The 119,527-nt window shown below is 68.9% G+C and overlaps 6 protein-coding genes and 1 long non-coding RNA gene across 10 annotated transcripts; 3 read left to right on the top strand and 4 right to left on the bottom strand.

The window, feature by feature from the left end:
• The first annotated feature begins 9,697 nt into the window (after positions 1–9,697).
• On the top strand, positions 9,698–45,153 carry CRTAC1 (cartilage acidic protein 1). Of its 3 annotated transcripts, none has more exons than XM_075916357.1 (15): positions 9,698–9,836; positions 22,690–22,886; positions 24,557–24,753; positions 27,375–27,505; positions 28,812–28,968; positions 34,583–34,717; positions 34,952–35,097; positions 35,603–35,739; positions 38,941–39,023; positions 39,336–39,436; positions 41,005–41,173; positions 42,887–43,032; positions 43,238–43,280; positions 43,378–43,521; positions 43,614–45,153. In XM_075916357.1, exons 2-15 carry the CDS (start codon positions 22,699–22,701, stop codon positions 43,727–43,729), a joined length of 1,893 nt encoding a protein of 630 aa, XP_075772472.1. In that variant the 5' UTR covers positions 9,698–9,836; positions 22,690–22,698; the 3' UTR covers positions 43,730–45,153. The 3 variants fall into 3 exon arrangements, with proteins under 3 accessions (XP_075772472.1, XP_075772471.1, XP_075772470.1); XM_075916356.1 differs by lacking the exon at positions 9,698–9,836 and adding an exon at positions 17,397–17,512; XM_075916355.1 differs by lacking the exon at positions 9,698–9,836 and adding an exon at positions 18,511–18,661.
• Positions 45,154–50,602: 5,449 nt separating this feature from the next.
• GOLGA7B (golgin A7 family member B) lies at positions 50,603–63,582 on the bottom strand. Its single transcript, XM_075916359.1, has 5 exons — positions 63,465–63,582; positions 59,721–59,846; positions 55,471–55,623; positions 52,178–52,279; positions 50,603–51,796 (listed from the first exon to the last, which is right to left on the bottom strand). Exons 1-5 carry the CDS (start codon positions 63,474–63,476, stop codon positions 51,710–51,712), a joined length of 480 nt encoding a protein of 159 aa, XP_075772474.1. The 5' UTR covers positions 63,477–63,582; the 3' UTR covers positions 50,603–51,709.
• A 17,084-nt stretch (positions 63,583–80,666) lies between these two features.
• Positions 80,667–87,440, top strand: SFRP5 (secreted frizzled related protein 5). Its single transcript, XM_075916358.1, has 3 exons — positions 80,667–81,358; positions 85,577–85,654; positions 87,036–87,440. Exons 1-3 carry the CDS (start codon positions 80,860–80,862, stop codon positions 87,374–87,376), a joined length of 918 nt encoding a protein of 305 aa, XP_075772473.1. The 5' UTR covers positions 80,667–80,859; the 3' UTR covers positions 87,377–87,440.
• A 3,642-nt stretch (positions 87,441–91,082) lies between these two features.
• On the bottom strand, positions 91,083–98,011 carry ZFYVE27 (zinc finger FYVE-type containing 27). Of its 2 annotated transcripts, none has more exons than XM_075916360.1 (12): positions 97,869–98,011; positions 96,955–97,227; positions 96,813–96,883; positions 95,689–95,875; positions 95,162–95,257; positions 94,766–94,878; positions 94,429–94,565; positions 94,110–94,181; positions 93,579–93,717; positions 93,173–93,219; positions 92,327–92,408; positions 91,083–91,433 (listed from the first exon to the last, which is right to left on the bottom strand). In XM_075916360.1, exons 2-12 carry the CDS (start codon positions 97,149–97,151, stop codon positions 91,369–91,371), a joined length of 1,206 nt encoding a protein of 401 aa, XP_075772475.1. In that variant the 5' UTR covers positions 97,152–97,227; positions 97,869–98,011; the 3' UTR covers positions 91,083–91,368. The 2 variants fall into 2 exon arrangements, with proteins under 2 accessions (XP_075772475.1, XP_075772476.1); XM_075916361.1 differs by lacking the exon at positions 97,869–98,011 and adding an exon at positions 97,503–97,652.
• Positions 98,012–101,810: 3,799 nt separating this feature from the next.
• Positions 101,811–107,055, bottom strand: LOC142824420 (uncharacterized). The gene is made up of 3 exons (XR_012899300.1): positions 106,730–107,055; positions 105,334–106,236; positions 101,811–102,315 (listed from the first exon to the last, which is right to left on the bottom strand). It is a non-coding gene; the product is annotated as an uncharacterized LOC142824420 (long non-coding RNA).
• A 365-nt stretch (positions 107,056–107,420) lies between these two features.
• Positions 107,421–108,273, bottom strand: MARVELD1 (MARVEL domain containing 1). Its single transcript, XM_075916364.1, has one exon. It carries the CDS (start codon positions 108,093–108,095, stop codon positions 107,574–107,576), a length of 522 nt encoding a protein of 173 aa, XP_075772479.1. The 5' UTR covers positions 108,096–108,273; the 3' UTR covers positions 107,421–107,573.
• Positions 108,274–117,123: 8,850 nt separating this feature from the next.
• On the top strand, positions 117,124–119,295 carry LOC102448807 (arginine vasopressin-induced protein 1). The gene is made up of 3 exons (XM_075916362.1): positions 117,124–117,283; positions 118,081–118,390; positions 118,828–119,295. The coding sequence occupies exons 2-3, from the start codon at positions 118,089–118,091 to the stop codon at positions 118,991–118,993; spliced, it is 468 nt and encodes a 155-aa protein (XP_075772477.1). The 5' UTR covers positions 117,124–117,283; positions 118,081–118,088; the 3' UTR covers positions 118,994–119,295.
• Positions 119,296–119,527: the final 232 nt, after the last annotated feature.

Below are 119,527 nucleotides of genomic sequence, written 5' to 3'. Positions count from 1 at the left end.
ACTGCATCCCGGCCCCTGCCTGCCACCCCCGCAGGGCTTCCCAGAGCCCCAGGGCCAGAGGGAAAGGGCGCTGGGGGTCCTGCTGCAGGCACTTCCTCTCCGGGGCACGGTGGCTCGGGCTGGGTGCAAGGCGCATGGTGCAGGGGCCCCCCATTCTCCCCAGAGAAGGTGTGTGCACTGAGGTCTGGGCGTGGGGCTCTGTCCGAGCGCTCTCCAGCTCAGCCCAGCTAGTGGGGGCCCAGCACTGGCTGAGAGCAAACACCTAGGAGCAGCCCAGAAAGCTTCCCCCTGAACAGCCTACGGAGCTGCCAGTGCCCGAGCAGCTACGCGCTCTCAGCCCACAGGCCTGGCTGCACGGCAGCCCCTGCCCATCCCTCTGTCCCCCAAGCGCCTTCCCTTCCTGGGGTGCTGCTGCAAACTCCCCTCTTCCACAGCTGGGGCAGTGAGCTCCCGTCCTTCCCGCCAGCCCTGGCCAGGCACTGGAGGGCTGAGCTGCACGGTGCCAGGTCAGGCTAAGTGTCTGCTCTCTGGGGAAGGGGAAATTCATTTGCTCCAATTGATTAGGCTTGGGGTCAAGGAAAGAACTGATTGGTGCCTCCCAGCGCACAGGGCCCTGCCCCGCTGTCCTCCAGCAGCCTGGCTTGTGTAGACACGCCCACCCTGCCTCAGTGCGCAGCATTGTCCAGTGGTTAGAGCCAAGTCGCTGTGTTACTGGGCACAGGGCTAGCAAAGGGAGCTTTCCTGGTGGCGTGGCATGCCTGGGTTGAGGGTTCAGCCGAATGGGACAGCACGCACTCGCCACCATGCAGCGTCCCGGAGCTTGTGTTTGGGGCTGTGGGCCTGTGTAAGGGCCCTCGATGCCACTGACCCTCTCTGCACGGTGCACTGATGGAGCTGATCACAGAGAGCCTCTGGTTGTGTCACTAGAGCTGAAATCGCTGGTAGCAGTGGATGATGGGCCAGCTGGCTGTGGAGTGAACTGTGGAGCCACAGATGATGGAGCGCTGGCAGTGGAGTGAATGGTGTGGAGCCGTGGATGATGGAGCCGCAGATGATGGAGCCACTGGCAGTGAACAGTGGTGGAGCCATGGATGATTGAGCATCTGGCAGTGGAGTGAATGGTGTGGAGCTGTGGATGATGGAGCTGCTGGCAGTGACAGTGGAGCCGCAGATGATGGAGCCGCTGGCAAGGAACAGCAGTGGAGCCACGGATGATGGAGTCACTGGCAGTGAACAGCAGCAGAGCCGTGGATGATGGAGCCGCTGGCAGTGAACAGCAGCGGAGCCGTGGATGATGGAGCCGCTGGCAGTGAGCAGCAGCAGAGCCGTGGATGATGGAGCCGCTGGCAGCGAGGTGAGTGATGGCAGAGTGGCCAAGCGGGCAGCGATGCAGAGCGAACAGTGTGGCAGCTGCAGCTGAGAAGGTGCTCAGGGCCCCAGCCTGAGGTGGGGGAGAATTCCCGTGATCACACCTTGACCAAAGACAAGGACTGTGCGTGGCGTGGGTGTCTGTCCGACTTTCACACACCAGGGGAGCGACTGAGGCAAAGGACCCGGCCCGGAGCTCTGTGGGGCGAGTGCCCCCTTCGCGGTCAGATGGTCGGACCCATGCTTGTGGGCTTGGCCCTGTCTGAGGTGGGGTCCTGACCCATCACACAGACCCCATGCTTGCCAGAGGCGCCCGGGCTGCTGTGTAATTTCCTGATTTCTGGGCCGGCGCTTGAGCTGGTTCCTTTCTGTACTGTCACGGGAATCCCTAGAGCAGGGCTGGGGAGCCTTGTGTGGGTCGGGGGCCGCAGACAAGTGAGATGCAAAACGCACCACGACCCCTCACTGCCCCAGGCCCCGGCTGAGAAGCAGAGAGACCCTCCCCGGAGCCGGGGTGGGGCAGGCTAGTAGACTTTGTGTGCTCCAGGGCTAGCGGGGGGCTGGCGCTTCTAATGTGGCATCCTGCTATTTTCTGTCCTCTTATCTAACCCTTCCCTAATGGCTCCTCCATCCTGTCGGCTCTGCTGAGGGCCGCTGCACATGGAGCAGATGTTTCCGAGCGCTCTCCCCAGCCACGCCAAGGGCTCTTGCTTGAGTGGTAACGGCTCATTTAGAGCCAGCGCTTTGTACGTGTAATTGGGATGCTGTTTTCCACGGGGCATCACTTTGCATTTGTCAACACTGACGTTCACCTGCCCTTGCGCTGCCCCGTCGCCCGGTGATGGGAGATCCCTCTGTAGCTCCTCGCAGTCAGCTGTGGACTGACTGATCCGGGGGCTTTACTATCGCGAGCACGTCGATGTCTCACTAGCAGCCTCTTTTCCCAGATCACGTGTGAATATGTTGACCAGGGCCAGGGCAGCGCGGCCCTTGGAGGACCTTCCTCGCTCCGAAAACCGAGCATTTATTCCAGGCCTTTGTTTCCTCTCTTTAACCGGTCACTGGTGCGTGCGAGACCTCCCCTCTCCCAGGACGGCTTCTGTTGCTTGCGAGCCCTACAAAACCCACGGAGGCTCTTCCCACAGACTGCGTGTCTGTGCAGAATGGAGCTGCCCCAAAGAATCCCGAGAGCAGCGCTTAGAAAAACGTCCCGTCTCGATTTTCAAATTGCACATGATGGAGAATCCCCCGTTGGTCACTGTTCCCATGCTCGATTCGAGTCCAGTCTGAGCACGGCCCCTCGCGCCCGGCCAGAGGCTCGGGTCAGACTCGTCTCTGCTGCACTGAAGAGCCTGTTGTCAAGTGTCCGTTCCCCGTGTCGAGACAGACAGAATCACCAGGCAGGTGAAAGGGGCTGGCTGGGGGTGCCCCCGCCCGGAGCCTCCCACCCCGTGGTGCCCTTTGCGGGCGGGAGCTGATTCATAGGGGCGTTGCTGGCCATTCCCCTTTGCCAGGGAGAGTGGCCAGTTTGCTGCATTCCTCACTCTGGCCGGGGAGCACCTGGACCTGCCCTAGCCAGGGCACATGCCCCTCTCCCAGCTGTGACGCTGGAGCTGCTGCAGCCACGGAGAGCCTCACCTGGCCCCCAGGGGCTGTGATGAGAGAGGGCTGGGCTGGGCCTCCCTCCCGGGGCAGCCAGGCAGCCTTTCCCAGGCAAATTCCATGGTGTCCTGCAGGGGCTGACGAGAAACATTAGCCCAGAGCAGCCAGAACTTCACCGACCTAGCACAGGCCCAGGCCACACGTGGCACACACACAGGCCACACGTAGCACGACACAGGCCACACGTGGCACAAACACAGGCCACACGTAGCACGACACAGGCCACACGTGGCACAAACACAGGCCACACGTGGCACAAACACAGGCCACACGTAGCACGACACAGGCCACACGTGGCACAAACACAGGCCACACGTGGCACAAACACAGGCCACACGTAGCACGACACAGGCCACACGTGGCACAAACACAGGCCACACGTAGCACGACACAGGCCACACGTAGCACGACACAGGCCACACGTGGCACACACACAGGCCACGCGTAGCACGACACAGGCCACACGTAGCACGACACAGGCCACGCATAGCACAGCACAGGCCACGGCTCACAAGTGCTTTGCAGACCCCTCCCTGGCCCTTCGTACAGCACCATGGTCCTGTGTCTTCCCATCCCAGTCCCATCACGGCTGGGAGGGCTTCCCCTGACACCCTGCCTCTTGCCACCCCCCCACACATGGCATCGCCCCCCCCCACGGAGCTCCCAGCCCCGCTGGCATCACACCACCCGCCCCCAGCTCCCAGCCCCTCACACCTGACTCCCCCACCTGTGCATTGGCCCAGACCCCTGGCCCAGCCGGAGCAGATGACGAGGCTCTTCCCCGGGGGAGACAAGAGAAGGGAGGCGGGGACTGGCCCCAGGCGGGGGTAGAACCGGGGAGTGGAGTCAGTCCCTGGGCTAGGGGAGGGAGGGGGTTTTTAGACCAAGGAAGGGGGTGAAGGGAGGACTAAGGCTCTGCCCTGGCTCCTGTGGCAGCATCGCCCCTAAGCCAGGCCGGGTCTCTGCGAACCAATAACCCTTCTGCTCCACTGGCGGCCGAGGGTCACGTCTGGCTGGGGGTGGGGGCGCAGGGGCGGGGGCTCCCCGAAGCGCCATCACAGCCCCTACACCGGCTCCCCCGTCCCGCTATCCTCCACGCCGGCTTTCCCGTCTCCCCATCCCCCACGCTGGTTCCCCATCTCCCCATCCCCCACGCCGGCTTTCCCGTCTCCCCATCCCCCACGCCGGCTCCCCGGCTCCCCATCCCCCACACTGGCTCCCCGTCTCCCCGTCCCCCCATCCCCCATGCTGGCTGCCCCTGTCCACCCTGGCCCCTGCTCTAGCTCCTACTGCACCAGCTCCCTCCTTCATCCCAGCCCCCACCTTGGCTTCCCCATCCATCCTCAGCTCTCCTGCCACCTTCCCCCCACCTCCTCAACGTTTCCTCAGTTTCCCCCCCTTCTTTGGCCGTTTCCATCTAGTCCATGTTGGCTCTGTGACAAAGTGGGATTTCTGTGTGATATATTTATTACACCAAAGCGTGCCTCAGTTTCCCTCTGCCCTGCAGACTGCTCCTCAGTGGGGCTAAAGGGTTACATCTGCTCCCCAGGCCATTCCGGAGACATGGGCAGGTGTCTGAGTGGGCTGGAGACCTGACTGAAGATGGCCCAGGCCTGTGGAAGGAGCCGCCCACAGCGCCAGTCAGAGCGTCCACGGGGGCAGTTGGTGACCGAGCGGAAGGGGGTTGCCCCCACCCCAGAGCCATGGCCCCAGCTAAGCACATGGGGCCAGGGGTCAGGCAGCGGGTCCAGGCTGCTGCTAGACAGAGGCAGGGTGGAGCCTGGAACGCGTCCCCAGCAGCTGGCCAGCTGGCTTCTCCCTTCGCCGCTCCTCTCCGGGTGCCCTTGGAAGGGCTGCTGGGCCCAGAGCAGGACACCCCTCCCGCCAGGGCTGCCAGGGCCCTCCCCTGCCCCACACCAGCTGGCCTTCCCCCGCCCCGCCCTCCCCTGCCCCGCCCCACACCAGCCGGCCTGCCCCCGCCCTCCCCTGCTCCACCCCACCCAGCCTTCCCCTGCCCCATCCCCTCTGCCCTGCCCTGCCCCACACCAGCCGGCCTGCCCCCGCCCCGCCCTCCCCTGCCCCACCCCACCCAGCCTTCCCATGCCCCGGCCTTCCCCTGCCCCATCCCCTTTGCCCTGCCCCACCCCACCCGGCCTTCCCCCGCCCCCCTCCACCTGGTCTTCCCCTGCCCTGCCCCACCTGCCCTTGCACCGCCCCACCCCCGTGCCCTTCTCCACCCCCCTGCCCCTCCCGACCTTCCCCCGTCCCACTCCCGCCCCCTCTTCCCTACCCCACCCCACCCAGCCTTCCCCTGCCCCACCCTCCCCTGCCCCGCCCTGCCCTCCTCTGCCCTCCCCTGCCCCGCCTGGCCCTGCCCTGCATTCTCTGGCATCCCTGAGCTGCCAGGCCAAGCCACCCAGCTGGTTCTTACGCTTCTGCCCACAGCGAGAGGTGCCGGCGCGGGCCCAGCAGACGGGGTTGGTTCCATTCTCCGCAGAAAGGCCTCTCTTGGCCAGCGCCCGCTGCCCGGCCCACGGCATGTCCCACGGCTCCCTCCGGCTGCAGACGGAGCCAACAGGAGCCGCGGCTCCCTGGCCGTGGCGCTGGCAGGAGACCACGCGGAGCGGCCCCCAGCAGCGCTCTCGGGGCGGTTCCACGGAGCACGCTGACACACCGGACGGGAGGGTCCCTGCCTGCCCCTCCGCAAACAGGCCACAGCAGCAGGGCCCACGCCTGAGCCCCAGCCGGCCCCCAACTCCAGCCTGGCTGGGCACGGGGCAGCCCCGGGCCTGAGACTCCAGCCCCTCCGCCCGCCGCGTGCCCAGCGGGAGCCCTGCCCGGGAAGCGAGCCGGCCGGATTGCAGGGAAAGGGCCGTTCACACGGCGAATCGATAGCGACAGATCCTGATCCCCTTCATTACCAGGGGTTTCTGTGCATGTGCACGCAGCAGATTGATCGCCGGCCGCGAGGCACAATCAATTATTCATGGGAGAAATTAGAGAGTGATTTATGTCTGCGGGAGGCCGAGCGGCTCGGAGCCCCTGGCAGCGCGGGGCTGGAATTGGCTGGTACGTCACAGCCACCGCGCCCACCCGGCCCAGCCCCGGGGCCCTGGGCCGGCCTATCCGGGGCCCTGCAACCCTGCTCCCCCGGGGCCCCGGGCCGGCCTATCCGGGGCCCTGCAACCCTGCCCCCCCGGGGTCCCGGGCCGGCCTATCCGGGGCCCTGCAACCCTGCTCCCCCGGGGCCCCGGGCCGGCCTATCCGGGGCCCTGCAACCCTGCTCCCCCGGGGCCCCGGGCCGGCCTATCCGGGGCCCTGCAACCCTGCCCCCCCAGGGCCCCAGGCCGGCCTATCTGGGGCCCTGCAACCCTGCTCCCCTGGGGCCCCGGGCCGGCCTATCTGGGGCCCTGCAACCCTGCTCCCCCGGGGCCCCGGGCCGGCCTATCCGGGGCCCTGCAACCCTGCTCCCCCGGGGCCCCAGGCCGGCCTATCCGGGGCCCTGCAACCCTGCCCCCCCGGGGCCCCGGGCCGGCCTATCCGGGGCCCTGCAACCCTGCCCCCCCAGGGCCCCAGGCCGGCCTATCTGGGGCCCTGCAAACCCTGCTCCCCTGGGGCCCCGGGCCGGCCTATCTGGGGCCCTGCAACCCTGCTCCCCCGGGGCCCCGGGCCGGCCTATCCGGGGCCCTGCAACCCTGCTCCCCCGGGGCCCCGGGCCGGCCTATCCGGGGCCCTGCAACCCTGCTCCCCCGGGGCCCCGGGCCGGCCTATCCGGGGCCCTGCAACCCTGCTCCCCCGGCGCCCCGGGCCGGCCTATCCAGGGCCCTGCAACCCTGCTCCCCTGGGGCCCCGGGCCGGCCTATCCGGGGCCCTGCAACCCTGCCCCCCCGGGGCCCCGGGCCGGCCTATCCGGGGCCCTGCAACCCTGCTCCCCTGGGGCCCCGGGCCGGCCTATCCGGGGCCCTGCAACCCTGCCCCCCCGGGGCCCCGGGCCGGCCTATCTGGGGCCCTGCAACCCTGCTCCCCTGGGACCCCAGGCCAGCCTATCCGGGGCCCTGCAACCCTGCTCCCCCGGGGCCCCGGGCCGGCCTATCCGGGGCCCTGCAACCCTGCCCCCCCGGGGCCCCGGGCCGGCCTATCCGGGGCCCTGCAACCCTGCTCCCCCGGGGCCCCGGGCCGGCCTATCCAGGGCCCTGCAACCCTGCCCCCCCGGGGCCCCGGGCCGGCCTATCTGGGGCCCTGCAACCCTGCTCCCCTGGGACCCCAGGCCAGCCTATCCGGGGCCCTGCAACCCTGCTCCCCCGGGACACCGGGCCGGCCTATCTGGGGCCCTGCAACCCTGCTCCCCCGGGACACCGGGCCGGCCTATCCGGGGCCCTGCAACCCTGCTCCCCTGGGGCCCCAGGCCGGCCTATCCGGGGCCCTGCAACCCTGCTCCCCTGGGGCCCCAGGCCGGCCTATCTGGGGCCCTGCAACCCTGCCCCCCCGGGGCCCCGGGCCGGCCTATCCGGGGCCCTGCAACCCTGCTCCCCTGGGGCCCCGGGCCGGCCTATCCGGGGCCCTGCAACCCTGCTCCCCTGGGGCCCCAGGCCGGCCTATCCGGGGCCCTGCAACCCTGCTCCCCTGGGGCCCCAGGCCGGCCTATCCGGGGCCCTGCAACCCTGCCCCCCCGGGGCCCCGGGCCGGCCTATCCAGGGCCCTGCAACCCTGCTCCCCCGGGGCCCCGGGCCGGCCTATCCAGGGCCCTGCAACCCTGCCCCCCCAGGGCCCCAGGCCGCCCTGGTCCAGCTCCCACCCCTGCCTGGGGTCTCTGTCACTGCCCCGCCTCCCCCTGCTCCCTGCCCCACATCCCGTTCTCTTTATCTGCCTGGGTGTTCCCTCTACCCCCCCAAGCCCTCCCTCTGGTGCCCCGGTTGTACCCCAGGCGGCCGCTCAGAGGGGTCTCCCCTCCCCCAATGGGCCGTGCTGTGGGGGGGCAGGCCCGGCAGCCACACACCCCAACCAGGAGCAGCAGAAGCTCCCTAAAAGCCAGAGGGCCACTGGTGCCCAACCTGTGCCCCCCCCCACAGGCCACTCCTTCCCCCGACCCCCCCCACTGCTCGCCCTGCCCACAGAGCCCCCCCTCCCCGGCCTCTCTGGGCGATTTCCTTGTGCGCTGGGCTGGCGCCAGAGCTCAGCACCCCGAGGGGGAGGGATCAGCCCTGTGCCCCCTGCCTGGCTGCCCGGCCCGTTCGCTCTGCCCCCTCAGCCGGACCGGTCCTGAGGGCGCCCAGCGCCAGCCGGCAACAGAGGGCCAGGGCCTGGCTCTCCATGGCCCAGGCACCCGCGCGCGGCGGAGGGAGGAGGGGGGCCTGGCAGGCCAGGAGTGCGACAGCACCCAGGCTCCGTGCCTCACTGCTCCTGCGCCAGCCCCGCCCGTCCCGCAGCCGCTGGCAGCCTGAGCTTGTGTGCACGGCCCATGTCTCCTCGCCCTGCGCTCCCAGCTGGGATCCCGCCCGGCACCCACGGCCTGCTCCGGGGGGTAGCTCGTCACTAGGGCTGCGCCCAGCTGGGATCCCGCCCGGCACCCACGGCCTGCTCCGGGGGTAACCCGGTCGCCAGGGCTGCGCCCAGCTGGGATCCCGCCCGGCACCCACGGCCTGCTCCGGGGGGTAGCTCGTCACTAGGGCTGCACCCAGCTGGGATCCCGCCCGGCACCCACGGCCTGCTCCGGGGGGTAGCTCGTCACTAGGGCTGCGCCCAGCTGGGATCCCGCCCGGCACCCACGGCCTGCTCCGGGGGTAACCCGGTCGCCAGGGCTGCGCCCAGCTGGGATCCCGCCCGGCACCCACGGCCTGCTCCGGGGGTAACCCGGTCGCCAGGGCTGCGCCCAGCTGGGATCCCGCCCGGCACCCACGGCCTGCTCCGGGGGTAACCCGGTCGCCAGGGCTGCGCCCAGCTGGGATCCCGCCCGGCACCCACGGCCTGCTCCGGGGGTAACCCGGTCGCCAGGGCTGCGCCCAGCTGGGATCCCGCCCGGCACCCACGGCCTGCTCCGGGGGTAACCTGGTCGCCAGGGCTGCGCCCAGCTGGGATCCCGCCCGGCACCCACGGCCTGCTCCGGGGGTAACCCGGTCGCCAGGGCTGCGCCCAGCTGGGATCCCGCCCGGCACCCACGGCCTGCTCCGCATACGGCTCTTCATGGGCTTCCTGGGGCATCCCCTGGGAATTCCCTTGCACCGCCCTGGGGCCCTGGCTCACCACACAGCTTCCCGCCAAGCCCCACCTCCTTGGGGCTGCCCCACCTGGCCAGGCCCCTGCTTAGTGGCTCCACGGCGGCCGGGCGCAGGGCTCATCCAGAGCACTGCCCCCGGGCTGTGGAAGAGACAGGTGGGAGGCTCCCGCTGCGCAGCCCCCCCGGGGGAGGCCTGAGGCTGGAGCAGGAATGAGGTGGGATGGCGGAGCCCCTGGGGCCTTTCCTGCCTTCACCCACGTGGCTGGACCCCTGGGTCTTGCTATGGGTCAGCGCCAAGAGTCTGTCCCATGGGCCTTGAACCGCCCCCGCGTGCCCATCGCGCTGCCAGAGCAGCAAGTGCTGAAATCGGAGACGCCGACGCCCAGCGCTGCACAGCACCAGGGTGCGCGGGCCGGGGCGTGTTCCCAGCCCGTAAGCTCCTCCCTGGGGGCAGGGACAAGCTCCGGTGCAAGCAGACCAGGGCTCTGTGGAGATGCCAGCTGCTTTCCCCTAAAATCCCAACCACGGCAGGAGGAGAACGGTTGAGCAGCGCAGGAAAGCCGGGGAGCAGCCCAAGGCGGTCGCTGCGCCGGTAGGAATCCCCGCGCCCCTCGCCGGCCGGCCCAGAGCACAAAGTACCCGGCGTCTGGCACGCCCGGTGTTCCCAGGGCTTCTTTCCCGGACCCCTGGCACCCGCGCTCTGGGCCAGGGAGAGCAGCCCCCTCTGGCAGGGCCCAGCAGGCAGGCCAGGGGGGCTCTGTCAGAATGGCCCCTCCTCACCGGCTTGCTCTCGGCGGGGCCCTGGGGCTGGCAGGCTGGAGGCTCGGCCTGCCTAGGGGAGCAGAGAACGTGGCCTCCAGGCACCCGGCGGGGAGGGGGCCAGGATGGGGTGGCCACGTTCCTGATCCCCGGCGCTGGGCCCCGCAGGGAGCGGCCCGGGTATACGGGGCCAGGGACGTCCTGGGCCGGGCGCCTGGTGGGGAGCTGGTCCCGCTGCTTCTCCCTCGTGAGGCCGGGCTCCTTCAGCTCCCTACAGCCCTGTGCACTGCCCCAGACCGGCCCTGGATGCTCCTGAGCTGGCTCCCCCCCGGGAGGGCAGCCTGGGGAGCCCCGGGGGAGGTACCAGCCCATGGGGGGCCCAGATGGGAGCCCCTCGGCAAGAGCCAGCCAGTGCCAAGGGCCGGGGCTCTTTTCTGCCCCAAGCAGCAGCAGCCACGGGAGGCCAGCCACGGCCACAAGCCACGGCCACGAGCCACGGCCACGGGCCACGAGCCATGCAGTGGCAAGTCCTGGCCTCATGCTGCACGGCAGCTCCACGGAGCTCAGGTCCCCAGGGCTGTCAAAAGTCCCTCCGTGCGGCAGGGCTCAGGGACAGCCCAGCAGCGGGGTGACCTCCCGGGCTAGGGCCGAGCGACGGGCGAGGGAACCGGTGGGGAGAGGGCTGGAGAAGGGCCTTGGGGGGGGGTGTGGGTGTCTGGTGCAGTGTCAGTCCCTTGCTGGTTGCTCTGCTGGGACTGTGGGGGACCCCAGTGGCGGCTGCGTGTCGCACGGCCCAGCAGGGGCCTCACCCCAGGGCAGTGGCTAAGACCAGATCCCGTCTGTGCTGGGCTGTAGAGAAGCAATAAACCCCCCTTCTCCCGGCTGCTGGAGTCTGAGCCAGCGGCGACGGGGGCACATGTGGGGCGGAACCCGACGCGTCGTCCCGGCGTCCAAGGCTGCGCCTAGCTCGGCCGCACTCGGGTGTCTCTGTAAAGAGCTTTGAGCCCGCCCAAGGCCAGAACTGCCTGGCCCCAGCGCCCCGCCCCCGCCCAAGGCCAGAGCTGCCGGACCCCGGCGCCCCGCCCGCGCCCAAGGCCAGAGCTGCCGGGCCCCGGCGCCCCGCCCGCGCCCAAGGCCAGAGCTGCCGGGCCCCGGCGCCCCGCCCGCGCCCAAGGCCAGAACTGCCTGGCCCCAGCGCCCCGCCCCCGCCCAAGGCCAGAGCTGCCGGACCCCGGCGCCCCGCCCGCGCCCAAGGCCAGAGCTGCCAGGCCCCGGCGCCCCGCCCGCGCCCAAGGCCAGAGCTGCCGGGCCCCGGCGCCCCGCCCGCGCCCAAGGCCAGAGCTGCCGGGCCCCGGCGCCCCGCCCGCGCCCAAGGCCAGAGCTGCCGGACCCCGGCGCCCCGCCCGCGCCCAAGGCCAGAGCTGCCGGTCCCCGGCGCCCCGCCCACGCCCAAGGCCAGAGCTGCCGGGCCCCGGCGCCCCGCCCGCGCCCAAGGCCAGAGCTGCCGGGCCCCGGTGCCCCGCCCGCGCCCAAGGCCAGAGCTGCCGGACCCCGGCGCCCCGCCCGCGCCCAAGGCCAGAGCTGCCGGGCCCCGGCGCCCCGCCCGCGCCCAAGGCCAGAGCTGCCGGGCCCCGGCGCCCCGCCCGCGCCCAAGGCCAGAGCTGCCGGGCCCCGGCGCCCCGCCCGCGCCCAAGGCCAGAGCTGCCGGGCCCCGGCGCCCCGCCCGCGCCAGTTCCTGGATGGCCAGAGCCTGCCGGTGAAGTTCGGGCAGCACCGGGCTGTGACGGGCCACGGGGAGGCTGTGGGTGGGGGCTGCTCACGGCCGCAAACCCGCCCAAGGGAGCTGGGCTGACGCTGTCCCGGGAGACGCTCTCCAGCACGCCGTGTGCTCCGTGCCCAGCCGGGGCTGCCTTGCCCGGGGCCGGCGCGGGGATCTGGTTTCAGGCCGTGGGGGCAGACCCTCCACGCTGCACAAGGGCTTTTAGTGCTCATGAATAATTAACAGCGCCATGGCGTCCTGGCGACAGGAAGCATTGGAGCGGGGACAAGGGGGACGGGCAGGACACAGCCTGAGTGGGGGGAACCTGGGGGGAGGGCGGCTGGCAGAGGGAGCCTGGGACGGCTGGCTGGGCTCACGTGTTGTGTGCAGGCCCCGCTGGGGGCATCATGGCTGGAGCACCAGGGGCCAGTGCAGGGAGGCCGCCCAGGTGCTGGGTACCAGGAGTGCAGGGGTGATGCTGCCTGGTGGGTGCTGGAGGCAGGCGGCCGGGCAGGGCTGGGGAGCAGGGGCCATCATGCCAGGCTCTCCTCGTGCTGTGCCAGGTTCCTGTGGCTCTGGGTGGGGGGAGCTGCCAGCTCCCCTGAAGGTCCCGGCAGCGTCCAGTGGGGGCTTGTGGCGTTGTCAGCGAAGGAGCAAAGAACCGAACGTTCCCTTGCTCCATGCGCCCACCCCCGGCAGGAGTTGCTAGACCCCGCCTGCCCCGGCCTCTGGTCCTTTATTTTCCACAGTCCCCGTCTTGTTAACCTCTTCGCTCCCGTTGCCGCCCTGTGCCGCCCCAAATCCAGCAGAGCTTGTTAGCCAGGGGCCAGAGCCGCAGGCGGTGTCCGAGCTGGCCAGGACTGTAAGGAGCGGCCACGTCCCCTCTCGTCCTGTCCTCGGGATTCCCAACGGATTCCGGTTCTGCGCGATCCCTTGTAGCTCTGCAGTCAGCTCGGGCGTGTCCCTGCTCGCTCCTTCTCCCAGAACACCTACGAGAGGTTTCACGAGCAGCCCGAGTGCGGATCCCTGCGGCACAACGCTCGTTCCTGCTTCCCCCTAGTCCTCAGGTGGAGGGCCCAGCCACGTTTTCGTGGCCGAATGACCCTGCAATGGCTGAAGTGCCTGGTCTTTTGTTGTTCTTAATCCCCCGCCTCCCTGCGTGTAGCAGACTCCCCGCCCCAGGGCAAAGCTGGGAGCAGCTCAAACTCTGTTGCAGGGCATGCAGCTTTAAGCAGACCTGCATAAAGCCCAGGGCTTCCAATTTCCAAGGGGTACTGCCCCCCCAGCCCATAAACGGCACCCTTGCTTTGAACTACGTGGAGACACTGCGAGGCCCTGGGTGGACACAGGCCAGTCCACACCCGTGCAGTGTGGTTAAGTGGGCACAGCCTAGCTGGTTCTCCAGCGGGGTGGGACAGGCCCTGCACCCCCGCGCCGTGACTGTGCCACTGTGGCCAGCGTGGTGCAGCCAGCCATAGCTCCTGCCACTCGGCAGCCCCTGGCGTATCGTCTGGCCCAGGCAGCACAGGGGCGTAGCTGGGGGTAGAACAGGCTCATAGGGCGTCTCCTCTGCAAATTCAGGAGCTAAACGACACTGCCCAATGCAGCTTACAGCCCAGTCCCCATCCACACGGCGGGCCAGGGCACCGCGCAGGGCTCCTGTGGGCGCCCGGAGGCATTGAAACGCCACGCCCTGCTGCCCTGTGCCTGCTGCCACGGCCATCTTCAGGGGTGTCTCCTGTGCGGCCGGCTGCAGAGGCAGCAGGGACTGGGGGGCCAGGGCTGTGGCCTGCCTGGGGGGCTCAGCGCATTCCAGCACCCAGTGACAGGTAGGGGCTGGCTCCATGGGGATGTGGGGGGCTACGGGAGGCTGGCCCCACAGCTGAGTCCCAGAAGGGGGTTACAGCAACGTTGTGGGGTCCCATGTGGGACGTGTGGCGGGGAGGGGACGGGCCCTCGCAGAGCCCCGGCCATGGGTGCAGGGGAACCCTGGGGGCGGGGCAGACCCACTGGTGGAGCCTTGGGCTGGGTGCCGGGAGCTGGCTGCTGTGTGTGGCACTCACATGCCAGCTCCAGCAGCTGTACAGCCCCTCCCCCCTGGCGCTGCCTTTCTCTGTGCCCCCCCCCCCCCCCGCGCTCGCCCTATCTCGCTGCCAGCCCGGGGCTCATTTCCTGTCCATTGTCCCTGCGCCCGGCCCGCGCGGCTCCCTGCTCCTGTCATTAGCCAAGGTGCCCCTTGCCACGGCTCAAAGAGCCCCGAGCCAGCCCCCCCAGGCCCTGCAGCTCCCCCCCGGCCAGCCCCCGGTGCCCCCCAGGCCCTGCAGCTCCCCCCCGGCCAGCCCCCGGTGCCCCCCCAGGCCCTGCAGCTACCCCCCCGGCCAGCCCCCGGTGCCCCCCCAGGCCCTGCAGCTACCCCCCTGGCCAGCCCCCGGTGCCCTCCCAGGCCCTGCAGCTACCCCCCTGGCCAGCCCCCGGTGCCCTCCCAGGCCCTGCAGCTACCCCCCGGCCAGCCCCCGGTGCCCCCCCAGGCCCTGCAGCTACCCCCCCGGCCAGCCCCTGGTGCCCCCCCAGGCCCTGCAGCTGTTCCCCCCGGCCAGCCCCCGGTGCCCCCCCAGGCCCTGCAGCTACCCCCGCGGCCAGCCCCTGGTGAACCCCAGGCCCTGCAGCTACCCCCCCGGCCAGCCCCCGGTGCTCCCCCAGGCCCTGCAGTTACCCGCAGCTAGTTCAACTCCAACCCCCCCCCCCCCCCCCGCCCCGGGCAGCTCTTTCCCACACAGCCAGGACTGTTAAAGGCCTGGTCTGTTACAGCAGCCAGAGTACAAGGGCAGGGTTCAGGCCCCTTGGGGCTGGGTGGGTGAGATGAGTGTGAGGGTGGAGTATGCAGGGTGGGGGAAGGGATGGGTGCTGGGGTAGTAGGATAGGTCACCTGGGGGGAGAGAATCCGCCCCTCCTACCCCATCAAATATGCAGAAATGCCCCACCGTGCTGGGGTCATGCTCAGCTCATGCCCCTATGGCGTCCTGTGGCTGTGAGTTCCCCAGGTTAACTGTAGCTTCAGTTGAGAGACCTGCTCTGATCAGCCAGAATGGGCCTCTCTCACCTGCCCCTGGGTCCCTTATTCCTGGGAGTGGGGCAGGGTGGGGGAGAAGCTCTTGGCCCTGCTGTCCTGTGTGCGTATCCATCCCCTTCGCCCACCCGCTGCTCCCATTGCCCCCATGACATGTCTGAGCCCCCTTTCGTAAGGGAAGGGCAGTGGAAGGGCTGCCCTGTGCGTGGGGGGCTGGCCTGAGGCCCTGCCTGCCCCCTTAGCCCCAGACTTCCTGGGCAGCCCTGGGTGAGTCCCTCGCTCTGGGGCTGGGGATGCAGGGTTGCGGGCGCACGGAGGGCTGTGAGGACAGGGTCCGGGGAGCACACAGACCAGCGCCTCCGACGGGTAAAAGCAAGCCCAGCATGTGGGGCAGGGGCAGGGGGACGGCACGTGAGCAGCGGGGGCGCCAGGCGCTGGGCGGGAGGGGCAGTGTGCAGGCGTGAGCCAGTGATGGACAGCAGTGCGGGCGGGGGAGGGGATGTGCTCGGATGCTCCCGTGGGAGGATGGGCCACGTTGCATCCCCAGTGGCATAATGAGCCAGGTTGGAGGCCTGGGAGCCGCCAGGGCCTGCCCCATTGGCAGTCTCAGCATGCTCGGCCTGGCTTCCTGCCGGCCTGTTTCCTACCTGCTTGTGGTAGAGGCTGTGCTGGTAACAGCAGGCCGGGCTGAGACATCCAGCCGTGCGCAGTGGGGACTGGGGAGCTAAGTTCAGTGCAAGGCGGGCAACAGCTGGGTGGGCGCCTGGGCCCCAGCACCCCTGTGGGCACAGAGCACAGGCTGGGGGTACGCTGCTGGCACAGCCCCTCTCCTGGCCTCAGCAGCAGGTGGCACAGGCACCCACGGGTGCTCCCAGTCCCACAGCACCGTGGAGGGGGTGGTGCGGTGGGAGCCAGGTGGCTGCAGGTGCCGGGGGCGGGCGCGACTGGCTGCGGACTGGGACATAGGAGAGCCGCATTCTGTTCCCGGCCCTGCCACTGCCTCGCCGTGGTTCTGGGCGTGGTCTGGCTCTCCGTGAGTCAGCCACATGGAGCGGGGGGGCAGCCCCGGGGCACTGGGCACGGGGGGGGGGGGTGCTCCGGGCAGGGCGGCTCGTGGCTGGTCACACTCTGCAGCCAGCGGGGTGGCCCCGGGGCACTGGGCATGGGGGGGGTGGCCCCGGGGCACTGGGCATGGGGGGGGTGGCCCCGGGGCACTGGGCATGGGGGGGGTGGCCCCGGGGCACTGGGGGGGGCCCTCCGGGCAGTGCGGCTAGTGGCTGGTCACACTCTGCAGCCAGCGGGGTGGCCCCGGGGCACTGGGCATGGGGGGGTGGCCCCGGGGCACTGGGCATGGGGGGGGGTGGCCCCGGGGCACTGAGCATGGGGGGGGTGGCCCCGGGGCACTGAGCATGGGGGGGGTGGCCCCGGGGCACTGGGCATGGGGGGGGTGGCCCCGGGGCACTGAGCATGGGGGGGGTGGCCCCGGGGCACTGGGCATGGGGGGGGTGGCCCCGGGGCACTGGGGGGGGCCCTCCGGGCAGGGCGGCTCGTGGCTGGTCACACTCTGCAGCCAGCGGGGTGGCCCCGGGGCACTGGGCATGGGGGGGGTGGCCCCGGGGCACTGGGGGGGGCGCTCCGGGCAGGGCGGCTCGTGGCTGGTCACACTCTGCAGCCAGCGGGGTGGCCCCGGGGCACTGGGCATGGGGGGGGTGGCCCCGGGGCACTGAGCATGGGGGGGGTGGCCCCGGGGCACTGGGCATGGGGGGGTGGCCCCGGGGCACTGGGCATGGGGGGGGTGGCCCCGGGGCACTGGGCATGAGGGGGTGGCCCCGGGGCACTGGGGGGGGGCGCTCCGGGCAGGGCGGCTCGTGGCTGGTCACACTGCAGCCAGCGGGGTGGCCCCGGGGCACTGGGCATGGGGGGGGTGGCCCCGGGGCACTGGGGGGGGCCCTCCGGGCAGGGCGGCTCGTGGCTGGTCACACTCTGCAGCCAGCGGGGTGGCCCCGGGGCACTGAGCATGGGGGGGGTGGCCCCGGGGCACTGGGGGGGGCCCTCCGGGCAGGGCGGCTCGTGGCTGGTCACACTCTGCAGCCAGCGGGGTGGCCCCGGGGCACTGGGCATGGGGGGGGTGGCCCGGGGCACTGGGGGGGGCCCTCCGGGCAGGGCGGCTCGTGGCTGGTCACACTACAGCCAGCGGGGTGGCCCCGGGGCACTGGGCATGGGGGGGGTGGCCCCGGGGCACTGGGGGGGGCCCTCCGGGCAGGGCGGCTCGTGGCTGGTCACACTGCAGCCAGCGGGGTGGCCCCGGGGCACGTGGCCTTGTCCTGTGGGCTGGGGGGGGCCGGCTCCGACGTGGGGCAGGCCGGTCCAGGGCAGCCCCGCAGGGGAACCCCCCTCGCCTAGGCCAGGAGCCCGCCGGGCCACGGGCCACGGGCCGCCCGCAGCCACCAGTCCCGGGACCCCAGCCCTGCCACGCCGGGTAGTAAATCAGCCCCGACGGCCCCGCCTCCCCGCTCCCCATTGGCCGCCGGCCCCGCCTCCCCGCTCCCCATTGGCCGGCGCGGCCCCGGCCCCGAGCCCATTGGCCGCCTGCCCGTGGCTGGCTCCCCATAAGGGGCGCGCGGGCCGGCTGGGCTGCAGCTGGGGGACCGCGAGCGGGGTTGGGACGCCGGCCACGGGGCCCGTGAGTAGCTGCGGGCGGGGCGGGAGCTCGGGCAGGAGGCGACGGGGATGGGCTTGGGCAGCACGTGGGTGCCGGGGCGGGACAGGTAGTGGGGCACGGAGAGCGGGGCAAGGGCTGGCTCTGGGGGTGGGTGATGAGGTGCCAGGCAGGGGGCAAGGGCTGGGGGTGCCAGGCAGGGGGCATGGAGAACAGGGCAGGGCAGGGGGGGTGATGGGTGTGCCAGGCAGGGAGCAAGGGCTGGCTGTGGGGGTGGGAGGGGACAGGGCTGGGTGTTGGGGGGCTGGGCAGGGGCTGGCTGTAGGGCTGGGCCCCAGGGATGGGGGGTGCCAGGCAGGGGGCACGGAGGACGGGGCTGGGTATGTGCTTGCAGCGTTCCTGCGGTACAGGGGCTGGCTGTAGGGGCTGGGCCCCAGGGATGGGGGTGCCAGGCAGGGGGCACGGAGGACAGGGCTGGGTATGTGCTTGCAGCGTTCCTGCGGTACAGGGGCTGGCTGTAGGGGCTGGGCCCCAGGGATGGGGGTGCCAGGCAGGGGGCACGGAGGACGGGGCTGGGTATGTGCTTGCAGCGTTCCTGCGGTACAGGGGCTGGCTGTAGGGCTGGGCCCCAGGGATGGGGGGTGCCAGGCAGGGGGCACGGAGGACAGGGCTGGGTATGTGCTTGCAGCGTTCCTGTGGTACAGGGGCTGGCTGTAGGGCTGGGCCCCAGGGATGGGGGTGCCAGGCAGGGGGCACGGAGGACGGGGCTGGGTATGTGCTTGCAGCGTTCCTGCGGTACAGGGGCTGGCTGTAGGGCTGGGCCCCAGGGATGGGGGTGCCAGGCAGGGGGCACGGAGGACGGGGCTGGGTATGTGCTTGCAGCGTTCCTGCGGTACAGGGGCTGGCTGTAGGGGCTGGGCCCCAGGGATGGGGGTGCCAGGCAGGGGGCACGGAGGACAGGGCTGGGTATGTGCTTGCAGCGTTCCTGCGGTACAGGGGCTGGCTGTAGGGCTGGGCCCCAGGGATGGGGGTGCCAGGCAGGGGGCATGGAGGACAGGGCTGGGTATGTGCTTGCAGCGTTCCTGCGGTACAGGGGCTGGCTGGCAGCCTGCAGGGGAAGTGGCAGCACCTGGCAGAGCCAAGGTCCCGTCCGGCTGGCGCGCGGATGCTAAGGTGACTGCTCAGTGCCACACTGCATTAGCAGCTGGCTGCGCCCCAGAGCCGGGCGCTCTGGCCCTGGGGAGGCTGAGGGTAGCAGACTGGCCGCTGGGGGGTGAGGCTGGGGAGCTGGCAATCCAGGCTCTGCCCGTACGGCCCATCAGCCACCCTGAGCAGCGCTGGGCCCGTCCGGGGAGAGGGGCCTGGAGCCATTGACCCAGACTGTGATCCTGGGTGTGATGGAAACTCCTGCAGGCCAGGGGCTGGGGCCTCCCTGGACCCTAGATCCCGCCCAGCTGAGGGCCAGTGCCCGGGACAGGAGGGCTGGAGCGGCGCCGGAGCGACCTGCCGCCCTTGGCTAGAGCGGGGCCCGCACGGGTGGGCTCACTGGGGAGAGCAGCTCTGCCCGGCGGGTCCCTGGGCTCTGGTGCCAGGCGGGGAGACGAGCCTGCTGGGCAGGATGAGCCTGGTGCCTGGGCGCTGTAGCAGCAGTGGGTATTGCAGGGCTGGAAGGTGGCCATGGGGCGGCCCCCTGTCGCTCTCGGGGCCAGGGTGTGGCCTGCAGAGACTGGCCTGTGGGCACAGGTGCTGGAGAGGCTGGGGGCTCTGGGGGCAGCCATGGGTTTGGGGGCTGCTACGACGACTGCGCCCGGCTCTGCTGCCTGCGCTGGCCCCTCTGCCCGCGGGCCAGCTGTCCTGCCTGGGGGGGGGCGGGGCTGCCCTGCATGGAGAGAGGAGGCTGCCCAGTGTGAGGAGAGGAGACTTGGGGGGGGGGGGGGAGGCAGCCCTGTGTGGGGAGAGGGAGGTGGGGGGGGGGGCTGGCTCTGCCTGCACTGGAGGGTGTGCCGGGAACAGGGTGCTGCGGCATCATCCAACACCAGGCCGGGGGGGGGGGGGGGGTAAACCCCTGGTTCAGTGCCAGGTGCCCTCTGCTCTGAGCCCCGGGGCCTGGGCTGTCCCCGGTGTGCCCCCCGGAGCAGTCTCTGCAGCAGGGACACTCCACCCTGGGCCAGGCCCGCACCCTTCACTCCCCAGCTCCAGGTTCCTGAGCCCTGCTGCTCCGGCCTGGCCCGGGCTCTGCAGCCCCTCCCGTTACCTCCCCCCAGCACCCACACGGCTGCCCCAGGGTGGGGGCTCCCCTGGTGCTTTGTCCCTGGCCCGAGTGGGCTGGGAACGGAGGGGGACTGGGCAGGCTTGGGAGCCCAGGAGCTTGTGCAGCTGCGGGTGCTGCTCCCAGGGACTGGTGGGGGCAGGGGCAGGGGCGGGGCAGCCCCAGGCATGGGCCGGCAGTCCCCTAGCCCAGCCCCCACGCAGGGCTGGGGTGGACACGGCCAATGGCCAAGCCCGGGGTGGCTGGGGGCTGTACCAGCTGCAGGGTGGCCATGCCCCGGGTGCACACCGTCCCCAGCCCCAGCTGCGTGATGTCCCCGGTGCCCTGGCAGGGCCTGGGGGGGAGCCGAGGGCGTCCAGGTGTCGCAGGCCTGTGTGCACAAGGCCAGTGGCTGGGTCTGTGCGGCGAGGGGCATGGGCAGAGCCAGGCAGAGCCACCCAGCAGGCCTGGCAGCCTGTAGCTGTGGCCACATGCCTGGCATCTCCTGGCTGGCAGCACCCAGCGGGGAGCTGGCTCCAGGCCGCGCTGCCACCCCCGCCCAGTCGCAAGGCCTGGATCCCTGGAGCGGCCTTTTGTCTCCAATCAGGGACATTGTTCCTCCTGGAAAGGCTCCATCCGGCCCTGGAGGGTTCTCCTGCAGCTGGCTGGGGAGCAGGCTGGGCCAAGCGGGAGAGCACTGGGGGGTGGCCCAGCCCGTGGGCACGGCCTGCTGCCGGGGCAGGGCTGGGGCGTGAGGGGGTCTGCGAGGCAGGCCTGGCTAATTCATGGCCTTTCCCTCCCAATCCCGCCGAGGGGCCCGCTGATGTATTAGCTTAATTAGCCAAATCCAGGCGCTGCGAGTGCCGGGCGCGATGAGCCGGCCGGGTCGGGGCCTGTCGCAGCCTCCTGCCGTGTCCCGGGCCCGCCCGCGGCTGGACACGTCGCCCCAGGAGCCGGCCGCCCGGCTGGGACACAGACTGGGCAGGGTGCCGGGCAGAGCCTCCCTCCTCGGTGCCCAGGGCGGGGCTGGTGGTGGCGGGGGCAGGGTGGAAGGGCTGGTGCGGAGGGGAAGGGGAGTTGAGCCCCGTCTGGCAGGGCGGCTCGAGAGGGGGCTGCATCTTGGCAAGGCAGAGCCCATCCAGGGATGCAAAGAGGGGCTGGCTCTGGGCAGGGTGGGGCCCTGGCGGGAGGGGGCTGGCTCTGGGCAAGGTGGGGCCCTGGCAGGAGGGGGGGGGCTGGCTCTGGGCAGGGTGGGGCCCTGGCAGGAGGGGGGGGCTGGCTCTGGGCAGGGTGGGGCCCTGGCAGGAGGGGGGGGCTGGCTCTGGGCAGGGTGGGGCCCTGGCAGGAGGGGGGGGCTGGCTCTGGGCAGGGTGGGGCCCTGGCAGGAGGGGGGGGCTGGCCCTGGGCAGGGGGGGGCTGGCTCTGGGCAGGGTGGGGCCCTGGCAGGAGGGGGGGGGCTGGCTCTGGGCAGGGTGGGGCCCTGGCGGGAGGGGGGGGCTGGCTCTGGGCAGGGTGGGGAATTTGCTGCTCTGTGAGTCGGGGGTGATGCCGCCCCGTCGTGGGCGCTCCAGAGCCAGGGTGGCCTGCCTGGTGTCGGGAAGCCCTGAGCCTCCCTCAGTGGCCCTAGTGCCCCAGGGTGCCTGGCTGCTCCCACCCCCCAGCCCGGAGGGCAGCCCTGGGGCCTGGAGCACCAGCAGCGGGAAGGCCAGCCCTGCTGTCTCTGCCGGGGTGCAGAGCTGGGTCTGGGGCAGCAGCCGGGGTGCTCGGACACAGCGAGGAGGGGGGAGGGGAGGGCTCCTCTCCAGCGAGGCCTTGGGCCCCAGTGGGAGAGGCTGGGTGGCTGACGTGAGCTGTCTTGAATGATTTCATTGGAATAAACCCAGCCCAGGAAGGGCTGCTTCTGAGAGCACTTGAACCATGGGGAAACTGAGGCAGGGCTCTGCAGCAGCAGCCTAGGCCACAAGGGGGTGCTCGGGAAGAAGCTATCCCTGCCACAGGCCCTCAGCCTGGGGGCTTGAATCTGGGGTGCACCCCCCTTGTCTTCCAGCCAAGCAGCTCCCATGGCTGGGGGTGCCTGGAACCAAACCCGTGTGCACTCAGCTCTGACCCGCCCCAGTGCTGTCCCTGGGGTGCTCCCTGGGAGTCCCCTGCTGCTGCCGGAGGCTGGGCTGGGTGGGGTGAATGTGCCTGGCTCGGCCTCCGTGCTCGGTGACCCTCCTGCCGAGGCAGGGCTCCTCCCTAGCACAGGCACCAGCGTGGGGGGCTCATGCCGTGGGGAAGGGGGAGCTGCAGGAGCAGCCCCCCGCCCTGTCATCGTGTCTGCCTCAGGGCTCACTGCCTTCAGTGTCCCCTGCCGGGTGGCACGAGCCATGGCAATGGCATGTTGCTTTGGCGCCGGCTCCGGGCTCCGGGCGCCTCTGGCACAGCCCCGGCTTCACTTGCTGCTCTTCCCCGGGAGGGGGGGTCGGGCGTGTGGCTGCCTCCCTTTGGCCGAGCTCTGCAGGCTCCGGAGCTCCGTGGCCGGTGGCCGTGGAATTCCATTACCCTCGTGTGGCCTGCGGTCGGGTGCCCGCGTCTCGTTAGCTGGGCGGTGACAGCCGGGCACCTCACCAGTCTGGCGCTGAGCTGCACCTGTGGGGCTCGCCCAGACCTTGCAGTCCGGGTCCCCCGTCCCCGACCTCCTCTGCACTGGGACGCTGGTGGCCACGGTGCAGCAGCTCTGGTGCCACGCAGGGTGGGCCCCCTTCCGTGGCTGCCACATGCGATTCCCGTGTCCAGGGCAGGGACTGTCCCAGGGCGAGTGTGGGCAGGCAGCCAGACCGTGGCCCAGCTGTGGAGCCACCTGTGGCAGTGACCTGGCCTCGCCGTGGCAGCAGGGCAGGCTGGGAGGGACGGGGCAGGGGATGGCTGCTCAGGTGTGTCCCGGGCTGAGTGCCCGTGGGTTTGGCTCCAGGTGCCGAGGATGCTCCTGCTGTGGCTGCTGGCGCTGTGGCGGCCTGGCCAGGGTTCCCAGCGCAGCGAGCCCATGTTCACAGCCGTCACCGGCCGCGTCCTCCCGCCCGACTACGACAGCAACCCCACGCAGCTCAACTACGGCGTGGCCGTGACCGACGTGGACGCCGACGGCGCCTTGGACATCGTGGTGGCAGGGTGGGTAGTGGGGGCGGGGCGGGGTCCCACTGTCCCTCCGCCCGGTGGGTGCCTGGGCCCGGGGGCCGGGCTGAGCTGGGGGGCTTGAACAGCCCTTTGCTGGGCTCCCCATGCACCCCGCGCTCTGCAGCACCCGCTGGGCTCCTGGCTGTGGAGGGGCCCGGCCAGCGGCACAGCGAGGGAGGTACGGCAGCCCAGACTCATGGCCCTGGTCCCTGCCCCATAGTTCCCAGTGCGGAGGGCTGGGCCCCACCCCTGCCCAGTTAGATCCTCCAGCTCCGGGTGCCCCAGGCCCCTGGGACCCAGCAGGGCGGGCAGCCAGCAAAGCGCACTGGGCGGCGCAGGCCCCTAGGGGTGCCCCGGGGGCAGGGCTGGGGCTGGCTTGCAAGCGGTCAGTGCCCGGGGGCACCTGGAGGCTGGGGTGGGCAGGGGAGCCAGGCCTGCCTGTGGGGGGCAGGGCCGGTCCCGCTGTGGCAGGAACGAGCAGCCTGGCCCAGGGATGGAGCCCCACGGATGGGGGGCGGCCGGCCTGAGCAGGGCGCGTGTGGCGCTGGCAAGCCCTGAGGGTCAAGCCCTGCCCGGGGATCCCGCTGGGGGGCAGGTGCCTCCCAGCCACTGGGGCCCGGCTGGGCACACGCTGGCCCAGGAGAGGCCCCGCCCCGCTGTGCCAGTCAGATGGTCCCGCGGGGATGGCCGCCCACCGGCAGCACCCCTGGGTGGGGCAGCGCGGGGCTATGCCCCCTCGGCACAGCAGTGGCTCAGGGAGGCTAGTGAGCTGCCAGCAGGAGGAGAGGGGCAGCATGGGGGTCTGGCTGGGGGGCTCGACCGCTCCCAGGGCGTGGGGGGCAGCTGTGAGCCAGCCCCCCCTGCCACGTGGCGCTGCCGGGAGGAGGTTGTGTAACCAGCCCTGGCCGTTGTGTAACGTGTTTACTGGGCGGGGCGGGGCCCAGTGGGCGTCTGATCTGTCCTGGGCCAGCCCAGGCTCTGCCGCTGCCCGGCCTGTCCCGGGGCCTTGCTGTGCCGGCTGCTGGCTCCCAGCCCCGCTCTGGGGCCGCCCCACAGCTGGAGGGGGCAGGGCAGGGATCCTGCAGCTGCTGGGCCCCTGGCACGGGGCTGTGCCCTGCCCCCAGACTGTGCTTGGGGGCCCAGCGTGGCAGAGGTGCCCCCGGCTGGCAGGTGCAGCCTCTGGAGGGAGCGGCTGGGTCCAGGGCCCAGCCCACCCCCCAAGTGCCAAGCTGGCTGCGGGCAGCAGGGCCCAGCCCCTCCCCTGGCTGCGTGGCCCGGCTCAGCATGGCACCAAGCAGGCAGCTGTGCCAGTCCCAGGCCATACGGGCCCTGCCCCCCAGCAGCCCTGCTCGGTCCTTCCTGCCCCCCGGCTCGGGCGCGCTGCTGCCGTGGGTTGGGCACAGCCCAGGCCTGCCCAGCTCTCTGGCTCCATGGCCGGGTGCCAGACCCGAGAGCGCCCCAAGCCATCCGGCTAGGAGAGCCTCCCCCGGTGCTGCTGTGCCAGGCCCACCCGGGCCCAGAGCAGCGCCCCCCATGTCCCTGCAGCCTCTGGCTCCTGGCCTGGGAGCGGCAGTGCCCAGCGGGCAGTACGGCCCCTTCCCGAGGCTCCCCAGGCCCTTGGGGGGCCCGGTGCAGCCTCGCCAGCCCACCTCCCGCCTGCCCAGGTACAACGGGCCCAACCTGGTGCTGAAGTACGACCGGGCGCGCCAGCGGCTGGTGAACCTGGCGCGGGACGAGCGCAGCTCCCCCTACTACGCGCTGCGGGACCGGCAGGGCAACGCCATCGGGGTGGCGGCCTGCGACGTCGACGGGGACGGGCGCGAGGAGATCTACTTCCTCAACACCAACAACGCCTTCTCGGGTGAGCCCCCCCCGCCAGGCAGCCCGGGGCTCGTCCCCTGACCCCTGCTCCCCCCCCACCAGCCAGGCAGCCCAGGGCTCGTCCTCCGACCCCTGCTCCCCCCCCCCCACCAGCCAGGCAGCCCGGGGCTCGTCCTCTGACCCCTGCTCCCCCCCCCCCACCAGCCAGGCAGCCCGTGGGTCGTCCTCCGACCCCTGCTCCCCCCCCACCAGCCAGGCAGCCCGGGGCTCGTCCTCTGACCCCTGCTCCCCCCCCCCCCACCAGCCAGGCAGCCCGTGGGTCGTCCTCCGACCCCTGCTCCCCCCCCACCAGCCAGGCAGCCCGGGGCTCGTCCTCCGACCCCTGCTCCCCCCCCACCAGCCAGGCAGCCCGTGGCTTGTCCTCCGACCCCTGCTCCCCCCCCACCAGCCAGGCAGCCCGTGGCTCGTCCCCCGCCCTCCTCCCCCCCCGCCAGGCAGCCCGTGGCTCATCCCCCGACCCCCGCCCTCCTCCCCCCCGCCAGGCAGCCCGTGGCTCGTTCTCTGACCCCTGCTGCCCCCCCACCCCAGCCCAGCCAGGCAGCCCACGACCCATCCTCTGCCCTCCCCCACCATGTGGCCTGCAGCCCAGTCTCCAGAGAGCCCGCTTCCCCCACCCAGCCCATGGCAGGGCCTGGCTCCGGAGGGGCACGCCACCGTTCACCTGGGGACTGGCGGCAGCCTGCTGTGAGCGAGTCCCCGGCAGAGGGAGCAGGGGTGGGTGCAGGCTGGGGGGGGCCTGTTTGGGGGGAGGGCTGGGGGCATGGGAGCAGAGCTGGGTGTGGGCTGGGGAGTTTGCGGGGAGGTGGAAGCAGGGGCGCTCTGGGGGTCCTGCTGGTTGGGGAGGGTTGGAGGGGTTGCAGGGGGCATGGGAGCAGGGATAGGTGTGGGCTGGGGGCCTTGTGGCGGGCAGCTGGGGAGGCCTGTGAGTGGGGGCATGGGAGCAGGGCTGGGGGGGATGCAGGCTGGGAGCCCTGGGGGGGGTGGGTTGGGGAGATCTGTAGCAGGGTGGGCTGGAGCCCTGCAGAGGGAGCAGGCTGGGAGATCTGCGTGGGCGTGGGAGCGGGGGCAGGTGCAGGCTGGGGACCTGCAGGGGGTGCATGGGAGCAGGGCTGGGTGCAGGTTGGGGGGCCTGTGGGGGGCGGGGGGCGCAGGGGAGCAGGGCTGGGTGCAGGTTGGGGGGCCGTGGGGGGCGCAGGGGAGCAGGGCTGGGTGCAGGTTGGGGGACCGTGGGGGGCAAGGGGCGCAGTGCCCCGCTGTGTGACCTTCGGCGCATGAGGGATCTGTGCAGCCTGGAGTTAATTTCTCACTCGAGTGACTCATTGATTCATGGCCGGGCGGTGGAGCCGGTGCAGCCGCTGAGTCAGCGGTTCCTGCAGCCCCCAGCCCTCCCTGCCGTGCCGTGGGCCCGGGCCAGGCAGCCCCTGGGGCTCTGCTGGGGGGTCCCCTAGCCCCGGGGGGCTGTGGGCAGGACCCCAGGGAGGGGCCTTCTCCCTAAAGCCGTAGGTCAAGCTGGGCCCCAAGGCAGAGGAGGGCGAGGGGGGAGCTGGCACTCCAGGCAGAGGCTGCCCCACACCCAGCTGGGTGCCCCAAGCGTGGCACAGCCTGGCCCACCCTGGCAGGTCCCTGCTGTCCCTGGGGGTAGGCTGGCCGCCGTCCGTCGCCCCATCCCCAGGGTAGTGATGGGGTCTCCTGGAGCCCCTCCTGTGCCCCCGCTGCCGGAGTCTGCTCCATGTGGCCTGGCTGCAGCCTGCCCCGCGGTGCCCACTGCCCTCGGCCGCGCTGCCATGGGAGACGGGCAGGGCCGGGGGCTCCGCCAGCCTCCCTCCGCCACGGGCCCTGGTGCCCGGAGTCGCCTCTGAGCCCCAGGCCCCGAGCAGGGCCAGCCTGTGCAGTCGGAGCGCTCCCCCCTCCTGGGCATCGGCCCCCGGCTCGCCCGCGGCTCCTTGGGCAGGGCTGGGCGGTCGCGTGCTCAGCTTAGCCGAGTGGGGGAGGGGGCACGTGGCCCTCAGCCGGGATCCGTCTTCCTGACACTCCTAATTACCCGGCTGCAGCTGCCAGGGCTGCTGTCCCTAAATCAAGTGCTCCCATTACTCCTGTCGCTGCCGCGCGGCTCCCCCCCCCCCCCCGCCGCGGCTCCCCCCCCCCCGCGGCTCCTCGCGCCTCTGCCCAGCCAGTCCCCCGGGGGGCCGGCCCGGCGCTGCCCTGGAGCACAGAGCGCGGGGGCAGGGCGGGCCCCGGGCCTGCGGGGCGCCATTGAGGGCCAAGATGAAGAGGCACCAGCAGAGTGGGGGGCTCGCGAGGGCTGGCCTGCTCCCTGCCCCAGGCAGTGCATGTGGCCTTGTGCTGCCCCCCAGTTGCCCCCTGCCTGGGCAGATTCTCACTCCCTGCGTGCGTCTTACGGGCAAGGAAGGAACGAGCCTCTGCAGCCCCTTGATGATCCCTGTGTGCCGGGGCCCGTCCCTGGGCCTCTAGAGCACCTCCAGGGCCCAGCCGCCGCCCCACGGGCCCTCTGATCAGTGCACCCCAGCCTAGCCGTGGGCACTGCTAATCCGCCCGGGCACAGGGCTTACAGGGAACTCTGCTCCTGCCGCTCTCCCCCAGGCCTGGCCACCTACCCAGACAAGCTCTTCAAGTGGCGGGCCGGGCGCTGGGAGGACCTGCTGAGCGACGAGGCGAACCGGGCCGTGGCCAGCCGCTTCGCCGGGCGCTCGGTGGCCTGCGTGGACCGGACGGTGAGTGCCCGGGAGCGTGGCGGGGAGTCATGGGTGGCACTTCTAACTGCCCAGCGTGGGCTCTGTCCTCCAGACTCCTCCAGGCCATCTCGGGGGGGGGGGGGGGGGGGGCCGCAGAGTCGGTACTTCCTGGCCTGAGCTCTGTCCCCAACATGCCCCGGGCCAAGGGTCCCTCCGCTTGTGCAGAATAAACAGTGTTCTGTGCACCCAGGCTGGTGTGAATGGGCACCACCCACAGAACCAACCTGAGGTGGGTGCTCTGCTGACTGGCTGGGTGGCATGAGACTCGCTCCGGAGCGGCTGCCCCAGCACAGGGCTTACAGGGAGTGTGGGTCAGGGTCCCCCCCCAGCTGCCCAGTGTCTGGGTACCCCAGGCTTGCACCCCCTCCCCAGTCGCCTCTGCTGGGGAAAAGCCTGTCGGGTGGCTTATGGGCCTATCGCCTGCCTCGAAGGGTTCTCGGGGCCCAGCTGTGCGCAGGAGCAGGGGGGAGCCAGGGGAGGGGGTTGGAGGGCAGCAGAGCAGGGGCAAGCTGTGACGTGGGGGGCAGTGGGTGGGAGGGGAATAGCTGAGTGGGAGGCTCAGGGTTCAGCAAGGGAGTGTGGCTGCACCATGGGGGGAGATGGGGCGGGGGGAGGGGAGCAGGCCTGAGCAGTGAGGTAAGTGGGGGTTGGTGAAGTAAAGTGGGGGGGGAGAGGGGGGCTCAGCATGAACATTCCCAGCATGCAGAGGGGCAGCTGCATGGACAGAGTCTGGCAGGTGGGGGCCTGGAGAGGCTCTTGGGCCCCAGGCTCAGCCCGAGTGTGGCCCCCCAGCTCGGCTGGGGCAGCCGGCGGCGCGGGGGGGCCCGGCTCGGCGTGGGGCCCCAGGGGGGGCAGCCGGCGGCGAGGGGGGGCCCGGCTCGGCGTGGGGCCCCAGGGGGGGCAGCCGGCGGCGAGGGGGGGCCCGGCTCGGCGTGGGGCCCCGGGGGGGCAGCCGGCGGCGAGGGGGGGCCCGGCTCGGCGTGGGGCCCCGGGGGGGCAGGCGGCGGCACGGGGGGGCCTGGCTCGGCGCGGAGGGGCCCGGGGGGGGGCAGCCGGCGGCGAGGGGGGGCCCGGCTCGGCGTGGGGACCCGGGGGGGGGGGCAGCCGGCGGTGCGGGGGGGCCCGGCTCGGCGTGGGGCCCCGGGGGGGGGGGGAGCAGCCGGCAGCCTGTGCTGCGGGGCTGGAATCTGCTCCGAGGGGGGGGCTGGCCGGGCCCATGACTGCAGTGCCACCCTGGGGTGCCCCAGGACCCTGCCCAGCCCTGCTGCTGCCCCCTCCCCCGCAGGGCTCTGGCCGCTACGCCATCTACATCGCCAACTACGCCCACGGCAAGCTGGGCCCGCACGCGCTGCTGGAGATGGACGTGGCTGCCAGCGACCCCGCCCGTGGCATCGTGGTGCTGGCCGACGTCGCCGCCCAGGCAGGGGTCAACAAGTACACAGGTGGGGGGCCGGGCGCCCTTGGCCTTTCCTGTACGTCTGAGCCAGGCTGGGGGGCCGGGCTCCCTTGGCCTTTCCTGGACGACTGAGCCAGGCTGGGGGGCCGGGCTCCCTTGGCCTTTCCTGGACGACTGAGCCAGGCTGGGGGGCCGGGCTCCCTTGGCCTTTCCTGGACGACTGAGCCAGGCTGGGGGGCCGGGCTCCCTTGGCCTTTCCTGTACGTCTGAGCCAGGCTGGGGGGCCGGGCTCCCTTGGCCTTTCCTGGACGACTGAGCCAGGCTGGGGGGCCGGGCTCCCTTGGCCTTTCCTGGACGACTGAGCCAGGCTGGGGGGCCGGGCTCCCCTGGCCTTTCCTGGACGACTGAGCCAGGCTGGGGGGCCGGGCTCCCTTGGCCTTTCCTGGACGACTGAGCCAGGCTGGGGGGCTGGGCTCCCTTGGCCTTTCCTGTATGTCTGAGCCAGGCTGGGGGCCGGGCTCCCTTGGCCTTTCCTGGACGACTGAGCCAGGCTGGGGGGCCGGGCTCCCTTGGCCTTTCCTGGACGACTGAGCCAGGCTGGGGGGCTGGGCTCCCTTGGCCTTTCCTGTATGTCTGAGCCAGGCTGGGGGCCGGGCTCCCTTGGCCTTTCCTGGACGACTGAGCCAGGCTGGGGGGCTGGGCTCCCTTGGCCTTTCCTGGACGACTGAGCCAGGCTGGGGGGCCGGGCTCCCTTGGCCTTTCCTGGACGACTGAGCCAGGCTGGGGGGCTGGGCTCCCTTGGCCTTTCCTGTATGTCTGAGCCAGGCTGGGGGCCGGGCTCCCTTGGCCTTTCCTGGACGACTGAGCCAGGCTGGGGGGCTGGGCTCCCTTGGCCTTTCCTGGACGACTGAGCCAGGCTGGGGGCCGGGCTCCCTTGGCCTTTCCTGGACGACTGAGCCAGGCTGGGGGGCCGGGCTCCCTTGGCCTTTCCTGGACGACTGAGCCAGGCTGGGGGGCTGGGCTCCCTTGGCCTTTCCTGTATGTCTGAGCCAGGCTGGGGGCCGGGCTCCCTTGGCCTTTCCTGGACGACTGAGCCAGGCTGGGGGGCCGGGCTCCCTTGGCCTTTCCTGGACGACTGAGCCAGGCTGGGGGGCCGGGCTCCCTTGGCCTTTCCTGGACGACTGAGCCAGGCTGGGGGGCCGGGCTCCCTTGGCCTTTCCTGGACGACTGAGCCAGGCTGGGGGGCCGGGCTCCCTTGGCCTTTCCTGGACGACTGAGCCAGGCTGGGGGGCCGGGCTCCCTTGGCCTTTCCTGGACGACTGAGCCAGGCTGGGGGGCCGGGCTCCCTTGGCCTTTCCTGGACGTCTGAGCCAGGCTGGGGGGGCCGGGCTCCCTTGGCCTTTCCTGGACGACTGAGCCAGGCTGGGGGGCCGGGCTCCCTTGGCCTTTCCTGGACGACTGAGCCAGGCTGGGGGGCCGGGCTCCCTTGGCCTTTCCTGTATGACTGAGCCAGGCTGGGGGGCCGGGCTCCCTTGGCCTTTCCTGGACGTCTGAGCCAGGCTGGGGGGGCCGGGCTCCCTTGGCCTTTCCTGTATGACTGAGCCAGGCTGGGGGGGCCGGGCTCCCTTGGCCTTTCCTGTACGTCTGAGCCAGGCTGGGGGGCCGGGCTCCCTGCCCCAGACCCACCAGTGCCTGGTTTCGCGGTTCCGACCCTGTGCACCTGCCCTGGGGAGCCCGTGGGGGGGGGGCGGTGAGTGCAGGGCCCTGGGGGGTTGGATGGGGTGGCCTGTCCCGGCTCTCAGGGGGTGCCCATGCTCAGCCTGTCTGTCCCCAGGCAGCACCCCCCTCTCCAGTGCGGCAGCCCCTTCCCGGGGAGCCCTCCCCCCCAGCAGTGAGACAGCCCCTTCTCGGGGTCCACTCCAGTGCAGCGACCCTCTCGGGGGGGCCCCTCTCCCCTGGGGAGTCCACCCCCCCACCTCTGGGATGGTGCCTCCAGCTGCCTGCCTCCGCCATGATTCCCTTTGGAGGGTCCCCTCCCTCTGGCCCCCTGGACCCCCCCAGAGGGACAGCGCCCCGTTCTCCAGCCCCCAGTGACCAGCAGGGGGGTCTATGGAGCTTTGAACAGCGACGATCCCTCAGCCCATCCCCTCAGACTCCCCCGCAGCCGGCTGGGCCCTGCCTGCTCCCCGGTGTCCCCAGAGCCAGCCCCCCTCTCCCAGCAACAGCCCCTCCCCCCAGTGTCTCCCCAGGTAAGGGGGTCGCCTGGGCCCCCCTGTGTCCCTAGCAGGATCCCTCTCAGCCTGTTGTCTGGTGGGAAGCGGCCGTGCCCCCTGAGCGGGGCTAGGGTCACCAGCCCCACAGCTCCAGTTCTGGGCTGTTTTCTGCAAACCCCCCCCCATCACACTGAGCCAGTAATGGCCGGGCACTGAGCACCCCTGTATGCACCCCCTGTGAGCCCCCGATGCCCCAGTTCCTCAGCCGGCCCGGAGGGCTCACGCCCAGGTGGCTACATGCCCCAGGCTGGCGGTGGGGACTGGAGTGAGCTTTCAACGTGCGCTCCCCAAGTCCGGCCGGTCCCTGGGCTCTCCAGGCTATGCCCTCCCCCGCCGGCCCATGGCCACCAAGGGCCTTCCCCCGCTCCCAAAGGCCAGTTGCTCCCAGTGCCCAGGGCGGGTGCTGCCCTGCTGGGCTGGAGCAGAGAGGGAGCGAGGAGCCAGGCAAAGCGCCATGCCCAGGAGGCTGTGGCTGCGGTGATCTGTGCTGAGTGGCGGCCGGGCCCACCCACACCCAGCAGCGCTGGGATCCATGCCCCCAGGCCAAGCAGGGAAGGAGCCTCAGTTTCCCCTTGTCGGGTCGTTAGTCCCGGCCCAGAGGCCATGCAAGGGTGAGCTTGCCCAGGCTCTCGGTGCCCTGCAGTGCACGGCAGGCATGGAGCAGGGTCCCCAGCCAGCTGGGGAGGGGCCGAGCTTCGTGGGGGGGGGCTGTGCAGCCCTAGAGGGCTGCTGGAGCCTAGGGCGCCATTGCAGTGGGGGGGCTGCATGTGCCCTGTGGGGGGGGGGAGTGGGAGCAGGGGGAGGCTGGCTGAGGACAGAGGGTTCCGCAGTGTTACTGAGCATGCTCAGTACAAGCCAAACACCAAATGGGGGGGCAAACCCCCTGCCCCCCAGTGCTGGGCGGGGGCTCCCACCTTGTGCGCACTCGGCTCTTTGGGCAGCTGGTGCAGCCGCGGCTGGCAAGGGGCTCCGGGTCCCGTTCCTACAGTGCCAACGTGAAGGGGCTCTGCCCTCTCCTGGCTGCCACGGAACGGCCGTGTCTTACCGTGCTCCTGCCTGGAGGGGGGGGGAGGGGAGCGGGGTCTAGTGGTTACAGCAGGGGGCCGCTACCTTTGGGCTCTGAAGAAGGACATCAGAATGGTCATGCTGGGTCAGACCAAAGCTCCTTCTCGCCCAGGGGCCAGGCTGCCCACAGTGGCCAATGCCAGCTGCTTCAGGAGGCATGAACAGACAAGGCATCCTCATGAGCGGGCTTCGGGCCCGCGGAGGCGAGACGCACCCTCCCTGCCATTCTGGCTAATTGCCAGTGATGGACCCACCCTCCTGGGACTTTTTGTTCTTATTGGACCCGGGGAGAGTTTGGGCCTTTCCACTGTCTCCAGGCAGAGAGTTCCACAGGTCGACGGCGTTGGCTTTACACCAGCTGCCTGGAACCGTCACTGGTGAGCTTGTGGTGTCAGCGAAGGAGTAAAGAGCGCTTCCTTGTGCCGTGTGCCCGCCCCCACAGGGGTTGCTAGACCCCCGCCTGCCCCCTCACCCTTTAGTCTCTTTTCCAAGCTGAAAAGTCCTGGTCTTGTTAATCTCGCCTCACGGGGAGGCTGTTCCTGCCCCACAGCATTTCTGTGCCCCTCTCTGTGCCGGTTCCAGCTTCCACAGAGCTTTGTTTGGGGGAGGGGGGACCAGAGCCGCAGGCACTGTCCGAGCTGGGGGGCCACGGCTGGATAGAGCAGCCAAGTCGTCTCGTCCTTTCCTCGGGATTCCCGGGTTGGGTTGGTTTGTGGTTCTGAGGCGGGTGGTGCACAGGGAGCAGCGGTGTCCAGGGCGCTATCCACAGCGCTTCCACGATCTGGCTGGAATGGGAACGGCTATTTTGTCCGCACAGTGGGGATGCTCCACGTGCATCACGTTGCCCTCGCCAGTACTGAGTTCCACTCGCCCAGTTCTGCGCGATCCCTTGTAGCTCTGCAGTCAGCTGGGGCGCGTCCCTGCTCGCTCCTTCTCCCAGAACACCTACGAGAGGTTTCACGAGCGGCCCGAGTGCGGATCCCTGCGGCACAACGCTCGTTCCTGCTTCCCCCTAGTCCTCAGGTGGAGGGCCCAGCCACGTTTTCGTGGCCGAATGACCCTGCAATGGCTGAAGTGCCTGGTCTTTTGTTGTTCTTAATCCCCCGCCTCCCTGCGTGTAGCAGACTCCCCGCCCCAGGGCCAAGCTGGGAGCAGCTTGGGGCAACATGTTGGGTCCCCGTGATCCTGCACCCCTGTCCTCAGCAAGCTGAGACTCCCCCAGCCAGTAGAACAGGGGGGAGGGGGGCTATTGCTTCTCCAGGATACAGCACAGATCTGATGTGATGTGGCTACAGGAATCGGTGCCAGGCAGCCTCAGCCCTCTTGGGGTGGGGTCCTCAGGCCCCTGGCCCCTCAGGACTCAGCTTAATCTCCTCTCTTCACGTCATCCCAGCCAGAAACTGCCCCGCTCCCCAGCCCTGCCCCCCAGCCAGGTGTCCGGCTCCCCCTCCCCCGGGAACAGCCTTGTTACCTGCTCAGGCGGGGCCTAGGTGTCTGGGTGTGGGGGAGTCTGTGGGAATCACACAGCCCAGCGCAGGGGACCCCGGGTTACAGAGCGGACAGCCCCCCCCATGTGTCACAGCTCAAACTCCTTTGCTGGGCATGCAGCTTTAAGCAGACCTTCCGCATGAAATCCAGGGGGTCCAATTTTAGGGGGTACTGCCTCTAGCCCCCCCATAAATGGGGCCCTTGAGCCCACAGCACCCCCCAGTGTTCCCCTCCTGGTAGGGCTGAGCCCGCCCGTCGCTTGCCAGGGTCCAGTGCTGCCTGAGGTCTTGGGAACGGTGCCTGGCCCAGGTGGGGCTCCCCGTGGCAGATGCCAGGGCTGCTGGGGAGGGCAGCGCATGAGCTGAGAACCAGGGGGCTGGGGGCCAAGAGGTGCAGTCGGGGTGGGCTGGGCTCTGCCCGGGGGGGAATTCAGTGGTGGGGAGGGGTGTTACCATGGCGACTGCCTTGCTTAGGGTTAGGGTGACCCAGCAGCCCCTGACCCATTCGCCAGATGAAGGGCCGGGCCTGCCCGTTCCGGGCGTGCCGAGAGGAGGGTGCCCCGCCCAGGCCTGGCACAGCCAGACGACGCCTCCGGGCTCTGCAAGGAGCGTCCCTGCTGTGGGGTCACTGCGCTGGGGCCTGGCAACTCTGGCGGGTGAGGTGTGTGCAGGGACCTGCTGGGGGGCAGGTGCCGGAGGGGCTGCACGTCGGCCCTGTGGTGGGGCTACAGGAGAGAGGATGCTGGAGAAGGTGGGGGGCTGCCAGGGGAGTTGGGGGACAGGGCGGCCCCGCGTTGCTCCGTGTGACTCCTGACCCGCGCCCTGCTGTGCCCAGGCGGCCGTGGGGTGGCCGTGGGCCCCATCCTGAGCGCCAGCGCCTCAGACATATTCTGCGATAACGAGAACGGGCCCAACTTCCTCTTCCACAACCAGGGGGACGGCCGCTTCGTGGACGTGGCCGCCAGCGCTGGTGAGTGCGGGGGCGGGGCCTGTGGCCGGCGGGAGGGGTGGCTGCGTGGCCCGGGCTGGTGGGGGACCCTTCTGGGCACAGCAGGGGGTAAGGAGGAGCACTAGGGGCTCTGATGGAGCAGGTCGGCCACTGTGGCCCCTCCAACCTGGGCAGCTCCCCGCTCCTCCCTGCATGCCCCCCAGCCCTGGGGGATGGGGCTCCCGGTGCTGTGGCCACAGCCTCTGCCCCCTGCAGGCCTGGATGACCCCTACCAGCACGGCCGCGGCGTGGCCCTGGCCGACTTCAACCGCGACGGCAAAGTGGACGTCGTCTACGGCAACTGGAACGGGCCCCACCGCCTCTACCTGCAGATGAGCACCGGCGGGCGGGCCCGCTTCCGGGTGAGGGGCCCCCCATCCCGTCATTGATCCATAGGGCTGATGCTGGGAGGCCCCTTCCCTGGGGAACCCCAGGGTCCCCTCTTCCCCCGGGCCTGCCACGGCAGCCAGTCTGGCTGGGTCAGGCCCCGGGCGGCCCCTCGCCCAGCGTGGGCAGCGACTCCCCCAGCGCCCTCACGGCCCGGCCCAGGCTGGCTGGCGGCCTGGGGAGATGGTCCGACTCCCAGCGAGAGCCCCAACTTGCAGCCCCCCCCCCCGGGTCCCCTCCAGCCCTTCGCTCGCCAGCTGCTCAGCCTCCCTGCGGGGAGAGCCTGGGCCCTGGGCGCCGTGTGCTGGAGACCAGGGAAACTGAGGCACATGGGACTCATGCACGTTATATTCTCCATTCGTAACACACCCTGCCCCCAAACTGCCCCGCAGGGGTCATGCCGCCCTGTCCCCCCGGCAGCTTCTGCCCCCCCAGCTCAGCCCTGCCGCTCCCCTCTGGCCCTGCCCATCTCTCCCGCAGGACATCGCCACGCCCAAGTTCTCCATGCCCTCCCCTGTCCGCACCGTCCTGGCGGCCGACTTCGACAACGACCAGGAGCTGGAGGTGTTCTTCAACAACATCGCCTACCGGGGCTCTTCTGCCAACCGCCTCTTCCGGTAGGGCCCCCCGGGGCCGGGGCCAGGCTGCTCTGCTCCGCCCAGCCTGCACTCCGGAGCCTGTGGCGTGGCACCGTGCTTGGGTCCCGCTTTGCAATGGCATGAATACCCCGCGCTGCACTGGTGCCCTGGGCTGTGCCCGCAGCCTCCCCTCGGTGGGGGGAGTAGCAGAGCACTGGCGTGACAGAGCATTGGGGATCCCCCGTCCGCAGCCCAACGGGACTCCACCAGCCGGTAGAATAGGGGGGTATTGCTGCTCTGAGATACAGCCTGGGCTCCATGTGAACATGTCAGGACAGGCAGCCCCAGACCCCTTGGGGCAGGGCACACAGGCCCCTGAACCCGGCTCCGTCTCCTTCCTCCATGCTTCCCCCCACCCCGCCTGCCCCCTCCCCAAGCCCCGCCCTCCCTTTGTCCAGACCCTTCCCTGCTCAGCTGAGAACCGGTCGGGCCATGGTCTGCAGGGCCCTGGGGCGCCTCCCGCTGGGCAGTGCTCACGCAGGCCAGTAGGGGTCACCCACAGCCCAAGCCTAGCCCCAGTGACTGCCCCACAGAGTGGACAGCCCCCCCCCACTACATCACATTTCCCCCCCCCCCGAGAGTGGACTGAGCGGGGCCGCGCTGCCAGTGGCCTGGGGAGGTTCGGGCCCCCCCACGGGCGATGACGTTGGCGCTCCCCTTGCCGTGGGTCACTTCCATGTCCTGGTCCTGCAGGAGCAGGCTCCACCGCAGCAGCTTGGCCTTGGTCCCTTCGTCTGGTGCAGCCAGGTCGGGGGCGGGGTCAGTCACACCGTGAAACGCCGGCCAGATGGGTCGGGCTGCAGCTTTGCAGGGCCCACCCCATCGCCAGGCGTCCTTCTCTGTGGCCGCGTAGCGTCGCTCCCCCTTCTCGCCCACCTGCATCAGCACCGCCCCAGCCCGGTGTCCGAGGCGTCAGTAAACACCATAAAGGGCTTGTCAGTCTGGGTTTACCAGCACTGGGGCCTTGGCCAGGGCTCCCTTCAGTGCACAGAGAGCCCCTGGCACTGCTCCGCCCAGACCACCCTGTCGGGCCTCCCCTTCCTGCACAGCTCTGTGATCGGGGCAGCGATGGAGCTGAAGTTGGGCACAAAGCTCCGGTAGTACCCCGCCATCCCAATGAAAGCCTGGACCTGCTTCTTGGGCTGGGGCACAGGCCAGTCCCGGATGGCCTCCACCTTGGCCGGCTCTGGCTTCAAGCAGCCGCTCCCCACCTTATGGCCCAGGTAGGACACCTCGGCCATCCCGACTTTGCACTTCCCAGCCTTTACGGTCAGCCCAGCCCCCCACAGCCGATCCAGTACCTGGGCCACGTGGTCCTCCCAGGACTGGCTGAAGATGCAGATGTCATCGATGTACGCTAGGGCACAGCTCTCCATTCCCCGCAGCAGCTGGTCCACCGGTGGCCGGTGCCCCCTTGAGGCCAAAGGGCAGAACCAGGAACTCGCAGACCCCCAGCAGGGTGATGAAAGCTGATTTCAGCCTGGCCTCCGGGTCTAGCGGCACCTGCCAGCAGCCCTTGGTGAGGTAGCGAGCTCCCCCCAGCCTGTCCAGGAGCTCGTCGGGCCTAGGCACGGGGAAGGCGTCGGACACCGTGACGGCGCTGAGTTTCCGATAGTCCACACAGAACCGGATTGACCCGTCCTTCTTGGGGACCAGCTCCACGGGCGAGGCCCAGGGGCTGGCCGACGGCTGGATCACCCCTAGCGCCAGCATGTCCCGGACCTCTGAGTGGGGGGAAGCAGGGAGGAAGGAGACTGAGCCGAGTGCTGGGGTTCAGTGGCCTGTGCACCCTACCCCAAGGGGTATAAGGCTGCCTGCCCTGACTCCTATGTCCGCACCCTTCCTTTGTCCAAACCCCTCCCCTGGTCAGCTGAGAACCGGTTGGGCCATGGTGCGAGGGGCCGGGGCGCCCCCCCACTGGGCAGTGCTCACAGAGGCCAGTAGGGGTCACCCACAGCCCAAGCCTAGCGCCCAGTGACTGCCCCACAGAGCAGGCAGCCCCCCCAGCCGGGGCTCAGCTCTGTGCACCGTGCCCTGGCCTCCCCACAGGGCTCGTGTGCAGCCCCCGATCTCCCCCGGCCTGTCACTGCTGGTAGGGTGCTCATGTGCACGGTGTCACGGGGGGGCACCACTAGGCCCCCCCCCCCACGGCCAGGGGACTCCCAGCGGACAGGACACACAGGGGGTCACTGGCTCCCAGGGACCCAGCACAGCCTGGGGGGAAGGGCTCAGTCACCTCCCTGCCCCCCGCGCCAGCCAGACTCACACCCCCAGCAGCCCATGTGTGGTGGCACAGCGGGGAGCCCCCGGCCCTGCACCCCGTCCGCAGCCAGAGGGGATTCTCCGCCGGCCGGGAGAGGAGAAGGTTTTATTGCGTCTCAGAGACATGGTGCACCGTAGGATCCAAGCTAACACAGGAGCCAGGGCAGAGCCTTAGTCCTCCTGGGGGGAGGGGCGTCACCCCCTTCCTTGGTCCAGAGCATCCTCACTGCCCTAGCCCCGAGACTGACCCAGCTCCCCGGCCCTGCCCCCAGCCTGGGGCCAGTCCCTGCCTCCCTCCCTGTGTCTCTCTCTGCCGCCTTATCTGCTCAGGCTGGGCCGAGGTGTCTGGGCCAAGACCCTGCAGGGAATCGCCCAGCACAGCCCGGCGAGAGCGCTGGGGTACAAGACAGACAGCCCCCAGGACGTCGCACCATCCCCCCCGAGCTTCCCGGGCAAAAGGGTCCCCTGGTCCCACCCTGGGACGGCGCGTCGGGGACCCCCCGATCCTGCACCCCCGGGGCAGCCAGAACAGACTCCGCCAGCCAGTAGAATGGGGGAGGGGGCTTGTTGCACCTCCAGGATACAGGAGTCAGGGCCGGGATGCCTCAGACCCTGGGGTTAGGGGGCCCATCGCCCCCTCAGCTTAGTCTGTTCCCTTCAAGTTTCCCAGCCAAAAACTGCCCCTCCCATCCCTGCCCCAGCCCCACTCACCGCAGTGCCTGGCCTCTCCCTGCCGAGCGGCTGATGGCCGGAGGCCAGGCCTCTGCAGACCCCGTTGCTGGACTGTGGCCTGTGCTGTGGGGCAGCCCCCCGGCCCTGGCTGCGCCCCCGAGGGGTAGGGCTGCTGTGTCCCCGCACTGCTGGCCTCTGGCCGGTGGGGTGGCCTGGCTCACCCCTGTGCCCTGCCTGGCCCTGCAGGGTCGTCCGCAGGGAGCACTCGGACCCCGTCATCGAGGAGCTGAACCCAGGAGACGCCGTGGAGCCCGAGGGCCGGGGCACGGGTGAGTCTCCCCACCCGCACCCTCCTGCTGGGCTCCCCGACCCTGAACGGGCCACCCCCAGGGACCCCAGCCGCGGGTTGGCTCGCAGCTGCTGCAGGGCCATGGTCAGGGAAGCCGAAGAGCCTGCAGTCAGGCAGCATGGTCTAGCGGTCAGAGCAGGGCCTGAGCCTGAGCAGGGGAGAGCCGCAGCCAGAGCCAGGCTACAGAGCGTGGGCTGGCTCCTGCCTGCCAGGCCCCTGGGGGCTGGGCTCTGCTGCGGCGGGGGGGCTGCGATGGCAGCTGGCCCCCCAGCCCTGGCTGCTGTCATTGCAGGGGGCGCGGTGACTGACTTTGATGGCGACGGGCTGCTGGACCTGATCCTGTCGCACGGCGAGTCCATGGCGCAGCCGCTGTCTGTCTTCAGGGGCACCCAGGTGTGTCGGGGCCCCCTGCCCGCGGCTTGGCTGCAAGGACTGTCTCAATACTGGGTGCCTCAGTTTCCCCCGGCACCAGGCTGGGGGCTGGGCACTGCCCTGCGTGGATCCAGGCAGGACTCTTGGGCCCTGCAGCTCCCCTGGCCTCCCGGGCACCAGGGCTCCCCAGCTCTGATCTTGGCGAGTTCTGCCCCGTCCCCGGGGAGCTCCCTGCAGCACGGCCCCCGGAACGGACCCTGGGGAAACCTCCACGCCCCCCAGGGCCCTGCCCCCAGCTTCCCGCTCAGCAGCGGCTCCGCTCCCGGGCCAGGAGACAAAGGGCCCTTTGTTCTCCCCCACCTGCGGCTGGCTCCTGGGGGGGCCTGGCCATCTGTTGCCAGGACGCAGGCAGCCAATCAGCCGCCACACCTGCGCCCTGGGGGTCTCTGCAAGGCCGCCCCCCCTCACTGGCAGGGCAGGGACCAAGCCTCCACCTTCCAGTGCTTAGCCCCCAGCCCCAGGACAGAAGTGCTCCCAGGCACTGGCTGATCCACTCCGGGCTGCGCCCGCGTCCCCTCCCCTGCCCTCCACCAGCAGGCGGGCCCTCCCGCCCCTCGCCCCCCCCCCCCCCCCCGATGGCTGCAGCGCCCCAGCCAGCTCCTGCCGGCCCTGGGGCTCTGCCCACAGCAAGGACCTGGTCCTGCCACGCCCCAGGCGCCTCCCGGGCAGCTGCTGGGCCAGTCGGGCCCCAGGCTACGCCTCCCCCGGCCCCTGTGGCAGGGCAAGAGGCCTATGGCACTTCTGCCTCCCTGCCCCATGTGCTGCCCGCAGGCCGGCCTGGGGGCAGCCAGAGGGCTGTCATGGCTCACAGCTTGTGCCCACACGTGGGGGGTCCCCTCAGGGACCAAGGGGCCCACTCCAGTGAAGTGACCCTATCTCGGGGGGCCCCTCTCACCTGGGGGGCTGCCCTTCCGCTTCCGGGGCGGCGCCTCTCAGGGCCCCCAGCCGCCTCCTCCACCGTGAGCCCTCCCGAGGGGACAGCGCGGCCCTGCTCCCCAGCCCAGAGCGACCCCCGGCCAGCCCCAGTCAGGAGGGGCTATGGAGCTTCGAACCCAGCAACGGATCCCTCAGGCCAGTCGGCTTGGGCCCCCCACCCCCCACGTCTGAGTCTGCCCTGCAGCCGGCTGAGTCCTGCCTGCCCTGCTCTGCCCCCCTCTCCCAGCAGAGCCTCCAATGCCCCCAGCAACAGCCCCTCCCCCCAGTGTCTTCTCCCCAGGTAAGGGGGTTGCCTGGGCCCCTCTTCTCCGCCCCTCCCCGTCCAGTGTTCTCCCCTCGCTGGGGGCCCTCTGGGCCGGTCGCCGGGGTCCCCTCTGAGCCCCTTGTATGGTGGGAACCGGCCGTGTGCTCTGAGCAGGGCCGGGGGCACCAGGGTCCCAGACCCCCCGGCTCCAGTTCTGGGCTGTTCCCTGCAACAACAAACTCCTGCCCTTCAGGTGAGAAAGCAGCATGAGGGGAAACTGAGTCATGTGCCTGCTTCACACTAGTCCCGGAACCCCTGCCTGCCTGTCTCACCCGTCTGTCCCCGGCAGGGCTCCGGCAACAACTGGCTCCGCGTCATCCCGCGCACCCGCTTCGGGGCCTTCGCGCGGGGGGCCCGGGTGGTGCTGTTCACCCGGCGCAGTGGGGCCCATCTGCGCATCATTGACGGCGGCTCAGGCTACCTGTGCGAGATGGAGCCGGTGGCGCACTTCGGCCTGGGTGAGTCGCCGCGGCCTGGGGCAGCCGGGACGTGGGCTCAGGGCAGCCTTCGACGCCCCCTTGGTTCCCCCGCTGTGCCTTTCCCCCAGAGCCCCCCCAGCCTCTGTCTGCCCCGGAGCCCCGCCCCCAGCCCCTGCCAGCTCCCCCTCCCCCCGGCTCTGTCTGCCCCGGAGCCCCGCCCCCAGCCCCTGCCAGCTCCCCCTGGCTCTGTCTGCCCCGGAGCCCTGCCCCCAGCCCCTGCCAGCTCCCCCTCCCCCCGGCTCTGTCTGCCCCGGAGCCCCGCCCCCAGCCCCTGCCAGCTCCCTCTCCCCCCTGCTCTGTCTGCCCCGGAGCCCTGCCCCCAGCCCCTGCCAGCTCCCCCTCCCCCCGGCTCTGTCTGCCCCGGAGCCCTGCCCCCAGCCCCTGCCAGCTCCCTCTCCCCCCTGCTCTGTCTGCCCCGGAGCCCTGCCCCCAGCCCCTGCCAGCTCCCCCTCCCCCCGGCTCTGTCTGCCCCGGAGCCCCGCCCCCAGCCCCTGCCAGCCCCCCAGCCCCCGCTCTGCCTGCCCCGGAGCCCTGCCCCCAGCCCCTGCCAGCTCCCTCTCCCCCCTGCTCTGTCTGCCCCGGAGCCCTGCCCCCAGCCCCTGCCAGCTCCCTCTCCCCCCTGCTCTGTCTGCCCCGGAGCCCCGCCCCCAGCCCCTGCCAGCTCCCTCTCCCCCCTGCTCTGTCTGCCCCGGAGCCCCGCCCCCAGCCCCTGCCAGCTCCCTCTCCCCCCTGCTCTGTCTGCCCCGGAGCCCCGCCCCCAGCCCCTGCCAGCTCCCCCTGGCTCTGTCTGCCCCGGAGCCCCGCCCCCAGCCCCTGCCAGCTCCCCCTGGCTCTGTCTGCCCCGGAGCCCCGCCCCCAGCCCCTGCCAGCTCCCCCTCCCCCCGGCTCTGTCTGCCCCGGAGCCCCGCCCCCAGCCCCTGCCAGCTCCCCCTGGCTCTGTCTGCCCCGGAGCCCTGCCCCCAGCCCCTGCCAGCTCCCCCTCCCCCCGGCTCTGTCTGCCCCGGAGCCCTGCCCCCAGCCCCTGCCAGCTCCCCCTCCCCCCGGCTCTGTCTGCCCCGGAGCCCCGCCCCCAGCCCCTGCCAGCTCCCTCTCCCCCCTGCTCTGTCTGCCCCGGAGCCCCGCCCCCAGCCCCTGCCAGCTCCCTCTCCCCCCTGCTCTGTCTGCCCCGGAGCCCCGCCCCCAGCCCCTGCCAGCTCCCCCTCCCCCCGGCTCTGTCTGCCCCGGAGCCCTGCCCCCAGCCCCTGCCAGCTCCCCCTCCCCCCGGCTCTGTCTGCCCCGGAGCCCCGCCCCCAGCCCCTGCCAGCTCCCCCTGGCTCTGTCTGCCCCGGAGCCCTGCCCCCAGCCCCTGCCAGCTCCCCCTCCCCCCGGCTCTGTCTGCCCCGGAGCCCCGCCCCCAGCCCCTGCCAGCTCCCCCTGGCTCTGTCTGCCCCGGAGCCCCGCCCCCAGCCCCTGCCAGCTCCCCCTCCCCCCGGCTCTGTCTGCCCCGGAGCCCCGCCCCCAGCCCCTGCCAGCCCCCCAGCCCCCGCTCTGCCTGCGCTGAGCAGAGGCCCCAGGAGCCCCCGTGCTGGCCCAGTCAGGCCTGCAGGGAGAGCAGGGCACCGCTGCTGCTCTGCACCCCCTCTGGGGCCCAGCGCTCCACCCTGCTGAGCGCTGCCCCCCCAAGCTGCTTGCCCATGGGCTGCTCCTCCGCAGGCCGGGACGAGGCCAGCAGCCTGGAGGTGACGTGGCCGGATGGCAGGGTCGTGGCCCGGGCTGTGGCCAGCAGCGAGACCAACTCAGTGCTGGAGGTCCCCTACCCCCAGGGTGCCGCGGGGCAGCTCGTGCCCACCTCGCTGGAGGTGAGTGGGCCTGGCTCGCGGGGCTGGGCGGGGCCGTGGGGCCCACAGACGCGCTTGGAGGGACACGGCACCTCTGGCCTCGCCCTGCCCTGCGGGTCCGGAGCGTGGCCCCAGCTTGCACCTCGCCGGGCCTGGGGGAGCTGGGCGGCTGGGGTGTCTCTTCCCGCATTAACCCCCCCCCCCGTCTGTTTCTCCCTCCATGCAGTGCGGCCAGGGCTTCTCCCGGCGCGAGGGCGGCCGCTGCGGGGGTGAGTCGCTGCTGCGCGGGGTCGGGGGGCTGGGCAGGGGCTGTGGGCCGGGGGCCGAGTGGGGGCTTGGCTCATGCCGGGCCCTGTCCCCTTCCAGACACGGACGAGTGCGCCGCGTTCCCCTTCGTGTGCCCCAGGGAGAGGCCCGTCTGCAGCAACACCTACGGCGGGTACCGGTGCCGCAGCAACCGGCGCTGCAGCCGGGGCTTCGAGCCCAGCGAGGACGGCACAGCCTGCGTGGGTGAGTGACGCGCAGGCGCCCGGCCCGCGGGTCTCTGGCCCTGCCCGCGCCTCTGCCACCACTCACCCGCCCTCCTCTGTCTCCTTGTGCAGCGCAAGTGGCCTTTTTCGGCGGATACCCCTCTGCAGGGAGCCAGCTCCGGGCCTGGCGCCCCCCCAGCCCCCTCCTCCCACTGGGCCTCCTCTGCCTTCACTTCTGGGCACTGTAACCCCTGGCAGGGACCAGGCTGTGCCCTCTGTCCGCCCTGCCCCCCATCAGACACCTGCCCCGTGGGGCTGCAGCCTCCTCTGAGAAGGGCATCGGAGCGCCCGGGCAGCGGCTGCATGTGGAGTCCTGTGCCAGGGCCCTGGCGTGTTTTCTGAGGAAACAGACCAGGCGCCCCTGTGCCCGGCCGTGCCCCTCGTGGGCGCTCGCCCTTAGGACCCCAGGCGCCCCTGTGCCCGGCCGTGCCCCTCGTGGGACCTCGCCCTTAGGATCCCAGGCGCCCCTGTGCCCGGCCGTGCCCCTCGTGGGAACTCACCCTTAGGATCCCAGGCGCCCCTGTGCCCGGCCGTGCCCCTCGTGGGAACTCACCCTTAGGATCCCAGGCGCCCCTGTGCCCGGCCGTGCCCCTCGTGGGAACTCGCCCTTAGGATCCCAGGCGCCCCTGTGCCCGGCCGTGCCCCTCATGGGAACTCACCCTTAGGATCCCAGGCGCCCCTATGCCCGGCCGTGCCCCTCGTGGGACCTCGCCCTTAGGATCCCAGGCGCCCCTGTGCCCGGCCGTGCCCCTCGTGGGAACTCGCCCTTAGGATCCCAGGCGCCCCTGTGCCCGGCCGTGCCCCTCGTGGGACCTCGCCCTTAGGATCCCAGGCGCCCCTATGCCCGGCCATGCCCCTCGTGGGACCTCGCCCTTAGGATCCCAGGCGCCCCTGTGCCCGGCCGTGCCCCTCGTGGGAACTCACCCTTAGGATCCCAGGCGCCCCTGTGCCCGGCCGTGTCCCTCGTGGGACCTCGCTCTTAGGATCCCAGGCGCCCCTGTGCCCGGCCGTGCCCCTCGTGGGAACTCACAATTAGGATCCCAGGCGCCCCTGTGCCCGGCCGTGCCCCTCGTGGGACCTCGCCCTTAGGATCCCAGGCGCCCCTGTGCCCGGCCGTGCCCCTCGTGGGACCTCGCCCTTAGGATCCCAGGCGCCCCTGTGCCCGGCCGTGCCCCTCGTGGGAACTCACCCTTAGGATCCCAGGCGCCCCTGTGCCCGGCCGTGTCCCTCGTGGGACCTCGCTCTTAGGATCCCAGGCGCCCCTGTGCCCGGCCGTGCCCCTCGTGGGAACTCACAATTAGGATCCCAGGCGCCCCTGTGCCCGGCCGTGCCCCTCGTGGGAACTCACAATTAGGATCCCAGGCGCCCCTGTGCCCGGCCGTGCCCCTCGTGGGACCTCGCCCTGGTGCCCCATCTTGTGCCTGCTGGTTTGGCCTGCAGGGTTTGCTTTGCCCAACCCCCTCTCAGCAATGGAGGGCACCCCTCCCCCGTCGCTGTGGGGAGGGCGCCCTGGCGTGTTTCTGGCATATGGACCCCCCCTCTGGAGTTGGACCTGGCTCAGTCTTCCAGCCCCTCCCAGAGAAGCAACCCAATAAACTCTCCTGTCAATTCGCATCTGCCTGCTGAGTTCCTTGGCGAGGGGGGGGGCTGTGCCCGGGCGTAAGGCTGAGCTGTGGGGCTGCGGGGGGTGCTGCCTGCCCCGTGGGGTCGCATCTCCCCGCAGGCTGGCGGGAGCCCCCAGTGCTCCGCGAGGGGCTGGCCGCAGGTCCCAGGCCCTGGCGTGTGTAGAGAGGGCGGCTGGGGCCGGGGGCAGGGGGAATGGAGCGGGGTGGGTGTCGCTGGGCAGACGTCACACCCAGCCGCCTAAAGCCAGCCACGGCCACGGCGCACCTCCCCGCAGCCCCCGGGCACCCACAGTGTGTGCGACCCCCAGGCCCTGGCCCAGCCAGCCTGCGAGCTGCCTGCTGCCCCACCGGCTCCCGCTGGGGGCCAGGGGACAAGCGGGGCCCCTCCAGGACACTGTCCTGCAGCACCGGGGGGGCAATAATGGGACCCTGCCCCCGCCAGCAACTGGCGCTGCAGCCAGGCAGCTCCCAAGGGGCATGGGGGGAGGGGGTCACACGCCCACCACTGCCAAGGCTAGTTGGCACCAGTAGGTGCCAAGTGCACGGGGCCCCGCCCAGTGACCCCCTCCTCCCCCCAGACATTGAGTGTGCCCAGGGGCTGCACCAACACCCTGGGCCCCTGCGCCTGCCGCTGCCACGCGGGCTCCAGCCCCACGGCCAGGCCGCCGGCCAGTGCTGGGGCGAGAGCCGGGGCCAGGCCAGGCAGCTGCTGCCTCTGCCCGGCTCCCTCCACTCCCCGCTCTGGAGCACGGAGACCTTGGCACGGCCTCCCTGAGCCAGTGGGGGCTCCCTGAGCCACGGCCCGTGGGGCTGGGCGGGGTGACCCCTCCCCTTCTCCTGCACACCTGGCCGAGTGCCGGGAGCAGCACGGCCTGTGTGAGCACGTCTGGCCTACCCGCCGGGCTCCTCCCTGGCGCCCCCTGCACCCCTAGACCCGCGCGGCCCCCCCGCCCCGCGCAGCTTCCCCGGCCCCGAGCAGCGCCCCCCGGCCCCGCGCAGCCTCCCCGCCCCGCGCAGCGCCCCCCCCCCCGACCGCGCAGCTTCCCCGGCCCCGAGCAGCGCCCCCCCCCCGGCCCGCGCACCCTCCCCAGCCCCGAGCAGCGCCCCCCGGCCCCGAGCAGCCTCCCCAGCCCCGAGCAGCCTCCCCCGCCCCGCGCCCCCCCCCCAGCCCGCGCAGCCTCCCCAGCCCCGAGCAGCACCCCCCCCCCAGCCCGCGCAGCCTCCCCGGCCCCGAGCAGCGCCCCCCCCCAGCCCGCACAGCTTCCCCGGCCCCGCGCAGCCTCCCCGGCCCCGAGCAGCGCCCCCCCCCAGCCCGCACAGCTTCCCCGGCCCCGCGCAGCCTCCCCGGCCCCGAGCAGCGCCCCCCCCCAGCCCGCACAGCTTCCCCGGCCCCGCGCAGCCTCCCCGGCCCTGAGCAGCGTCCCCGGCCCCGAGCAGCGCCCCCCGGCCCGCGCAGCCTCCCCGGCCCCGAGCAGCGCCCCCCCCAGCCCGCGCAGCCTCCCCGGCCCCGAGCAGCGCCCCCCCCCAGCCCGCACAGCTTCCCCGGCCCCGCGCAGCCTCCCCGGCCCCGAGCAGCGCCCCCCCCCAGCCCGCACAGCTTCCCCGGCCCCGCGCAGCCTCCCCGGCCCCGAGCAGCGCCCCCCCCCCCCGCCCTGCGCAGCCTCCCTGGCCCTGAGCAGCGCCCCCCCCGGCCCCAAGCAGCCCCCCCACCCGGCCCCGTGCAACCTCCCCGACCCTGAGCAGCGCCCCCCCCGGCCCCAAGCAGCCCCCCCACCCGGCCCCGTGCAACCTCCCCGACCCTGAGCAGCGCCCCCCCCCAACCTCCCCCACGGTTCTCCCCCTCCTCCCACCGCTCCCTCCCTGCCCCGGGAGTGTGAAGCGCCTGACTCTGCAGGGATTCCCCTCAGGCCCCGTTTCCCCCTGGGATTTCCTGCCCCCTTGTTCTCTGGGGCTCTGGCTGTCGGCCCAGGCTGGGCCTCGTCCCCCGTCTCCTGTGCACCCCCTTCCCGCACCCCTCTGCCCCGTCCACTCCTGTGATGTAGTGGGGGGGAGGCTGCCGCTCTGTGGGGCAGGCCCTGGGGCTAGGCTTGGGTTGTGGGCGACCCCTACTGGCCTGCGTGAGCACTGCCCAGCGGGGGGCGCCCCAGGGCCCTGCAGACCATGGCCCAAGGTTCTCAGCTGCGCAGGGAAGGGTCTGGACAAAGGGGGGGGGCGAGCGTGGAGGGAGCAGACTAAGCAGTGCAGGGGGTTCACGGGCCTGGAACCCCTCCCCCAGGGCTGTCGGCCTGTCCTGCGCTGCCTGCATCCGCCCCAGGCTGGGCTGGATCTGGAGCAGCAATGACCCCTCTGTGCTACGCTGGCGGACAGGGGTGCAGGGTCGGGGGGGCTCCCTGACGCGTCATCACAGCTCCATCATCCCCCGCTGGATGTGTGCGCAGGAACCTCACCCCCTCCAGCTCCCAGGCTGCAGTATGACTGGATCCCACCCCACTGGGCATCCTTGAATCCCCAGGTGAAATCAGGCCCCAGAGCCGGCTCCGGGGAGGCGCAGGATGGCCCGGGCTATGGGACCGGGGGAGCTGGCTCTGGGGAGGCGCAGGATGGCCCGGGCTATGGGAGCTGGAGGAGCTGGCTCTGGGGAGGAGCAGGATGGCGTGGGCTATGGGAGCTGGAGGAGCTGGCTCTGGGGAGGCGCAGGATAGCCCGGGCTATGGGAGCTGGAGGAGCTGGCTCTGGGGAGGAGCAGGATAGCCCGGGCTATGGGAGCTGGAGGAGCTGGCTCTGGGGAGGCGCAGGATGGCGTGGGCTATGGGAGCTGGAGGAGCTGGCTCTGGGGAGGCGCAGGATAGCCCGGGCTATGGGAGCTGGAGGAGCTGACTCTGGGGAGGCGCAGGATGGCCCGGGCTATGGGAGCTGGAGGAGCTGGCTCTGGGGAGGAGCAGGATAGCCCGGGCTATGGGAGCCGGGGGAGCTGGCTCCGGGGAGGCGCAGGATGGCGTGGGCTATGGGAGCTGGAGGAGCTGGCTCTGGGGAGGAGCAGGATAGCCCGGGCTATGGGAGCCGGGGGAGCTGGCTCCGGGGAGGCGCAGGATAGCCCGGGCTATGGGAGCCAGGGGAGCTGGCTCCGGGGAGGCGCAGGATGGCCCGGGCTATGGGAGCTGGAGGAGCTGGCTCTGGGGAGGCGCAGGATGGCCCGGGCTATGAGAGCTGGAGGAGCTGGCTCTGGGAGGCGCAGGATGGCGTGGGCTATGGGAGCTGGAGGAGCTGACTCTGGGGAGGCGCAGGATGGCGTGGGCTATGGGAGCCGGGGGAGCTGGCTCTGGGGAGGAGCAGGATAGCCCGGGCTATGGGAGCCGGGGGAGCTGGCTCCGGGGAGGCGCAGGATAGCCCGGGCTATGGGAGCCGGGGGAGCTGGCTCCGGGGAGGCGCAGGATAGCCCGGGCTATGGGAGCCAGGGGAGCTGGCTCCGGGGAGGCGCAGGATGGCCCGGGCTATGGGAGCCGGGGGAGCTGGCTCCGGGGAGGCGCAGGATGGCCCGGGCTATGGGAGCCGGGGGAGCTGGCTCTGGGGAGGTGCAGGACGGCCCGGGCTATGGGAGCCGGGGGAGCTGGCTCTGGGGAGGCGCAGGATGGCCCGGGCTATGAGAGCCGGAGGAGCTGGCTCTGGGGAGGCGCAGGATGGCCCGGGCTATGGGAGCCGGGGGAGCTGGCTCAGGGGAGGCGCAGGATGGCCCGGGCTATGGGAGCCGGGGGAGCTGGCTCAGGGGAGGCGCAGGATGGCGTGGGCTGTGGGAGCCGGGGGAGCTGGCTCCGGGGAGGCGCAGGATAGCCCGGGCTATGGGAGCCGGGGGAGCTGGCTCAGGGGAGGCGCAGGATGGCCCGGGCTATGGGAGCTGGAGGAGCTGGCTCCGGGGAGGCGCAGGATGGCCCGGGCTATGGGAGCCGGGGGAGCTGGCTCTGGGGAGGCGCAGGATGGCGTGGGCTGTGGGAGCTGGGGGAGCTGGCTCCGTGGAGGCGCAGGATGGCGTGGGCTATGGGAGCTGGAGGAGCTGGCTCTGGGGAGGAGCAGGATGGCCCGGGCTATGGGAGCAAGAGGAGCTGGCTCCGGGGAGGCGCAGGATGGCGTGGGCTATGGGAGCTGGAGGAGCTGGCTCTGGGGAGGAGCAGGATAGCCCGGGCTATGGGAGCCGGGGGAGCTGGCTCCGGGGAGGCGCAGGATGGCCCGGGCTATGAGAGCTGGAGGAGCTGGCTCTGGGGAGGCGCAGGATAGCCCGGGCTATGGGAGCTGGAGGAGCTGACTCTGGGGAGGCGCAGGATGGCGTGGGCTATGGGAGCCGGGGGAGCTGGCTCTGGGGAGGAGCAGGATAGCCCGGGCTATGGGAGCCGGGGGAGCTGGCTCCGGGGAGGCGCAGGATAGCCCGGGCTATGGGAGCCGGGGGAGCTGGCTCCGGGGAGGCGCAGGATAGCCCGGGCTATGGGAGCCGGGGGAGCTGGCTCCGGGGAGGCGCAGGATAGCCCGGGCTATGGGAGCCAGGGGAGCTGGCTCCGGGGAGGCGCAGGATGGCCCGGGCTATGGGAGCCGGGGGAGCTGGCTCCGGGGAGGCGCAGGATGGCCCGGGCTATGGGAGCCGGGGGAGCTGGCTCTGGGGAGGTGCAGGACGGCCCGGGCTATGGGAGCCGGGGGAGCTGGCTCTGGGGAGGCGCAGGATGGCCCGGGCTATGAGAGCCGGAGGAGCTGGCTCTGGGGAGGCGCAGGATGGCCCGGGCTATGGGAGCCGGGGGAGCTGGCTCAGGGGAGGCGCAGGATGGCCCGGGCTATGGGAGCCGGGGGAGCTGGCTCCGGGGAGGCGCAGGATGGCCCAGGCTATGGGAGCCGGGGGAGCTGGCTCCAGGGAGGCGCAGGATGGCCCGGGCTATGGGAGCCGGGGGAGCTGGCTCAGGGGAGGCGCAGGATGGCCCGGGCTATGGGAGCCGGGGGAGCTGGCTCCGGGGAGGCGCAGGATGGCCCAGGCTATGGGAGCCGGGGGAGCTGGCTCCAGGGAGGCGCAGGACGGCCCGGGCTATGGGAGCCGGGGGAGCTGGCTCTGGGGAGGCGCAGGATGGCCCAGGCTATGGGAGCCGGGGGAGCTGGCTCCGGGGAGGCGCAGGATGGCCCAGGCTATGGGAGCCGGGGGAGCTGGCTCCAGGGAGGCGCAGGCTGGCCCGGGGTTTGGGGTACAGGAGCCAGGGGAAGCACAGGGGCAGAACCCCCAGGACCTACCTGCCTCTAGAGTCCCAAGAGCCAGGGCAGCCAGGTACCAACCACGTGGTGCCCCGGGGGCCGGGCCAGGAGAGCAGGGCCCCCAGCCAGTCATCACAGTATCAAGGCCAGACCCAGGCGGGCTCCACCCCAGCCTGCAGCACCCCCGGCTGCCAGTCCCCCCCGACGCAGGACACCGCAGAGCCACCTGGGCGGGCAGCACAAGGTTTATTTGTAAGGTGTGGGCATGCGGGGGGGCCGGGCTTCTCCAGCCTCCTCTGCCCAGCGCCACTCAGCCCCCCTGGGACCCCTGGTAGCACCTGGCCCGGGCCGGGCCTGGCTCGCCTCTTCGCTAGCTGAGCTCGGAGCAGCCCCCCCATTGGCAGAAGCAGCACAGAGCCAGCCCCACAGCGTGCGGTGCCAGGCCATGCGGGGGGGCGACAGGCCATGTGGGGCGGTGCCAGGCCATGCGGGGGGGTGCCAGGCCATGCGGGGGGGCGACAGGCGCATGCAGGGCGGTGACAGGCGCATGCGGGGCGGTGACAGGCCATGCGGGGGGGTGACAGGCCATGCGGGGCGGTGCCAGGCCATGCGGGGTGGTGACAGGCTATGCGGGGCAGTGACAGGCCATGCGGGGTGGTGACAGGCCATGCGGGGGGGTGACAGACGCATGCGGGGGGGTGACAGACGCATGCGGGGGGGTGACAGGCGCATGTGGGGGGGTGACAGGCGCATGTGGGGGGGGCGACAGGCACACGCAGAGCGGGGGGGGGGGGTCCCTGCCGGCCAGGGACAAGTAATTCAGCTGCAGGGGGCAGGCTGGGGTCTGGGGCTGAGTTTGGCAAGGGATGGTAGGCCCCGCCCCTCCTCCACCGCCATGGGTGGGGTCATTGGCGCAGGGCAGTGGTGCCAGGCCCGTGCCCCAGGCAGCCGGGAGCAGGGAGGGGTGCAGAGCATGAGACAGGACTGGAGCCGGCGTGGGGGGGGCCCGGGCAGAACCCGCCGTGCAGAGGGAGCAGATGCCAGGGGCTGTGCCAGCTGCTGCAGGGCAGGGCACATGCCAGGGCCGCGCGCCACATGGCAGGGGTACAGCGGCCATGGGAGGCTGGCGACCCCTCCCCCCGCAGAGCTGCCTGGCCCCTGCAGTCCTTCAGCTCTTGGCTCTCCGTGGTGGGGGGTGCCCCCCGCTAGCCCCGCAGCCCCTCCTCCGGGCGCTCAGAAGCGGGTGCTCTGGTACCGCAGCCTGCGGAGGTCGGCGAGGCCTTCGTCCTGGTGGTACAGGTCCCGGCAGGGGCTCTCGGCCAGTCACCGGCCCCCCGCCCCGCCCCCGCTGCTGCTGCTGGCGCTGCTGGCGCTGCTGCTGCACCTGTCCTCGTAGATGGCGATCTCGATCTGCGGCTGGCTAAGGACACGTGGGCGGGTGCAGCCGGGGCGGGCGGAGCGGCATTGCCGGGGCTTGAGAGCCTCGCGCTGGGCAGGTGCCCGTCCCCCGCCCGTCCCCCGCCCAGCCCCCGCCCAGCCCCGCCCAGCCCCCGCCCGTCCCCGCCCAGCCCCCGCCCGTCCCCCGCCCAGCCCCCGCCCGTCCCCCGCCCAGCCCCCGCCCGTCCCCCGCCCGTCCCCCGCCTGTCCCCTGCCCAGCCCCCTGCCCGTCCCCCACCTGTGCCCCGCCCAGCCCCCGCCCGTCCCCCGCCCGTCCCCCGCCCAGCCCCCGCCCGTCCCCCGCCCAGCCCCGCCCAGCCCCCGCCCGTCCCCCGCCCAGCCCCCGGAGGATACGACCCGCATGCCCCGCTCCACGGGGTCGGTGAGCAGCAGGCCCCGCGGCGCAAACACCTTCTCGTTCTGCTCCTCCACGTACCTGGAGACCTTCTTCAGCACCTGCGGGGCAGGGGGGTCAAGGGGCTGCATGGGGGTGACTAGGGCGGGGGCAGGGGCGACTCAGACGGGCTGGGCTGAGCGGGGCCAGCCCCATAAAGCTTCTGGGAGTCACTCCAGGCTGGAGCCCGGGGCTGCTCTAGGCCCTCGGGGGGTGGAGCCGGGGCCCAGAGTGAGGGGACCCCCGAGGGGCCCATGGCAGAGGCACCGTCCCAGAAGGAGGAGGGGCAGGCCCCGGGAGAGTGGACTCCTGGAGAAGGGGCTGCCACCCAGGGACTGTACAGGCCAAGACCATGGCAAGGGGACAGCCCGTCAGGGCCCCCTCCCTGGGCACCAGCCAGCGCCTGCCTGCCCTGGCATGCCCAGAGACTCCCGGGCCTGGGGCATCAGCCTGCAGCCCTGGCGGGAAGGGCTGCCCTTCCTGAGGCCCGACCCACAGCCCGTGGGGCCTGGCACTGTCCCCTGGGGGGCTGGAGGGCCGCACAGCCCGGGCCCAGCACGCAGGCAGGGTGTGACGGAGCGGTGGGGCGGGCAGGGCCCGCAGCAGCACTAGGAGCTGGCCCAGCAGAGAGATGCTGGAATGAGGAGCAGCCGCTGGGGGTCGAGGCAGCCCCAGAAAGGGCAGGCCAGGCCAGGGGGAGACTCCCAGGGACCTGGCAGCAGCACCCCCAGCAGGGCCTTGTCTTTGCTGGGCTCTTACTCCCTGCGCCTGCCCACACCCGTCACCCCAGCCTGCTGAGCTGGGGCTCGCTGGGGTGCTGCCCAAGGGGCGCGGGCCAAGCGCAATCTCTGTCCCCTGGAGGGAGGCCAGGCCGGGCCCAGCAACAGCCCCCAGCCCATCCCCGAGAGCCCCGTTAACTGCCTGCCCGGGAGCCCAGCCCCCTGCTCTGCACCCTCAGGGTGGTGCAGGGGGTGGTGTCGGCAGCTGCCCCCGGCCACACAGCTCAGCTGCAGCCACCGCCCCAGGACACCTGTCACTGGCACAAGCAGCCCTGCGGGCATTTAACTAGTGACCCTTAAATGGGACCCTGCTGGCGAGGCTGCTCCATCCCGCTGGGCCGCTGGTTAAACAGTAACTAGGATCATCACCTGGTAAGGTAACCTGTTAACCGTTGACATCCCAGCCCCTCACCCGGGGTCCCGGCTCCCAGCCCCTCACCCGGGGTCCCGGCTCCCAGCCCCGCACCCGGGGTCCCGGCTCCCAGCCCTGCACCCGGGGTCCTGGCTCCCAGCCCCTCATCCAGGGTCCTGGCTCCCAGCCCTGCACCCGGGGTCCCGGCTCCCAGCCCCTCACCCGGGGTCCCGGCTCCCAGCCCCTCACCCGGGGTCCTGGCTCCCAGCCCCTCATCCAGGGTCCCGGCTCCCAGCCCCTCATCCAGGGTCCTGGCTCCCAGCCCTGCACCCGGGGTCCTGGCTCCCAGCCCCTCATCCAGGGTCCTGGCTCCCAGCCCTGCACCCGGGGTCCCGGCTCCCAGCCCCGCACCCGGGGTCCCGGCTCCCAGCCCTGCACCCGGGGTCCCGGCTCCCAGCCCTGCACCCGGGGTCCCGGCTCCCAGCCCTGCACCCGGGGTCCCGGCTCCCAGCCCCGCACCCGGGGTCCCGGCTCCCAGCCCCTCATCCAGGGTCCTGGCTCCCAGCCCCGCACCCGGGGTCCCGGCTCCCAGCCCCTCATCCAGGGTCCTGGCTCCCAGCCCCGCACCCGGGGTCCCGGCTCCCAGCCCCTCACCCGGGGTCCCGGCTCCCAGCCCCGCACCCGGGGTCCCGGCTCCCAGCCCCGCACCCGGGGTCCCGGCTCCCAGCCCCGCACCCGGGGTCCCGGCTCCCAGCCCCTCATCCAGGGTCCTGGCTCCCAGCCCCGCACCCGGGGTCCCGGCTCCCAGCCCTGCACCCGGGGTCCCGGCTCCCAGCCCCTCATCCAGGGTCCTGGCTCCCAGCCCCGCACCCGGGGTCCCGGCTCCCAGCCCCTCATCCAGGGTCCTGGCTCCCAGCCCCTCACCCAGGGTCCCGGCTCCCAGCCCCGCACCCGGGGTCCCGGCTCCCAGCCCTGTTGCATAAAAAAGCCTCCGTCTGAGCTTACTTGATTTTACACGTGTATTTTCTGGAAATACACTAAACTGTAAGGTCGACTCTAAGGTTTTAAGCTGCAACTGGCTGTAATCTTTGTCAAACCTCGCAACTTTGTAACTCTCAGCAACTTTGCTTTATAAATTCAGAAACTGGCTGTGAGCTGTAACCTTTGTAACTCTCAGCCACCTGGCTTGCAGCGAGCTCTACACTGTATCTCCCGAGAGCTGGAGGTGTCTGTGTGTGTCTGTGTGTGGTAGGAGTTACAAGGCTGAGGCACATGGAGCACATGGTGATGAGTCATCAGACTGCTGCTTTGCTGGCTAACGCCAGTCTGGGCATGCTCCCTGGTGATGAGGTGCATGAGTCACAGGGGCCGCACAGACACAGACGCTGTCAAAGGAGAGCACCTGGCAGACCCTTTTCCCCTCCTCCTGAGAAACTCCTCTTGCTACAGCCAGTGTCCTTCCTGGCCAGCGTCCCCGCCGGGATGAGCAGACACCCTCCAGGCCCACACGCCTGTGTAAGTGTGTGAGCGAGGGAATGGGGGGTGCTTGTGTGAGAGAGAGACAGAGCTGGTTCCCTTTTAAGCTGAAACCTGTGGTGGCAGCTCTAGCTTCTTTGGTGTAACCGTGGGGCGCATACAGCGGAGTGTTAATTCCTCACAGTTAGCCCCTGCTAGTGTAACCCTGGGTGGTCTCTGGCGGGCATTTTGGGAGTCACAAGCCCCACACCCAGGGTCCCGGCTCCCAGCCTGTGCTCCAGATCCCATGCCTGCTCCCAGCTTTGGCCCCCAACCCCATCTGGGGCCCACCCCATCCTGAAGCCATGGCCCTGCTCACAGCACTAACCGTGGGGGACACGGGTAGGGGCTGGGTCCAGCCCCATTTGTACAAGTGTGTCAGCATCAGGGCTGGAGGCTCCAGCAGGCCGGGTACCTGGGGGGGATTTCGCCCTGGGAACCCTGCCAGGAAAGAGCTGCATGGGGGGCCCTGCAGATCAACAGCTGTGGGCAGAGAAAGAGGCTGCTGCCCCCGAGTGGGAGCCGGGATGGGGGGGTGCCCCAGGCTCCAGGCAGCCTGCTCGTCTCCCTGGCAGAGGCAGAGGGGCCCGGCCCAGCCCGGCCCTACCTTCTCGTAGTGGGTCTCCATGCAGAGGAAGATGAAGTAGGCCGTGGCGCAGGCCAGGCAGCCCTCCAGGTAGGAGCTGCCCCCGATCTTCTCCGCCTCAGCGTAGAACCCATTCAGGGTCTTCACCGTCTCCTCAAAGAGCTGCCGCTCCAGCTGGGCAGAGAACAGGGTGAGGGCGCTGGGGCCACACTGGCCTCCTGGGCCCGTCAGCTGGTACCAGCCCTGCCCACACTCAGCCCAGGCCCAAGTCCCTGGGGGCAGACCCAGAGCCCTGCCTGGCTGCTGGGGACAGACAAGCCAGCCCATCCCGTAGGAAGGGACCAGGAACAGCCCACATAGGGCCACAGGGAGTCCACGAAGGGCAAAGCCCCCTGTACATGCACACAGAACCATGGCCTGTGGGCACGCAGCCCTGTGGGCACCTGTAGGCCCAGGCCCAGTCTGAGTCTGGCCCCCCAAGCCAGGCCCACCTGACCCGGGCCCAGCCTACATGGCTATGGGTACATCTCTGGCAGGGCATGGGCCAAAGCAGGAATTGCTGCACTCTTTAGTCTGAATGCTGTGTGTGCCTCAGTTTCCCTGTGTGCTACAGGGCTTGCTGGGTGGTGGGAAAAGGTGGTTAATCCTCGGGCAGGCCAGGACAAAGGTGGGAATGGCTCTGGGCTGGTTTGGGGCGGGCCTATGAAAACAACAACCAATCCAGTGCTCAGAAAATGTGGTCCCCCCTCCCCTACAGAAACCAGGCCCCCCTTTCCCAGGTGTTAGCCTCTGGAGAACAAAGGGAGAGGGGACACACTGGAGCCGCTGGAGAACAAAGGAGGAGGGGCCAGCTGTGACTAGCAGGGAGTTTGTCGGCTCTTGTCGTCCTGTGTTCACTCTGTTGCTACATTCGCTGGTTGCTTTGTTGTGTGTGTGCAATTCCGACTGTCCTAGGCTGCTCTGCAGTGTGAGTAGGAGTGTGCGTGCCTCAGTTTCCCCGAGCACTGTATGCATGAGGAGGGGGAGGCCGGGCAGGGCTCACTGGGGAAGTACGTTCAGTCTCTCACAGCCTGAGGACCCGGTGACAGCAGGCAGCACCTGGGGCCTGAGAGCAGGACAAAGCAGGAGGCGGGCGGCCGGGGGGCTGTGGGCCGTGGCTGCGAGTGGGAGTTAGTGTTTGGCTGGCTGGGGGAGAAAGGAGCCGAGCTGGCCTGGGAGGGGATGGGTGGGAGGGCAGGGCAGGGACCCAGGGCTGGGGGAGAAGGGAGCCGAGCTGGCCTGGGAGGGGATGGGTGGGAGGGCAGGGCAGGGACCCAGGGCTGGGGGAGAAGGGAGCCGAGCTGGCCTGGGAGGGGATGGGTGGGAGGGCAGGGCAGGGACCCAGGGCTGGGGGAGAAAGGAGCCGAGCTGGCCTGGGAGGGGATGGGTGGGAGGGCAGGGCAGGGCAGGGACCCAGGGCTGGGGGAGAGGGGAGCCGAGCTGACCTGGGAGGGGATGGGTGGGAGGGCAGGGCAGGGAGCCAGGGCTGGGGGAGAAGGGAGCCGAGCTGGCCTGGGAGGGGATGGGTGGGAGGGCAGGGCAGGGACCCAGGGCTGGGGGAGAAGGGAGCCGAGCTGGCCTGGGAGGGGATGGGTGGGAGGGCAGGGCAGGGACCCAGGGCTGGGGGAGAAGGGAGCCGAGCTGGCCTGGAGGGGATGGGTGGGAGGGCAGGGCAGGGACCCAGGGCTGGGGGAGAAGGGAGCCGAGCTGGCCTGGGAGGGGATGGGTGGCAGGGCAGGGCAGGGAGCCAGGGCTGGGGGAGAAGGGAGCCGAGCTGGCCTGGGAGGGGATGGGTGGGAGGGCAGGGCAGGGACCCAGGGCTGGGGGAGAAGGGAGCCGAGCTGGCCTGGGAGGGGATGGGTGGGAGGGCAGGGCAGGGACCCAGGGCTGGGGGAGAAGGGAGCCGAGCTGGCCTGGGAGGGGATGGGTGGGAGGGCAGGGCAGGGCAGGGACCCAGGGCTGGGGGAGAAAGGAGCCGAGCTGGCCTGGGAGGGGATGGGTGGCAGGGCAGGGCAGGGCAGGGACCCAGGGCTGGGGGAGAAGGGAGCCGAGCTGGCCTGGGAGGGGATGGGTGGGAGGGCAGGGCAGGGACCCAGGGCTGGGGGAGAAGGGAGCCGAGCTGGCCTGGGAGGGGATGGGTGGCAGGGCAGGGCAGGGACCCAGGGCTGGGGGAGAAGGGAGCCGAGCTGGCCTGGGAGGGGATGGGTGGGAGGGCAGGGCAGGGACCCAGGGCTGGGGGAGAAGGGAGCCGAGCTGGCCTGGGAGGGGATGGGTGGGAGGGCAGGGCAGGGCAGGGACCCAGGGCTGGGGGAGAAAGGAGCCGAGCTGGCCTGGGAGGGGATGGGTGGGAGGGCAGGGCAGGGACCCAGGGCTGGGGGAGAAGGGAGCCGAGCTGGCCTGGGAGGGGATGGGTGGGAGGGCAGGGCTGGGACCCAGGGCTGGGGGAGAAGGGAGCCGAGCTGGCCTGGGAGGGGATGGGTGGGAGGGCAGGGCAGGGACCCAGGGCTGGGGGAGAAGGGAGCCGAGCTGGCCTGGGAGGGGATGGGTGGGAGGGCAGGGCAGGGACCCAGGGCTGGGGGAGAAGGGAGCCGAGCTGGCCTGGGAGGGGATGGGTGGGAGGGCAGGGCAGGGACCCAGGGTTGGGGGAGAAGGGAGCCGAGCTGGCCTGGGAGGGGATGGGTGGGAGGGCAGGGCAGGGAGCCAGGGTTGGGGAGAAGGGAGCCGAGCTGGCCTGGGAGGGGATGGGTGGGAGGGCAGGGCAGGGACCCAGGGCTGGGGGAGAAGGGAGCAGAGCTGGCCTGGGAGGGGATGGGTGGCAGGGCAGGGCAGGGAGCCAGGGCTGGGGGAGAAGGGAGCCGAGCTGGCCTGGGAGGGGATGGGTGGGAGGGCAGGGCAGGGACCCAGGGCTGGGGGAGAAGGGAGCCGAGCTGGCCTGGAGGGGATGGGTGGGAGGGCAGGGCAGGGACCCAGGGCTGGGGGAGAAGGGAGCCGAGCTGGCCTGGGAGGGGATGGGTGGCAGGGCAGGGCAGGGAGCCAGGGCTGGGGGAGAAGGGAGCCGAGCTGGCCTGGGAGGGGATGGGTGGGAGGGCAGGGCAGGGACCCAGGGCTGGGGGAGAAGGGAGCCGAGCTGGCCTGGGAGGGGATGGGTGGGAGGGCAGGGCTGGGACCCAGGGCTGGGGGAGAAGGGAGCCGAGCTGGCCTGGGAGGGGATGGGTGGGAGGGCAGGGCAGGGACCCAGGGCTGGGGGAGAAGGGAGCCGAGCTGGCCTGGGAGGGGATGGGTGGGAGGGCAGGGCAGGGACCCAGGGCTGGGGGAGAAGGGAGCCGAGCTGGCCTGGGAGGGGATGGGTGGGAGGGCAGGGCAGGGACCCAGGGCTGGGGGAGAAGGGAGCCGAGCTGGCCTGGAGGGGATGGGTGGGAGGGCAGGGCAGGGACCCAGGGCTGGGGGAGAAGGGAGCCGAGCTGGCCTGGAGGGGATGGGTGGGAGGGCAGGGCAGGGAGCCAGGGCTGGGGGAGAAGGGAGCCGAGCTGGCCTGGGAGGGGATGGGTGGGAGGGCAGGGCAGGGAGCCAGGGCTGGGGGAGAAGGGAGCCGAGCTGGCCTGGGAGGGGATGGGTGGGAGGGCAGGGCAGGGACCCAGGGCTGGGGGAGAAGGGAGCCGAGCTGGCCTGGGAGGGGATGGGTGGGAGGGCAGGGCAGGGACCCAGGGCTGGGGGAGAAGGGAGCCGAGCTGGCCTGGGAGGGGATGGGTGGGAGGGCAGGGCAGGGCAGGGACCCAGGGCTGGGGCTCTGGGCCCCCCCTCCCCGAGGTGGATTGTCCTGACGGCTCCCGGTGCCTGTAACAAGTCTGAGCTACACCCTGTCCCTGGGAGCCAATAACCCTTCTCTTCTACCTGCCGCCTGAGAGTCCCCTCTGGCTGTGTGTGGGGTGCAGGGCCTGGAGACTCCCCTGCGCCCTGTGAGCACAGAGGAGCCCAGGGTACTGCCCAGCTCTGCACCAGGCCCCAGTGGCCTCCCGAGGATCCCGCACAGACGAGCACCTGCAGGGGCTGGAGGTGGGGAGCCCTGATCCCTGCGGGCCCAGCTCTCGGTGGGCTCGCTGAGGGACCCCGGCATGATCCAGGGGAGCTGAGGCTGTTACCCCCCCATGCCTGCCCCTCCCCCCTGCCCCACCCCAGGCCCTGCCTCCTCCCCACTCTCCTTCCTCCCCTGCTCCACCCTGACCGGGGCTTACCCGGCTGTCCAGCTCCAGGGGGAACTTGGTCTGGAACTGGCAGAGGGTCCCGTCGCTGTAGTCCCGCTGCACGAAGACCTTGGTGGCCAGTGAGGCGCTTCGCCGCAGCTCCTGCAGGTCATGGGCCTGGGGCACCGGGGGGGCAGGTTACACAGGGTGGACGCGGGGCCAGGGAAGGGAGCGGGGGCCCTGGGCAGAGCTCGGGGCTGGGGTGCAGGGCAGAGTGTCCAGGTCCTTGTGACTCCCAGGGGTGGCAGGGCCCAAAGGAGGGGGGAGGCTGTGTGGCTCACCCTGGGGGGGCAGTGGGATCCCTGGGGCCTGCCCCACTGAAGGGCTCCTCCTAGAGACTGTGACACCAGCGTGAGAAACCCCTTTCAACTCTGCCCCAGCTCTGACCTGGGCCCTTCTTCCCCAGACCACCCCTCTGTCCCCCGGCCCCAGCTGACCCCCCCAGCTCTGACCCAGAGAGGCAGGGGCCCCTGGGACGTGCCTTCTGCTGTGCAGCCCAGGGGGAGGCCAACAGCCAGAAGTGGGGAGGGAAGGGACAGGGGCCAAAGCCAGCAGCCCACCTCGCCCCTGTCGACCCCAGTCCCGCTGGGCCCGTGGGTGGGCGCAGGGTCCCAGGGAGCAGCCTGGTGGGGCCATGAGCTGCAGGCTGCGAGCGGAGCCCAAGGGAATGGAAGCTTTGCAGCAGTGCCAACAAGGGGATGTGCCTGGGACCTCCCCCCCCAGCTCAGCCAGCCCCTGGAACCTCCCCCCCCAGCTCAGCCAGCCCCTGGGACCTCCCCCCCCCCAGCTCAGCCAGCCCCTGGGACCTGCCCCCCCGCACAGCTCAGCCAGCCCCTGGGACCTCCCCCCCCCCAGCTCAGCCAGCCCCTGGGACCTCCCCCCCCCACAGCTCAGCCAGCCCCTGGAACCTCCCCCCCCAGCTCAGCCAGCCCCTGGGACCTCCCCCCCCCCCAGCTCAGCCAGACCCTGGGACCTCCCCCCCCCCAGCTCAGCCAGACCCTGGGACCTCCCCCCACAGCTCAGCCAACCCCTGGGACCTCCCCCCCCAGCTCAGCCAGCCCCTGGGACCTGCCCCCCCGCACAGCTCAGCCAGCCCCTGGGACCTCCCCCCCCCAGCTCAGCCAGCCCCTGGGACCTCCCCCCCCCACAGCTCAGCCAGCCCCTGGGACCTCCCCCCCCCCCCCAGCTCAGCCAGCCCCTGGGACCTCCCCCCACAGCTCAGCCAGCCCCTGGGACCTCCCCCCCCAGCTCAGCCAGCCCCTGGGACCTCCCCCCCCCCAGCTCAGCCAGCCCCTGGGACCTCCCCCCCCCACAGCTCAGCCAGCCCCTGGGACCTCCCCCCCCCCACAGCTCAGCCAGCCCCTGGGACCTCCCCCCCCCCCAGCTCAGCCAGCCCCTGGGACCTCCCCCCCCCAGCTCAGCCAGCCCCTGGGACCTCCCCCCACAGCTCAGCCAGCCCCTGGGACCTCCCCCCCCAGCTCAGCCAGCCCCTGGGACCTCCCCCCCCCCCAGCTCAGCCAGCCCCTGGGACCTCCCCCCCCCACAGCTCAGCCAGCCCCTGGGACCTCCCCCCCCCCCCAGCTCAGCCAGCCCCTGGGACCTCCACCCCCCAGCTCAGCCAGCCCCTGGGACCTCCTCCCCCCAGCTCAGCCAGACCCTGGGACCTCCACCCCCCCCCCCCCCCCCCCGCACAGCTCAGCCAGTCCCTGGGACCTCCTCCCCCACAGCTCAGCCAGACCCTGGGACTTCCCCCCCCCCCCCGCACAGCTCAGCCAGCCCCTGGGACCTGCCCCCCCCGCCAGCTCAGCCAGCCCCTGGGACCTCCCCCCCCCAGCTCAGCCAGCCCCTGGGACCTCCCCGCCAGCTCAGCCAGCCCCTGGGACCTCCCCCCCCCAGCTCAGCCAGACCCTGGGACCTCCTCCCCCCAGCTCAGCCAGACCCTGGGACCTCCCCCCCCCCAGCTCAGCCAGCCCCTGGGACCTCCCCCCCCCAGCTCAGCCAGACCCTGGGACCTCCTCCCCCCAGCTCAGCCAGACCCTGGGACCTCCCCCCCCCGCACAGCTCAGCCAGCCCCTGGGACCTCCCCTCCAGCTCAGCCAGCCCCTGGGACCTCCACCCCCCCCCCCCCCGCACAGCTCAGCCAGACCCTGGGACCTCCCCCCCCACAGCTCAGCCAGACCCTGGGACCTGCCCCCCCGCCAGCTCAGCCAGCCCCTGGGACCTGCCCCCCCCAGCTCAGCCAGCCCCTGGGACCTCCCCGCCAGCTCAGCCAGCCCCTGGGACCTCCCCCCCCCAGCTCAGCCAGACCCTGGGACCTCCTCCCCCCAGCTCAGCCAGACCCTGGGACCTCCCCCCCCAGCTCAGCCAGCCCCTGGGACCTCCCCCCCCCAGCTCAGCCAGACCCTGGGACCTCCTCCCCCCGCTCAGCCAGACCCTGGGACCTCCCCCCACAGCTCAGCCAGACCCTGGGACCTCCCCCCCCAGCTCAGCCAGCCCCTGGGACCTCCCCCCCCCAGCTCAGCCAGCCCCTGGGACCTCCCCCCCCCAGCTCAGCCAGACCCTGGGACCTCCTCCCCCCGCTCAGCCAGACCCTGGGACCTCCCCCCACAGCTCAGCCAGACCCTGGGACCTCCCCCACAGCTCAGCCAGACCCTGGGACCTCCTCCCCCCAGCTCAGCCAGACCCTGGGACCTCCTCCCCCCAGCTCAGCCAGACCCTGGGACCTCCCCCCCCCGCACAGCTCAGCCAGCCCCTGGGACCTCCCCTCCAGCTCAGCCAGCCCCTGGGACCTCCACCCCCCCCCCCCCGCACAGCTCAGCCAGACCCTGGGACCTCCCCCCCCACAGCTCAGCCAGACCCTGGGACCTGCCCCCCCCGCCAGCTCAGCCAGCCCCTGGGACCTGCCCCCCCCAGCTCAGCCAGCCCCTGGGACCTCCCCGCCAGCTCAGCCAGCCCCTGGGACCTCCCCCCCCCAGCTCAGCCAGACCCTGGGACCTCCTCCCCCCAGCTCAGCCAGACCCTGGGACCTCCCCCCCCCAGCTCAGCCAGCCCCTGGGACCTCCCCCCCCCAGCTCAGCCAGACCCTGGGACCTCCCCCCACAGCTCAGCCAGACCCTGGGACCTCCCCCCCCCAGCTCAGCCAGCCCCTGGGACCTCCCCCCCCCAGCTCAGCCAGACCCTGGGACCTCCTCCCCCCGCTCAGCCAGACCCTGGGACCTCCCCCCACAGCTCAGCCAGACCCTGGGACCTCCTCCCCCCAGCTCAGCCAGACCCTGGGACCTCCCCCCCCCAGCTCAGCCAGCCCCTGGGACCTCCCCCCCCCAGCTCAGCCAGACCCTGGGACCTCCTCCCCCCAGCTCAGCCAGACCCTGGGACCTCCCCCCCCCGCACAGCTCAGCCAGCCCCTGGGACCTCCCCTCCAGCTCAGCCAGCCCCTGGGACCTCCACCCCCCCCCCCCCCGCACAGCTCAGCCAGACCCTGGGACCTCCCCCCCCACAGCTCAGCCAGACCCTGGGACCTCCCCCCCCCCACAGCTCAGCCAGACCCTGGGACCTACCCCCCCCCCGCCCAGCTCAGCCAGCCCCTGGGACCCTCCCTCCAGGCACCCCCTGCACCCCACCAGGTCCCTGGGATTCCAGGTCCGGCCTGCCCCAGGGCCCCGCCCTGCCCCGCCTCGGGTTAGCTCCGCGGCCGGAGGCTGCATCCGCCGGGTTGCCCGGAGCCGCCCCGCGCACCTCGCTGGCCATGGCGCGTCCGCCGGGCTCTGTCCCTGGTGCTGAAGCCGCTTCGGGCGCCCGGAGCGAGGCGCAGAACCGGGGCTGAGCCTGCGCCGCGCGCGGCCCCGGATGCAGCGAACAGAGACTGAGGGGTGGGGGAGGGTCCAACCCGGGCTGGGGGGAGCCGGGGAGGGGGGTGGATCCCAGGGCGGGGGAAGCCGGAGGCGGGGGGCGGATCCCGGGCTGAGGGGCGGGGGGCGGATCCCGGGCTGGGGGAGTTGTGGGGAGGGCAGGAGGGAGCCGGAGGTGAGGGGCAGATCCCGTGGCGGGGAGAACCGGGAGCCGGAGCCTGGACTTCCCGGTCCAGAGGCTCGGCCTGGCCGCTCCTGGGCGGGGGCGGCACTGACTGCGGGAGGAGCCACCCCGGAACAGGACCTCGCAGCCTGAGGACACTTACAGGGTCCAGAAGCTGCATACTCCAGGCAGGGAATTGGCTCCCGCACACAGAATCGCCCGCCCAATCCCACCCTACGGGAACTGAATCACCCGCCCAATCCCACCGCACCCACCATACGGGAACCGAATCCCCCACCCAATCCCACCGCACCCACCATACGGGAACCGAATCGCCCGCCCAATCCCACCGCACCCACCATGTGGGAACCGAATCCCCCACCCAATCCCACCGCACCCACCATACGGGAACCGAATCCCCCACCCAATCCCACCGCACCCACCATACGGGAACCGAATCGCCCACCCAATCCCACCGCACCCACCATATGGGAACCGAATCCCCCACCCAATCCCACCGCACCCACCCTATGGGAACCGAATCACCCGCCCAATCCCACCGCACCCACCGTACAGGAACCGAATCGCCCGCCCAATCCCACCGCACCCACCCTACGGGAACCGAATCCCCCACCCAATCCCACTGCACCCACCCTACGGGAACTGAATCACCCACCCAATCCTACCGCGCCCACCATACGGGAACCGAATCGCCCGCCCAATCCCACCGCACCCACCATACGGGAACTGAACCCCCCATCCAATCCCACCATACGGGAACCGAATCCCCCACCCAATCCCACCATATGGGAACCGAATCACCCACCCAATCCCACCGCACCCACCATACAGGAACCAAATCACCCGCCCAATCCCACCGCACCCACCATACGGGAACCGAATCGCCCGTCCAATCCCACCGCACCCACCGTACAGGAACCGAATCGCCCGCCCAATCCCACCGCACCCACCCTACGGGAACCGAATCCCCCACCCAATCCCACCGCACCCACCCTACGGGAACCGAATCACCCACCCAATCCCACCGCGCCCACCATACGGGAACCGAATCGCCCGCCCAATCCCACCGCACCCACCATACGGGAACTGAATCCCCCACCCAATCCCACCATATGGGAACCGAATCACCCACCCAATCCCACCCCACCCACCATACAGGAACCAAATCACCCGCCCAATCCCACCTCACCCACCATACGGGAACTGAATCCCCCACCCAATCCCACCATACGGGAACCGAATCACCCACCCAATCCCACCCCACCCACCATACAGGAACCAAATCACCCGCCCAATCCCACCGCACCCACCATACGGGAACCGAATCGCCCGTCCAATCCCACCGCACCCACCCTACGGGAACTGAATCACCTGCCCAATCTCACCCTATGGGAACCTAATTGCCCCCCCAATCCCACCGCACCCACCATACGGGAACCGAATCCCCCGCCCAATCCCACCGCACCCACCGTACAGGAACCGAATCGCCCACCCAGTCCCACCACACCCACCGTACGGGAACCGAATCGCCCGCCCAGTCCCACCGCACCCACCGTACGGGAACCGAATCGCCCGCCCAGTCCCACTGCACCCACCGTACGGGAACCGAATCGCCCGTCCAATCCCACCGCACCCACCCTACGGGAACTGAATCACCTGCCCAATCTCACCCTATGGGAACCTAATCGCCCCCCCAATCCCACCGCACCCACCATACAGAAACCGAATCCCCCGCCCAATCCCACCGCACCCACCGTACGGGAACCGAGTCGCCCACCCAGTCTCACCACACCCACCGTACGGGAACCGAATTGCCTGCCCAGACCCACCGCACCCACCGTACGGGAACCAAATCGCCCGCCCAGTCCCACCGCACCCACCGTATGGGAACCGAATCGCCCGCCCAATCCCACCGCACCCACCGTACGGGAACCGAATCGCCCGCCCAGTCCCACCGCACCCACCGTACGGGAACCGAATCGCCCATCCAATCCCACCACACCCACCATATGGGAACCGAATCACCGGCCCAATCCCACCATACGGGAACCGAATCGCCCGCCCAATCCCACCGCACCCACCGTACGGGAACCGAATCGCCCGCCCAATCCCACCGCACCCACCGTACGGGAACCGAATCGCCCATCCAATCCCACCACACCCACCATATGGGAACCGAATCACCGGCCCAATCCCACCGCACTCACCATACGGGAACCGAATCGCCCGCCCAATCCCACCGCACCCACCATACGGGAACACGAATCGCCAGCCCAATCCCACCGCACCCACCGTACGGGAACAAAATCACCAGCCCAATCCCACTGCACCCACCGTACGGGAACCGAATCGCCCACCCAATCCCACCGCACGGGAACCGAATCGCCCACCCAATCCCACCGCACCCACCGTACGGGAACCGAATCGCCCACCCAATCCCACCGCACCCACCATACGGGAACCAAATCACCAGCCCAATCCCACCGCACCCACCGTACGGGAACCGAATCGCCCGCCCAATCCCACCGCACCCACCATACGGGAACCAAATCACCAGCCCAATCCCACCGCACCCACCGTACGGGAACCGAATCGCCCACCCAATCCCACCGCACCCACCATACGGGAACCAAATCACCAGCCCAATCCCACCGCACCCACCGTACGGGAACCGAATCGCCCACCCAATCCCACCGCACCCACCATACGGGAACCAAATCACCAGCCCAATCCCACTGCACCCACCGTACGGGAACCAAATCACCGGCCCAATCCCACCGCACCCTCCCTATGGGAACCGAATCACCCAGATCTCTAATTCCAAGTACCGGTACACCTCGTTCTACTCGTGCTGGCTGGGAGTCGCTCCAGGCTGGAGAACGGGGGCGCTGTCCCTCTGGGAGTGGAGGTCTCGGGGGTCCAGAGGGAGGGGACCCCCCAAGGGGGCTCACAGTGGAGGAGGCGGCTGGAGGCCCTGAGAGGTGCTGGTCTGGAGGCAGAGGGGCGGCCCCCCAGGTGAGAGGGGCCCCCCAAGAGAGGGTCAGTGCACTGGAGTGGGCCCCTGAGAAAGGGCTGTCTCATAGGACACTGAAAATTAATACTTAGTCCTGCCATGAGTGTAGGGGACTAAACTAAATGACTCTGATGCTATTTCATGGAATCGCAGGTCTAAAGGGGCCTCAGAGGCCCTGCTTTCCTCCCGCCCGCAGAAAGTATGTTCAGTTAGGTTTTAGGGTTACAAACGAGTCCCCCAGTTGCCATTGTTATAGTTATCTAGATAGTTTCATCATAACTAGCTACAGGCATAAAGGGAAACAAGAAGACCTTTTATAAATACATTAAAAGCAAGAGGAAGACCAAGGACAGGGTAGGCCAACTGCTTAGTGAGGAGGGAGAAGCAGTAACAGGGAACTTGGAAATGGCAGAGATGCTCAATGACTTCTTTGTTTCGGTCTTCACCGAGAAGTCTGGAGGTGTGCCTAACGTAGTGAATACAAGCAGAGAGAGGGTAAGTTTAGAAGATAGGATACACAAAGAACAAGTTAAAAATCACTTAGGAAAGTTAGATGTCAGCAAGTCACCAGGTCCTGATGAAATGCATCCCAGGATACTCAAGGAGCTGATAGAGGAGGTATCTGAGCCTTTAGCTATGATCTTTGAAAAATCATGGCAGACAGGGGAGATTCCAGAAGACTGGAAAAGGGCAAATATTGTGCCCATCTATAAAAAGGGGAATAAGAACAACCCAGGAAACTACAGACCGGTCAGTTTAACGTCTGTCCCAGGGAAGATAATGGAGCAGGTAATTAAGGAAATCATATGCAAACACTTGGAAGGTAATAAAGTGATAGGGAATAGCCAGCATGGGTTTGTGAAGAACAAGTCATGCCAAACTAATCTGATAGCTTTCTTTGATAAGATAACGAGCCTTGTGGATAAGGGAGAAGCGGTGGATGTCATATACCTAGACTTTAGTAAGGCATTTGATACGGTCTCGCATGATATTCTTATGGATAAACTAGGCAAATATAACTTAGATAGGGCCATGATAAGGTGGGCGCATAATTGGCTGGATAACCGTAGTCAGAGGGTTGTTGTTAACGGTTCTAAATCCTGCTGGAAAGGGATAGCAAGTGGAGTTCCTCAAGGGTCTGTTTTGGGACCCGTACTGTTCAATATCTTCATCAATGATGTAGATATTGGGATAGAGAGTACGCTTATTAAGTTTGCAGATGACACCAAACTGGGTGGGGTTGCGACTTCTTTGGAGGATAGGGACATAATTCAAAATGACCTTAGCAAGTTAGAGAAATGGTCAGAGGTAAACAGGATGAGGTTTAATAAAGAGAAATGCAAAGTGCTCCACTTAGGAAGGAACAATCAGTTCCATACATACAAGATGGGAAGCGACTGTCTAGGAAGGAGCATGGCGGAAAGGGATCTAGGGGTCATAGTGGACCACAAGTTGAATATGAGTCAACAGTGTGACGCTATTGCAAAAAAAGCAAATATGATTCTAGGTTGTATCAACAGGTGTGTTGTAAGCAAAACTCGTGAAGTCATTCTGCCATTCTACTCTGCACTAGTTAGGCCTCAGCTGGAGTACTGTGTCCAGTTCTGGGCGCCACATTTCAAGAAAGATGTGGAGAAATTGGAAAGGGTACAGAGAAGAGCGACAAGAATGATTAAAGGTTTAGAGAACATGACCTATGAAGCCAGGCTTCATGACCTGGGCTTGTTTAGTTTGGAAAAAAGAAGATTAAGGGGGGACATGATAGCGGTTTTCAAATATCTAAAAGGGTGTCACAAGGAGGAAGGAGAAAATTTGTTCCTCTTGGTTTCTGAGGACAGGACAAGGAGTAATGGGCTTAAAGTGCAGCAGGGGAGGTTTAGATTGGACATTGGGAAAAAATTCCTAACTGTCAGGGTGGTCAAATATTGGAATAAATTGCCAAGGGAGGTGGTGGAATCTCCCTCTCTGGAGATATTTAAGAACAGGTTAGATAGACATCTGTCAGGGATGGTGTAGATGGAGCTTGGTCCTGCCTTGAGGGCGGGGGGCTGGACTCGATGACCTCTCGAGGTCCCTTCCAGTCCTATTATTCTATGATTCTATGATTCTACTGGGTGGTGGAGTCTGTTTGTGCCATTACGGGGGTGCAGGAGATGGGAAAACCCCAACGCGTCGTCACACTGGTGTCAGAAGTGGAATGCACTGCACCGTGTGGATGGAGCTTCCAACGGCGAGCGACAAGGCGCAGTAGAAGCAAGAGCCCTGGAGCCAGGCGTGCTGGAGACGGAGCGAAGCGGTTCCTGGGAATCGTGGGCGCTGCAGCACTAGACTGGTGAGTCTGCACCGAGGGGCCCAGCGGGCAGATGGCCTACGCCCGACTCTTGAAGGCAGAGCTGGTGGGGCTGTGCAGAGAGAGGGGCTTGCCTGTGCGGAAAGCAGCCAAGGCAAAGCTGATCGCCCAGCTGGAAGAGAACGACCAGCCACAGGGCCAGGATCTTGTCCCCAGGGAGAGCAGCCAGACCCCCCCTGAAAGAGTGTCAGGCTCAGAGAGGGGAGCCCGCTGGAGAGATAGGACAGCTTCCCCAGGAAGCCCTGCAAGCCGTAGCCCATCTAGGGCAGGGGCCAGCCCAGCAGAGCTGCGGCGGCTGGAGATCCAGCTGCGGATAAAGGAATTGGAAGCAGAGGACCGAGAGAGGGACCGCCAGGACCGAGAGGAGTGCCAAGATCCAGAGAGGGACTGCCAGGACTGAGAGAGGCAGCGACAGCATGAGCTGGCCATGGCAGAGCGGAGAACCGGCGGGGCACCGGCTGCGCCAAGAGCAGATGGGCCCCAGGGTCCCAGGACTGCCAGATGCTTGGAGAGGCTCATGGTGGCCCAATTGAAGGACATGGGCGACATAGACGGATTCCTCAGCTCCTTTGAGAGGGCCTGTGGACTGCAACGGGTCCCCCCAGCTGACTGGCTGCAGCTCATCCCCGCACTGAGCCAGGAGGTGGCCGGAGTGCTCAGTCAGCTGGAGGACCTACAGCCAGGGGATTACAACCGAGTCAAGGAGGCCCTGCTGCACAAGTTCGGGCTGACCCCCGAGATGTACAGGAAGAAGTTCCGGGGGGTACAGAAAGGGCCACGGGAGACCTATGTGGACCTGGCCTCCCGCCTGGCGCAATACTGCCGCAAGTGGGTGTCTGGAGTCGGAGCCCAGACCGCAGAGGAGCTGCTCAAGCTGGTCCTGATGGAGCAGTTCTATGAAGCGTGCCCACCCAAACTGAGGCTGTGGCTCAAGGACCGGAGACCAGAGAACCCCCAGGAGGCCGGGAGACTGGCGGATGAGTTCACGGAGAGCCGGTCCGGGTGTGAACGGGAGTCCCGGAGAGAGAGGGAACCGCGCAGAGACCGGATCTCGGCTGAGCGACGGAGGGAGTCAACTACGGGGCGAGCCCAAGGAACAGGTCGTCTGCGCCCCAGAGAACCAGCCAGGGCCTGGACAGAGACAGCCCAAAGCCTAACTTGCCATCGCTGTGGGCAAAAAGGCCACAAGAGGGCTCAGTGCACCAGGTCCCAGGACCGGGGACTTTCCAGGGTTAACTGGCTGGGGCGGGGGGAAGGGCAGGCTGCCCCAGAGGCAGGGGCTGGCAGGCAAACCTCAGCTCAGAGAGAGGGGAAGGATGCTCAGTGCACCTCCCCTGGGAGGTCTGATTCTCAGGAGGCGGATTTCTCCGTGTACCTGGTGGGGGCAGGACAGCCCCTGCGGAGCGAGTGCCTCATACCCCTGGAGGTGGATGGTAGGAAGGTGACGGGCTTCTGGGACACGGGGGCGGAGGTGACTCTGGCCCGATCCAATATAGGGGCCCCAGAGCGGATACTACCCCACACCCAGCTGACCCTGAAGGGCATAGACGGGTCCCCGTTTAAGATGCCTGTAGCCCGGGTGCATCTGAAATGGGGGGCCAAGGAAGGTGTCAAGGAAGTGGGGGTGCACCCGCACTTGTCCACCGAGGTGCTGTTGGGGAATGACCTAGAGGAGTGGCCCCAGGAATCCCAGCGGGCTCTAGTCACCACCCAGAGCCAGAGCCAGCGGGGGGCTGGCAGCCTGGGTCCAGGGAAGGACTCCTGGCAGCGTCCTCAGGGTCCCATCCCAGTGGACACGGGGTCCAGCCAAGCAGGGACTCCGGACCTAGGCAAAGGTGGGGAACAGGCCCCGATCCCTGCCCCAGCGGCTGAATTCCAGGCTGAGGTGCAGGCAGACCCCTCCTTGCAGAGGCTGAGGGACCAGGCTGGCCTCCGTGCAGCTCAGCCCCTGGAGGGAGGTGGCCAGGAGAAATTCCTGTGGGAGTGGGGATTCCTGTTCTGGGAATGGCTTCCCCCCAGGAAGGTGAGGGCTTGGGGGGTCCAGCGGCAGCTGGTGGTCCTCCAAAAGCATCGCCTCAAGCTGCTGTATTTGGCCCACGACATCCCTGTTGGGGGCCACCGGGGGATCCGGAGCACCCGGCTGAGGCTGCTCCAACACTTCTACTGGCCGGGGATATTTGCGACGGTGCAGCGGTACTGCCGGTCCTGCGACTCCTGCCAGAGGGGCGGGAAGGCCCAAGACAGGAGGAAAGCAGCTTGGGGGCCCCTACCCCATATAGAGGACCCCCTGGGCTCGCTGAGAGAGTTATGGAAGGGGAAGACCCCCCTGGATGGAACGTTGGGGGTGGAAGCCGCCCTGGCTGTCCAGAGAAGGCTCACTGGGCTCATGGCCCCGGCCCGAGAGACCCTGGCCAGAGATCAAGGCCAGCGGAAGGGTGGGTGTGACCCCCGAGGACAGGCCTGTGCCAGTCTCCCTGGAGCGGGGCGGCGAGTGGACAGAGGGAAGCCAGCTCATGTGGGGCCTCGCCACGGCCGGCCCGAGTCAAGGGGAGCGCCCATGTCCCCAGGGCGGGTTCCCACGCAGAGGACCCGAACTTCCCTAGGTCACGAGCGGAGTGACCCTGCTCAGTTCGCTCTTGGAGGGGGGAGAACTGTGACGTAGTGGGGGGGGAACTTGCTGGTTGCTATGCTGGGCAGTGGGTTGTGGGTGACCTCCACTGGCTGCAGCACGGCCCAGCAGGGCAGGGGATGAGTCATTATACAAGGGGGCTCCGAACCTGTCTGACCAGTTATCTCCCAGGGAGTGGAACAATGGGAAGAAGGGGAGTGGAGCCCTGGCTGTGGGCAGGGCTGGAAGTGAGTTGGTTAGTTTCTGTCTGGGAGCATGGAGGAGACAGCCTAGGGAAAGGGGCTGGAATTTAGGGGCACAGTCTCCCCCATCTCAAGGGGGGCTGAGGCATCCTAGGCCTGCCCTGGAACCAGATGACATCTGTGCTGTGCTGTACCCTGGAGAAGCAATAAACTCCCTCTATTCCACCGGCTGGGGGAGTCTGTTCGTGCCATTACAGGGGTGCAGGAGGCGGGGGACCCCAACGCGCCGCCACCCCCCCGGCCCAGGCTGCAGGGAGTGAGGGGGCGGTTTCTGAGTGAGTCGTGCCAGTGTCTAGCTGCCTGCGCCGTGCCCTGTGCCCGCGAACAGGCACTGCCCCGCCTCCGAGCCCGGGCTCAGCCCTACCTGCCAGCTCCACCCTCCCTGGCCGGCAGCCCTGGGCCATGGCGGTTAATGCACAAAGACCCCCCTGTCCCTGCAGCTGCTGCCAGGACTCGCTGGCACAGGCGGGGCTGGGCTGGCAGCAGCTCCCCAACGCCAGCCCCCTCCCAAGGCAGCGCTGCGCACGCCTGGCCTGCTCCTGCCAGCGGCTCCAGGTGGCTCTCAGGGCGGGGGGGCAGCCTGGGCCAGGTGAGGCAGTGACATTTGGGGGGGCCAGGCAGTGAAGGCAGACGCAGGAGCCGGGGGGGGGGCTGAGTCTACGCCTGGCTCGTGCCGAGCAGACGCTTGGAAAGCATGGAGAGCTCACGGCAGTCGCCTGCCCCACACCAGCACCGCCCCCCCACGCCCAGAATGGAGCCCAGCGCTCCCCCAGGGAGGCCAGACCAGGCTCCGCCCCCAACCAGGGTGTGGGGCTGCAGGGAAGGGCACAGCACGGGATCTGGGGCTGCCCATGGCGCTGGGTTATTATTGGGCCGGGGGCTTGGGGCACACACCCAGGGCAGCAGGGCCGGGGCCAGAGGGGCAGGTGGAGGGGGCACGGCCCTTCCTGCCCCATGGCAGCACTGTGACGAAGTGGGGACTGTCCTTGTGTGGTGCTGGCTGTGGCCCTACTGGCCTGGCCGGCAGCACTGTCAGGAGGGGTGGATTGGGCCTCTCGCCTGTGGGGCAGGCACGGGAGATCCCAGCCCCAGCCCCAGACGGGGCGCACAGGGCAGGCGGAGCTCACCAGGCTGGGCAGTCGGGCCGGGGGGTCAGTCTCGGCTGGGCTAGGGGCAGTGTAACGGCGCCGGGGACCCCCGACCCTGCACCCCGTCCATAGCCAGGAGTGACGCCGCCGGCCAGTGGAGCAGGACGGGTTTGTTGCTGCAGCCCCAGGCCCCTTGGGGGGGGCCACAGGCCCGGACCCCCCTGGACCCGACGTATGTTTCCCAGCCAAGACTGCCCAGCTCCCAACAACCCTTCTGTGACGGCGCGTTGGGGGTTCCCCGTCTCCTGCACCCCGAAATGGCACAAACAGACTGTACCAGCCAGTGGAATTGAGGGTGGTTTATTGCTCCTCCAGCACAGCGCAGCACAGATGTAATCTGGTCACAGAGCTGGGCTAGGATGCCTCAGGCCCCCTTGAGATGGGGGAGACTGGGCCCCTAAACTCCAGCCCCTTCTCCTAGGCTCTCCTCCATGCTCTCCCACAGTAACTAACTAAAATCCCTTGCAGCCCTGCCCCCGCAGTCAGGGCCGCCTTCCACCTTCCTTTGTTCCTGTCCATGGGGGGTGTCTGGCCACTGGTTCCACAAGTTTGGCCTTATCTCTGCCTAGCCAGGTTTTCCCTGCTGGGTCTTGCTCCAGACAGCAGGGGTCACCACAGCCCAGCAAGTACCCCCACTACGTCACAGTTCTCCCCCCTCCGAGAGCGAACTGAGCAGGGTCACTCCGCTCGTGACCTAGGGAAGTTCGGGTCCTCTGCGTGGGAACCCGCCCTGGGGACATGGGTGCTCCCCTTGACTCAGGCCGGCCGTGGCGAGGCCCCACCTGAGCTGGCTTCCCTCTGTCCACTCGCCACCCCACTCCAGGGCGACTGGCACAGGCCTGTCCTCGGGGGTCACACCCACCCTTCCGCTGGCCTTGATCTCTGGCCAGGGTCTCCCGGGCCGGGGCCATGAGCCCAGTGAGCCTTCTCTGGACAACCAGGGCGGCTTCCACCCCCGAAGCTCCATCCAGGGAGGTCTTCCCCTCCCATAACTCTCTCAGCAAGCCCAGAGGGTCTATCTGGGGTAGAGACCCCCAAGCCGCTTTCCTCCTGTCTTGGGCCTTCCCGCCCCTCTGGCAGGAGTCACAGGACCGGCAGTACCGCTGCACGGCTGTAAAGATCCCCGGCCAGTAGAAGTGCTGGAGCAGCTTCAGCCGGGTGCTCCGGATCCCCCGGTGGCCCCCAACGGGGACATCGTGGGCCAAATACAGCAGCTTGAGGCGATACTTTCGGGGGACGACCAGCTGCCGCTGGACCCCCCATGCCTTCACCTTCCTGGGGGGGAGCCACTCACGGAACAGGAGCCCACGCTCCCGCAGGAATCTCTCCTGGCCACCTCTCCCCCGGGGCTGAGCTGCATGGAGGCCAGCCTGGTCCCTCAGCCTCTGCAAGGAGGGGTCTGCCTGCACCTCAGCCTGGAATTCAGCTGCTGAGGCAGGGATCGGGGCCTGTCCCCCACCTCTGCCTAGGTCCGGAGTCCCAGCCTGGCTGGACCCCGTGTCCACTGGGATGGGACCCTGAGGACGCTGCCAGGAGTCCTTCCCTGGACCCACGTTGTCAGCCCCCCGCTGGCTCTGGCTCCGGGTAGTGACTAGAGCCCGCTGGGATTCATGGGGCCACTCCTCTAGGTCATTCCCCATCAGCACCTCGGTGGGCAAGTGCGGGTGCACCCCCACTTCCTTGAGGCCTTCCTTCGCCCCCCATTTCAGATGCACCCTGGCTACAGGCACCTTAAACGGGGACCCGTCTATGCCCTTCAGGGTCAGCTGCGCGTGGGGTAGTATCCGCTCTGGGGCCACTATGTCGGATCGGGCCAGAGTCACCTCCGCCCCCGTGTCCCAGAAGCCCGTCACCTTCCTACCATCCACCTCCAGGGGTATGAGGCACTCGCTCCGCAGGGGCCGTCCTGCCCCCACCCGGTACACGGAGAAATCCGCCTCCTGAGAATCAGACCTCCCAGGGGAGGTGCACTGAGCATCCTTCCCCTCTCTCTGAGCTGAGGTTTGCCTGCCAGCCCCTTCCTCTGGGGCAGCCTGCCCTTCCTCCCGCCCCAGCCAGTTAACCCTGGAAAGTCCCCGGTCCTGGGACCTGGTGCACTGAGCCCTCTTGTGGCCTTTTTGCCCACAGCGCTGGCAAGTTAGGCTTTGGGCTGTCTCTGTCCAGGCCCTGGCTGGTTCTCTGGGGCGCAGACGACCTGTTCCTTGGTCTCGCCCCGTAGTTGACTCCCTCCGTCGCTCAGCCGAGATCCGGTCTCTGCGCGGTTCCCTTTCTCTCCGGGACTCCCGTTCACACCCGGACCGGCTCTCCGTGAACTCGTCCGCCAGTCTCCCAGCCTCCTGGGGGTTCTCTGGTCTCCGGTCCTTGAGCCACAGCCTCAGTTTGGGTGGGCACACTTCATAGAACTGCTCCATCATGACCAGCTTGAGCAGCTCCTCTGCGGTCTGGGCTCCGACTCCAGACACCCACTTGCGGCAGTATTGCGCCAGGCGGGAGGCCAGGTCCACATAGGTCTCCTGTGGCCCTTTCTGTACCCCCCGGAACTTCTTCCTGTACATCTCGGGGGTCAGCCCGAACTTGTGCAGCAGGGCCTCCTTGACTCGGTTGTAATCCCCTGGCTGTAGGTCCTCCAGCTGACTGAGCACTCCGGCCGCCTCCTGGTTCAGTGCGGGGACGAGCTCCTGCAGCCAGTCAGCTGGGGGAACCCGTTGCAGTCCACAGGCCCTCTCAAAGGAGCTGAGGAACCCGTCTATGTCACCCACGTCCTTCAATTGGGCCACCACGAGCCTCTCCAAGCGCCTGGCATGCCCGGGACTCTGGGGCCCATCCACTCTTGGCGCAGCCGGGGCCCCGCAGGTTCTCCGCTCTGCCATGGCCAGCTCATGCTGTCGCTGCCTCTCTCGATCTTGGCGCTCCCTTTCTCGGTCCTGGCGCTCCTTCTCTCGGTCCTGTACTTCCAATTCCTTCATCCGCAGCTGGATCTCCAGCCGCCGCAGCTCCGCTGGGCTGGCCCCTGCCCTAGAGGGGCTACGGCTTGCAGGCCTCCCGGGAGACGCTGTCTCATCTCTCCGTTGGGTTCCAGCGCTCCTCCCCCTCTCTGAGCCTGACACACTCTCAGGGGGGGTCTGGCGGCTTCCCCTGGGGACAAGATCCTGGCCCTGTGGCTGGTCATTCTCTTCCAGCTGGGTAATCAGCTGGGCCTTGGTTGCTTTCTGCACAGGCAAGCCCCTCTCTCTGCACAGCCCCACCAGCTCTGCCTTCAAGAGTCGGGCGTAGGCCATCTGCCCGCTGGGCCCCTCGGTGCAGACTCACCAGTCTAGTGCTGCAGCGCCCCACGATTCCCAGGAACCGCTTCGCTCTGTCTCCAGCACGCCTGGCTCCAGGGCTCTTGCTTCTACCGCGCCTTGTCGCTTGCCGCTGGAAGCTCCATCCACGGGGTGCAGTGCATCCCACCCCTGACACCAGTGTGACGGCGCGTTGGGGGTTCCCCGTCTCCTGCACCCCGAAATGGCACAAACAGACTGTACCAGCCAGTGGAATTGAGGGTGGTTTATTGCTCCTCCAGCACAGCGCAGCACAGATGTAATCTGGTCCCAGAGCTGGGCTAGGATGCCTCAGGCCCCCTTGAGATGGGGGAGACTGGGCCCCTAAACTCCAGCCCCTTCTCCTAGGCTCTCCTCCATGCTCTCCCACAGTAACTAACTAAATTCCCTTGCAGCCCTGCCCCCCCAGCCAGGGCAGCATTCACCTTCCTTTGTTCCTCTCCATGGGGGGTGTCTGGCCACTGGTTCCACAAGTTTGGCCTTACCTCTGCCTAGCGAGGTTTTCCCTGCTGGGTCTTGCTCCAGACAGCAGGGGTCACCACAGCCCAGCAAGTACCCCCACTACGTCACACCTTCTCTTCTACCTGCCGGCTGAGAGTCCCCTCTGGCTGCGGAGGGGGGTGCAGGGCCCGGGGACCCCCCCCCTTGCACCTCGTGAAGGTGCCAAGAGCAGGGCTGTGTGGGGCCAGCCCTAGTGCTGTGCTGCAGCAGAGGGACCGGAGAGCGCCCTGCCCCAGCCTGGCTGCCAGGCGGCCGGTGACTCAGTGACTCTAATGGGGGCATGGTGACAGATGGGCTGGGGCTGCAGCCAGCTGGCAGGAGCCCTTCGCCCCCCCGGCCTTTCATCTCCCTCCAGGGCACACGGGTTGGAGCATCGGCTGCCCCCGCGCCAGCCCCTGCTGCGTGGGACGGGACCCCTTGGGGCTCTGCACATCACTGCCAGGGCACTGCTAGCCCCCCCAGCCCTCCTCTGCAGCTAATGCCACAGGGGCTCTCGTCCACAGCCTGCGCTGACCCCCACACCCAGGCAGTGCTAGGGGGCACTGGGCTGCAGGGAGCAGGGCGGGGGCAGCAGGGGGTGCGCTCCCTTGCAGGCAGGGCTGGCCCTGGGGCCGGCACTAGGGGGCGTTGGGCTGCAGGGCGGGGGCAGCAGGGGGTGCGCTCCCTTGCAGGCAGGGCTGTCCCCGGGGCTGGCACTAGGGGGCGCTGGGCTGCAGGGCAGGGGCAGCAGGGGGTGCTCTCCCTTGCAGGCAGGGCTGTCCCCGGGGCTGGCACTAGGGGGCGCTGGGCTGCAGGGCGGGGGCAGCAGGGGCTCCCCCCCGTCCTGTGCTGCACCCCACACCCCAGTGTGGTGCTACGGGGGCAGAGCTGCTGCCTTTTGACCAGACTTCAAACAACGTCTTGCCTGGGCCGCTGGGTGCGAGGCAGGGGTGTCGCTGGCAGCTGCCCCATTGCAGCACGGTGGGGACGTCCTTGCCCCCCTGAGGTGCCCAGGCAGCCCGGTGCCAAGGGGCCTTGGAGCCCATGGTGGCGTCATGTGCTGCACCCCAGCTGCCGCGTCCCACCCAGGGTGGCTGCATGTCAGTGGGGGAGGGGCGCTGGCTCCATCGCTTTCCAAGGCTCTCACAGAAGCGTCAAGACACCGGGCCCAGCTCCAGGCGCTGGCCTCCACCGGCCCCGGCCCCGGCCCCGCAGAGAAAGGGCCGCGCTCCCCGCCCGCTCGCCCAGGTGAGCCTGCTCCTGGAGGGACGCCCGCCCATGGCCCGGAGCTCAGCCTGGGAGCATCCCCCGGCCCCGTGCTGAGAGCCTGCCCCAGCCGCGTCCTTCCTGGGGAGGCCCAGAGCCGGGAGCTGGAGCTCCCTTGCCCGGGCGGGCGGGGGCGGAGGCGCAGGTCGCTTGACAGCCCGCAGGCTGCTTGGGGTCTGCCAGGGCAGCAGCGGCGCCGCGCCGAGTGGCTCCGCCAGAGGGCAGTTAGCACGGCTCTGGGGGCAGGCAGGAACCCAGCGGCAAAGGGCAGGAGAACACAGCGCCTCCTAGGGGAGGAGAGAGACACTGCGGGAACACAGCGCCTCCTAGGGGAGCAGAGAGACACTGCGGGAACACAGCGCCTCCTAGGGGAGGAGAGAGACACTGCGGGAACACAGCGCCTCCTAGGGGAGGAGAGAGACACTGGGGGAACACAGCGCCTCCTAGGGGAGGAGAGAGACACTGCGGGACCACAGCGCCTCCTAGGGGAGGAGAGAGACACTGGGGGAACACAGCGCCTCCTAGGGGAGGAGAGAGACACTGCGGGAACACAGCGCCTCCTAGGGGAGCAGAGAGACACTGCGGGAACACAGCGCCTCCTAGGGGAGCAGAGAGACACTGCGGGAACACAGCGCCTCCTAGGGGAGCAGAGAGACACTGCGGGAACACAGCGCCTCCTAGGGGAGCAGAGAGACACTGCTGGAACACAGCGCCTCCTAGGGGAGGAGAGAGACACTGCGGGAACACAGCGCCTCCTAGGGGAGGAGAGAGACACTGGGGGAACACAGCGCCTCCTAGGGGAGGAGAGAGACACTGCGGGAACACAGCGCCTCTTAGGGGAGGAGAGAGACACTGGGGGAACACAGCGCCTCCTAGGGGAGGAGAGAGACACTGCGGGAACACAGCGCCTCCTAGGGGAGGAGAGAGACACTGGGGGAACACAGCGCCTCCTAGGGGAGGAGAGAGACACTGCGGGAACACAGCGCCTCCTAGGGGAGGAGAGAGACACTGCGGGAACACACGCCTCCTAGGGGAGCAGAGAGACACTGCGGGAACACAGCGCCTCCTAGGGGAGGAGAGAGACACTGCGGGAACACAGCGCCTCCTAGGGGAGGAGAGAGACACTGCGGGAGCTCCGCAGAGACCCCTGCACAGGAGCAAACCCTCCCGGCTCCCGCCCGAGGGAACGGAGCGTGAGCAGCCCAGGCAGACCTCGGGGCATGTAGGGACTCAGTAGACCCAACCCACCGATCCCCAGCGGGGGGCTGGCCTGACAACCCCTCCCATTGCACATGAGGGGAGGGGACGGGGACCCCATGCAGCCTTCTCAGCCGCCACGGAGCAGGGCATGGGCTGGCTGCTGCATTTCCTAAGCCAGAACGTGCTGTATCCAACCACCCCAGGACAGCTCTCTGCATTAGCCCCCCCCTCCCCCGACCACCGGAGGGGGCTCACCCCAGGGACTGAAGCCAATGCCAGATGTGATTACCTTTGAGAGGCCTAAATCAGCCGTATAGGGACTTTAAATTCTTTCTCACCAACTGATTTAGTTCAAATAGCGTTCAGTTTCCTTACGCTGACCCTTTAAACAGGAAAATGCAAATGACCATTGGCAATGGTTTAAGACCATTTTGCTAGGGAAAAAAAAGCCCAACTCAGAGAGCCAGTAAAGGCAGCTATTAAACAAAATGGGTGGGGATGTTTACAGTAAGTAATATTGATTAAAAGCTAAGAATGGTAGAAAATTGATAAGGGAAGCCCCTTCCCTTGGGACCCCCTCTGCCCTACACAGCCCCGCCGCTGCCCAAGGGACCCCCCTCTGCCCTACACAGCCCCGCCCCTGACCTAGGGACCCCCCTCTGCCCTACACAGCCCCGCCGCTGCCCGAGGGACCCCCCTCTGCCCTACACAGCCCCGCCCCTGACCTAGGGACCCCCCTCTGCCCTACACAGCCCTACCCCTACCCTAGGGACCCCCCTCTGCCCTACACAGCCCTGCTCAATCCTCACTTTCCTGCTTCCGCCCTCTGGTGCCTCCTCACCAGCCCCTGCCTTGGCCCCTGCAGACCCCCAGGTGCCCGGACGTGCTCCCTGCCACATCGAGGCTGCTGTGCGGACACCTCCCCACAGACTGCCAGCCCTGGCTCATGGCCTTGGGCCCTGCTCCGGGCCGGGCTGGTAGCCTGTGGCCACAGGACATGGCCCCGTTCTGTCCATACAGCGCCTGGCGTGCTGGGCCAGGGCAGGCAGCATGAGGGGTGGGGTGAGCAGTGGGAAGAAGCTGGCTGGGGAGGTAAAGGTGCTTCAGGGGTACCGGGCCCTGCCCGGGGGGCTCCCCCACATCTGGGCCTGCACAGCCTGCAGGCCACGGCTGAGCCCTGCTGCAGGCGCCAGGTGGGGCTGGGCAGGGGGCCAGGAGCAGGCTCCCAGTGCCAAGGCAGAGCTGGCGGCTGGCCCGACTCCCCACCTGTGCAGCCTGTGGCGAGGGCGGTGCCCAGGGCTGCAGCAGGCAGGGCAGGGCACAGGGACCTCCCCTGGCTCCAGGCCCGCTCCCTGCCGGGTGCCGGACAGAGACGTGAGGCTGTGCAGGCTCCAGGCTACTCGGCTCAGCTCCCCCGTGTGCCGTGGGGCAGCCGGCAGCCGTGGGAGAGATGCCGCGCCCGTTGGCCACCGTGCTCCTGGCCCTGGCCCTGGCAGGGCTGCCGGCCGGGGGGCAGGACCACGAGCATGCCAGCTGGCCGGCCCCGAGCGAGCGCGGCTACGCCAGGCCGCCGCAGTGCGTGGACATCCCGGGCGACCTGCCGCTCTGCCAGGGCCTGGCCTACGCCCGCATGCGCCTGCCCAACCTGCTGGGGCACGAGTCCCTGGCCGAGGTGAAGCAGCAGGCCAGCGGCTGGGTGCCCCTGCTCACCAAGCGTTGCCACGGAGACACGCAGCTCTTCCTCTGCTCGCTCTTCGCGCCCGTCTGCCTGGACCAGCCCATCTACCCCTGCCGCTCGCTCTGCCAGGGGGTGCGCGCCGCCTGCGCCCCCCTCATGGAGGCCTTCGGCTTCCCCTGGCCCGACATGCTGCTCTGCGCCCGCTTCCCCCTCGACCAGCGCCTCTGCATCGCCCCGCAGGCCGGGAGCAGCCAGCCCAGCCCGCCGCCAGGTAACGGGGCAGCCCGGGCGCCTGCCGGGCTACGGGGGGCAGGCAGGGCCCCTGCCGGGTAACGGGGGGCAGGCAGGGCCCCTGCCGGGTTACAGGGGGGCAGGCAGGGCCCCTGCCGGGTAACGGGGGGCAGGCAGGGCCCCTGCCGGGTTACAGGGGGGCAGCCAGGGCCCCTGCCGGGTTACAGGGGGGCAGCCAGGGCCCCTGCCGGGTAACGGGGGGCAGGCAGGGCCCCTGCCGGGTTACAGGGGGGCAGGCAGGGCCCCTGCCGGGTTACAGGGGGGCAGGCAGGGCCCCTGCCGGGTAACGGGGGGCAGGCAGGGCCCCTGCCGGGTTACAGGGGGGCAGCCAGGGCCCCTGCCGGGTTACAGGGGGGCAGCCAGGGCCCCTGCCGGGTTACAGGGGGGCAGGCAGGGCCCCTGCCGGGCTACGGGGGCAGCCAGGGCCCCTGCCGGGTTACAGGGGGGCAGGCAGGGCCCCTGCCGGGTTACAGGGGGGCAGCCAGGGCCCCTGCCGGGTTACAGGGGGGCAGGCAGGGCCCCTGCCGGGTTACAGGGGGGCAGCCAGGGCCCCTGCCGGGTTACAGGGGGGCAGCCAGGGCCCCTGCCGGGTTACGGGGGGGCAGCCAGGGCCCCTGCCGGGTTACAGGGGGGCAGCCAGGGCCCCTGCCGGGCTACGGGGGGCAGCCAGGGCCCCTGCCGGGTTACAGGGGGGCAGCCAGGGCCCCTGCTGGGCTACGGGGGGCAGGCAGGGCCCCTGCCGGGTTACAGGGGGGCAGGCAGGGCCCCTGCCGGGTTACAGGGGGGCAGGCAGGGCCCCTGCCGGGTAACGGGGGGCAGGCAGGGCCCCTGCCGGGTTACAGGGGGGCAGCCAGGGCCCCTGCCGGGTTACAGGGGGGCAGCCAGGGCCCCTGCCGGGTTACAGGGGGGCAGGCAGGGCCCCTGCCGGGCTACGGGGGCAGCCAGGGCCCCTGCCGGGTTACAGGGGGGCAGGCAGGGCCCCTGCCGGGTTACAGGGGGGCAGCCAGGGCCCCTGCCGGGTTACAGGGGGGCAGGCAGGGCCCCTGCCGGGTTACAGGGGGGCAGCCAGGGCCCCTGCCGGGTTACAGGGGGGCAGCCAGGGCCCCTGCCGGGTTACGGGGGGGCAGCCAGGGCCCCTGCCGGGTTACAGGGGGGCAGCCAGGGCCCCTGCCGGGCTACGGGGGGCAGCCAGGGCCCCTGCCGGGTTACAGGGGGGCAGCCAGGGCCCCTGCTGGGCTACGGGGGGCAGGCAGGGCCCCTGCCGGGTTACAGGGGGGCAGGCAGGGCCCCTGCCGGGTTACAGGGGGGCAGCCAGGGCCCCTGCTGGGCTACGGGGGGCAGGCAGGGCCCCTGCCGGGTTACAGGGGGGCAGGCAGGGCCCCTGCCGGGTTACAGGGGGCAGGCAGGGCCCCTGCCGGGTTACAGGGGGGCATCCAGGGCCCCTGCCGGGTTACAGGGGGGCAGGCAGGGCCCCTGCCGGGTTACGGGGGGGCAGGCAGGGCCCCTGCCAGGTTACAGGGGGGCAGGCAGGGCCCCTGCCGGGTTACAGGGGGGCAGGCAGGGCCCCTGCCGGGTTACGGGGGGGCAGCCAGGGCCCCTGCCGGGTTACAGGGGGGCAGGCAGGGCCCCTGCCGGGTTACAGGGGGGCAGGCAGGGCCCCTGCTGCTGGGTAGCGGAGGAGGACCAGGGCCACCACCGGCTGACAGGGAGAAGCAGGGCCCCCGATGGGTAATGAGGGGCAGCCAGGGCCCCCAACAGGCAGGCAGGACCCCGACAGGAAACAGGGAGCAGCCAGGCCCCCCCATGACAAGTAGAAGGGGGTTGGCCAAGTCATCCTGTGACAGGCTGGATCACAGCAGACCCCCTGGGGTCATCACTGGGTGTGCTTTCAAGCCACTGAGCCCGCCGTCCTGCCCCTGTGGCTTCCCACCACCCTGCCTTGCTGGGCCAGGACTCTGGTCTCCCCTAGCCAGGGTACAGAGTTGGGGTAACCACCCCCTGGCAGAGCAACACAGACACCGAACCCACTCAGCTCTGGGAGAGCCTGAGGCCCCTGGCAGCACCCAGGAAACCAACCCCCACAAGGGACTAAACCCCCAATAAATCCATCTCACTCTGTGTCACGGGTTGCGGGGGGTCCCCGGGCCCTGCGCCCCCATCCGCAGCCAGAGGGGACTCTCTGGCGGCAGGTAGAAGAGAAGGGTTATTGGCTCCCAGGGACAGGGTGTAGCTCAGACTTCTTGTTACAGGCACCGGGAGCCGTCAGTACAATCTATTCCAGGAAAGGGGGGCCCAGAGCCCCAGCCCTGGGTCCTCGCCCCGGTCCTGCAGGCCACCTAAGCTCCCCTCTCCCCCAGCCAGCCGAAAACTAACTCCCGCTCCCAGCCACTGCCCGCAGCCCCCCGGCCGCCCGCCTCCTGTTTTGTCCTGCTCTCAGGCCCCAGGTGCTGCCTGCTGTCACCGGGTCCTCAGGCTGTGAGAGACTGAACATACTTCCCCAGTGAGTCCTGCCCGGCCTCCCCCTCCTCATGCATACAGTGCTCGGGGAAACTGAGGCACGCACACTCCTACTCACACTGCAGAGCAGCCTAGGACAGTCGGAATTGCACACACAACAAAGCAACCAGCGAATGTAGCAACAGAGTGAACACAGGACGACAAGAGTGTGTCACACCCCGTGTAAAAGTTTTCCACAGAGAAAGCTCGTAAGTTCACCCTCTGGATCAATGAGAGAGGGATGCACAGTTGTGGCTCTCCCCTCCCCCAGGTAACAAAAATTACACTGGGCTTGATAACAACCAAGTGGTGTTGTTAATTTCAGAAAGTAGCATCAGAGTGATTGCAAGAGAAAATCCAAAAAAAAAAAGCCGGGGTCTGTTTTGGGACTGGCTCTGTTCAATATCTTCATCAACAATTTAGATATTGGTATAGAAAGTACGCTTGTTAAGTTTGCAGATGATACCCAGCTGGGAGGGGTTGCGACTGCTCTGGAGGATGGGTCATAACTCAAAACGACCTGGACAAATTGGAGAAATGGTCTGAGATTATTAAACTTCATCCTATTTAAGACAAATGCCAAGTGCTCCACTTAGGAAGGAACAATCAGTTTCACACACACAGAATGGGAAGCGACGGTCTGGGAAGGAGGACGGCAGAAAGGGATCTAGGGGTCATAGTGGACCACAGGCTGAATATGAGTCAGTGTGATGCTGTTGCAAACAAAGCAAACATGATTCTGGGATGCATTAACAGGTGTGTTGTGAGCAAGACACGAGGAGTCATTCTTCCGCTCTGCTCTGCGCTGGTTAGGCCTCAATTGGAGTATTGTGTCCAGTTCTGGGCACCACATTTCAAGAAAGATGTGGAGAAATTGGAGAAGGTCCAGAGAAGAGCAACAAGAATGACTAAAGGTCTAGAGAATATGACCTATGAGGGAAGGCTGAAAGAATTGGGCTTGTTTCGTTTAGAAAAGAGAAGATTGAGGGGGGACGTGATAGCCGTTTTCAGGTATCTAAAAGGGTGTCATAAGGAGGAGGGAGAAAACTTGTTCATCTTGGCCTCTGAGGATAGAACAAGCAAGGGGCTTCAACTGCAGCAAGGGAGGTTTAGGTTGGACATTAGGAAAAAGTTCCTGCCTGTCAGGGTGGTCAGACACTGGGATAAATTGCCCAGGGAGGTTGTGGAATCCCCATCTCTGGGGATATTTCAGAGCAGGTTAGATAAATGTCTGTCAGGGATGGTCTAGACAGTATTTGGTCCTGCTACGGGGGCAGGGGACTGGACTCGATGCCTCTCGAGGTCCCTTCCAGTCCTAGTTCTCTGATTCTAAAACAGCCAAGGAAGTTACTAAGCCAGACTCAAACACGCGCCTAGTTCGAATGCCCCAGGAGAAATGCTGCAGCACAGTCCCCGCCCCTCGCCAGGTAAAATGCCTCCAGGCGAGCGGGTTTTGGCTCTGGCCTGGGTCTCCAGCTCTCTGTGGCTTCAGGGTTTCTTGCTGGGCGGGAGCAATCGCTGTGCATCTCTCCCTTTCTTTGACGAGGGGCGAACCGTCCCCCCGTTGGCAGCATCCTCCTCCTGACTCCCCATGCCCTGCCCAGGGGGGTCACCGGCAGCCGGGCCCAGGGTGGGATGCAGCCAGGCAGGGAAGGGAAGGGGCTGCGCCAGGCAGCTGCTCACCTCCCCCGCATCCCCACAGCGTCCAGGGTCTGCCCGCAGTGCGAGACGGAGCAGAAAGCGGAGGGAATGATGGAGCAGATGTGTGCTAGCGATTTCGGTGAGTGGGAAGGGGGTTCCCCTCCTATGGATTGGCCTGGGGCATGGGGGCCCCTCCCTCTGGCCCAGCTGAGATTGGGGCCATGGCAGGGGCTGTGCACGGTGCTGGGCAGAAGCCTGCTTGCTGAGGGAGCTGCAGGCCCCAGGTCTAGCTCCCAGGGCTGGCCTGGGGGCTGCCTGGTGGCCAGGTCAGGGAGGTTGGGGTGGTCTGGGGTCTGCTGGGGGAGCTGAGCCAGGGGCTGCATGTGGCCAGGCCAGGGGCTGCCCAAGGGCTGGGGTTGACCCGCAGGGGGCTGGGGGAGAGGGGCCAGGGCAAGGGGGCTGCTCAGGGAGCTGGGCTGGGGGGCATTGTGGCTAGGCAGGAGTCCTGGGGGGCCAGGCTGGTCCAGGGGAGCTGGAGCTGGGGCACTGGGCCAGAGGCTGCCTGGGGGGCTGGGTCGGAGGGACTATGTGTCAGGGTGGTGGAGTCTGCTGTGGGGCTGGGCTGAGGATTCCCAGCAGCATGGGGAAGGGTTAGGGCTGGGCCAGGGGGTTGGTTCCAGGCCAGGAAGGTGGAGGGCTGCAGGAGGCGGGGCCGGCCTGCGGGGGAGATCTGTGGGTGCAGGGGGTGGGGCAGGCTCAGGGAAGGGGGGTTTAGGGGTGCAGAGGGCTGGACTCCCGGGGGGGCTCTGGAGGTGCAGGGGGTGGGGCTTCCCAGGGGCTACAGGGGGTGGGGCCTGGGGTGCAGGGCTACCTGGTGACTACAGGGGGCGGGGCTGCCCAGGGGACTGGGGGCTACAGGGGGCAGGGCCTGGGGTTCAGGGGGCAGGGCTGCCCGGGGGCTGCGGGCTACAGGGGGCGGGGCCTGGGGTGCAGGGCTCCCCGGGGAGGTCTGGGGGTGCAGGGAGCAGGGCTGCCCAGGGGGCCTGGGGGCTGCAGGGGGCGGAGCTCCCCGGGGAAGTCTGGAGGTGCAGCGGGTGGGGCAGCGGGCTACAGGGGGCGGGACCTGGGGTGCAGGGCTCCCCGAGGAAGTCTGGAGGTGCAGGGGGCGGGGCTGCCCGGGGGCTACAGGGGGCGGGGCTCGGGTGCAGGGGGCGGGGCTCCCCGGGGAGGTCTGGGGGTGGGGGGGCTGGGGGGCTGCAGGGGGCGGGGCTCCCCGGGGAAGTCTGGAGGTGCAGGGGGCGGGGCTCCCTGGGGAGGTCTGGGGGTGGGGAGCCTGGGGGCTGCAGGGGGCGGGGCTCCCCGGGGAGGTCTGGGGGTGCAGGGGGCGGGGCTCCCCGGGGAGGTCTGGGGGTGCAGGGGGCGGGGCTCCCCGGGGAGGTCTGGGGGTGGGGAGCCTGGGGGCTGCAGGGGGGGGCACTGGCCCGGCCGGACGCAGCTCCCACCGGCCCCGCTCCCCGCAGTGCTGAAGACGCGGCTCCGGGAGCTGCAGGCGGAGGGCGGCGAGCGCCGCCTGGCGGCCGCCCCGAAGAAGAAGCTGCTGAAGCGGGGTCCCCTGCAGCGCCCCGACACCCGCCGCCTGGTGCTGCACATGCGCAACGCGGCCGCCTGCCCCTGCCCGCAGCTCGCCGACCTGCGCCGCCCCTTCCTGGTGCTGGGCCGCAAGGCGGGCGGGCGGCTGCTGCTGGGCGCCCTGTACCGCTGGGAGCGGGGCAACCGCGAGATGCGCTTCGCCCTCAAGTTCATGTTCTCCTACCCCTGCCCCCCGCGCTGGCCCCAGCTCCCCGGGCCCGAGCAGCGCTAGGGGAGACCCGGTCCTCGCTGCCGGCCCGCCCCCAGAGCCCCCCCCCGCCTGCCCGCCCCCCCGGTCCTCGCTGCCGGCCCGCCCCCAGAGCCCCCCCCCGCCTGCCCGCCCCCCCGGTCCTCGCTGCCGGCCCGCCCCCAGAGCTCCCCCCGCCTGCCCGCCCCCCCGGTCCTCGCTGCCGGCCCGCCCCCAGAGCCCCCCCGGTCCTCGCTGCCGGCCCGCCCCCAGAGCCCCCCCGGTCCTCGCTGCCGGCCCGCCCCCAGAGCCCCCCCCGCCTGCCCGCCCCCCCGGTCCTCGCTGCCGGCCCGCCCCCAGAGCCCCCCCCGCCTGCCTGCCCGCCCCCCGGTCCTCGCTGCCGGCCCGCCCCCAGAGCCCCCCCCCGGTCCTCGCTGCCGGCCCGCCCCCAGAGCCCCCCCGGTCCTCGCTGCCGGCCCCCCCCCCGGTCCTCGCTGCCGGCCCGCCCCCAGAGCCCCCCCGGTCCTCGCTGCCGGCCCGCCCCCAGAGCCCCCCCCCGGTCCTCGCTGCCGGCCCGCCCCCAGAGCCCCCCCCGCCTGCCTGCCCGCCCCCCGGTCCTCGCTGCCGGCCCGCCCCCAGAGCCCCCCCCGCCTGCCCGCCCCCCCCCCGGTCCTCGCTGCCTGCCCGCCCCCAGAGCCCGCCCCCCCAGGTCCTCACTGCCTGCCGGCCCCCAGAACCCACCTGCCCGCCCCCCCTCTCCTTGCCGGCGCCCCCCAGAGCCCCCACCTGCCTGCAGGGCCACCAGCCCCCCCCCACACACAGGAGCAGGCGGCATTGAAGGACGCTCCATGTTGCCCCACCCCCGTCTCAGGCCACCTGTTTGCCCAGCGCCGTCCCCAGCCCGCCAGTTACAGCTGGTCGGGCACCGGGTGCCAGTAGCTCCAGGTCCCTGCCCCCCGTCGCGTGGAGCACGTAACCCGGTGCCCGGCGGGGGCAGGCTGCGCCGTGGGGCGGGCCCGGGCAATAGGGAGGAGTGGGGAGCGGTCAACCCCCACTTCCCGTTCCTCGGCCGTCTGGCGAACAGCTCCCCAGGGCTGGCCCGGATCGCCCTGCTTGGGGCTCGGCCCCCGCCCCTCCCCAGCCCCTCCCCATTGCTGCCCAGAGCCCTGGTCCCCTCCCCCATCACCCTGGGCCCGTCGGGCCCCAGCAGGGGGCGCTGCACGCGTTCCCAGGGTCATTGGCGGCACAAGGCCCGGCCAGCCAGAGCTGCAGTGAAATAGGACACCAGGCAGCGAGCGGACCGGCGGGACGCCCTGCCGCAGGACGCTGTGAAGGCCAGACTGGAACAGGACACAGTCCTGGGGGAGGGTCTGTGAATAGTTGTTAGAGGCTAGGGGCAACTGCCCTCCCCAGCCTGGCTGTGTGCCAGGGCTGGGAATGGGTGAAGGGGAGGGATCACCCAATGGCTCCCAGTTCTGGTCACTCCTTCTGGGGCACCTGGCCTTGGCCCCCGTGGGCAGGCAGGGCCCTGGGCTGGATGGACCACGTGGCACAGCACGCAGGAGGGCCTGGCCCGGCAGGGCCTGGGGGAGGATCACTGAGGAGTGTGGGCAGGACCCTTGCCCAGCAGGGCTGCCCCCCCGCTTGGGGTGGGGCTGCCTGCCCCCAGGAGAGCTGAGGCCATGGGCCAAGGCCTGCTCAGGTCCCCGGGCTGCTGCTCCTGCAGCAGGGACCCCTATGCCCCTTTGCTGCACCCAGCAGGTGCCCTGTGGGAGCAGCAGTGCAGCCGGGTGTGGGGCCTACCCCACAGCACCCAGCCCCAGGGGTGAGGATCCATGGGGAGCTGGTGCTCTCTGGGCACATGGGAAAGGCCCAGGGGTAAGGGGAGGGAACACAGCTAAGGCAGGGCCCCGGGCATAAGGGACACAACCCTCCCCCTACTTGCTGAAGCCAGATGCCCTCTCTCCACCCCCACCCATCAGAGGCTTGGTTACCTGGAGACTGGGCTACAGCCCCCCATGTGAGGCTGGGGCCAGTTTGGCTGGGGGCAGCAGGGCACAGAACAAGGTAAATTAATGCACCAGGTTGGGCAGAGGCAACGTGGGAGTTTCCATTTTGTAGGAAGTGTGTGCCTCAGTTTCCCCTCTGTAGGAAGTGTGTGCCTCGGTTTCCCCTCTGTAGTGCCTGGCTAACCAGGTGAGGGCAGGGCTCCCTGGCAGCTGGGGCACCAGGTTATAGAGAGTCCAATAACTAGCAAAGTGTCCAGTGCCCACAGCAGATTAGAGGGGACGTGGCTGGGGGACAGGGCTCTCGCAGTACCCCACCTGTGAGCAGCAGGGAGAGGCCTGGGTCCCTCACTGTGGGCAGTCGGGGAAGACAGCGGCCACTGCAAGTGGGGCAGAGCAGGCACCAGCCACCCTGCATGGCCAGGAGATGAGCCCCAACTGCTGCTGCTCCCAGGCCTGGGCAAGGCACAGGCTAGGGGTTCAAAGGGGCAAGGCTGTCTCCTGTGCCCAAGGAGCTGCGAGAACGTGGGCATGGCTGGGGGTAAACCACAAACCTAGGACCCCTGCCAGTGCAGCCCCAACTCTCAGCTGCACAGCACGCTCAGCCTGTCACTCAGGGCAGCAGCAGCCCAGTGACAGCTGGGGAAACTGAGGCAGGGAGCAGAGGGTTTCCCTGGGTCCTGCTGAGCTATGGAAAGTGGCTCACACTGGATCCAAGCCAGGGCACACTTGGCACAGAGCCTGCTGCTCCCAGCACGGGGCCAACACTTCATACAGCCAAGCAGGAGGGGCAGGGCCTGGGTACTAGTCTCCCTGGAGCAGCCCCACAGCTGTTGGAGCCTGGCTCCCCCAGCCCATCCCTCCACCCCTGCTGTGAAGTAGCAGGAACCCCCTTGCCTGTGGCTGCACGTCATCTGTCATCCTACTGTCCTGTAATAACTGTGCGTATGTGCCTCAGTTTCCCTGGGCACTGCAACACGGTGGGCAAGGAGGGGAAGGATGGGCACGATCATTCCGGGAAGAATGGCAGGCTGAGGGCCAGGCGACAGCAGCAACCCCCAGCCTGGGAAGGGGAACAAAGGAGGAGGTGGGAGTGACTCCAGGCTGCAGCCTAGGGGGCGGGTTAGTCTGTGGGAGGGGGGAGAACAGGGCCCCTTCTCCCCCAGTGGGACGGTGCTGACAGCTCCCGGCTCCCCTGACAACTCTGTGCTACATGGCGTTCTGCTCACCCAATAAACCTGCTCTACTTGCTGGCTGACCACGGATTGGGGGGCAGGGCACCCCCAGAACAGGCACCAGGTGCCCCCGCAGGGCATGGTGCAGCCTGGGGGCCCCTCAGCAATCGCACACAGGGGCACAGGAGCCAGCTGCCAGAGACTTTTATTGGTCCTCTCCAGCAGCGCTACATCTCGGCAGAATTGCCGTGCACGGGGACGGGGACGGGCAGGGCCCTGCTGCCCTAGATACGCTACCAATCCCCACCCCACTCAGCAGCCCCTGCCCCCAGGGAGTCCCCCACGCAGTTGTGGGGGCAGGGGAAGCCAACTGGGAGCCACCCTATGCCAAGCAGGCAGCCCCCAGGAAAGGGGCTACAGTCAAGGGGCCTGTTCCAGCAGCCCCCACACTCCGCCATGCCCAGCCCAGTTCTGTGGCCCCTGCCTATTCCACGCCCGGGGCAGGCGGTGTCAGCTCAGAGCACAGGAGTGAGCCAAGGAGGACACAGCTAGCACAGGCTAATTTCCATATGGTTAACCGTGTGGCTTTGCCAGTCCCTGGCAGTCACCATGAGCTGCCTGGGCTCCTGGGGCACTGCCCTGTCTCCTAGGGGTACCTGGCTTCAGCCCCAGGCAGCAAGGGGTTAACTTCTCCCCCCTCCCCCCAGGCTGGCCAGGACCCTACAGCCACCTCAGCCCAGGGGCTGGGCAGGGAAGGGGGGGTCCCAGCCAGGCAGGACACTGGAGCTCTCCTGCCCTGAGCAGCCAGGCTGGGCAGGCACCAGATACACCCCCAGTGGGGGGGGGTCGCCTCTGCTCACTTGACGAGCGCCTGGTTACACAGCGCACAAACGAACACCATCTCCCTCTGCGCGTCCGGGGCTGCAGAGAAAGGAGCCATCAGAGACCAGCCCCCTCCTCCCCATCACTGCCCCCCAGACCCTGCCATCACCAACAGAGCCCCCCGCGCTACAAAGGGAAGGGAGCCAGCAACAGCCCCAGCACGTTTCCCAGAGCCCTGCTGCTGCCCCACTGTCTGGACAAAGCAGGCTGGAGTAGCCGGGCACCCCCCGCCCCAACCTCCTACCCCTCCCCACAGCACCCCCTGCTGGGCGAGGCTGGAGTAGCCAGGCACCCCCCACAGCCAGGGCTCCTGTCCCTCCCCACAGCACCCCCCGCTGGGCGAGGCTGGGGCTGGAGTAGCCAGGCACCCCCCACAGCCAGGGCTCCTGTCCCTCCCCACAGCACCCCCCGCTGGGCGAGGCTGGGGCTGGAGTAGCCGGGCACTCCCCACAGCACCCCTTGCTGGGCGAGGCTGGGGCTGGAGTAGCCGGGCACTCCCCACAGCACCCCTTGCTGGGCGAGGCTGGGGCTGGAGTAGCCAGGCACCCCCCACAGCACCCCTTGCTGGGCGAGGCTGGGGCTGGAGTAGCCAGGCACCCCCCACAGCCAGGGCTCCTGTCCCTCCCCACAGCACCCCCCGCTGGGCGAGGCTGGGGCTGGAGTAGCCGGGCACCCCCCACCCCAACCTCCTACCCCTCCCCACAGCACCCCCTGCTGGGCGAGGCTGGGGCTGGAGTAGCCAGGCACCCCCCACCCCAACCTCCTACCCCTCCCCATAGCACCCCCTGCTGGGCGAGGCTGGGGCTGGAGTAGCCAGGCACCCCCCACCCCAACCTCCTACCCCTCCCCACAGCACCCCCTGCTGGATAAGGCTGGGGCAAGAATAGCCAGGCACCCCTGCCAGTTCCTGCCTCACCTCCAGCCCCACTCACCTGTGGCTCCCATGAAGGATTTGGGGACCTTGTAGGAGCAGCACCGGGAGCAGAAGCTGTTTCCGCAGTTACTGCAGCTCCGCTGGGGAGAGACGCCAGACATACCATGAGTGTCGCGGCAGCAGGGCCCTGCTCCAGGCAGGGTTGGCTGGAGATCGGCCCCTGGGCAGGGGCTGAGACCCAGGGACCTGACGACAGCAGACAGCGCAAGGATGAGGGAGGTGGGCTGGCCCCAGCCCCACTGGCCAGTCTGCCAACCCAGGTCCCAGGTGGAGCCCTGCCAATCCCTGGATTACCATGGCTCGTTTCCACGGCTGCAGACACACAATTGTGCATCCGCACAGGGCTCTGCCCACGGGCTCTGAGCACCTCAAACGCTGCCATCCCTAGGGCAAGGTGCTCGCGGCCCAGCGGGCACCCGCTCCCAGCCTGGCACAGCACAGGCCAGACCATGGAGGCTGCAGGGCAGCTGAGGAGTCGCAACGAGACCACGTCTGCACTCGAAATAGGGCGGCATCTGACTGGCAGCGCAGACACTCCAGCCAAGGGCAGCCAGCCTGGGTCGGCGGGGGTATGGCTTTGCCCCGCGGAGCTGCCGCACGGCCTGGCATGCAGCTGAACCCAGATCTGAGGGGAGGGGCAGGGCCCTGCAAAGGACGCTGGGGCAGTGCCCAGAGAGCAAGGCCCGTGAGACCCGGGCAGCCTGCTGGCACGTTCCAGGAGTCAACCCATGCGGGCACAGCCCTGGGCGGGACCACTGACTGCGGCACACGACAACGAAGAGGCCGGGGAGGGGGGGTCACACGGCCTGGCCCCCCCGCCCTGAGGACAGCAGGCAGGACTCACCCTCTTCTTGAGCACGGAGAAGGTAGCGGTGCAGCCCGTGCAGCTCCCTAGAGGAGAGGGAGCGCGGAGTCAGGCTGGGCACCGCCTGCGGCAGATCTGCCCCAGACACCTGTCAGGGAGGGGGAGCTCAGCCTGGCTCGTCCCGGCTGTCCAGGGCCATGCCCCTGCCCAAGGCACCCCCGCCTGGCACACAAGGCTAGGCAGCCTCAGCGCAGAGACAGGCTTCCCCACTTCGCCCTCAGCCTGGCCAGGGCTGCCAGCGAGGTGCCCCAGGAAGGCCTGGGCCCTGCGGCTGCCTGGGAGAGCCATAGGATGCCACCCAGCGGGCAGGAGCCCATCCCAGGGGCTGGCAGGGGGGCTGTGGGGGCCCCTCCCTGCTCACAGCTGGTGCCCAGGCCCCGCCTACCGAAGTTGTTGCTGGGGTAGCGCTTGCGCAGCCGCTCGGTCAGCCGGGACACCTTGCTGCGGATCACCTCGTTCTTGCTCATGGCGCCGCCCTCCGGGAGGTCGGAGTCGGCCGAGCACTGGGAGACCTCGTCGTCCTCCTGCCAAGAGCGGGGCTCAGCCAGGGGCTGCGGCTTGGGCCCCGGAGGGCAGAGCAGCCCCCGGCCAAGCCACTTGGAGGCTGCGGGGCAGGAGCTGGCGGGGGCTCTGCTGCCGGCCCACAGGCCGCCCCCCACCCCGGTACTCACCATGGCCAGCTGGGTCTCCTCCCGCCGCGTGGAGAGAAGAGAGGAGAGGCGGTAGCCATGGGACAGAAGCAGCAGGGCCCCTCGCCCAGGCACAGCCCGGACCCCAGCCTCTCCCCAACACGCCAGGGCCTGGGGCAGGACTCCCCGCACGGCCCCTCCCATTCCCCGCCCCGCTCGCACTCCCCAGCGCCCTCCAGTGGTGGCTCAGTTCAGGGGCGGGACCCCCCGCGCCTCTGTGGACGCACCTCGATAGCATCTTTAAACTCCTCGTCCGGCTCCGCCTCCTCCGCCTCCTCCACGCTGCCAGGCGTGAGGTCCTGCGGGGGACACGCCCATGTCACTGCGCCTCCAGAGCCGGGGCGAGACGCCAGCAGCCCCAGGGAGCGGCATGGCCCAGAAGGGAGCCTGCACCAGGGGTGCGCGGGTCAGCGGGGTGCAGCGAGCAGCCCAGAGCCCAGGAGCAGGGTCTGCCCCAGCCCCCCACCCTGAATGGGGCACAGGGAGAGGCGGGTCCCCCAGGGTCCCAGCCCAACCAGCAGATCCCTTCATGCTCCCCCGGCTCACCTCGGTGCTGGTGGGTGTGGGGGTCCAATCCGCCAGGGTGCCCCCCCCTTCTGCCTCGGGCTCCGTCAGCTCTGGGGTGCTGGCCAGGGGCTGCGTGCCTAGGTGCTGCTGCACGGCAGCCTGCATCTCCAGCAGCACTGGGGATAGAGGGTGTCAGGCGGGTCACATTGGGGTGCGGCAGCCCCCAGGCCACCCCAACCCAGGGCCAGAGGGAGAGAAGGGCCCATGGCAGGGGGGCTGCTGGGGGCAGCCATGTATCCGGCACAGGCCAGGGGCATGGCCCCTGGCAACCCCCCCCCCCCCCCCGCTGTGTACGGAGCCCGCGGTGGGGACTCACCACGGCAGAAGTGGGCGTTCCCCAGAAAGAGGGCACTGTTGATCAGGGCCAGCACCCAGCACAGGGGCAGCAGGTACAGGACACAGAGGGAGCCCAGCAGCGCCCCATAGAACCTGGGCAAGGAGGGACCAGAGCTCAGAACAGTGGGAGCAACTTGGATACCCCTCCCCAGTGCACCCCCACTTGTCCCATCCAGGGCAGAGCCCCCCCCCCACTCCCTCCGCCCAGTGCACAGCCCCCCTGCAACCCGACTGGTTTGTGCCCCCGCCGCCCTCCGGGGTCCAGTCCACGGACTTGCACTGCACACTGGCACTCTTCCACAGGCCACACACCCCCAGAGCTGCCTGCCCAGCGCCCAGCCCCTGGGGAGCCCCCCCGGGCCAGGGGCAGACTTACTGGGAGGACAGAGCGGGGTTCTCCCAGTGCAGCACGCGGTACACCCCCTCGCAGGCGCTGCACGCCCGGCCCAGCACGCCCTCCAGCTGCATCAGGCTGGAGAAGGAATAGGAGCATCAGGGGTGCCCACCCTGGGCACAGACCAGCCCCTCAGTTATGGACCCCCCCCCCCCCAAGGGACACATACCACCCGCATCAGCCAGGAACTGAGCCCAGCCCTGCCTCCCCCAGCCACACCAGGGCAACTGGCGGGACATCTGGGGCCAGCTCAGTCAGACACCCAGCCCAGGCCGGGCTCAGCAGATGCTGGGGCAGCAGGGAAGCAGCCAAGGGGCAGGTCATAGCTAGGGATTCAGCCCGAGAACGGAGCCTGCCCCCAGTGCGCAGTTATGGAGCAGTCAGGCCATGCTGCAGTTCCCCACCCCCGCTCCACAGGCCTGGGTCCTGCCCTCCCCCCCCCCCCCGTGAGCCCATCCCACTGGGTCGAGGGGCACCCCTGTGGGGCGCTAGGCAGGTCCAGCACTTACAATCTCTTCACCTCGGCCAGGGCTTCATGGCGCGCCAGCCGCACCTGCCGCAGGTCCTCACGCCGCACGCTGTGGTAGCTCCGGCGCAGCAGCTCCGGCGCCGGCGGGCAGGCCCGGCACGCCTCCCCCAGGTAGCCCAGCAGGGCCGGCACCAGCACCAGCAGGGCACCCAGCACGAACCAGGCAGCTGCAAGAGCCAGGCCGGATCAGGCCCCCTGGCCAGCAGAACCACCATGGGCTAGGCTGGGCTCCAGAACAGGAGAGTTCTAGCCCTGCGCCCATGGCCCCCACCCCAGCTGCCTCCTGCCCAGCAAGTCACCTGCCCTGCCACCCTGCACAAAGGGCCCCGACCCCCACAGTCCCTGCCCCCCTCACCCTGCCCAATGCGCCCCGACCCCCACAGTCCCTGCCCCCCTCACCCTGCCCAATGCGCCCTGACCCCCACAGCCCCTGCCCCCCTCACCCTGCCCAATGCGCCCCGACCCCCACAGCCCCTGCCCCCCTCACCCTGCCCAATGCGCCCTGACCCCCACAGCCCCTGCCCCCCTCACCCTGCCCAATGCGCCCTGACCCCCACAGCCCCTGCCCCCCTCACCCTGCCCAATGCGCCCTGACCCCCACAGTCCCTGCCCCCTCACCCTGCCCAATGCGCCCCGACCCCCACAGCCCCTGCCCCCCTCACCCTGCCCAATGCGCCCTGACCCCCACAGCCCCTGCCCCCCCTCACCCTGCCCAATGCGCCCTGACCCCCACAGCCCCTGCCCCCCCTCACCCTGCCCAATGCTCCCCGACCCCCACAGCCCCTGCCCCCCCTCACCCTGCCCAATGCGCCCTGACCCCCACAGCCCCTGCCCCCCCTCACCCTGCCCAATGCGCCCTGACCCCCACAGCCCCTGCCCCCCCTCACCCTGCCCAATGCGCCCCGACCCCCACAGCCCCTGCCCCCCCTCACCCTGCCCAATGCGCCCCGACCCCCACAGTCCCTGCCCCCCCTCACCCTGCCCAATGCGCCCCGACCCCCACAGCCCCTGCCCCCCCCACACACGGTCACCGTGCCCAATAGGCCTTCCCCCCCACGGTCACCCTGCCCAATGGGCACTGCCCCCCACCCCACAGCCCCTCACCTTCCGTCAGGGTGAGCAGCAGGAAGTTGAGGGCCAGGCAGGTGAGCAGTGAGCACAGAGGCATCTGCCACCTGCAGGGTAGAGCCAGGTTAGGGGCTGCCACTAGGCTGGTGCCTCGCCCCTCCCCCGGAGCAGCACCTACCGCAGCAGGAAGCGGATCCCCTCCCAGGCGTCCTGCAGGGGCTCCAGGTAGATCTCCAGCCGCTTGGAGGACACCACCAGGTTGAAGAGGTCGAAGGCCGGGGACTTGGGGGGAGCTGGCAGCTCCACCTGGGCCTCGGGCGGGGCAGGGCCCCCTTCTGGCCCCTGCCCCCCAGCCTCACGCTCCGGCCCCTGCATGCTGCACACGGGAGTCAGACCCCCTCCCGCAGGCCCCAGGTGAGGGGACGCGCTGCCCTGCGGGGGCCCTCAGGACCTGGGGGAACATGGGAGGCTGTGGGGCAGGTAGGCCGCAGAGCCCGCCAGACCCCCGCTTCTGCCCCACAGAGCCCGTGCAACAGGCTCCTCGCAGCCCCTCCCCGCCGCCAGAGCCCAGGGCCGCCACAAGCCTCCCCCGCCGGCAAACTGCCCCGGTAAAACCAGCTGCCCAAGTCCCGTGGCATCGCGGCTGCGGCCAAGGGCTGGACGGGGAGCTCCGGGGCCAGGTCTGCCCCACGGGCTGCAGACGAGACGAGACCCACATCGGCTCACCTTCCCCACGGGGCTCGGCTCAAGTAACGAACCTGCGGCGCCCAACATGCCAGCCCCGCCCCCCAGGCACCCCGCAGCCCCCGCCAGCCCCGCCCCCCAGGCACCCGCCAGCCCCGCCCCCCAGGCACCCCGCAGCCCCCGCCAGCCCCGCCCCCCAGGCACCCGCCAGCCCCCGCCCCCCAGGCACCCCGCAGCCCCCGCCAGCCCCGCCCCCCAGGCACCCGCCAGCCCCCGCCCCCCAGGCACCCCGCAGCCCCCGCCAGCCCCCGCCCCCCAGGCACCCGCCAGCCCCGCCCGCCAGCCCCCGCCCCCCAGGCACCCGCCAGCCCCCGCCCTGAGGCCCGCGCTCCCGGGGGCGGGGCTCACCTGTCCGGCCCGCACAGTGTCTTCCGGGCAAGGCCGGAGCGAGCACCGCCGCTTCCTCAAACGTCACCCCAGACACGCCCATTGTCCGTGACAGCCAATCGCGTGCGGGGCTTGGCGGGAAGCTCCGCCCTCATCGCCGGCCTTCCCTTAGTCCCCGGCTAGTCTTCGGCGTCCGGCCCCACCCCTAACGCCTAGTCACGCCCCCTCTTTGGTCCGGCCACGCCCCCATGGCCTAGCCACGCCCCGTCCATCCCCAGGGCCACGCCTCCAGAATGCAGCCCACGCCATCCCAGGCTAGCCCCTCCCGGCCCTGCAGCAGAGCCAGCGCCCAGGCCAGGTGACATGGCCCTGCAGGGCTGCCCAGGCTCATCGCTGGCCCCGGAGCCTCCTGTCCGGTTACAAGCTGGACACGGGCACAATGTCAGCCCTGAGTCCAGCACGGGAGCAGGGTCAGGCCTGTGTCCAGCCGTGGTCCCCCCGGGCTCCATGCACTCTGGGGGCCACCTCAGCCTGGGCCAGAGATCCTCTCCCCCCAAGAGCCTCCCCAAAATTCCCTGCACCCCCAGCTCTTCCCACTGCCCCTCCTGAGCACTTCCTGCCTTTCCCCACTTGCCATGTTGCTCCAGTCTCTTTCATTCCAGCCTGCATTGTCCATCCCCGGCCTGCTTCCTCAGCTGGACTCAGGGATCCCAGCTCTGGGCGGGCAGCAGTGTTTAGTGGTTAGAGCAGGGGACTGGGTGCCAGGAGTGCTGGGCTCTATTCTGCAGTCACTGCCTGGCCTGGAGAATAGCCACTCTGGGATGGGGGGGTTACACACAGGGCTGGATTAAGGGGGGGGCTTGCCAGGCAGCTGCCCAGGGTGCCAACCTATGGAGGGCACCTGATGGCAGCTGAAGGGGTGCCGTGTGACTGGCCATGCGACGGCCCCTTAGAGCTGCAATCAGGCGCCACGTGCCCGATTGCAGCTGTAAAGTGCGCAGCACGCCGGGGGGCGGGGCCACGCATGCGCCGTGTGCCCGGGGGCCGAGCCGTGCATGCATCGCGTGCCTGCTGCCCAGGGCGAGGGAATGGCTCGAGCCGGCCCTGGTTACACAGAGCCCCCATCATGGGGAGCCCCTCCTCATGGCCCAGGGTATAAAAGGGCCCTGCAGGTTCCTCCTTTTGTCTTCAATCCGGCTCCCCCTCGGAGGCTCTGTGCTAGGAACCGAAGCTCTGAACGCAGGATCCAGTGACCCTTCCCGGCTGCGGACGCTCCCCAAGACTCGGCCTAACCGAGCAGTTTGTTACCCCCCACCCGTAATTCTTTACTTAGGTCCCCAAGCACAGGGGGCTATAGTGATGCCTGGCGCTACAGGGGGGAGGGGCTGGGCAGGTGACTCATGTTGCTCATGATGGGGGGGGCTGGAGTTTCCCCCGTGACCTAGTGGGGGGCTGTCCACTTCGTAACCCGGCGTTCCCACCCGGCTGCACTGGGATGTGAGACTCCCGCTGACACCCCCTTGTGTGTTGGCCCAGACACCTCCGCCCAGCCTGAGGCCATAACAAGGCTCTTCCCAGAGGGAGAGACAAGAGAAGAGCCAGGGATGGTCCCCAAGCTGGGAGGCAGGTGGGGAGTTGAGTTAGTCTGAGCTGGGCAGAAAGAGGAGGGGAGACTGGGAGCAAGAAAGGGGTTCAGGGCCCATGAGCCCTCCCCCCAGAGGACTAAGGCCCTGCCCTGGCTCCTGTTAACACAGACCCTCCCCTACGCTGTGTCTCTGAGAAGCCATAAAACCTTCTACTCTACCGGCCGGTTGGGAGTCACATCTGTCTGTGGATGGGGGTGCAGGGTCGGGGGCTCCCCAACATGCCGTCACCCCCCCAGGTGTGGCAAATATCGCCCTCCTGGGCCTGCCGTCACCTTGCCCCCAAAACAGAAGTGGGGAACTGGGCAAATCCTTCTCCCTGCAGGAAAGCCCTCCAGGCAGCCCCCATGCGTGTGAATATGAACACACATGCAGGCACGTGGCCCTGCAGGGGAATCGAGCTCATGAAGCACCCTCCCCCCATACTCTCGCAGGGCTCCCCCCCAGAGCACTCGGGCCCCCTCCCCCCGGCACACAGAGAGCCCATTCAGCTGCAGGCAGGGCAGGAAGTGCCGGCTCTGGTACTGGCCCTTTGGCTCCATCCTGCCCAGCTGCTTCATTGCAGCCTTGTTCTCACTGCCTGGCAGCACACACGGCACAGGGGCTGGGCTGGCAGGCCGCGCCATGGGGAAAGCCCTGCGGCTGTGGGGCTGGGCGGCGCTATGGGGAAAGCCCTGCGGCTGTGGGGCTGGGCCGGGCCTATGGGGAAAGCCCTGTGGCTGTGGGGCCGGGCGGCGCTATGGGGAAAGCCCTGTGGCTGTGGGGCTGGGCGGCGCTATGGGGAAAGCCCTGTGGCTGTGGGGCCGGGCGGCGCTATGGGGAAAGCCCTGTGGCTGTGGGGCTGGGCGGTGCTATGGGGAAAACCCTGTGGCTGTGGGGCTGGGCCGGGCCTATGGGGAAAGCCCTGTGGCTGTGGGGCCGGGCGGCGCTATGGGGAAAGCCCTGTGGCTGTGGGGCTGGGCGGCGCTATGGGGAAAACCCTGTGGCTGTGGGGCTGGGCGGCGCTATGGGGAAAGCCCTGCGGCTGTGGGGCTGGGCGGCGCTATGGGGAAAGCCCTGTGGCTGTGGGGCTGGGCGGCGCTGTGGGGAAAGCCCTGTGGCTGTGGGGCCGGGCGGTGCTATGGGGAAAGCCCTGTGGCTGTGGGGCTGGGCGGCGCTATGGGGAAAGCCCTGTGGCTGTGGGGCTGGGCGGCGCTGTGGGGAAAGCCCTGTGGCTGTGGGGCCAGGCGGTGCTATGGGGAAAGCCCTGTGGCTGTGGGGCTGGGCGGCGCTATGGGGAAAGCCCTGCGGCTGTGGGGCTGGGCGGCGCTATGGGGAAAGCCCTGTGGCTGTGGGGCTGGGCGGCGCTATGGGGAAAGCCCTGTGGCTGTGGGGCCGGGCGGTGCTATGGGGAAAGCCCTGTGGCTGTGGGGCTGGGCGGCGCTGTGGGGAAAGCCCTGTGGCTGTGGGGCCGGGCGGTGCTATGGGGAAAGCCCTGTGGCTGTGGGGCTGGGCGGCGCTATGGGGAAAGCCCTGCGGCTGTGGGGCTGGGCGGCGCTATGGGGAAAGCCCTGTGGCTGTGGGGCTGGGCGGCGCTATGGGGAAAGCCCTGTGGCTGTGGGGCTGGGCGGCGCTATGGGGAAAGCCCTGTGGCTGTGGGGCCGGGCGGCTCCGCTCTCCTGCTGGGGCATGCGGGTTCCCAGCCTCCCCACAGGCAGGGGCTGGCTCCCAGGGACCTGGGCAGGCAGCCCCCCAGCCCGGCAGAGGGACTGGGCTGGGCTGACAGCCCCATGCTGCTGGGGCAGGGGACCCCCCGAGCTGCTCCCCCCTCTCCAGTGCTGCCAGGGTGGGGCCCAGAGCGCCAGGAGCCGGCCCTGGCTGGGTATAAGGCCTGGCCCCCACGAGCCCCCTCGGGGAGCACAGCCCAGCAAGCAACGCGGGCGGCCGCGTCCCAGTGGCCAGCAGGGGGCAGGCTGGCTGGGGAAGCTGAGGGGAGGCTGAGAGCCCCCAGCACACTCGGCTCAGCTGTTCCGGGGCCTGGGCGGTGCTGGGGGCCCCCAGAGCTGCAGCCAGAACCCAACCCCAGGCCACGCGGGGGCAGGCCGGCTCAGCACGGCCCCCTTCCTGTGGCTGGACACATCCAGCCCTGGCTGGGCTCAGGGGCCAGGCCCCACGGTGGTGGAGGGGGAGGTGGGGCTGAGCCCTTGGCTGTGGGAATAGCAAGGAGGGGGGCTGGAGCTCGGGGGAACCCTGCCTGGAGCCCCCGCCCAGCGTCCCCCTCTCGCGCCCCGGCCCGGGGGCCCACGCAGCCTGCACACAAAGCCCCGCCAGACAGCCCGGCTCGGACCAGCAGCCCTTTATTTAGCTGGGGAATTCACAGCAAGCCGGGATCTGGGTGCTTCTAAGGGGTCGGGCAGGGATGGGGGTGGAGAGGGACCCAGCTTCCTCCGCAGCAGCAGGTGCCAGCCTCGGGGTGCTGCTGGTCTCCAGCCTGGCCCCGTTACAGGGCTCCAGCCCTGTCCCCCCCTGCCCCCAGCTCGGTAGGCCAGGCCCCCGGAGCAGTGGGTAGAGTCCAGCTGCAGGCAGGGCAGGACAGATGAGCAGGCGCTGGGGCGGAGGGGGCCTGGCTGGTCCCCTGGCTCGTTCTCTGCAAGGGCAGCCTGCGGGGAGCTGGGCAGGGCACAGCACTAGGGCAAAGGCACCCAGCTCTCCAGGGTGCTGTGCCCTGACTGCGTGCAGGCCCACAGAGAGCCGGGCTGGCTGGACGGAGCAGGAACACCCCCGAGCAGCGTGGGACTGCGGCACCAGGCGGGGGAGCCAGCCAGGTCCAGGAGCACGTTCAGCACCTGCAAGGGAAACGGAGTCACTAGCAGAGCGGCCAGGCCCCAGCCCTGCCCCCTAGCTCCCGGCCACGCCTCCTCGCTCCCGGCCACGCCTCCTCGCTCCCGGCCACGCCCCCTGTGCACCACGCGAGTCCACTCCTGCCCAGTAACTCAAATGGTGGGGTGAGGGTACCCATGAGTAACTGCCAGAGGCCACGTGCAAGCCCTGAGCTGCCTGCAGGCTCTCCCTGGGGTGGCATGGCCCCCCAACCCAAACAGGCAGCAAAGAGTTAACCCTGCAGCCAGGGATCAGTAGGGGCCCCCTATCTGTGCCCTTTGGCAACTATGGAGCTGGCCCACGAGGCCCCTCCTCCAGGCACCGCGGGCTTGGGCTCACCCCCCCCCACCAAGGCGTGGAGAATCGGGACACCCGTGTGCTATTTGTAAGAGAAACGTGACTCGGTTTCCCCCTCACTCTGTACTGCTGCACAGCGGGCAGGAAGGGGTTAATTTCTCCCTGTTGCAGGCCCGGCTGGGGCAGTGACTCTGAGGCCAGGCCAGCCGCACAGGAACCGCGCGCTCAGCCAGCAGAAGGCAGGGACACGCGGGGTGAGGTCACGGTGCGCCAGGGCAGAGACAGAGCTGAATCCACCAAGGCCTGGCTAGTGCGTCTGCCACTTCAGCACCCTGCAGTGCCCGGTGCCGGGTGACTAACCAAGGCAGGCCCCTGGCACCGCTGCTGCTGGCAGCATCCCCCCAGGGGGCAACATCTCTGCCAAAGCCTGGGGCTCATCTGGACTCGGCAGAGCCCTGGCTGGTGCTTGGGGGCCCCGTCTCCCTGCTCCTCCCCACACATCTAGGCCTGGCCCAGTGATGGTGGTGACAGAGACAGGAGGGAGGCCAAGCCAGGACAGCTGGTGGCAGCGGTGGGATGCCGGGCCCAATGGCACAGCTTGCAGAAGACAAGCCGAGTGCAGAACCTAGCTTAGTCACAGGCCAGCAGGGGAGGCGGAGTGGGGGCCACTCCCAGAGGCTGCTCGCCGAGCTGGGCACGTGGGAACGCTAACGAGGCACAGCTGGCTGAACAGCCCAGGCCAGCAAGCAGGGACCCCAGGCCAGTCTCAGCTCAGCTGGCGAGAGCACCAACCGGCTCACCGGCCCTGGCGGGGGCCCGGGGAGCAGCCTCCAAGCCCAGTTCGCCAGCTGCAGCAGCAGAAGGTGGAGCTGAAAGCCGAGAGGCAGGGGATGGAAGCAGGGGGGCCGCGGCCGCGTGGGGCCGGCAGTGCTACTTGTGGGTGCCCGGGGCCGGGCGTCCAGGCGGGACGGTGTCCAGGGCTGTGACTGTGTCTGCGCCAGCCCCGCACCAGTGACATCGCGGTCACGCCGCTTTTACACCAACCAGGCTGGCGGCCGGGGCTGGGCTTGGCCACGCCTGGGAAATGGCTTCCTTGCCCCGGGACGGCTGCCACGGGCCCAGGGCGCTGCCACGCGCCTGCAGCTGAGTCACTCTCAGGCACCTGGCCGCTCTGCCGAGGAAGGGCCGGGCGAGGCGGGGGGGGCACTAGGACCCAGCGGTGCCCCACGTTTTCACAAATTTGGAGGAAGTGAGTCTGCCCAGGAAAGCTCTTGCTCCAACAAATCAGTTAGTCAGTGAGGGGCCACAGGACTGCTCCTTGTTTGTGCAGATTCAGACTCAGACGCCACCCCCTGGCGCTTGTCAAATTTCCAGGTTCCCTACACAGCTGCGTTCTCTGCATCTGGGGAAGGACGGCCGGGATGGAGGAACGAGCCAGGCAGCCCCCGGCCGGCCGCGGGGCAGAGGGAAGGAGCCAGGCAGCCCCCGGCCGGCCACAGGGCAGAGGGAAGGAGCCAGGCAGCCCCCAGCCGGCCGCGGGGCAGAGGGAAGGAGCCAGGCAGCCCCCAGCCGGCCGCGGGGCAGAGGGAAGGAGCCAGGCAGCCCCCGGCCGGCCGCGGGGCAGAGGGAACGGGCCAGGCAGCCCCCGGCCGGCCGCGGAGCAGAGGGAACGGGCCAGGCAGCCCCCGGCCGGCCGCGGGGCACAGGGAACGGGCCAGGCAGCCCCCGGCCGGCCGCGGGGCACAGGGAACGGGCCAGGCAGCCCCCGGCTGGCCGCGGGGCAGAGGGAAGGAGCCAGGCAGCCCCCGGCCGGCCGCGGGGCAGAGGGAAGGAGCCAGGCAGCCCCCGGCCGGCCGCGGGGCAGAGGGAAGGAGCCAGGCAGCCCCCGGCCGGCCGCGGGGCACAGGGAACGGGCCAGGCAGCCCCCGGCCGGCCGCGGGGCACAGGGAACGGGCCAGGCAGCCCCCGGCCGGCCGCGGGGCACAGGGAACGGGCCAGGCAGCCCCCGGCCGGCCGCGGGGCAGAGGGAAGGAGCCAGGCAGCCCCCGGCCGGCCGCGGGGCAGAGGGAAGGAGCCAGGCAGCCCCCGGCCGGCCGCGGGGCAGAGGGAAGGAGCCAGGCAGCCCCCGGCTGGCCGCGGGGCAGAGGGAACGAGCCAGGCAGCCCTCGGCCGGCCGCGGGGCACAGGGAACGAGCCAGGCAGCCCCCGGCCGGCCGCGGGGCACAGGGAACGAGCCAGGCAGCCCCCGGCCGGCCGCGGGGCACAGGGAGTGGGAACATGCAGCATGGCAAAGTGGGGAGGCACATGCCCACCTCGCAGCTGGGCTGCAGCGTGAATCAGGCTCCCCACCGTGCCACTGTCTCACCCCAGCCTGGCCAGGGCCCTGCGCTCAGCTCTCACGGGCCTTGCTGCGTCGGCCACAAGGGTCACGTGCGGCTCATGGGGGGCGGGGATCTGCCTGGGCTCTGCAGCCGAGGGCCCGACTCGGAGCCCGGCGCTCGCCCTCGGGGTGCTGCCGGTGGGATCTCATACCGCCTGGGCGCCTCGACCCCCTTGTGAGCCCAGGGCCGGCAGCCCCTCCCTGCCCAGCCCGCCCAGCCTCTGGCTCCCCAGCTTTCTGGGCCCAGCCACAAGTGATTCCGGGGGAGCCCGTGTCCACCGCCAGGCCCCGAGAATACGGCGCTCACCTCCAGGCGAGACACGGCTGCTCCGTGCCATCCGCTGCTGCACCCGTGTCCAGGGCCAGGAGGCACCTGCAGCCACCGGCCTTTCCCGTCCTCAGCCCAGAGCCACCTCCAGACACGGTCCCAGCACAATCCCCTCCACCGTGGAGCTGCTGCAGGGCCCGGCTGGCAGCCTTTCCCGGACAGCTGCTGGCAACAGGAGCCCAGGCATCCAGTCCCTCCTGCAGGCCTTGGCTTCGCAGCTGGAGCAGGGCCAGGAGAGGAGCCAGAGCGGGGGTCGATCCCCTTGGGTGGGGACAGGGGCTGCCCCCCCGGCTCCTGCCTTCACACAGCTCTGGGGGTCCCGGGGAGGGAAATGCAGGGGCCTGAGCGATGGGCACAGCCATGGGCAGAGGGGGCAGCGTTCCCAGCCCCAGCACCTCCAGGCTTGCCTGGGCCGCCTTTGCGGCAGGGCTCCCCGGCCCCCCCAGCTCAGAGCCCCGGGCGGGAGCAGCGCAGGGACTAAGGCACCAGGCGGCAGTCTGTAAGAAACAAGGCACTTGGGGACTCCTCTGCGCTGCCCAGAACGGCCTTGGCACAGCCGCTGCCCAGGGACGGGGCCACGCTGCAGGGCGGGCACCACGCTCCTGTGCCCCTGGGGCACAGGCCTGGCCTCCCCGAGGCGCCCTCTGTCTCCTCTCCAGGGGTCTGTGCTGGCATGAAACCGGCCCTTCCTTTGGGCCTCCAGCCTGGGCTCAGTGCCGCCGACCTCCACTCCGTCTCGTCTGCAGCTTCAGCCGGGCTGTCTCACGTCCTGCCCTCGCCGGCTGGGCGGCAGTTGAACAGGGTCACGCGCCGCCCCAGAGGTAGCTGCATTTCCCTGGAAGACGTGGCCATCCCGGGGCACAGCCCGTGGGCTGCATGTCCCTGCAAAGGAAAGGGTGAGCAGGGGGAGGAACGGAAGGGGGCTCTCACGGCGCCCTGCCATACCGGCCCAGCCCTGCCCCCAGCCGTGAACCAGGGAGGCAGCCGAGGCAGGACCATGCAGGGAAAGGGCAGTGGCTCTGGATTGGCAGGGGGCTGCTGTCCACTGCCTGCATCCGCCAGCCTGGGGGGGCAGTTCTACACCTGAGCAGAGGGGGCAGGGGCTGCATGCAGGGCACAGTGAGGGCTCAGCCCCAGAGAGGGAGGGAGCCGGCGGGAGCTTTGGGGATCTCTGAGCGTTTTGGGTCAGGGGGCAGATACTGGGAAGAGCGTCCTGGCTGGGCCAGGGGTGCTGGGATGGAATCCTGGGGGGCCCTGGCCCTGAACCCTTCCCCGCCTGTGACACCCACAGGGGCAGTGTCCTGCTGGCCCCGCCGGGCTCCCCGTGCCCAGCCGCCCTGCAGCAAATGCACAGAGACCCCGAGCGAGCACCCACCTGTGCGAGCCGGGAGAGGGGGCCCGAGGGCCGGCGGCCCCCACTTCAGGCCATCGGCGCTGGGTTCTTCTGCTGCGGAGACTCTGTGTCCGTCCCCTGTCCAGGCCAAGGGGGAGGGATCCCTCTGTCTGGGGGCTGCAGGGCCCTGCCAGGCTGGGGGAGGACTGTCTGTCCTGGGGGAGACAGAGGAGGCGGAGGGTCCATCCATCCCAGGAGCGGCAAGTCTGTCCGTCCAACCAGGGGAAGGGGGGAGAAGGGGCTGTGGGTCCTTGGTAGGGAATTGAGGGGTCTGTGAGTCCATCCTGGGGCAGGCGGGGGGGGGGGGCTGCGGGTCCGTCCCGGGGCAGGCGGGGGGGGGGGTGCGGGTCCGTCCCGGGGCAGGCGGAAGGGGGGGTGCGGGTCCGTCCCAGGGCAGGCGGAAGGGGGGGTGCGGGTCCGTCCCAGGGCAGGCGGGGGGGTGCGGGTCCGTCCCAGGGCAGGCGGGGGGGTGCGGGTCCGTCCCAGGGCAGGCGGGGGGGGGGGTGCGGGTCCGTCCCCGGGCAGGCGGGGGGGGGTGCGGGTCCGTCCCGGGGCAGGCGGGGGGGGGGGGGTGCGGGTCCGTCCCGGGCAGGCGGGGGGGGGGGGTGCGGGTCCGTCCCCGGGCAGGCGGGGGGGGGGTGCGGGTCCGTCCCCGGGCAGGCGGGGGGGGGTGCGGGTCCGTCCCAGGGCAGGCGGGGGGGGTGCGGGTCCGTCCCGGGGCAGGCGGGGGGGGGGGTGCGGGTCCGTCCCGGGGCAGGCGGGGGGGGGGGTGCGGGTCCGTCCCGGGGCAGGCGGGGAGGGAGGGGGGGCTGCGGCCCGGCGGCGCTCAGACGATGTCGCGGTGGCCCCGGCAGCGGCGCGCCAGGCAGTAGAGGCCCGAGAGCAGGTGCAGGGCTGCGGCCAGCGCCCCGCAGACGGCGGCGCCCAGGTAGGCGCGGTAGGGGCAGCGCTGGCTGTAGCCGCGCAGGGTGCAGTAGCTGTTGCGCTCCGCCTTGTGGCCCATGACGCCCGCGGCCGCCGCGTAGAGCCCGGCGCCCAGCAGCAGGTCGTGCGCCGCGTTGGTGAGCAGCCAGCGGGCGCCCAGCCCCGGCACCAGCGCCCAGCGCCCCAGCAGGCTGAGGCCGAGCAGCGCCAGCGCCAGCAGCCAGGCCAGCACGGCGGCGAAGAGCGCGAAGTGCGCCGCGCCCTCGTACTTGTGCGCGGCCACGGTGGCCCAGCAGGCGGCGCCCAGGAGCAGCTGCCCCAGGCGCAGCGGGAGCAGCGGGCTGCGCACGAAGGGCCGGTGCAGGCCGAGGGGCCCGCGGGCGGGCGAGCCGGGCGGCGCGGCGGGGGGCGCGGGAGGCGGCATGGCTGCAGCGCGGACCCTGGGCCGCTCCCCGGCGCCACTTCCTCTGCGCGGGGCTGCCAAACATCTGGCGCTAGCGGGCCTTCCTGCGCCGGCCGCCCCGCCCCGCCCCGCCCCGCCCGCCGCGACGTGCCGGGGGCTCGCTGCGAGCTCGCTGCGAGGGGCGCGGTCCGCCGGCCCGCTGCCCCGCACCCCGCGCGCTGCCCCGCCGGCCCGCAGAGCCCGCACCCCGCGCGCTGCCCCGCCGGCCCGCAGAGCCCGCACCCCGCGCGCTGCCCCGCCGGCCCGCACAGCGCCTGCCTGCACCCCGCACCCGGCCCTGCCAGCCGCATCCTGCATCTGGCCCGCTGCCCCGACAGCCCGCTCCCTGCCCCTAGCGCCTGCCTGCACCCCGCATCCTGCACCCGGCCCACTGCCCGGACAGCCTGCAGAGCCTGCACCCTGCACAGCGCCTGCCTGCACCTCACGCCCGGCCCTCTGCCCCACCACCCCATACACCCTGCTCCTAGCGCCTGCCTGCACCCCGCACCCAGCCCGCTGCCCTGACAGCCTGCCCCCTGCTCCTAGCGCCTGCCTGCACACTGCACCCGGCCCGCTGCCCTGACAGCCTGCCCCCTGCCCCTAGCACCTGCCTGCACCCCGCACCCAGCCCGCTGCCCTGACAGCCTGCCCCCTGCTCCTAGCGCCTGCCTGCACACTGCACCCGGCCCGCTGCCCTGACAGCCTGCCCCCTGCTCCTAGCGCCTGCCTGCACCCCGCACCCAGCCTGCTGCCCTGACAGCCTGCCCCCTGCTCCTAGCGCCTGCCTGCACACTGCACCCAGCCTGCTGCCCTGACAGCCTGCTCCCTGCCCCTAGCGCCTGCCTGCACCCCGCACCCAGCCTGTTGCCCGGACAGCCTGCCCCCTGCTCCTAGCGCCTGCCTGCACCCCGCACCCAGCCCGCTGCCCGGACAGCCTGCTCCCTGCTCCTAGCGCCTGCCTGCACCCCGCACCCAGCCTGCTGCCCGGACAGCCTGCCCCCTGCCCCTAGCGCCTGCCTGCACCCCGCACCCAGCCTGCTGCCCGGACAGCCTGCCCCCTGCCCCTAGCGCCTGCCTGCACCCCGCACCCAGCCTGCTGCCCGGACAGCCTGCCCCCTGCCCCTAGCGCCTGCCTGCACCCCGCACCCAGCCTGCTGCCCGGACAGCCTGCCCCCTGCCCCTAGCGCCTGCCTGCACCCCGCACCCAGCCCGCTGCCCGGACAGCCTGCCCCCTGCTCCTAGCGCCTGCCTGCACCCCGCACCCAGCCCGCTGCCCGGACAGCCTGCCCCCTGCCCCTAGCGCCTGCCTGCACCCCGCACCCAGCCCGCTGCCCGGACAGCCTGCCCCCTGCCCCTAGCACCTGCCTGCACCCCGCACCCTGCACCCAGCCCGCTGCCCGGACAGCCTGCCCCCTGCCCCTAGCACCTGCCTGCACCCCGCACCCTGCACCTGGCCCACTGCCCGGACAGCCTGCAGAGCCTGCACCCTGCACAGCGCCTGCCTGCACCTCACGCCCGGCCCTCTGCCCCACCACCCCATACACCCTGCTCCTAGCGACTGCCTGCACCCCGCACCCGGCCCGCTGCCCTGACAGCCTGCCCCCTGCTCCTAGCGCCTGCCTGCACACTGCACCCAGCCCGCTGCCCGGACAGCCTGCTCCCTGCCCCTAGCGCCTGCCTGCACCCCGCACCCGGCCCGCTGCCTGGACAGCCTGCAGAGCCCACACACTGCACAGTGCCTGTCTGCACCCCATGTCTGGCCTGCTGCCCCACTGACCCGCCCCCTGCCCCTAGCTCCTGCCTGCACCCAGCCCACACAGCGCCTGCCTGAGTCCTGCACCCAGCCCACTGGCCTGCAGAGCCCGCACCCTGCATAGCGCCTGCCTGCACCTCATGCCCGGCCCTCTGCCCCACCAGCCCACCCACCCCGCATCCATGCCTGGCCTCCTGCCCTGTCAGCCCACACAGCACCTGCCTGCACCCTGCATCATAAGAATGGCCAGACTGGGTCAGACCAATGGTCCGTCTAGCCCAGGGTCCTGTCTGCTGACAGTGGCCAATGCCAGATGTCCCAGAGGGAGGGATCACAACAGGGAATCCTCAGGTGATCCCTCTCCTGTTACGCATTTCCAGACAAACAGAGGCCAGGGACACATTCCTACCCACCCTGGCTAACAGCCATTGATCGACCTAACCTCCATGAATCTAGCTAGCTCTTTTCTGAACCCTGTTAAAATCCTAGCTTTCACCACATCCTCTGGCGAGGAGTTCCACAGGTTGACTGTGCACTGAGTGAAGAAAAACTTCCTTTTGTTTGTTTTAAACCTACTGCCAATAACTTCATTTGGTGACCCCTACTTCTTATATTGTGGGAATAAGTAAATAACTTTTTCTTATTCACTTTTTCTATACCACTCATGATTTTATAGACCTGTCTCCTATCCCCCCTTAGTCTCCTCTTTTCTAAACTGAAAAGACCAACTCTTTTAAATCTCTCTTCATATGGGACCGGTTCCAAACCCCAATCATTGTTGTTGCCCTTTACTGAACCTTTTCCAATGCCAGTATCTCTTTTTTGAGATGAGGTGACCACATCTGTGCGCAGTGTCCAAGGAATGGGTGTACCTGGCTTTATATAGAGGCACTAAGATATTCTCCGTCTTATTCTCTCTCCCTTTTTTAATGATCCCAAACATTCTGTTTGCTGTTTTGCCTGCCGCTGCCCAGCACAGGGGGATGTTTACAGAGAACTCTCCACAGTGACTCCAAGATCTCTCTCTTGAGTAGTTGTAGCCAAATTAGTCCCTATCACATTGTATATATCGTTGGGATTATTTTTCCCAATGTGCATTTCTTTTCATTTATCAACATTAAATTTCATTTGCCATTTTGTTGCTCAATCACTTTGGCTACGTCTGCACTGCACCTCTCTTGTGCAAAAGCCTATGCAAATGAAGCGCAGATTAGCATATTGCTGCACTTCATTTGCATAATTAATTAGGGGCCATTTTTGCACAAGAGGCTTTTGTGCAGAAACGGACCCTAATTAATTATGCAAATGAAGCACAGCAATATGCTAATCTACACTTCATTTCCATAGGCTTTGCACAAGAGAGGTGCAGTGTAGACGTAGCCTTAGTTTGGTGAGATCTTTTTTAAGCTCTTCACAGTCTGGTTTGGTTTTAACTATCTTGAGCAGTTTGGGATCATCTGCAAATTTTGCCACCTGCCTGTTTACCCCTTTCTCTAGATCATTTATACATAAGTTGAATAGGATGAGTCCCAGGACAGACCCTTGGGGGACCCCACTAGTTACCTCTCTCCACTCGGAAAACTGACCATTTATTCCTGCCCTTTGTTTCCCGTCTTTTAACCAGTTCGGAGTCCACGAAAGGACCTTCCCTCTTATCCCATGACAACTTCCTTTACTTAAGAGCCTTTGGTGAGAGACTTCATCAAAGGGTTTGTGGAAGTCTAAGTGCACTAGATCCACTGGATCCCCCTTGTCCACATGTTTGTTGACCCCCTCAAAGAACTCTAGTAGATTAGTAAGGCAGGATTTCCCTTTGCAGAAACCATGTTGACGTCCCCCAACAAATTACATTCATCCAGGTGTCTGACAATTTTATTCTTTACTATAGTTTCAACCAATTTGCCTGGTACTGACATTAGACTTACCAGTCTGTAATTGCCAGGATCGCCTCTAGAGCCCTTTTTAAACATTGGCGTCATGTTAGCTATCTTCCAGTCATTGGGTACAGAAGCTGATTTAAAGGATCGGTTACAAACCACAGTTAATAGTTCTGCAATTTCTCATTTGAGCTCTTTCAGATCTCTTGGGTGAATGCCATCTGGTCCCATGGACTTGTTACTGTTCAGTTTAGCAATTTGTTCCAAAACCTCCTCTAATGACACCTCAACCTGAGACAATTCCTCAGATTTGTCACCTAAAAAGAACGGCTCAGGTTTGGGAATCTTGACGCAAAGAATTCATTTAGCTTCTCCATTATGACTTTATCATCTTGGAGTGCTCCTTTAGCATCTCGTCTAAGGGCCCCTCTGGTTGTTTAGCTGGCTTTCTGCTTCTGATGTACTTAAAACACATTTTGGTATTACTCTTTGGCTGTGTCTAGACTGGCAAGTTTTCCGCAAAAGTAGCCGCTTTTGTGGAAAAACTTGCCAGCTGTCTACTCTGGCCGCTTGAATTTGTGCAAAAACACTGACGAGCTAATGTAAGATTGTCAGTGTTCTTGTGCAAATACTATGCTGCTCCCGCTCGGGAAAAAGCCCTCTTGTGCAAATGCTTTTGCGCAAGAGGGCCAGAGTACACAGCTAAAAACTGTTTTGCGCAAAAAAGCTCCGATGGCGAAAATGGTGATCGGGGCTTTCTTGCGCAAAACCGCGTCTAGATTGGCACGGACGCTTTTCCGCAAAAAGTGCTTTTGTGCAAAAGTGTCCGTGCCAATCTAGACGCTCTTTTCCGCAAATGATTTTAACAGAAAAACTTTTCTGTTAAAAACATTTGCAGAAAATCATGCCAGTCTAGACATGAGTTTTGAGTGTTTGGCTAGCTGTTCTTCTGACTCCTTTTTGGCTTTTCTTATTACATTTTTACACTTAATTTGACAAAGTTTATGCTCCTTTCTATTTTCCTCACTAGGATTTGACTTCAACTTTTTAAAAGATGTCTTTTTATCTGTCACTGCTTCTTTTACTTGGTTGTTAAGCCATGGTGGCACTTTTTTGGTTCTCTTATTGTGTTTTTTAATTTGGGGTATACATTTAAGTTCGGCCTCTATTATGGCGTCTTTGAAAAGTTTCCATGCAGCTTGCAGGGATTTTACTTTTGTCACCCAAACCTTTTCATGTTTGTTTAACTAACCTCCTCATTTTTAAGAGTTTCAGAGGGTAGATGAGTTCATCTGTTACAGAAAAAAACAACACACATTTTTTTGGTTTATAGACTAACAAAACATGTAGATGGTATCACGAGTTTTCGTGGGCACAGCCCACTTCTTCAGATGACAACTCCGGTCAGATGTTGTTAGTCTATCAAGTGCTGCCAGACCATTTGTTGTTTTTTCCTCATTCTTGTGCCGTTCCCCTTTCTAAAATTAACTGCTAGTGTTGGGCTCATGAGGTGGTTTCCCACCAGAGGGATGTTACATTTTATTACATGATGGTCACTATTTTCAAGCGGTCCAGTTATATTCACCTCTTGAACTAGATCCTGCGCTCCACTTAGGACTAAAACAAGAATAGCCTCTCCCCTTGTGGGTTCCAGAACCAGCTGCTCCAAGCAGCAGTTATTTAAGGTATCTCAGTATCCCATCCGGAGGTGACGTGTGCCCCGTCAATATGGGAACAGTGGAAATCCCCCACTTTTATCGAGTTTTTTATTTTGACAGCCTCTCTAATCTCCCTCAGCATTTCATAGTCACTAGCACCGTCCTGGTCAGGTGGTTGCTAATAGATCCCTCCCGCTATGTTCTTATTATTGGAGCTTGGAATTACTAGCCATAGAGATTCTGTGGAACATTTTGGCTCATTTAAGATTTTTACTTCATTTGATTCTGCATTTTCTTTCACGTACAGTGCCCCTCCCACACCAGCACGACCTGTTCTGTCCTTCCAATATATTTTGTACCCTGGTATGACTGTGTTCCATTGATTGTCCTTATGCCACCAAGTTTCCGTGATGCCTATTATATCAATATCCTTTAAAACAAGGCGCTCGAGTTCACCCATCTTCTTATTTAGACTTCTAGCATTTGTCTTTTATTATTGTCTATTATTTATCTGTCTGCATTGCCTGATGTGTTAGACTCTTTTTCACTTTCACGCATACAGAATGGGGTCAGTTTCACGCATACAGAATGGGAAGTGACTGTCTAGGAAGGAGTACGGCAGAAAGGGATCTAGGGGCTATAGTGGACCATGAGCTGAATATGAGTCAGCAGTGTGATGCTGTTGCAAAAAAAGCAAACATGATTCTGGGAGGCATTAACAGGTATGTTGTGAGCAAGACACGAGAAGTCATTCTTCCGCTCTGCTCTGCGCTGGTTGGCCTCAGTTGGAGTATTGTGTCCAGTTCTGGGCACTGCATTTCAAAAAAGAAGTGGAGAAATTAGAGAGGGTCCAGAGAAGAGCAACAAGAATGATGAAAGGTCTAGAGAACATGACCTATGAGGGAAGGCTGAAAGAATTGGGTTTGTTTAATTTAGAAAAGAGAAGATTGAGGGGGGACATGATAGCAGTTTTCAGGTATCTAAAAGGGTGTCATACGGAGGAGGGAGAAAACTTGTTCATCTTGGCCTCTGAGGATCGAACAAGAAGCAATGGGCTTAAACTGCAGCAAGGGAGGTTTAGGTTGGACATTAGGAAAAAGTTCCTGCCTGTCAGGGTGGTCAAACACTGGAATAAATTGCCCAGGGAGGTTGTGGAATCCCCATCTCTGGAGATATTGAAGAGTAGGTTAGAAATAAAAAAAATGTCTATCAGGATGGTCTAGACAGTACTTGGTCCTGCCATGAGGGCAGGGGGCTGGACTCGATGACCTCTCGAGGTCCCTTCCAGTCCTAGTGTTCTATGATTCTATGACTTGATTGTTTCTCATCTGATCTGACCCACACTTCCATCCTCTCCTCCTGACTAGAACACAGAGCATCTCTATTAATAGACCCTCTCCTAAGAGATGCCTCTGTCTGATCCCTGTGCTCCTCCACACCCATTGGCTTTCCCCCAGCCCTCAGTTTAAAAACTGCTCGACGACCTTTTTAATGTTAAGTGCCAGCAGTCTGGTTCCATTGTGGTTTAGGTGGAGCCCGTCCTTCCTGTATAGGCTCCCCCGATCCCAAACATTTTCCCAGTTCCCAATAAATCTAAACCCCTCCTCTCCGCACCATCGTCTCATCCAGGCAGAGACTCTGAAGCTCTGCCGGCCTACCCGGCCCTGCGCGTGGAACCGGAAGCAATTCAGAGAGTGCCACCATAGAGGTCCTGGATTTCAATCTCTTTCCTAGCAACCTAAATGTGGCCTCCAGAACCTCTTCCCTACCCTTTCCTATGTCACTGGTACCCACAGGTACCACAACCACCGGCTCCTCACCGGCACTGCACATGAGAGAATCACAACCTTTGCACCAGGCAGGCAAGTCACCATATGGTTCTCCCGGTCATCACAACCCAACTAGCTAGAATAGGAATAGAGATGTAGCCGTGTTAGTCTGGTGTAGCTGAAACAAAACACAGGACCATGCAGCACTTTAAAGACTAACAAGATGGTTTATTAGGCGATGAGCTTTTGTGGGCCAGACCCACTTCCCAACACCCTCCCAAGATTCCCTGTTAGCTGCCCGTTTGCAAAGCGTCCCGTGCCTGGCCCCCAACCTACGAGCCCACACACCCTGCACAGCACCTCACCATGTCCCCCCAGCACTGGGCCTCCCTAGCCACACCACCGTCCTCCCCCCAGTCCCGCTGCCTCAGCCCTGCCACCATGTCCCCCCACCCTGCTGCACCCAGCAACCCCAGCCACACTTCCCTCCCGTCTCACCACGCAGTGCTGCACCGGGCGTCCGCAGCCCCACCAGACATCACAGGACTCGTGCCTGGTGTGCAGGGCCATCCTGAGGATTTCTGGTGCCCTTGGTGGGATTATTAAACTGGCACCCCTATACACTGACAGTGCCCCAGAAATACGGGTGCCCTGCTGCTGTCCCTAGTCTTGCTGCCGTGTGGCCCCCGGCCCCCGCCCCTGTGCTGGACCAGACTTGTGGGCTCTGTCTCGGAGGGCGGCTAAAGCCTGGTGCTTCAGAAAAAGGCACAACCCCTGCCCCCCGCCTTGTGCCCAGCTGCCTGCAGCGGTGTGGCCTCCCTCGGGTCCCAGGAGATGGGAGAGGCACGGGGGAGGGGAGGGGCAGATCTTCCATTGCCCCATGTCAGTGCAGCGGGGGGCTTTCTAGCCACGCAGCTCTTCCTCCGGCGGCGCGTCCTCCCCAGCCAAGCCGGTCCAGTAAGATACTCCCACCTCGCCTCTGCTGTGCCTCGCTGCGCGGCGCCCTGGCGAGAGCGGCGGAGCCCCGACGGCCTTCCTGACCCCGGCTGCTGGGGCCCCGCCGCATGAGGATGGGCCCCACTGTCCCTCCCGCGTCCTCACCCCGCCAGCCCGGGGTCACCGGCCTCCCCACGCCACGGCGAAGGGCGGTACAGCCCAGCCTGCCGCCGCGGGCCAGCGCCCCTCTCCGGCCGGCCGCCCCTTCGCCTGGCCCGGCCCGAAGCCCTGCAGCGGGGCCCGGGCAGCGGCGCGTGCTGCGTCCCCGGGGGGGCAGCTCCAGCCTCGGACCCCCCCGTGCGGGCAGCGCTGGGCTGGCGGAGGCACGCGGGAGCCCCCCACCCCACATGGGGGGCGTGAGCCAACGGCCCCCCCTGGCCCCTCTGCGGGGAGCCCCCCCACCCCGCATGGGGGGTGTGAGCCAACGGCCCCCCCCGGCCCCACTGCGGGGAGCCCCCCCACCCCGCATGGGGGGTGTGAGCCAACGGCCCCCCCCCGGCCCCACTGCGGGGAGCCCCCCCACCCCGCATGGGGGGCGTGAGCCAACGGCCCCCCCCCCGGCCCCACTGCGGGGAGCCCCCCCACCCCGCATGGGGGGCGTGAACCAACGGCCCCCCCCGGCCCCTCTGCGGGGAGCCCCCCCACCCCGCATGGGGGGGCGTGAGCCGACGGCCCCCCCCCCGGCCCCTCTGCGGGGAGCCCCCCCCACCCCGCATGGGGGGCGTGAACCAACGGCCCCCCCCGGCCCCACTGCGGGGAGCCCCCCCACCCCGCATGGGGGGCGTGAACCAACGGCCCCCCCCCGGCCCCACTGCGGGGAGCCCCCCCACCCCGCATGGGGGGCGTGAACCAACGGCCCCGCCCCTCACCGGAGCCTTTGGCCCCCCACTGCGGGCGGGGGCGGGGCTCGGGCTCCCCCTGGCGGGGCGGGGCCGCCGCTAGTCACCGCTCGCCCCTTGACGTCACTGGGCGCCACGTGTCCCCCCGGGGGCGCCGGGCCCCGCCCCCTGCGCGGGCCGGATGGGGGCAGCCGCTGTCTCCGCGCTCGGCGGCGGCCGCTGATTGGCTGCGAGGCTGGGGGCGGGGCTCGAGCAGGACCCCGGAGCCCCGCGAGCAGGTAGCCCGCCCCCGCAGGGCAGTGGTCCGTGGGGGGGGCAGGCCCGTTGGACGAGGCGGGGGGGGGGGGGAGAAAGGGGCCAGGCCCGTGGGGGGGGGCAGGCCCGTGGGAGGAGGCTGGGGGGGGGGGGTAGAAAGGAGCCAGGCCGGTGGGGAGGGGGCAGGCCCGTGGGACGAGGTGGGGGGGAGAAAGGGGCCAGGCCCGTGGGGGGGGGGGCAGGCCCGTGGGAGGAGGCTGGGGGGGGGGGTAGAAAGGAGCCAGGCCCGTAGGGGGGGGGCAGGCCCGTGGGACTAGGCAGGGGGGGGAAAGGAGCCAGGCCCGTGGGACGAGGTGGGGGGGGAGAAAGGGGCCAGGCCCGTGGGACGAGGCGGGGGGGGGAAAAGGAGCCAGGCCCGTGGGACGAGGTGGGGGGGAGAAAGGAGCCAGGCCCGTGGGACGAGGCGGGGGGGGGGGGGGGGAGAAAGGAGCCAGGCCCGTGGGGGGGCGGCAGGCCCGTGGGACGAGGCGGGGGGGGGGGGGGGAGAAAGGAGCCAGGCCCGTGGGGGGGCGGCAGGCCCGTGGGACGAGGCGGGGGGGGGGGGGGAGAAAGGAGCCAGGCCCGTGGGGGGGCGGCAGGCCCGTGGGACGAGGCGGGGGGGGGGGAGAAAGGAGCCAGGCCTGTGGGGGGGCGGCAGGCCCGTGGGACGAGGCGGGGGGGGGGGGAGAAAGGAGCCAGGCCCGTGGGGGGGCGGCAGGCCCGTGGGACGAGGCGGGGGGGGATGTGACACTCATCATCGTGTCTCCTTTCTGCCCCCCAGGGAGCCCCATGGGCACCCCGGCCTCTGTGGCGTGCGACCCCCCCCAGGGCCAGGCCCCTGCGGCCCAGACCCGGAAAACAGGCTCCGCCAACATCTTCAGGGGCGTGGGGCTGGGGCAGCTGCAGCGCCTGTTCCGGAGCCGTGGGGACGAGCGGGCGGACGAGCGGGCCCGGCTGGTCTGGGAGGCTGCGGGTGACCGGCGTGTGGCCCAAGCCCTGCGGCAGCTCAGGCCCAGGCACCGAGCCCAGCTGAGTCTCGCAGCCCAAGGGGGCAGGAGGGTCCAGACACTGCAGCCGTTCGGCTACCCAAGGTACAGGGCTGCCAATGCCCCTGGAGCTGGAATGGGCGGGGGGCTCTGAGTATGGGGACCAGGCCACGCAGCCCAGGTGAGGCACCCAGAACTGGGGGGGACCAGAGACCTCCCCCCCAAACTGGCTAACCAGTTAAATAGGATGTTGCATCCCTACTGGGGTCTGCTGCAGAGGTGGGATCGGGGGGGGGGGGGGGAGAGGCCACAATGGGGCACCATTCCCCTGCCCCATATGAGGCCGGGGGAGGGAACCACATGCCGCAGTGCTGTGGGGAGAGCTTGACGGCTGGGGCCTCAGGCAGCCCTTCACTGCCAGGTGGGCAGGCTGACTCGGGCAGTTCCACCCTCACCCCTAGAGCCCAAAGCTGCTGTGACACCCAGGGGCAGGGGGCCCCGTGCTCTCCTGCCCCTCAGCTGGGCTGTTTGTTCCCTTGCAGGCCAGAGGACCGCAGCACCCCCACTGCAGCCCCCGGAAGCAGCATGGGGCTGGAGGGGCCCAGCAGGGCCAGGCAGCCCCCCGCGCTGGCGAGGAAAGATCCAAGGAGCAGGCAGCGGAAGAGGGGCCCTGGGCCCACGGGCTATCTACACCAGCTCCAGCAGTGAGGGGCAGCTGGAGCTAGGCCAAGCAGCACAGGTGAAGGGAAGGAGCAGCCCTTGCAGCCAACACTAACCTGGGCCTGAGACCGGAGCCAGCCTGCACAAGCAGGCAGCCTCCCCCCCTTTGGCCTGGCTGGGGGCAGCATGGAGGGCAGCTGCAGGACTCAGCACCAGAGCTGGCCTCCTGGGGGGCCCAAGTCCCCCTCACCCAGGGGAGCCCTCCCAGCAGGTGTGGCCCTTGGCCAAGCAAAACACTGGCCATTGATTAGAGCGGGGCAGCATGTGCAATAAAAGCCGGAGCAGCCAGGCCTGTGAGACCTGTTTGTGCCTCTCTGCCCGGGTTGGGCTCCATGTTGCCTTCAGCCTGGCTGGCACAGCCCCCCTGCCTCGGGCCTGGGCTCCCCCCCCATGCTCAGCCAGGCAGGCAGGGCACCAATCCCAGAGCAGCCCAGCTCTGGGGGCCCTGGCCCAGGAGGGGTGCAGGTTGGCAGTGTGCTGGGCCCAGCTGCGCCAGGCAAAAGGGCTGGGGAAGGACCCAGG

Source organism: Pelodiscus sinensis, unplaced genomic scaffold, assembly GCF_049634645.1.
Source record: "Pelodiscus sinensis isolate JC-2024 unplaced genomic scaffold, ASM4963464v1 ctg141, whole genome shotgun sequence".
Taxonomy (NCBI): Eukaryota; Metazoa; Chordata; order Testudines; family Trionychidae; genus Pelodiscus; species Pelodiscus sinensis.
This window is presented reverse-complemented; position numbering and strand designations above follow the sequence as displayed.

Coding starts and splice junctions, on each gene's coding strand:
- CRTAC1 (XM_075916355.1), top strand. CDS start 18,554: ATGTGCTTGCAGCGTTCCTGCGGTACAGGGGCTGGCTGGCAGCCTGCA. Junction 27,506..28,811: donor TGGCCTGCGTGGACCGGACG/GTGAGTGCCCGG, acceptor CCTCCCCCGCAG/GGCTCTGGCCGCTACGCCAT. Junction 35,740..38,940: donor TCTGCCAACCGCCTCTTCCG/GTAGGGCCCCCC, acceptor CTGGCCCTGCAG/GGTCGTCCGCAGGGAGCACT.
- GOLGA7B (XM_075916359.1), bottom strand. Junction 55,624..59,720: donor CCCTGGAGCTGGACAGCCGG/GTAAGCCCCGGT, acceptor TTCTCTGCCCAG/CTGGAGCGGCAGCTCTTTGA. Junction 51,797..52,177: donor TGGAGCGGGGCATGCGGGTC/GTATCCTCCGGG, acceptor AGCCAGCCGCAG/ATCGAGATCGCCATCTACGA.
- SFRP5 (XM_075916358.1), top strand. CDS start 80,860: ATGCCGCGCCCGTTGGCCACCGTGCTCCTGGCCCTGGCCCTGGCAGGG. Junction 81,359..85,576: donor CCAGCCCAGCCCGCCGCCAG/GTAACGGGGCAG, acceptor GCATCCCCACAG/CGTCCAGGGTCTGCCCGCAG. Junction 85,655..87,035: donor GATGTGTGCTAGCGATTTCG/GTGAGTGGGAAG, acceptor CGCTCCCCGCAG/TGCTGAAGACGCGGCTCCGG.
- ZFYVE27 (XM_075916360.1), bottom strand. CDS start 97,151: ATGCAGGGGCCGGAGCGTGAGGCTGGGGGGCAGGGGCCAGAAGGGGGC. Junction 94,566..94,765: donor GAACGCCCACTTCTGCCGTG/GTGAGTCCCCAC, acceptor CTCTATCCCCAG/TGCTGCTGGAGATGCAGGCT. Junction 93,718..94,109: donor AGTTTAAAGATGCTATCGAG/GTGCGTCCACAG, acceptor CGCTCTTGGCAG/GAGGACGACGAGGTCTCCCA.
- MARVELD1 (XM_075916364.1), bottom strand. CDS start 108,095: ATGCCGCCTCCCGCGCCCCCCGCCGCGCCGCCCGGCTCGCCCGCCCGC.
- LOC102448807 (XM_075916362.1), top strand. CDS start 118,089: ATGGGCACCCCGGCCTCTGTGGCGTGCGACCCCCCCCAGGGCCAGGCC. Junction 118,391..118,827: donor CAGCCGTTCGGCTACCCAAG/GTACAGGGCTGC, acceptor GTTCCCTTGCAG/GCCAGAGGACCGCAGCACCC.